This window comes from Hordeum vulgare, chromosome 2H (assembly GCF_904849725.1).
Source record: "Hordeum vulgare subsp. vulgare chromosome 2H, MorexV3_pseudomolecules_assembly, whole genome shotgun sequence".
NCBI lineage: Eukaryota > Viridiplantae > Streptophyta > Magnoliopsida > Poales > Poaceae > Hordeum > Hordeum vulgare.
In genome coordinates this window covers 306,398,487-306,542,665 of record NC_058519.1, presented here as the reverse complement: position 1 = coordinate 306,542,665, position 144,179 = coordinate 306,398,487, and positions in this window count along the sequence as shown.

The following is a 144,179-nucleotide window of genomic DNA, read 5'->3' as shown; positions in this document are numbered from 1 at the left end:
GTATAATGCATTTCATGATCACATCATAATACGTATATAATGCATTTCGTCACATTTATGTGCACAAAAAGAGAGGGGCTCATCCAAATAGAACATAATATTGTATTTTAAACAAATTAATTCTAAAATCTAGCATTGTATACACATTATAGAAATTGGTAGAGGAGGTATTGTATCTTATAGGTCGAGAGGGGCATGCGAGGGTGGCCAACCGTGAGGATGGCACGAGAGGTGTCCGTCCATGAAGAGTGAGCAAGGGGTAGTGGCTAGAGGTGATGAGGGTAATCTTATCGGAGATGTGTTGTGTAGATAGGTCCCTCGGCAAGGGAGGTGCAGAAGTTGCAGGAATGCTATCGCTGGAGATGGGAGATGGGCTGTTTGTGAGTGCGCGAAGATGCAAGGACTAGTGGTACGGAGCATCCCATGATCATCCCCATGGATACGTGACCAACACCACAAGCTCCAAGCGGCCCCATGACAAGAGCCCGTGAACGTGCCCTGGAGACGAAGGTGACATCTCTACTTAATGGTTATTCCTTCGATACAATTGGAGCGTGGATGCTACCTCAAGCGGAAACTCTGTGCAGCTTATGTACCAGTAGCAAGGTCTCCCGGACACTATGGAAATGCACTCAAATACGAATGGGAGAGATGGCCAAAGGAAGGGCAAGTCAGATCTTAGGCCATAGAACTTCCGGAGCCCGAAACTTCCGGCCCCAGTGCTGCTCGACAACCGTGGACTTCGACAACATTCTGTCAAGCCCCAAACTGGATCGGAACCTCTGGCAGCCAGAACGTCTAGCGAGCCCGAAACTTTCAGTCCCTGCTCAGCCCTGTCGCCTCGATCGACGACATCACTCGGGAAAGCCCGGAACCTGCCCAGAACATTCAGCACCCGGAACTTCCCTCCTGACCCGGAACTTCTGGCCTGCCTGCATGCAGTCACCCGGGCCCGAGTGCCGACGTACCACTTCAGCCCCTATTTTCGACCTAGCCTATAAATGCTTAGCTCCATCTACTATCCTCCACCCATGGAGATGTTCTCCATGTGAGAAGATCTATCGTGATACGAAGGCCCCTATCTAGGGAAGATCCCCTCATGGATACAAGGCCCCTCTCGTAGGGAAGACCATCGTTATGTGTATCCTTTCGTTGACCTCGAATCTTGTAACCCCATGTGTTTACTTGGATCTAGTGGATGTGTGATTGAGGAGTATTCTTGAGTTCTTGTGTTTCTTTTTAATTTTCCTCTTTCCCCATTCCAAGTGTGAAAAGCTTGGCCACCACGGGTTTGCCCATGTCATATTGGCATCATGAGCCACGTTCATTCACACTTTGGAGTCTGATCCCCCACTTCCTAGCCAATTTTTGTTTGATTTGACCTAATTTCGAAAAATGACCACAAAAATAGCCATACAAACATTTCTTTGATTCGTTGGATTTGAACAGACTTCGTTGATTTGGATTCTTGGATTTCGTTGTGGAGAAGCGGATCTAGCTTTCCGTGCAGCCAACTTTCACCAATTTTTGTTTTGACCGCGGTATTTGGGTTTTTCTTCCAATTTTTCCGCCCAAAACTTAGATCTAGAAATTCGGGTTCATCCGCAGTTTCCTGACCCCCGAAACTTCCGGCTCTACCCGGAACTTCCTACCCCCGGACCTTCCATCCATACCAGACGTTCCGGCTCCCGGAACCTCCAAAGCAGAATGTTTTTTCCACAGCAACCGCCATTTCTTTCGCAACCCATTTGCAACTGAGATTTTGAGTCACGAGCACCGCCACATCCTAAGGTGTCTCGGCTAACTAGGAGTTGTTCTACACCAACAATGCCACTCATCATCACCCGGATCATTGCCAACTACCTCTTCATTGATACCTCACCATAAGTAAGGACAGTATACGCAACGACACTCTTGACTTATACCCTGACCATTGCATTGTCACCCAAGCCTATTTGTCGAACTTGCCTATCGGGACTAGCCATCGAGTATTGCAGGCCATGCTACTTGTTCACATTCGTGATGCATATGCCGCACAGCTTCAATTGCATGCAAACACCATAAGAATCACATTGTGGTGTTATACTAATATCTGTTGTGTTTCAATAGTACCCGCATACATAATTTCTAGCTTGGTGTGCACGTCCCGCATAGTGACCATAAAAAATATCATCGCAAAAAGAGAGAAAAACAAAGATTTTAAGAAAGTGCAAAGTGCAATAGCATCACCAAATTGCATCACATTGATATCATATCATATCATACTTGATCATCTAGGATCACTTGAGCGAGAAACATTGTGCCTCATACATATAGCAAAAGTAGAGAATAGGAAGACAACACATTTTGTTTCTTATATGTTTTTCACAAGTTTGTATCACGCCCATTTGAGCAATCGTGCTAGCATCTCTGTAGTATTGTGCAACACGAGCATTTTCCATGGACCCCACTTCTCTATCAGTGTGTATGTTTCCGTGTATACTCCTTGCTATTGATATAGCTTGTCTTACTTGCGAATTTGAAAATTTCTTTCAACATTTTTTATTCTCATCTTTGAATTTCTTGAATTTTGTGCCACAATCCTAACCAAGCTCCTTCGTAAGCTTTATTTGTGTAGGTGTGAGAAGGACAATCTTCGGTACCAATTCTATGATTTCCATAATAGCACATCGGATGATCTTGGTTCATTTTCAACTTTTGGATCGCTAATTGATATTGTCTTCTCACTCTTCCACTTATATCCACTCGAGTGATATGGATAGGACTAGAATGTCGAACCCGGCCTTCAAGGATCAAGACGACGACAAGAACAACTACGTCACCAAACTACACTTCTTCGACACCCAAAAAGGAATGCGCCAAGCACAAGACGCGATGAACGACCGTATTAAGCTACTCGTCACCGACTTGCATGAATCTGAGGTGCGCATGAGGGACTACCTCGATGACAAGCTATGAAACTAAATGGACGAGATCCGCACATTGATGCTGAACCATGCGTCCTCAACCTCTACTGCATCGCGACAGTGCTACTCAAGTCGCCACTCCATTGAGTACTCTTCCGGCGCAAGTCCTCCATGAGCTCGAAATCATCAACGTGATGACTGTCACCACAACCAAGATTCGGACAATCCTTTCCATGGCAATGGATAACAAGATTGACTTCCCGAGCATAATAGATGCCATCAACAAGAATGAGAATCTTTGGAGAAAGAACACATACAACTATGCTATGAAGACGAAGGCAACGTGAAGAGCAAGTGCTTGAAGCTCAACGTGCTCTCTGAGAAGCAACCCACGCTATTCAAGAACGCAACCGCCAAGCGCATGAAGAACAAGAATCACTCTGAGATGCTAGGCAAGACGAAGCCGTGCACCAACAGGAGCACCAAGAGCTATGACACCGTGCAGCACAACCTCGCCAACAACCTCAAGCAAATCATGACGAGCCAATGGATGACCAAGCTCCATGTGAAGAACAACAACGTCAAGTCAACAACGACATTGAAGACCCTCCGCCAAGACAAGGGCATCGCCAAAACAACAACCATGAAGAGCATCGCCTCAACAATCTCAAGTTCACTATGCCTAAATTCTCCGGAAGCAATGGTCTCAAAGATTATCTTTCATGGGCACTCAAAGTTGATAAGATCTTTCGTCTTCAAAACTTTGATGAAGAGAAGAATATTTCCATGGCCTCACTTGAGTTCCAAGATTATGTTATCATTTGGTGGAAACAAGTGATTGAGTAAAGAAGAGAAAGGGGTGATCCTCCTATCACCACGTGGGCCCAAATGAAGGATTTCATGAGAGCTTGCTTTGTGGCTACACACTATAACCGTGACCTCTTCAAGAAGCTACAACTACTCAACCAAGGCACCAAGTCGGTAGAAGAATACTATCAAGAGATGAAAATGGTCATGATACGAGCCAATGTCAAGGAAGATGAGGAGTAAACAATTGCATGTTTCTTGAATGGTCTCAGCTACCAAGTCAAGAAAATTGCAGATTGCCAACCCTACCCCAACTTACTAGATCTAGTGCATGAAGTATCAAAGGTGGAACGCAAGTGCAAGATGACTACAAATAATCCAAGTTCTCTTTAAAGACCTACGACTCAAATGCTCAAGCTTCTCCGACTACAACACCTTCGATTACAAAGCCTTCTTCAACAACCGGCGACAAGTTAAGCTACAAGGAGATGATTTCGTCAAGCCGCTCCCCTACAACAAGAAACTACAAGACAAGAGCTTCATCCTCTATTCAAACATCGGATACCACCACTAAAACAAGCTCCATCAAGTGTTTCACGTGCCAAGCGAGGGAGTCTGGTAATAAGGGGTCCTCAGATAGGCGGCTTACTATGAAGAGAACGGCCTAATGGGTTGTGCCTATGATTGGTCGGGCTGTGCGATTGTCTCGTATTCAAGAAGGAGAACCCCGAAGACTGGTGTGGCGACCAAGTAAAGTAGACTAGGTCGGTTGCATGTAACCCTAGCCCCCCGGTGACTATATAAACTCGGGGTCCTCGTCCATGTAGGGGGATTATTCCACATAGGGTTTAGTATACATGATCTCGGGGTAGACTCTGTAATCATCAACCACATCAATATAATCAAGGAGGACGTAGGGTTTTACCTCCTTAAGAGGGCACGAACCTGGGTAAACTTTATCTCCCCCTTTCTCCTGCAACCCATCGATCTAAGGTCCACAGTTCGGGACCCCCTACGCGAGATCTGCAGGTTTTGACACAGAAATTGGTGCTTGCATTGAGAGTTCCACTGATTGGATCGTCAGAATGATCGAGGGCGCACCTAGTCATCAACGAAGAGGTCATTAATAGGGATGTCTTCATCCCCACACAAATCTTCGCCTTCAGAAGAGCGGTTCTACATGCCAATCCGACCAGCCAGCTCGACCTGGTTGAGAAGTTTGCCCCCGGTCAGGAAGTGAGGTTTGGGAACCTAGATTTCACCACTGACCCTCGGGGAGATCTAGTGTTATAAAAAATCTTAGCTCCTCTCAAGGAACTCACGGCCCCTGACACTTTGGTGTCCGGAGCTGCAAATCTCACCACTGGGGCGACCTCCGTCCCCACCTCGGCCTTAGAGTCCGGCGCGATAAACATGCCAGAGCGCGGCTCGACCAGGAACACACTGGGAGCAACCTCAAGCGACACCAGGGGATCACCGACAATGGTTGAACCTGAACAATCAAGCGGCGCGAGCCCCACTAAAATCCCCATGCTAGACAAGCTACTCGATCAAATACAAGTCATGGGGATGACGAACAACCAGGTTACGGTCTATGACCAGATCGGGCTTAGACCGACGATAGGGAAATCTACGTCCCACCCGTTAAGCAACTGACCAAGATCGTCGAGTGCACGGGTATGGGCTCCACGCATCAATCACCTAAGTTAAGGACGGTTTACATCCTGATCAGCGATCTTCCGGGCTCACCCAACAGTCTGACAAATCTATCTTGCTCTAACAACGCGCTGGGGCCAGCAGCAGGCCTAGCACGCGACCTAGTTGGGGATGTGACCATCGAGGTCTCCTGCTTGCAAATCACGGGAATCCAAAATCATTTCTCACCCACCACCCATACGAAGCATAAGACAGAAGAATACGGCTCCTCGGCTACGTATGAAGTCATGTAGAATCTAGGGGAATCAATACACCACTTTTGGGCCAGATTCCTCCTCTACAACATGATTGGAGGCCGCAATGAGCGGGAACTTATTCACGCTTTCCAGTAGCATTGCCACGATGAGGGTATCCTCAATGCCCTCTCCTGCCGCCGGATTCAATTGTTCACCGAGTTATTGAGCATACTGCTTAAATACTGCGCCAGGGATAGTGCTTTGCAAATTCAGTGAATGTGTAACGACCCTATCCTCGCCAGACTAATACGGACAAGACACACACTCTCGGTTATAGGTCTGGTCACAACCGGGAATTCGGCGAAAATAACTGGGATGCGAGCTAAATCGGTCCGTGACATACCATTAGACGAGCCATGTCCCATACATTCCGCCCCGCCCGAATCAAGCTCCACTCTTAGCCTTAGAGCATGTTAGGTCCTCAGGCAGGTCACAAAAAGCGAGGAAACTATACTCATTGCAACACCCTCGGAGCGTCGGCCAATGGCAGTGCCAGATACAACCAAACAGATCTTAACGATCTACGAGACGTTCACCTCAGAAAATTAAAGAAAGAGAGCCCTTCGGGAGCTCCATGAAATCCATCATGTAGCAACGGCAAACCGATGGTCGGACACACCTATGTCGTTCGACTAGGGCGAGGAGCCGACGGCCAGTATGGGTCGGATACCATCCGCCCTAGTCTTAAACCCCATAGTCGACGGCTTCAGACTCAACAAGGTACTAATGGACGGGGGCAGCGACCTCAACCTCATTTATGAGGACACGCTTGAAAAAATGCAGTTCGGCCGATCTAGAACCAAGCCGATCACAACCACCTTCTAGGGTATTGTCCCCGGGAGAGAGGCCCGCTGCACAGGACGAGTAGTGCTCGACGTAGTATTCGGTAACCCGATAATTACTGATCTGAAGAGCTACTCTTTCATATCGTCTTGTTCCACAACGGTTACCATGCACTGTTGGGACGCGAAGCCTTCACACGATTCCAAGACATACCGCATTACGGGTACATGAAACTCAAAATGCCACGGCCAAACAGAGTGATGAGATTAAACAGTGACCCCAAGAGGGCTCTCCGAGCCAAAAATAAAACGGCATCCCTTGCCGTGGAAGTGTTGGCAGAGACCCTCGCCGTAGAAGAACTCACGGCACTACGTGTTGTGGTAGATAAAAACGATGTAATAGTCGGCAAAAGGCCCAAGTCCACATCCTTCAAACCGGCTAACGAAATCGTTAACTTCCAGGTACACCCGATAGATCCCAATAAAACGTCATCAATTGGGGCACAACTGGAGCCTGAAGTTCACGAAGCATACATGCTTTTCTATGTGAAATCTAGGACATATTTGCCTGGCACCCATCAGACATGCGAGGGATCCTCCGGGGCTGGCAGAGTACATCTTGAACATAATAAAAGGTTTCAAACTTCTCAAACAGGCCTTGCGCTGATTTTCTGAACCTAAACGCCAAGCCATGGGAGAAGAGCTCGCCAAGCTACTAGAAGCCGGTTTCATCAGGGACATTAAACACCCCGACTGGTTGGCAAACCTAGTCATGGTACCAAAGAAGGATAAATCATGGCGGCTATGTGTCGATTTTAAAGACCTAAACAAAGCCTGCCCCAAGGACCCCTTTCCGTTGCCCTGAATAAATCAGATTATCGACGCTACAGCCGGCCATGATTCCCTATGCTTTCTTGATGCCTACTCCGGATACCATCAGATTAAGGTGAAGGAATCCGATCAAGAAACAAATGCATTTATAACACCCTACGGGCCATTCTGTTTTAACACAATGCCGTTGGGCTAAAAAACATGGGCACCACTTACTGGGGCATGATCCGGACATTCTTGGGGAAACAAATCGGAAAAACAGTAGATGCATATCTAGACTATGTGGTCATTAAGATCAGACACGTCAACTAGCTGGTGGACGACCTCAGGGAGACCTTTGCCAACTTACAGGAATACGGTATTCGACTTAATCCAGATAAATGCGTCTTCGGAGTCCCCGTCAGAAAACTCCTCGTATTTATCGTATCGCAAAGAGGAATCAAAGCCAATCCAGCTAAAATACGAGCATTGTCATAGCTCGCGATACCAACAGAGCTACATCACGTCCAAAAGTTGGCGGGCTGTGTGGCGGCCCTAAGCCAATTTATATCCCGTCTAGGCGAGAATGCCCTGCCACTGTATCAATTGCTAAAGAAAACCAAATACTTCAAAGTGGACCGACGAGGCCACAACGGCTCTGGAGGACATCAAGGTGATATTAGCCAGCAACCCCATACTAGCAGCACCTTTCAAAGGGGAGCCGATGTTGCTAAACATCTCGGCCACCAATCAAGTCGTCACTGCGGTACTCGTCGTAGAACGAGAAGCCAAAAACTACGGATTCAAGGGCCGGTATACTACGTATCCAAAGTTTGCACCCCATGCAAAACTATGTACCCACACTACCAAAAGATCACCTATACATTGTTTATTGCATCACGGAAGCTTCAGCACTATTTCCAGGAGTGTGTGCTCACTGTGAGTTCGGAGGTTCCGCTAAATGATATTATAAACAATAAGGATGCTACTACCTGCATATAAAAATGGGCCATCAAGCAGCTGCTTTCGAGATCACCTACAAGCCACGACGGGCCATCAAATCTCAGGTCTTGGCCGAATTCATGGATGATTGGACGAAGCCCGAACTTCCTAGAGAATATAGCACTTATCCTAATTGGACATTTATTTCGACAGGACCAAAACTGTTGCCAGTCTGGGGGCTGGATTCATTCTCACGTGCCCCACCGAAGATAATGTTCGGTACGTGCTACCGATCATGTATGCCGACTCAAACAAGGCATCTGAATACTAAGCCGTGTTACACGTTGTTCGGATGGCAGCCTCAACAGGCATTCAGCGGCTCGAGGTACGAGGAGACTCTAATCTCGCCATTTCAAAAATCAACGGCAAATTTGATGAAAAGAATTCAAAACTGGAGGCCTATATGAATGTCGTCCTCAAAATATCAGCACAATTTGAAGGATTAGAGTTCCACCATGTCTCAAGAGAAAACAACCAAGAAGCAGATGTTCTCTCCCGCTTAGGTGCAAAGCGTGACCCCATCCCTGGAAACATTCTACAGTGGTTGTTCAAGACATCTGTAGTATGGCAAGACGAGATGGTCCGCATAGGGGTTGATGGCAAAGAGCAGATGGTGCCCCCAGCAACCGATCGTGATGATCAAGTCATCGGCGGGTCTTCAATTGAAAAAAGACCTCTGCCCATGAGGTCATGTCCATAATTGCGCCATGGGCCAACCCCTTGCAGTGGGAAGGGAACGACACAAACCCGCTCTCCCCCGTGCGGGGAACGGAAGTTTTTCGTGAAGGCCTTCCCATCAATGGAGGTTAGGCCAGCGTGAGTGGGTGCAAGGTCTGATTGAGGAATATATCTGTGGGGACCCCGACTTACGAGTTGAGATCGCCAAATGAACATGCTGCGTGATCCCAGAGATCAATGCTCACCGAACACACAGATACTAAATATTAAGAGTCTTACATCCAACATACCAAAATATTACATCAAGGTCAAGTTCACATATATATTAAGAGTCTGCCCATGAGGTCATGTCTGGTCAATGACATAACCACTGGCAAGCCAGTGAGTACTTTGAATGTACTCGCAAACAACCCATGATATGCATAATGCAGTAGGTATGACAACAAGTAATATGCAATATTGGTGGATAGCAACATAGAAGTTAAATAAACATGATCATAGATGGATATGCAACTTGAGCTAGATGGTATTTAGAAGAGCAGGTTACAGATATCAACGTATCTACTATGGGCTGAGCACTCCGGGTCTACCCGATATGCCAAGTCACTGAACATGGTCATATGCACGCTTTCACATATCTTCTTGAACACACACACACACTTACTAACACTTGGTTTGTGCGGAAACGATTGGACATAGTTTAAGCAGCACCACCCAACTGTCCTTGACCGTGGACACGGCTATTCGAATAGGTTGTACGCTGTACGCACGAGATCGGGGAAACTTCTGTGTCATCCATGACTCGTGGTATATAACATACCCGAGGTAAGTACCCGATCAATGCCTTTCCCCTGACGATTCTAGACAAAGAGGTCCACTTGATTGGTACCCAGCCCACATGATGTACGTCTTACGAGCACCGACTCTAGATAGTATCATCAATGCAGGGACCAACGGTGTGCCTGGAACATGCAAAAACGGCATAGTCGTCCTACCTGGCATGACTACGTCACGAGAGTGACCACACATCACTCCCGTCACTAGTAATGTGGATCTTTGCTAGCACTGACCAGAGTAATCAACAAAGCCCCATCCCATAAAGGGGTAACGTGGTCGCACATGTAAGGTTGGGTCGGTCAACACATCATAAATCAAATCCCATTTCCGAAACCACTTACACCAAAATGCACCCGGTGCACAACTATTTCACAAGTGGTCACCTAACTCTTCATCACCCTCGAGCATTAGTGGCACCCGACGGGGTTTTCATAGACCTTTAATATTAACCATCATCATGCTCATGCTTCTACTGTGCTTAGCTCTACTTGTCAACATGATTTTAACGTGATCCTCATAGGTGGTAGGATCATGCTCAAAATGCAAGTGCTCCGGAGGAGCCATCATAAACATCATATCGATAATTTACCGATTATTCATGATCATATGGAACGGGAATAATTGCTCTACTAGCATGCAATATAGTATTTTTCTCAAACATGGTCAAAGGGTTCCTTGCCTTGATCAGCTAAGTATCTAGGGTCTTTGGGGTCTTCAAGTCCAACTCCTTCGTTAAACGTGGTATCTCTCGTCGTAGTAAATAATAAAATAATAAGTAGCTCACTCAAAAACAGAACACAAACTCACTTTAAAAATGTTGCTCCATTTTGATAAATCTATATTATCATTTTGAAAATATTTGTCTCTGGTTTTGATGAAGGAATCATTTTTAAAAATCATTTTAACAAAAGCTAAAATATTCAACATAGCCTTTTTATTTATTGTTATACTGAAAACTTGTCCAAACAATTTGTGCAAAGGCTCTATTAAATTCTACTCATTTTTAGAAGAATTGTGGTGGAAAAATAATTAAATAATATTGGATAACAAATTTTACAAAAATGCTTTAAAACCGTATTAAACAGAAAAAGAAAAGGGACTATGGCTCAGCCTGTGGCTTGGGTCGGACCAGCTTGCCAGCCAGCCAGCTAGCCAAGGCGCGCGCGCAGCTAGGTTCAAACCTGACATGCCGGCACCTGTGGTCAGTGGCCGAGAGGAGATAGGGGGAGAGAGAAGAGCCACCGACAGGTGTGCCCCACCTGTCGGGGTCGTCTTCCACCTTTGGACAGAGGGGAGGGCACGCACGTCGCCGACGCTACTGGTGCCCTTGAGCCCAACTGATTGCAGGAATGGAACCAGCTCACCATCACGTACCTGTTGGTGGTCGAGGGGTCGATGGGGAGGCCCTGGTTCACCGGCAACAAGGTGGCTGCGGTAGAGCTGATTCAGGAGGTGATGAACTAGGTGTTACGGGTAGGGATTAGCTCGGGGAGGTGGTGGGGAAGCTCCCTGAGGCTGCTATGGTCACGGAGAAGGAGAGAGGAGTGTCGGAGCTGGCATGTAGCCCGATATTGACAGATCTCCGAAGCGGCGCGGCCTCGATCGATTTCGAGCACAAGAGCTCGGTGTGCTCGAATGGGGTGGCTAGGGGTGTGATTTAGCCTCTAGAGGAGCGGAATGAGGGTCCTGGAGCGAGGGGGAGGCCTATTTATAGGCCCCTGACGGTGCGCCGAGCTGGAAGCTCTGGTGGTTTCACCGTGGCTCGCAGGAGGGGTAGTGCGAGCTAGGGGTCGAAACCACGGTATTGCGGACGTGGTTTAGGACCCCTATGACTCACTTAGACGGAGAGAGAGCAAGGTGGACAGTGCATGAGTGGCTGCAGTCTTCTGGTCGAATCTGGCGCGCGCGGGCACGCGTCACTCTAGTCAACACAGCGAGGGAGGTGGGGTCTTGAGGCTGCACTGATACAGAGAGGTTGTCAGGGACGCGAATAGGCAACATGGAGAGGCTTGAACTTGCTGGGGATGGCCACCATTGCTTCGGGTGCGCCCTGTAGTGTGCCGAGAGTGCAGTTCTGGCATGCCACGACATGCTGGCGCGCTCTGGGGCGCCTTGGTCGTGTCTGGTGTGTCTTGGGGCTAGGTCTGAAGATACTTAGCTGTTTGAGAGATTGGAGACTCTTTGTTGGCCATGGGAAGTGATTAAAGGAGTGATGCAAGCTTTGAACCAGAAATTAGAATGGGGTTCTTGGCTCTTCTGCTTGAGGTGTTGAGGTGTTGAACACTTGAGGTGTTGAACCCCCTGCAAATCCAATTTTTGGCAGATACTCCTCATTTGAGGTGTTGAACACTGCTAAAAAGTTTCAAGCCATTTGGATAAACTTTGCAATGTAGAGAAGTTTCAACTTGATTCTGGAGAGAGAGGGTTTTAGGATTATTTAGTGAACCAAACCACCTTGGAATGAGGTGAAACTTGGTGTGGCCACCAAGTATATCTTGGGAAGGTTACTGGAATTTTCTAGGATTTTACTTTGGAAATATTTCAAAAGAACAAAACAGACATAATAGGTTTTCAAGGGTTTTCTCAAATATTTTAAATATAAATAGGGGTTGAAAATCTTAGGTATGGAAATATATGTTCTGTGAGTATCTCCAATTTTTCTCAGAATTTTCTAAGGTAGAAAAGTAATTTTTCATATACAAATATCATTTCTGGCCTTAGAAATGGACATGCATATAAAATAGGAAGATAATTTGAAAAATAATTATTTATGATATTGGGGAGTTAAAATAGTTCTAAAACAAGATCACCATCTTTGCTAATGGCACCCCCTTGTCATCAGGGACTTGTAGTGCAACCCAAAGCAAGGTTTTTTTTGAAATAGTCAAAAATAAGAAAAATATTTTTTGAAATAATCATGTCATAAAATAAGGTTTTGAATCCAATCTTCAAGCATACAAATATTCAATGACAATAATGGCACTCATAGCATTGGTTTTTGAATTTTTTAATAAACTCAGATTTTGAAACTACATTTGAAGTGAGGTAAAAATAGGGTGTGACAATATCTGTGTGTTTCAAGCTCACACAAGAGGAGGAGAGAGACAGAGAAACTGGTCTAGTCCCCCGGAAGGGGATTGTCGAGGTCCGAAGAAGAACCAGCCATGACTCCAGGGGTGTTAAGATCTTTAGGGTTTCTTGGCGAGGCTGAGACATGATAGGGCCTCAAGACAGATTTTGGTCTATTTATTAAGGGCGCTACCTCCGCTTTCTATAAGGAACGGTTCCATCGAGGATTGCTATAGGTGTTTTCCTCTACAAGGCACGTGAGAATCGAGGAATATTGTTAATATTTGTGCAGAATTAAAAGCCGTAGGGCCCATGATGCTTTGGCAAAGGGAGCAAGACCAAGACCAAGACCATCATTTCTTGCTCGGAGGAGACGAAGGAACTCACCTTGCAAGCCAAACACCTTGGGCATAATCATCCGAAGACCCTACACATCAGCGTTGAAGGCTAGTTCCGGGGCTCCTAAGGGAGTCTAGGATTAAGGGGTACTTAGGTAGTCGGCTTACTACGAAGAGGTCGGCCTAATGGGTTGTGCCTATGATGGGCTAGGCTGTGTGATTGACTCATATTCAAGATGGAGAACCCTGAAGACTCGCGTGGCGAACAAGTAAAGTAGACTAGGTTGGTTGCTTGTAACTCTAGGCCCCCCGGTGACTATATAAACCGGGGGTCCTCGTCCATGTAGGGGGATTATTACACCTAGGGTTTAATATACACCATCTCAAGGTAGACTTTGTAATCATCATCCACATAAATATAATCAAGCAGGACGTACGGTTTTGCCTCCTCAAGAGGGCCCGAACCTGGGTATACATTGTCCCCCTCTCTCCTGCAACCCATCGATCTAAGGTCCACAGTTCGGGACCCCAACCTGAGATCTCCTGGTTTTGACACCGACACCAAGGCCGCGGACACAAGGTATTCGACTGTCCAACAATACGACGATGATCCTCCAAGATGATGACTCCTATGACTCCATGAGCGACGACGAGATGGAAGCCTTGGAACATGTGGCCATACCCCGACAACTAAATGAAGATCAAGATGTGCAAATCTATTGCGACAATCATTCAAGCCCCGCTCTCGTTGATTCAAAGGTGTTGACTCTTCAACAACAAGAATACAAGGACCAACATTGATACATATTCCACACCAAGTTCGGCATTCAGGGAAAATCCGTCAAGGTCATCATCGATGACACAAGTTGCCACCGTTTGGAAATTGAGGAACTTTGCTCCTAGCTACACTTGGTCAAGAACAAGCATCTGTGAACTACAAGGTATAGTGGCATAGTGACTCCAACACAATGCAAGTTTAACACGCCATGCAAGTATCCTTCAATATTGACGCTTATGAAGACACTTTGGAGTCAAATGTGGTTTCCATGTCTGTTTGCCACATCCGTCTTGGAAGACCTTGGCAATTGGACCATGGCGTCATCCACAGTGGATGGACCAATCACTATAGCTTCAAGATGAAGAGCAAGGAATATGTGCTTCGACCAATGAAACCAACTCAAGTCATTGCCTACAAAGGAAATATATCCCATCATGGAGACAAAAGTGAGAGAGCGATCCGCCTAAAAGAGAGTGAGCTCCACAAGACAAAATTGAGTGACTCCATGATGAGGTATAAGAAAGTTCTAGTTCTTTTAGCCACTAAAAGAGACTTTAGGGATGTGAGTGAGAGCCCATCAACCGTTCTTCACTTTGTACTTGTGTGCAAAGATGAGCTCGTAAGGACTAATACTTCATAAAATCTACCTGGTGTGTTGTCCCGTCTCTTGCAGGAATTCCAAGACGTCTTTACCGATGAGCTACCTCCGGGACTACCACCAAAACGAGGGATCGAACATCGCATCGACCTCATACCCGGAGTACTACTTCCTAATAAGGCACCTTACCGCATCAACCCCAAAGAAACTAATGAGATGGAATGATAAGTCCAAAAACTCCAAGATAATGGGCATGTACACGAGAGCCTAAGTTTTTGTGCGGTGCTGGTAATTCTCATTCCTAACAAAAATGGTAGTATGGACATGTGTTCGGATTGCCGCCCCATAAATGCTATCACAATTTGTTATAAAAGTCTTATACCTTGCCTTGATGATATGCTAGATGAACTTAGTGGTGGCACTATATTTTATTTTCTAAAATTGATTTGAAAAGTGGGTACTATCAAATACGCATAGAAGAAGGTGATGAGCGGAAAATGGCATTTAGGACTAAGTTTGGTCTATATGAATGGCTAGTGATGCCTATGGGCTTATTTGAAGCACCAAGTAATTTCATGCGTGTCATGCATTATGTCTTACGTCATCGCATTGGTGATTGTGTTGTGGTCTACTTTGATGACATTCTTGTTTTCAGCAACACTCTAGGAGCATGCTAAACATGTTAGGGAAGTATTGGAAGTCCTTAGGAATGAACAACTTTATGCAAACATGGGAAAAGCACTTTTGGTGTAGACATGGTTGTTTTTCTTGGATTTGTAGTATCTTCTAAGGGTGTGCATGTTGATGAAAGTAAAATTGATGCTATTAAAACTTGGCCCACGCCCATGAATTTGCAACAAGTGCATATTTTCCTTGTCCTAGACAAGTTTTACCTTTGCTTTGTTAAGAATTTTAGCACCATTGCATATCCTCTACATGCTTCAAGCAAGAAAACTGCAACCTTTGTTTGGGGACCATTGCAAGACACCGACTTTCATGAGCTTAGAAACTTGCTTACTCTCGCAACATTGCTTGCCTTACCCAACTTCGATAAAATTTTGAAGTGCATTATGACGCTAGTGGTAATGGCATAGGTAGCGTGCTCATGCAATACAAACACCCAATCGCTCATTTTAGTGAAAAACTTTGAGGCGTTCAACTCAACTACCCCATATATGATAAAGAAGTGTATGCTTTAGTGAGAGTATGACATGTTTTGGAACATTATTTACGACCTCATGAATTTTTCATTCATACCGACCATGAAACATTAAAATATCTTAAGGGTCAAACCAAGTTGAACAAGGGGCATGTGAAATGGAGTGAATTCATTGAGTATTTTCCTTATGTTATCAAATACATTAATGGTAAAGAGAATATAGTAGCAGATGCGCTTTCTGCAAATGCACGATTGTTACACAACCTGAATTGAATGTGATTGGGTTTGAGAACATCAAAGATTTATATGAGCATGAACCTTTCTTTGCGCTTCCATATGCTAGATGCCATGGTAAAAGTTGTTGGGAAAATATTACATAACAAATGGATATATTATGCATGCTATCAAAATATGCACTCCAGAGTCTTCTCTTCATTTGTTGCTTTTGCAAGAAGCTCACGACTGAGGACAAATGGGTCACTTTGGACGCGACAAGACATATACGACACTCACCAACAAGTACTTTTGGCGAGAGATGTTTCGTGATGTTGCACGCTTCATCAACCGATGCTCTACATGTCACAAAGCTAAGTCAAAAGCTCAATCCCATGGTCTTTACATGCCACTTCCTATACCTTTTCAACCTTGTCAAGATATAAGCATGGACTTTGTGCTCGATTTTCCTAGAACAAAGAGTGGTCAAGAATCCATGTTTGTTGTTTTGGACCGCTTTTCCCAGATGTCTCACTTGATTCCATCTCACAAGGTAGACGATGCTTCACATATTGCGAATCTATTTAGTAGGGACATCTTGAGACTACATGGTGTCCTAAAGACCATTGTGTCAGACCGCGACGTCAAGTTCCTTAACTACTTCTGGAAGACTCTATGCACCAAACTCGGAATCAAGCTCGTATTATATTCGGCATATCATGCACAAACCGATGGCAAAACGGAGGTGACAAACCAGACACTATCAACTCTCCTACACGTGTTGATCAAGAGGAATCTGAAAAGAATGGGAAGAATGCATCCCCATCGCCGAGTAGGCCTATAAACGTGCAAGAAACTTCACCACCGACACGTCTCCTATTGAAGTGGTCTACGGCTTCAATCCCTTGTTACCATTGGACATACTTCCATTACCTCTTCAAGAACGAGTGAACATGGACGAAAGTACAAGGGCAAGCTATATCAATAAATTGCATGAAGATACAAGGCGCATGGTCAAACGCCAAGTTGAACACGTCACAAACAAGCGCAACACCAGCAAGGACCTCATGGTGTTCAAGACAGGTTATCTTGTGTGGCTACACCTTCATAAGGAGCGCTTCCCTGCCGAATGCAAGTCCAAGTTAATCCCTCGTGTGGAGGGACCTTTCAAGGTGTTGGCATGCTACAACAACAATGCCTACAAGATCAACATTCCACGCGACAACTACAATGTGATCAACACATTCAACGTCAAGGACGTATCTTCTTTCCATGGTGATGAAGAACTTGATCCAAGGACGAATATTTCACAAGGGGGAGATGATCTGGAGCTTACCAGGATCATCCCCATGGATACATAGACAACACCTCAAACTCTAAGCCGCTCGATAACAAGAGCCATTAACATGCCATGGCAACCGAGGTGACATCTCTCCTCAATGACTATTTGTTTGATACAATTGGAGCATGGATGCTACCTCAAGTAGAAACTCTCTGCATGCTTAGGTACTAGGAGCAAGGCCTCCAAGATAATATGGAAATGGACTCAAAGACGAACGAGCGAGAGGGCCAAAGGAAGGGCAAGTCAGGTCCTAGGCCACCGAACATCTGGAGCCCAAAACTTCCGGCCTTCCTAGAAATTTTGGCCAAAGTGTGGTTCGGCAACCTGGACTTCGACAACTTTTTGTCAAGCCCGGAACTAGCCTGGTGTAAGTGCATCTCGTGCTCCTTAGCTATTTTGGTGGTTTGAAGATTTATAGATTAAGAGACTGATATGTTTGTGAGTATACACAGGCGCTATACACTACTGGAATTCAGTTATTTCCCGTCAGCCTCTTCTTTGTCGTCTGCTGGCTGATGGCAAAGACCCTATTTGCCGTCAGTCACCACAAAACATCTCTTTGCCATCTGTCTTGTCTTTGCCGTCTGCTGGCGCACGACAAAGAACAGGAGGGCAGACGGCAAAGAGCACGGGGCAGCCCACCACACACCCCCTCCCACCCCATAACGGGCGCTCCCTTTGCCGTCTGCCCTCCTGCTCTTTGCTGTCGGGGGGAGGACGGCAAAGAGAGCCCCCCCCTAACGGCCGTCTCCCCACCCCACGTCCCCCTATCTCCGACAGTTTCCTGCTCGCCCATCTCTGTGACTCTCTCACCCGCTCTATGTGCTCGTCCCCCGCCCGCCTGCCGCCTCCCCTCCGCTCGTCCGAGCACCACGGAACCCCTCCACCCCCCCGTTGGCCGCCTCCCCTCCCGCCCGCCGACCGCCTCCCATCCCGCCCGTCGGCCACCTCCCATCCCGCTAGCCGACCGCCCCCCCCCCCCCCCCCCGCCGGCCGCCTCCCCTCCTGCCCGGAGCTCGGCCTCCCCTCCTCCTCGCCCCTCCTCCCTGGCTTCCCACCGCCCCAGCTGCCCACCGCCCCAGCTGCCCACTGCCCTAGCTGCCCCTCCTCCCCGGCTGCCCACCGCCCTGGTGGCCCACTTCCCCGGCTGCCCCTCCTCCCCGGCTGCCTACCGCCCCGGCTGTCCACTACCCTCCTCTAATAGGTGAGTTTGTTTTTTGTTATTTGATTAGATTTAGTTAGTTGATTTAGTTATTTGATTTAGTGGTAGTTTACTTAGTTGTTCTAGTTAAATAGTACATTTAGTCCTAGGTTTAGTTAATTAGTGCTAGGTTATTTGTTATTTGTTAATTTAGAGGTAGATTCTATTTTGTTAATTAGTGGTAGATTCTTTTTTAGTTAATGATTGGTAGATTCTGTTTTTGTTATTTTTTTTTATGTTTAGTGCTATATAGGTTTAGCCATAGGATTAGTGATAGGTCTAGATTCTACATAGTCATAATTGAAATAAGTAGAAAAAGATGATGAATAAAAGAAGAATAAGTAGATAAGGGAAGAAGCATAAGAAGAAGAGGAGAAGGAGGAGGAGGAGGAGGAGGATAAAAAGAAGAAGAAGAAGAAAAAGAGGAGAGATGAGAAGAATAAAGAAGACGAAAAAGGAAAAGAAGGAAGAAGAAGAAGAAGAGGGAAATGGAAAAGAAGGAAGAAGAAGAAGAAGAAGAAGAGCAAAAGGAAGGAAGGAAGAAGAAGAAGAAAAGGAAGAGGAGGAAAAAAAGAAGATGATGAAGAAGAAAATAACACCCCGACACGATGCCCGAAACCCCGACACGACATCCTGACGACACCCTGGCAGAAAACTCCCCACGGGTGTTAATACGCCGCCCCCGACGCCAGTGACCCCCAACCCCCGACCTCCGACACCTCTTCGGCCTCTTGTTGACTGAAAAGTCCCCCGACCACCGACCCCTGACGCCACTGACCCTGGACCCCCGACAACACTGACCCTTGACCACCGACGCCACTAACCCCCGAACCCCGACGCCACCGACACCCGACACCAGCGACCCTCGACGACACTGACTCCCGACGCCACTAACCCCTGACCCCCGACAACTCTTCTGCCTCCGGTTGAACAAGAAGGTGCTTTTCGTCCTTCCACAAACCGACGGGGTCATTGTTTTGTAAATTATGAGTTAGGTCACATATTTTCCTATTATGTTTTAAAAACATCATATTTGTGTTGATCGTGTGAATTTCAATGTGCAGTTGTTCGACGACCTCCATGTGCGTTGGACGAGCTACACCCCTGCGTTTGTTGGTGAGCAAATATGACTTCTCCTCCTACCCCCTTAATTTGCTCTGTTCCGGTCTTCGTGTCGATGAAACTTGCTAGATATAGGTTTCTTCAATCATGAGTATGCGTGACCAGTATGCGTCACCCGTTCGAAAGGGCGACATCTATAAATATGCATGTCTTTGCATATTTATAACCGCCATCCTTTCAAATTGTCCAACGTTATCCATGGATAGCCTGAGTATGTGTAGATTGGGTTCGTTTTCCCGTATGCTGTGCTCTGGATCCCATGCGGAATTTCGTCAGTGCCTCCCTGTTGTTCTCCGGGTACACATCCTCTCTGCTTATTGCCAAGACGTGTATCAGGAGAACGGCGGGGAGGTGCTGCTGAAATTCTGCGTTGCATCTGGAGCAGAGCATGGGAAACTGAACCCAATCTACACATACTCGGGTGGGATTAGGACCTATCTTTACCTTTTAGCGTGTAGGTTGCATGGAAGTAATAAAACTGACAAACTTGATTAGCGGCTGAATATAGATGATGAATTATATATTTATTTCTTGTGCGCCCATAGGTAGCAAGGCAACATGAGTGATCGTGCTTGGATGTACACTGGTCACCCTAGTCAGAAAGACATGACCAATGAATGGTTAACAAAAACCAGGGGGTTTGTGAGAGCCGCATTTGCAAAGGGCGAGCAAAAAACATGGTGCCCTTGTCCCAACTGCGACAACTGGAAAAAGCAGACAGAGTTTGAAATGGGTAAACACCTGCAGAAGTGGGGTTTTATGCCTAATTATATGGTGTGGACTTTTCATGGTGAGTTTGACCAACGTGCCAGAGCTGAGGTGATTCGTCGTCGCACCGACGAGCATGGTACCGGGATCGAAGACATGGTCCAAGACTTTGATAATGCTCGGGATTCGAACGATGAGATGGAGGAATCTACAAAGGCCTTCTATGAAATGTTGGAGTCTTCAAAACGTCCTCTCCACGAGCAGACCAAGCTTTGTCAGCTGGATGCCATCGCACAAGTAATGGCTCTGAAGGCTCAATTCAACCTAGGTAGAGAATGCTACGACACGATGATGTCGATATTTGGACACTTTCTATCCAAAGGCCATGTACTGCCTGCAAACATGTACCAGTCAGACAAAATCCTCCGTGTACTTAAGATGCCCTATGATAAGATACATGCCTGTGAGAATGGATGTGCCTTATTTATGCTTGAGTATGCGGCCTTGAACTATTGCCCCATTTGCAATTCTTCCAGGTATATTGTGGTAGACAACGGTATGGGTGAGAAAAATCAGACCAAAATCCCCATTAGTGTTCTTCGGTATCTGCCAATCGTACCAAGACTTCAACGTATTTTCATGGTCGAAGAGACGGCCAGATAGATGACATGGCACAAATTGCGAAAAAGAACTGAACTAGATGCAGATGGGAACAATATGCTGGTACACACTTCAGATGGTTTTGCGTGGAGGAACTTCCATGCATATCATAAGGATAAATCGGAAGATCCAAGGCATCCTAGAGTTTCCATCAGCACGGATGGGTTCAATGTGTATGGTATGACGGCAGCACAATATAGTTGTTGGCCTGTATTTGTCATGCCACTGAATTTCCCACCCGGAAAGATTATGAAAAGAAAGAACATTTTCCTGACGTTGATAATTCCAGGGCCGAACTATCCCAGGAAGAATATGAATGTGTACATGCAGCTGCTTAAGGATGAGTTGCAAGAAGCCTAGGATAATGGGATCAAGACCTACAACGCGGCTACCAAAACAAATTTCAAAATGCATGTGTGGTACATGTACTCGACGCATGATTATCCGGCGTTTGCGCTATTCGCTGGCTGGTGTGTGCATGGAAGGTTCCCGTGCACCACATGCAAGGCATATCTTCAGTTCCGTTGGCTGTAGGCTGGTTGCAAGTTTTCTTGCTTCGACTTGCATAGACAATTCCTCGATCTTGACCATAAGTTCAGAAAAGACAAGACGCATTTCATCAAAGGTAGAGTTGTCAAAAACACTGCACCAGCTGCGTTGATAGGCCAATAGACCCTTGATTAGTTAAATGCTCTCGAGCCTGATCCTTTGCGTCCAGGATACTTCAAAGGGTATAATACGGAACACGGATGGACTCACAAGTCATACTTATGGGATCTGCCTTTCTTCAAAGACCTCCTTTGCCCACACAACATCGACGTGATGCACACTGAAAAGAATGTTGCGGAGGCCATTTTTGGTACATTGTTCGGCATAGAGGGGAAGTCAAAAGATAATACTAAGGCTAGAATCAACCTGGAGGCTCTATGTGATAGACCGTTGCAAAACTTGCGACACCGGAAAGGAAAGCAAAGCATAGCGAAGCCAAAGGCATGGTTCAATCTTGAAAGGCCAGCTATGAGGGAAATGCTATTGTGGGTGAAAATGCGGTTGATGTTCCCCGATGGGTATGCTGCGAATCTAAAGAGGGGAGCGAGTCTTGACAAATTGAAAACATTTGGTCTCAAGAGTCATCATTGGCACATATGGATTGAGCGGGTAATGCCGATGATGTTGCGTGGCTTTATCCGTAAGGATGAATGGCTAGTACTGGCAGAGCTGAGCTATTTCTTCCATTCTCTTTGTGCGAAAGAACTATTGCCTGGCGTGCTAGATGAAATGGAAGACTTGGCGGCGGAGTTGATCTGCAAATTAGAAAAGATCTTTCCACCGGGCTTCTTTAATCCAATGCAGCATTTGATTTTGCATCAACCGACCGAGGCAAGAATGGGGGGCCCGTTCAAAATCGATGGTGCTACTCAACTGAGAGGATGCAGAAGACGCTTCGAGCTAAGTGTAAAAATAAACGTAGAATTGAAGCATCGATGGCCGAGGCATTCATTACTGAGGAGGCAGGAAACTTCGTGACAGCACACTACGAAGCCAAAAATCATCATTTGCATAACCCGAAGCCTCGGTACAATGATGGCAATCCAAAAAAAGTTTGATCGAACCTCAGTCTATTCAAAGGTAAGCTCGCACCATCCGGTGCATCGAAAGGGAAATCGTTGGATGTCGAAGAATGGTGGACCATTTCATTGTATATCTTCACGAACCTAACAGAAGTGCGGCCGTACATTGAGTAACTTCTCGGTAAATTATTGTTCCGCAACTTCTAATTCCTTTGAACTACTCTTATTCCTGGATATTTGATATAGTCAATACGTCGCCGAATTCTCGGACGGAGCGGTCATCGAAAAGGATTCCGTCGAAGAGTATGAGCTTCTCGCAAAGCATGGAGGCGACTATCCCGGTTTCATCTCTTGGTTAAAACAAAGGGTAATTAATTACCATTAAGGGACCATTTGATTTCTTGGTCTAATTTGCGGCTAATGCATCCATTCTTTCGCATTAAACTTGTAGGCTGATGTAGAGTCTATGGACGCCGAGTTGAGACAAGTCGCTAATGGTTTTGACTATAAGGTCCGTTCATTTGACAAATACAACATCAACGGGTATCACTTTTTTACCTTTGGCAAAGAGCTATCTATGCCTGACCTAAAGACTACAAATTGTTCTGGCTGTGCTATTGGTGAAGGAGGCACCGAGTATTATGGAAGATTTGAAGCAATTTATGAACTTCTATTCTATGGTGAAAACCCACCGACCGCATAGTCTTCAAATGTTATTGGTTTGACCCGAGGGGGACTAGAAGGACTCATGAACATATAGGACTAGTCAAAATCAACCAAAACACCCACTTAGATGTTCCCGATGTCTATATTACGGCTCAACAGGCGACACAAGTTTTCCATCTACCGTGGGCCTGCCAAACTAATCCAAATCTCAATGGTTGGGATGTCATTTATGAAGTGCCACCACATTTTAGACCACCTACCCTCAATGAAGAGGATTACGAACCTCACATTAACCCAGACACATATGAAGGAGAATTCTTCCAAGAAACACATATGTCCAAGAAAGGTTTCAAGAACCGCTCTACTTCACCCCCAGAACATTGAAGTAGACAGCAAGAGTGAATCCGTCTTAACCCCTGAGCCCGAACAGGAAGAGCTGGAAGAAGAAGAGGTTACAGCTGCGGATGACCTGTCACTTCTTGACCGATTACATAATGGTGGCCTTCCACATGTTCTTCCTGATAGTGATGATGATGATGCATTTATTGATGATAGTGATGATCGTGATGCATTTATGGACCCCGAAGCATATATAGACGAGTACGATTGTTATTAGTTCATGTCAGGTATTCAACTATTACTATATATAAATTTTGAGTTCTTGTTAGGTATTCAATATTTATTAGTCATGTTGGTATTTATGATGATGATACACTTAAATTATATACATTTTATTACTCATGTTGGTATTTATGTTGTACTAATTTCATTTAGTCTTTGTCATGACAGGTGTTGAAAGATGGTGGGAAAGGGTCGAAAGCACTCCGCGGCTCCTTCTTCGTCGGCGGGTGGTGGGATGGGTACTTCCATTCCTGCCTCGCCTCTTCGGAGAGCGTTGCTCTCTACTCTGCAAGGAGCGCCCCCCCCCCTCGTGAGAGGAGGTCGACCCACCGCGAAGCCGAGAGGTACTAAAGGTACACATTGTATTCATTTTGGTATTTATGTTGTACTCATGTTGTATGCAGGTTGGTATTTATATACATTTTATTACTCATGTTGGTATTTATGTTGTACTAAAGGTACACGTGGCCGCGGGAGAGGTAGGGCGGTGGCTTCCATGCCTTCTGAGCTGGAGGCTACATGGTCTCCTCCACCACCCGAAGTTGATTCACCAGAGTACAGGACTTCTAGGGTGGATTCGTCTGAGGTGGAGGCTACACGGTCTCCGGTTCACGAGCCTCGGGTCGACGAGCCTTCGACCCACGAGACTCGTGTCCCAGAGGCTTCGTTCCAGGTGACTCCGGAGCAAAGCAGGGATGAGGGTACGTCCCGAGAGACCCAGTGGGATATCTGGGCTGAGCCAAGTGGCCATGCTGATAGTGACGAGGAGCTAGGTGAGGGGGCTACCGTCTACCAGCGTGGTAGTTCGGGGCTCCCGCTCGTGCCAGCGACCTGCGAGAAGAGGTGGTCGATTAAGCCAAATGGGGACAAGTAAGTTAATTTACTATTATTTAACCTTTTGCCTTCACATTTTCTCAAATATCTAATGTTTTGGCTTTAATTTGTCGTACCGCAGGGGTTGGATTGTTGCCAAGGGTGTCCGCAAGCCTAACAGTGTCCTTGGTGTGGTTTGCCGTCAAAACTTCCCAGGGTTTGTTACGTTGCCCGGTCGGGGGCAAGAGGTAGGAATGACCTGGCAGCACTACTTGGGTGCCCCGGTCCCGCCGGAGTTAGAGATAGACGGTGCTTTGTGCCACACGAGGGTCGACATGGTGATCCGACTGTTCTGGGTAATTTCTCCTTCACACAATTATAAATCAACCATAGCTAGTTATTGTACTCATTGGTGTTGTCTCATTTGCAGACTACTACAGCTGTGAGGAGGGATACGAGGAGGACGCGGCAAAGGTTATCGAAACCGAATGTCGCCGCCTACTTCAAAACTTTCGGCACGAGGCTCGGGTGCAGGTTGTTCGAGACTACTATGCCACGCGGTATATTAGGAAGGACAAGGCGAAGTGCCGTGATTCTAAGATGGAGAAGGAGCATTACATGAAGGTAATTACATATTATTAAGGCTTTGTAGTTAGTTTCCTTGATTTGGTTCTTACGCGCTCAAATTTCTCTTTATTAACTTAGGTGCCCCCGAGATGGTGTGTGGATAAGATGGATTCTTGGGAGGCCTTGGTGGATCAGTGGTGCTCCGAAACGTGGGAGGCCGGCCACAACAACGCCAAGGAGAGGCATGGCAAAACGGTTGGTGTGCCACACCATCAAGGAAGCGTCAACTTAATCCAAGTTGGCGAGAACTGGGTATGTGGTTTGCTTCATACCTCATGCAATTCATTCTTAATGCTCTTGATCCCTTTACTAATACAATTTTCCTCTCTCTCTCTTTTAGGCGCGTCACAATAAGACGGAGGTGCCAAAGATGTACGACCCGTATGCGATGGCCCATACTGCCTCGTACAAGAAGGTCAAGGCTTTCTCTGAGTCTGACCTCGAGCATCCATAAAACTTCACCAACATCTCCTCCCACCACAAGCTCGTCAAGTACAAAGATCACGGGAAGGCGAGGAAAGGGAAGGACTTTAACCCGAGCGAGGGGCCTATTGATCCAGAGCTGGTGATGATAGCTAGCAATGGGAGGCCCCATGCCTCGATCGCCATTGGAGACGGCCTTATACGTTGTCCTAGAACTCTCCGGCAGATAAAGGCACGCCAAACAAGCTCCTGTACTGAGATAACACCTCGTCCACGGCCAGTCGAGCTCGCCATCGAGGTTAGTTTAATGGACTCAGCTATCTTTCCGCATTATGTTGTGCGTTGGAACCAATATGATTACAACACTAACAATGAGTTGTGTTGCACGCTCCTATTCTCAAAGAGAGAGAGGCAATGCAGGCGGTTATGGCGGAGAAGGATAAGGAGATGAGGGAGCTGGAGGAGAGGACGATTGCATTGGTGGAGGTGGAGAGGGCACGGAATGATGGGTCTAACAGGGCCATATACGAGCTCTTCGTGGTAAGTTTCTTCTGCATATTATTTCAAATCTAGAATTTTAATGTCCGTTTCATTAATAACTAAAAAGTTTGACTTGTTGAAACCAAATGTACACTCTATGTGCGAGAAGACTGGCCAAGTCTCTCCGGCGATGCGAGTCATTAACATGGCGGGGACGGTGAGTTTCATTTCAGTGCAGCGATCTTAAGAGTGTCCTCATGCTAACGACACATTGCAAATGATGTTTGGTGCAGAATATCTCCCGAAACGCATCACACGGCCCTTCTACAGTGGAGCCTTCTCTAGGGCAGCCTTCTCCAGGTGAAACAAGCCAGAGCCACCGTGCTTCACCGCCGTGATGACGATAGTGGTATGTTATATCTAGTGTTTTGCTGAACAACCGCAAAATGGTCCAATATGTCTTAATGAGCACAGTTAGCTCCAAAATGACATATTAACCCAAGTTAGCTCCAAAACGACATATAGTTAGCTTGGCTTCCACCTAAATGACATAATTTCCTTAGTTAGCTCCAAAATGACCTATTTACTAAAAATGACCTATAGTTAGCTAAGTTCTCTCCTAAATGACATAATATGGCTTACATAGCTCCAAGATGACCTATTCCCCCTAACTTAGGTATTAAATGGCCTATAATTATCTTAGCTAGATCCAAAATGGCTTAATAAGCATAGTTTGCTCCGGAATGACATATTTTACCCAAGTTAGCTCCGAAATGACCTATAGTCAGCTAGGCTTCCACCTAAATGACATAATTAGCTTAGTTAGCTCCAAAATGCTATATTTAATAAAAATGACATATACTTAGCTACTTATCCTCCAAAATGACATAATTAGCTCCAAAAAGGCATAATTAGCTAATTTAGCCCGAAGAAGGGGACAAGAGAAGAAGAAAGAGGAAAAATGAATAGAAGGAAGAAGAAGAAGAAGAGAGGAGAAGAGAAGAAGAAGGAGAAGGAGAAGGAGGAAGAAGAAGGAGAAGAAGGAGAAGGAGGAGAGAAGCTTCTTCTCCTTCTTCTTGTCCTTCTTCTTGTCCTTCTTCTTTTCTTCTTCTTCTCCTCTTCCTTCTCCTTCTCCTCCTCCTTCTCCTCCTCCTCCTCCTTCTTTTTTACTTCTCCTTCTTCTTCTCTTCTTGCTTCTTCTCTTTCTCTTCTTCTACGTAGCTTAGACTCATCCAACAAAGACTAAATTGGCTAATTATCCTACAAAATGACATAATTAGCCTAGTTAGGTGAAAACATCATAAGAACCTTGGTTAGTTCATTAAAATGACCAATTTAGCTTAAAATGAAATAATAAGCTCAAAATGGCATAAGAACCTTGGTTAGCACATGAATATTATATACTCCCTCCGTCCCAAAATAAGTGTCTTAAGCTTAGTACAAATTTGTACTAGAGCTAGTACAATGTTGAGACAGTTATTTTGGGACAGAGGGAGTACTTAGCTTGGCTTCCACCTAAATGATATAATTAGCCAATTTAGCTCCAATATGGCTTAATAAGCATAGTTAGCTCCAAAATGACATATTTAACCCAAGTTAGCTCCAAAACAACATATAGTTAGCTTGGCTTCCACCTAAATGACATAATTAGCTTAGTTAGCTCCAAAATGGTCTATTCAATAAAAATGACATATACTTAAATAATTATCCTCCAAAATGACATATTTAATCCAAGTTAGCTCCAAAACGACATATAGTTAGCTTGGCTTCCACCTACGGCAATAGCTTCTTTGTCGTCTGCCATCACAGACGGCAAAGAGTATATCACGGACGGCAAAGATAATTTCACAGACGGCAAAGAATCTCACTGTCGGCAAAATTTCTGCGTCAGCCTACGACGACATTGTAGCTTCTTTGCTGTCTGTCTCACCGAAGCGGACGGCAAAGAGCTTTGTCGTCAGCTTTTCATAAGAGCAGTCGGCAAAGTGGTCGAGACGGCAGCCGACAGGCGTTGCCTCCGTTAGGGGCTAACGGAGGCTTTGTCGTCTGCCTCCCCTCTTCTGTGCCGTCTGCCTCCCCCCTCTTTTTTGCCGTCTGCCTCCCCCTCCTCCTCCCCCTCCTCTGTGCCGTCTGCCTCCCCCCCTCTTCTTTGCCGTCTGCCTCCCCCCACTTCTGTGCGTCTGCCTCCCCCTCCTCACCCCTCCTCTGTGCCCTCTTCTTTGCCGTCTGCCCCCCTTGAAAGAAAATGACAAAGATACTATATAGCCAGCTGCTACTTCCCAGGTTGCACAGCTGGGCGCCACGGGGCACCTTTGTCATCAGTCAGCTAATGGCAAAGACCTTTGCCATCATCTGGCAGACGGCAAAGAGCCTATATTGTCACATTTTTGTTTATTTTTTCTATTTCACAGCACATATACATATAATTCATAGCACATATATGATAAATAGGTCACAACACATATATGATATACATATAAAGCTCATCAATGCCATTTGTTCATCAACGTACATCCATATATCAAAAGAACCAACACATACAAAGTTTCATCCATATATACATACATATAGTTGCACATATATTGTTCATCCATATATACATATACATATAGTTCCACATTGTTCATCAACTCAAATAAAAACGGAAACTAAAGCACTGCAATGCCAGCTTCCATGCATGTAGTACATCCAATCTGCAAAATGGGAATAAGAAAGTCAGAAGAAGAAGAAGAACAACATATATATGACAAATAAGCTAAATTGAAGAAGAAAGAGAAGAAGAAAGAAGAGAACAAGGAGAAGAAAAACAAGAAGGAGGAGGAGGAGGAGGAGGAGGATGGGAAGGAGAAGGAGAAGGAGAAGGAGGAGGAGAAGAAGAAAAAAGAAGAAGAGAAGAAGAAGGAGAAGAAGGAGGAGAAGAAGGAGGAGAGAAGAAGGAGAATAAGGAGGGCTCCTTCTCCTTCTTCTCCTCCTTCTCCTTCTTCTTCTCCTCTTCTCCTCCTCCTTCCTCTTATTCTCCTTCTCCTTCTCCTTCTTTTCTTCTTCTCTTCTTCTTCTTCTTCTTTTTCCTTCTTTTCATTTCTCCTCTTCTCCTCTTCTTGGAGCTAAATTAGCTAACTATGTCTTTTTGGAGCTAAATGGGCTAATTATGTCATTATAGAGGAAAACAAGATAAGTATATAATATTAATGAGCTAACCAAGGTTCTTATGCCATTTTGGGTTTATAATGTCTTTTAGGAGCTAAATTGGCTAATTATGTCACTGTTGGGGAAAATAAGGCAAGGAGAATATGAAAGAGGAGAAGAAAGAGGAGTAGGAGAAGAAGAAGAAGAAATAAAGAAGGAGGAGGAGGAGGACTAGAAGGTCCTTGGCCTTCTCCTCCTTCTCCTCCTCCTCCTCCTCCTCCTCCTTCTCTTCTTCTTCTTCTTCTTTGTTTTCATTTTTCCTATTTCTTCTCCTCTTCTCCTCTTCTTGGAGCTAAATTAGCTAACTATGTCTTTTTGGAGCTAAATAGGCTAATTATCCCATTTTAGAGGAAAACAAGCTAAGTATATAATATTAATGAGCTAACCAAGGTTCTGATGCCATTTTTAGGTTAGTATGGCATTTTGGAGCTAAATGGGCTAATTATGTCATTGTTGGGGAAATTAAGGCAAGGAGAATATGAAAGAGGAGAATAAAGAGGAGGAGGAGGAGAAGAAGAAGAAATAAAGAATAAGTAGGAGAAGGAGGAGGAGGAGGAGAAGGACTAGAAGGTCCTTGGCCTTCTACTCCTTCTCCTCCTCCTCCTCCTCCTCCTTCTCCTTGTTCTCCTCCTCCTTCTTCTCCTTCTCCTTCTCTTCTCTTTCTCTTCTTCTTTTTGTTCTTCCTTTTCATTTCTCCTCTTCTCCTCTTCTTGGAACTAAATTAGCTAACTATGTCTTTGTGGAGCTAAATGGGCTAATTATCCCTTTTAGAGGAAAACAACCTAAGTATATAAGATTAATGAGCTAACCAAGGTTCTTATGCCATTTTGAGCTTATTATGGCATTTTGGATCTAAATGGGATAATTATGTCATTGTTGGGGAAATTAAGGCAAGGAGAATATGAAAGAGGAGAAGAAAGATGAGGAGGAGAAGAAGAATAAGAAATAAAGAAGAAGGACGAGGAGGAGAAGGACTAGAAGGTCCTTGGTCTTCTCCTCCTCCTCCTCCTCCTCCTCCTCCTTCTTCTTCTCTTCTTCTTCTTCTTCTTTCTTTCCATTTTTCCTATTTCTTCTCCTCTTCTCCTCTTCTTGGAGCTAAATTAGCTAACTATGTATTTTTGGAGATAAATGGGCTAATTATCCCATTTTAGAGGAAAACAAGCTTAGTATATAATATTAATGAGCTAACCAAGGTTCTTACGCCATTTTGAGCTTATTATGTCATTTTGGAGCTAAATGGGCTAATTATGTAATTGTTGGGGAAATTAAGGCAAGGAGAATATGAAAGAGGAGAAGAAAGAGGAGGAGGAGAAGAATAATAAGAAATAAAGAAGAAGGAGGAGAAGGAGGAGGAGGAGGAGAAGGACTAGAAGGTCCTTGGCCTTCTCCTCCTTCTCCTCCTCCTTCTTCTTCTCTTCTTCTTCTCCTTCTTCTTTGTTTTCATTTTTCCTATTTCTTCTCCTCTTCTCCTCTTCTTGGATCTAAATTTGCTAACTATGTCTTTTTAGAGCTAAATGGGCTAATTATCCCATTTTAGAGGGAAAAAAATCTAAGTATATAATATTAATGAGCTAACCAAGGTTCTTATGCCATTTTGAGCTTATTATGGTATTTTGGAGCTAAATGGGCTAGTTATGTCATTGTTGGGGAAATTAAGGGAAGGAGAATATGAAAGAGGAGAAGAAAGAGGAGGAGGAGAAGAAGAAGAAATAAACAAGAAGGAGGAGAATGAGGAGGAGGAGGAGAAGGACTAGAAGGTCCTTGGCCTTCTCCTCCATCTCCTCCTCCTCCTTCTCCTTCTACTCTTCTTCTTCTTCTTCTTTCTTTTAATTTTTCCTATTTCTTCTCCTCTTCTTGGAGCTAAATTAGCTAACTATGTATTTTTGGAGCTAAATGGGCTAATTATGTCATTGTTGGGGAAATTAAGGCAAGGAGAATATGAAAGAGGAGAAGAGAAACTTACTGTTGTGGTCATCAAGGAGGAGAAACACCTGGAGAAGGGTCGTGCGATGCCGCTCGGGAGTTATTCTGCAGAATAGATATTTTGCAATGTCTCAGTTAGCATGATGACACTCAATTATTAATACTAGTTTATAATGAAACTCACCGTGCCAATCAAAGAGAAGACGGGCATCGGCGGAGGGACTTGACCGCTCTTCTCGCACACACCCTGAAGAGTGGGTCGTATTAGTTAGTAATGAAACAGACATTAAACACATGATTTGGCTAATGTGAAAAAAAACATATCACAAAAAGCTCGTAGAGGTCCCGTTGACCCGCCTCATTCCGGGACCTCTCCTCCTAAATCAATGGTGCCGTGGTCTCGTCCCTCTCATCAAGACTAGCCTGCCTTGCCAATCTCTCTTTCTCAAGAGTAGCCTGAAGAGAAGCCTGGCTTGCCAATCTCTCTTTCTCAAGAGCAGCCTGCTGTGCCAGTCTCTCTTTCCGAAGAGCAGCCTAAAACACCATTCCTCGTTACCACAGTAATGATCTATGGTGACACACATAATGAAATGGATGAAAGTGTTCTTAGTCCGTACAACTAACCTCGATGGCAAGATCGACTCGCCGTGGACGACGCGTTATCTCACAATAGCTGCTCGACTGGCACGCGTTGATCTCCAGGAGAGTGAGTGGACAACGTATTATCCCATCTCCAATGGCTATCGAGCGATGGGGCCTCCCGCCACCAGATATCATCACAAGCTCTGGATCCAAAGGTTCCTGGATAGGGTTAAAGTCATCCCCTTTCGTAGCCTTCCCCGCGTCCCTGTATGCCACGAGCTTGTGGTGGGATGATATGTTGGTGAAGTTATTGAGATCATCCAGGTCAGACTCACAGAATTCCTTCGCCTTCTTGTACGAGGCAGTATGGGCCATGCCATAAAGGTTGTACAAGTGTGGCATCTCCGTCTTATTGTTATGCGCCTAAAAGAGAGGAACAAAATATTAGCATGAAGAATGAATTTCATGAATCATGAAGCAAATCACATACCCAGTTTCGTCCGAACTGAAGTAAGTTGGCGCTGCCTCGATCCTTCGCATTCTCATGGACGGCTCGCCAGCTGCCTATGCACCACTCATCAACCAACGCCTCCCAACAATTCATCTTATCCGCACACCATCTCGGGGGCACCTATAAGTTATTAGAAAGAATTTTGAGCGCTACGCCTATGAATGAAATCAAGAAAACTACGTAGAAGGACTTAAGAATAGGTAATTACCTTCATGTATTGCTCCTTCTTCAGAAACTTTCCGCGGCAATCCTTCTTCTGCTTCTTAACACCATGCGTGGCGTAGTAGTCTCGAATAGCCTGCGGCCGAGCCTCGTGGCGTAAGTTCTGTAGTAACCGCCTACACTCGGCCTCGAGAACCCTGGCCGCCTCCTCCTCATATCCATCCTCACACCTATAGAAGGTCTTCAATCAAACTTGAAAACACCAATTAGTACAATAATTAGCTATATTGTTAATTTTAGATTTTGTAAAAGGATAATTTACCCAAAATCTCTTGATCACCATCTCGGCCCTCGTGTGGCACAAGACACCATCTATAATCTCCTCCGGCGGGGCCTGCGCAGCCTAGTAGTGCTCCCAGGAAAATCCTAGTGTAGGAACCTGACCCTCACCAGGCAACGTAACAAACCCCGGGAAATTTGTCCGGCAAAGCACACCAAGGACGGAGTTCGGCCTGCGGACGCCAAGAGGGTGTACCCATCCCCTGCAGTATGATCAGGTCAACACATTAGATATTTGAACAAACTTGAAGGCAAAAGCTAAAAAAAGAGTAAATGTACTTACCTATCTCCTTCAGGTTTAATCACCGGCCTCTGCTCGCGGGTAGCCGACACGACCGGGAGACGTGTACTACCACCCTTGTACATGGTGTCCCCGTCCACCTGCACATCGCCCTCACTATCTGTAAGCTCATCCCCGCCATCCCCGCCCCCTGAGCCACCCGGACCCTCGGTGCAATCCGGCAACTCGGTCCGATCCGGCCAGGTCTCCCATCCGGGCCTCTCCACGTCGGGTGATGCCTCCGGAACCGTAGTCTCGTGGGCCGAGTGCACCTCGACCCGAGGCTGATCCTGGATCGGAGTCTCATGGGACGAATGCCCGTCAACACTAGGCTCCTGGACCGGAGTCCCCGTACCCTCCTCCGCAAATGGGTCGACCATAGTAGTCCTATGCTTGGCTGAATGAGCTAGTGGTGGTGGCGAGGACGGCTCAACTGTCCTCCTGGATCTTCCACGGCCAGCACGTCTCCCTGTACCCTTCCCCTTCTTCCCTACCAGACCAGCACCTCTCCAGTGGGCAATGCCGCTGACGAAGAAGAACCCACGGGTGGTGTCGACAGACTGTCTGCCAAGGCTCTACGGAGACATACGGGTGGAAGGGAAGTACCACCCCTCATGCAGGGCGGCTAGGAAGAACCCGTCGAGCACTCTTGACCAGCGCCCACCATCTTTCAACACCTGGTGACCTGCCATGATAAAGATTAAAAGAAATTAGTAAAACTTAAAAAATTGAATAACTGACATGAATAATAATATGTACATGAATAATAAAGATTAATATATATATAACTTAAGTTGAGAATCTGACAAACTAATAATCATCATCAATAAATGCATCATCATCATCACTATCACGCATGTCTTCATGAATGACGTGCTCGTCAGGTTCAATAGCGTGAAGTTGTGAAAGGCCTTTCTTTAATCGTTGAAACATTGACAGGTCATCCACATCAGTAACCTCTACGAGTTCCAGGTCTTCTGGTTGCGGCTCAGGGGTGGAGTCGGATTCATTGTCGCTGTCTACTTCCATGTTCTTGGGTGAAGCATGGCGGTTCTTGAAACATTTCTTGGAAAGACGTGTTTCTTGGAAGTATTCTCCATCATATGTGTCTGGGTTAATGTGAGGTTCATAATCCTGTTCATTTGGGAGAGGTGGTCTGCATATGGCGGCACTTCATAAACAACATACCAACCTTCCAGATTCTTATCCGTTTGGCATGCCCACGGTAGATCGAAAACTTGGGCCGCGTGTTGAGCCGTAATATAGACATCGGGAACATCTAAATGGGTTTTTGGATTGATTTCGACTAGTCCTATATGTTCATGAGTCCTTCTAGTCTCCTTCGGCTGGAACCAATAACATTTGAAGACTACAACGTTCGGTGGGTTTTCACCATAGAATTGAAGATTATAAATTGCTTCAACTCTTCCATAATACTCGATAACACCTTCGCCGATAGCAGAGACACCACAATTTGTAGATTTCTGGTCGGGCATAGATAGCTCTTTGCCAAAGGTACGAAAGAGATACCCGTTGATGTTGTATTTCTCAAATGAACGGACCTTATAGTCAAAACCATTAGCGAATTGTCTCAATTCGGCGTCCATAGACTCTGAATTAGCCTACAAGTTTAGTACGAAACGATTGTTGCATTAGCCGCAAGTTAGACCAAGAAATGAAATGGTCCATTATTGATAATTACCGTTTGTTTGAACCAAGAGATGAAATCGGGATAGCCGCCTCCTGTCTTTGACAGAAGCTCATACTCTTCGACGGAATCATTTTCGATCACCGCTCCATCCGAGAATTTGGCGATGTAATGACTGTTTGAAATATCCGGGAATAAGAGCAGTCCAAATGAATTAGAAGTTACGGGAAAATGTGCCGAGAACTCACTCGATGTACGGCCGCACTTTTGTTAGGTTGTTGAAGATATACAACGAAATGTTCCGCCATTCTTCGACATACAACGTTATTGGTTTCGAAGCACTGGCTCGTGCGAGCTTCCCTTTGAATAGGCTGAGGTTGGACCCACCTTTTTTAGGGTCTGCATCATTGTGCCGAGGCTTCGGATTATGCAAATGATGATTTTTGGCTTCGTAGTGTGCTGTCACAAAGTTTGCCACCTCCTCAGTAATGAATGCCTCAGCCATCGATGCTTCAATTTTACGCTTATTTTTACATTTAGCTCGAAGGGTCTTCTGCATCCTCTCAGTTGCATAGCACCAACGATCTTGCACGGGCCCACCCAATCTTGCCTCGGTCGGTAGATGTAAAATCAAATGCTGCATTGGATTAAAGAAACCCGGTGGAAAGATCTTCTCTAACTTGCACAACAACTCCGGTGCAAACTCCTCCATGTCTTCTACCACGCCAGGCGACAATTCTTTTGCACAAAGAACACGGAAGAAATAGCTCAGCTCCGCCAGTACTAGCCATTCATCCTGAGGAATAAAACCACGTAACATCACCGGCATTACCCGCTCTAGCCATATGTGCCAATCATGACTCTTGCGACCAAAGATTTTTAATTTTTCAAGACTCGCTCCCCTCTTTTGATTCGCTGCATACCCATCGGGGAACATCAAGTGCATTTTGACCCACACGATAATTTCCCTCATAGCTAGCCTTCCAAGATTGAACCAGGCCTTTGGCTTCGACCACTTCTGCTTTCCTTTGCCTTCTCGCATGTTTTGTAACGGTCTATGACATAGTGTCTCTTGATCAACTCTAGCCTTAGTATTATCCTTTGTCTTCCGATCTATGTCGAACAATGTACCAAAAATAGCCTCTCCGATATTCTTTTCAGTGTGCATCATGTCGATATTGTGTGGAAGAAGGAGGTCTTTGAAGTAAGGCAGATCCCAAAAGCATGGCTTGTGAGTCCAGGCGTGTTTTGAATTATACCCCTTGAAATACCATGGACGCTCTGGATCAGGCTCGAGGGCGTTTATCTGATCCAGGATCTGTTGGCCTGTCAACGCAGGTGGTGCCAAGTTTTTCACAACTTTACCTTTGGTAAAGTTCTTCTTCTTGTCTTTTCTGAACTGATGGTCAGGATCCAGGAACTATCTATGCAAGTCAAAGCAAGAATAATTCCGACCCTCCTGCAAGCAATGAAATTGAAGAGTTGCCTTGCATTGGGGGCACGAGAACCTTCCCTCCACACACCATCCAGAGAATAGCGCATACGCTAGCAAGTCATGCATAGAGTACATGTACCACACATGCATTTTGAAGTTCTCTTTTCTAGCGGCATCGTATGTCCTGACCCCATTATCCCAAGCTTCTTCCAATTCATCCTTAAGCGGTTGCAGATACACATTCATATTCTTCCCCGGATAATTGGGCCCTGGAATTATCAACGTCAGAAATATGTTCTTTCTTTGCGTAATCTGCGCGGGGGGGGGGGGGGATTGAGTGGGATGACAAATACAAGCGAACAACTATATTGGGTTGCCGTCATGCCGAAGGGATTAAAACCATCCGTGGCGACGCAGACTCGAGGATTCCTTGGATCTGCCGCTTTATCCTGATGCAATCCATCGAAATGTTTCCACGCTTCCCCATCCGATGTGTGTACCGCCATCTTATTCCCAGCCGCATCTAGTTCGGTTCTTTTGTCCAATTTGTGCCATGTCATCTGTCTGGTTGTCTCTTCGACCATGAAAATACGTTGAAGTCTTGGTACGATTGGCATATACCGAAGAACACTAACTGCAATTTTGGTCTGCCTCTTCTCACCCATACCGTTGTCTACCACAAGATACCTACAAGACTGGCAATTGGGACAATAGTCCAAGTGTGCATACTCCTTCCTAAATAAGACACATCCTTTCTCACATGCATCTATCTTCTCATAGGGCATCTTAAGTACACGAAGTATTTTGTCCGACTGGTACAGGTTTGCAGGCATGACATGGCCTTTTGGGTAGGAAGCGTCCAAATAGTGTCATCATCGCGTCGTAGCATTCTCTTCCCAAGTTGAACTGAGCCTTCAGAGCCATTACTTGTGCAATTGCATCCAGCAGACAGAGCTCAGTGTGCTAATGGAGAGGACGTTTTGAAGACTCGAATATTTCATAAAAGGCCATTGGAGATTCCTCCATCTCATCTTCTGAATCCCGAGCATCATCAAAGTCTTGCACCATGTCTTCGATCCCGGTACCATTGCTCGTCCGTGCGCCTCTTGCACCATGTCTTGCACCATATCTTCGATCCCGGCACCATGACGGACCACCTCAGCTCTTGTGCGTTGTATAGACTCACCATGAAATGTCCACACCGTATAATTAGGCTTAAAACCTCTCCTCTGCAGGTGTTTAATCATTACAGCCTCTGTCGTCTTTTTGTAGTTGTCGCATCCAGGACAGGGCAATAGTTTCTTTCCTGGCCATTTGCGAATGCGGCTTTCACAAATTCCTTTGTTTTTACAAACCATTATTTCGTCATCTCATTGTGACTAGGGTGACCGGTATACATCCACGCACGATCACTCATCTTGCCTAGCTACTAAAGACAAAGAAATATATTTATATATAATTTAGCATTTATATTCATCTGTTAATCAGGTTCGCCATTTTTATTACGTCCAGGCAACCTACATGCTAATAGGTAAAGATAGGTCCTAATCCCACCCGAGTATGTGTAGATTGGGTTCGTTTTCCCTTGCTCTCCTCCGGATCCAACGCAAAATTTCGGCAGCACCTCCCCGATGTTCTCCTGATACACGTCTCCGCAATAAACAGAGAGGATGTGCATCCGGAGAACAACAGGGAGGCACTGACGAAATTCCGCATCGGATCCAGAGCACAGCATACGGGAAAACCAACCCAATCTACACATACTCGGGTTGTCCATGGATAATGTTGGACAATTCGAAAGGATGGCGGTTATAAATATGCAAAGACATGCATATTTATAGATGTCGCCCTTTCGAACGGGAGACGCATACTGGTCATCCGGAAACTGAGCCATAGTAAATGAAGGGGCGGGGAGGAGATGAAATATGTACTGACCCACGAATGTAGGAGCGGAGCTCGTACAACGCACGGGGAGGTCTTCGCACAGCAGACCGCACAGCGACGAGACAACTATCACATGTAAATCCACCCGATCAACATAAATATTCTAATTATGTCATTTTATAGGAAAACAAGTTAAGAATATAATATTCATGAGCTAACCAAGGTTTTTATGCCATTTTGTAACTAAATGGGGTAATTACCTCATTGTTGGGGAAAATAAGGTAAGGAGAATAAGATAGAGGAGAAGAAAGAGGAGGAGGAGAAGAAAAGAAGAAATCAAGAAGAAGGAGAAGGAGGAGGAGGAGAAGGTATTCTTCTTCTCTTCTTCTCTTCTTCTTCTCTTCTTGTTTTCTTCTTGTTTTCTTCTTCTCCTTCTTATTTTTGTCTTCTCCTCCTCCTCCTCCTCTTCTTCTTCTTCTTCTTCTTCTTCTTCTTCTCCTCCTCCTCCTCTTCTCCTCTTCTCCTCCTCCTCCTCTTCTTTTGATTCCTATTCTTTCTATTAAGCTAACTAACTAACTAACCTAACTAACCAAGCTAACTAAACCTATCGCTAAACCTAGATAGCACTAAACAGCAAAAAATTAACAAGAACATAATCTACCACTAAGTAACTAAAAAAGAATCTAGCTACCACTAAATACCAAACAATAAAAAATCAACTTCTTCTTCTTTTTTCTCTTCTTCTCCTTGTTATTTTTTTCTTATTCTCTTCTTCTCTTCTTCTTTACTTCTTCTCCTTCTTATTTTTTTCTTCTCTTCTTCTTCTTCTTCTTCTTCTTCTTCTCCTTCTTATTTTTTTCTTCTCCTCTTCTTCTTCTTCTTCTTCTTCTTGTTCTTCTTCTTCTTTTTCTTCTCCTCCTCCTCCTCCTCCTACTCCTCTTCTTCTTCTCTACTTCTCGTCCTCCTCCTCCTCCTCTTCTCCTCTTCTCCTCCTCCACCTAACTAACCAAGCTAACTAACTAACCTAACTAATTTAACAAGCTACCACTAATTAACAAAACAAAATCTACCACTAAACTACCTACTAATTAACAAAAATAATGCGGGTGGGGGGTGGGGGTGTGGGGGCTCACCGGGAGGGGGGGCTGTGGCGGCCCCGGGGCTGTTGGGGTGGCGGGGGTGGCGCCGGGGGCGCCAGGGGCGGCGGCGCGACGATGGTGGGGCGGCGGCGCGACGATGGTGGGGTAGCGGCAGCGGGGCCGAGGTGGGGCAACGACGAGACAGTGGTGGTGGCGCGACGGTGGCGGCGGGGGCGACAGGGGCGGCGGTGGGGGCGACAGGGGCGCCGGTGGGGTTGACATGGGCGGCGGCGCGATGGGGGCGGCGGTGCGACGGGGGCGGCGACGCCATGGTGGTGGCGGCGGGCGGTGGGCGTCGGGGATTGGGAGAGAGAGGGTCGCGCGGGGTGAGCCGTTACAGAGAGAGAGGGGCAGGGTGGGTGAGGAGCCGTTAACGGAGTTAGCTCTTTGCCGTCTGCCTCTCGACTCTTTGCCGTCCACTAGCATACGGCAAAGAAGGGACTCCAGTTTGACCTAACCATCCCGCGGTCAGGTGGGTCCATCTATATCTTTGCCGTTTGCTGTGAGACTCTTTGCCATCTGCTAGCTGACGGCAAAGATGTCCCTGATGGCAAAAACACTCTATGCCATCAACCAGTGCTTTGTCGTCTTCTTTGTTGAAGCTGACGGCAAAGACACTCTTTGCCCTCAACTAGCAGACGGCAAAGACTAGGCAGATGGCAAAAAACTGTTTTCTAGTAGTGATAAGCATAGTTTGCTCCGGAATGACATATTTTACCCAAGTTAGCTCCGAAATGACCTATAGTTAGCTAGGTTTCCACCGAAATGACATAATTAGCTTAGTTAGGTCCAAAATGGTCTATTTAACAAAACATGACCTATACTGAGCTAATTATCCTCAAAATGACATAATTAGCTCCAAAAAGGCATAATTAGCTAATTTATCCCGAAGAAGGGGACAAGAGGAGAAGAAAGAGGAAAAATGAAAAGAAGGAAGAAGAAGAAGAGAAGAAGAAGAGAAGAAGAAGGAGAAGGAGAAGAAGGAGAAGGAGCCCTCCTTCTTCTTCTCTCCTCCTTTTCCTTCTTCTTTTCTTCTTCTTCTCCTCTTCCTTCTCCTTCTCCTTCTCCTCCTCCTCCTTCTTCTTTTTCTTCTCCTCTTCTTCTCTTTCTTCTTCTACGTAGCTTATTTTCCCCAACATAGACATACTTAGCTAATTATCCTCCAAAATGACATAATTAGCTTAGTTAGGTAAAAACATCATAAGAACCTTCGTTAGCTCATTTAAATGACTAATTTAGCTCCAAAATGACATAATAAGCTCATAATGGCATAAGAACCTTGGTTAGCTCATGAATATTATATACTTAGCTTGTTTTCCTCTAAAATGACATAATTATCCCATTTAGCTCCAAAAAGACATACTTAGATAATTTAGCTCCAGGAAGAGGCGAAGAGGAGAAATGAAAAGAAAGTACAAGAATAAGAAGAAGAGAAGAAGAAGAGAAGGAAAAGGAGAAGGAGGAGCCTTCTTCTCCTCCTTCTTCTTCTCCTTTCTTCTTCTTCTTCTGCTCTTCTTCTTCTTCTTCCTTCTTTTCATTTCTCCTCTTCTCCTCTTCTTGGAGCTAAATTAGCTAAGTATGTCTTTTTGGAGCTAAATGGATATGAAACTTACTTATTTCTTCTCCTCTTCATCTAATCTTCTTCTTCTAACTTACTTATTTCCCATTTTGCAGATTATATTCAATTCACGGAAGCTTGGATTATATTGATGGAGTGCTTCAATATGGTTTCTTCTAAAATGGCTTCACAGAAGCTTGGATTGAAACTGTTGTAGTAAATGGATATGAAACTTTGTATGTATGGATGAAACTAGTGTAATATATGGTTTGGTATGGATGAAATTTGCATAATATGTATGGATTATGGATGAAACTTATTTTAATATGGTTATGAGTATGTGCAGTTTGTGTGAAATATATTATGTCATTTGGAGCCTATGTGTGAAATATATTATGTCATTTGGGGCAGTTTGTGTGAAATATATTCCTGATTTGTGTGAAAATTGCTGGATATTATTAAAAATAAAATAAACAGTTGCAGTTTGGAGCCTTTGCTGTGTGCCCACCGACGGCAAAGGAGCTACAGCAGACGGCAAAAGGCCCAAACTGGACCGTTGAATCAAATTGGGTGCCCCCTTTGCCGTCTGCCGTGCTGGTGGGCAGACGGCAAAGGTTAAAAGGGCAGACGGGAAAGGGGCAAGTGAGAGGGGCTTTGCTGGTACCTTTGCTGTGTCAGCCCACAAGCACGGCGGATGGCAAAGGGGCAAAGGGCAGACGACAAAGGGTCAAAGGGCAGATGGCAAAGGGGAAAATGAGAGGGGCTTTGGCGGTGCCTTCGCCGTCAGTCCACCAGCACGTCAGACGGCACAGGGGCAAAGGGCGGACGGCAAACTATCTGTGGGGACAGCAGGCCGCAGTTAGCACTTGACGGAGGTGCCCGCAGATGTGCCATCCCATATTCTTTGCCGTTAGCCCCCTCATGGCAAAGATGCTTTGCCGTCAGCTGTCCCAGTGCAGACGGCAAAGAGGCCCTTCACCGGATTTTTGTTTGCCGTCCAGTTTGCCGTTTGCTGACAGACGGCAAAGGCCTTGGTCGTCCGGGGTGGCCCCCTTTGTCGTCCGCCGTGCCAGACGGCAAAGTCTCCTATTGAAGTGGTCTACGGCTTCAACCCCTTGTTACCATTAGACATACTTCCATTACATCTTCAAGAACGAGTGAACATGGATGCAAGTACAAGGGCAAGCTATATCAAGAAATTGCATGAAGATACAAGGCGCACGGTCAAATGCCAAGTTGAACACGTCACAAGCAAGCACAAAACCAGCAAGCACCCCATGGTTTTCAAGACAGGTTATCTTGTGTGGCTACACCTTCGTAAGGAGCGCTTCCCTGCCGAATGCAAGTCCAAGTTAATCCCTCGTGTGGAGGGACCTTTCAAGGTGTTGGCATGCTACAACAACAATGCCTACAAGATCGACATTCCACGCGACAACTACAATGTGATCAACACATTCAACGTCAAGGACCTATCTTCTTTCCATGGTGATGAAGAACTTGATCCAAGGACGAATCTTTCACAAGGGGGGGAGTTGATATGGAGCATACCATGATTATCCCCATGGATACATACACAACACCTCAAACTCCAAGCGGCTCGATAACAAGAGCCCATGAACATGCCATGGTGACCGAGGTGACATCTCTCCTTAATGAGTATTTGTTTGATACAATTGGAGCATGGATGCTACCTCAAGTAGAAACTCTCTGCATGCTTAGGTACCAGGAGCAAGGCCTCCAAGATAATATGGAAATGGACTAAAAGGCGAACGAGCGAGAGGGCCAAAGGAAGGGCAAGTCAGGTCCGAGGCAACCGAACATCTGGAGGCCAGAACTTCCGGCCTTCCTAGAAATTCCGGCCCCAGTGTGGTTCGGCAACCATGGACTTCGACAACTTTTTGTCAAGCCCGGAACTAGCCCGGTGTAAGTGCATCTCGTGCTCCTTAGCTATTTTGGTAGTTTGAAGACTTATAGATTAAGAGACTGATATGTTTGTGAGTGTACACACGCACTATAAGTCGCTGAGGAGTTTGAGTTATTCGATGAATATCGATCCCTAAAAATGTATGTCTTCGAGTGAAGACTTTGGTCATTCCTTGAATACTTTGATCACGAAGAAATTCCAAATAAATTAATATTCCTCATGAATATATTGAATATGAGGAATTTCATGTGTCCTGAAGAAAATACTCTGAAGACTTTGAAGCATGAAGATTTACTCTTTCTGTTTCATTTTCTTTACACTTGAGTCATAGTAACACCGTACTGTTAAAGGGGGTCGAGGTAAAACTACGGAACGATTTTCCTCATGATGCTCAACGCAAGCCTAAATCTAGCAAAGCCTCAAAGTGAGGAATATGAGAGACATGAAGACTTTCAAAGTTGAAAGTTCCAACCGTTGCCGCGCCATGCACCACCTCACAGATCTTATCCACCCAATGGTCATATTATTTAAGGGCATTTATGTCAAATCATGTCGATATACTCCGAGGCTATAAATAGCTGCCCCCGACAAGCAGTTCCTGGTTGGCTGCTCCGAGAGAAACTAACACTTGTCATTTAGAACAATCCAAATTCCTCAGAGCCTTCAAGAGAAAATCATCAAGTGAGGTAATACCCCAAACTCCAAACCCAAACCAAAAACACAAGGGATTGAGCAGCACTGAAGAAGTTGTTCATGTGTGGAACCGACAGTTGTTACCTTTGAGGACCGTGCATCCTCTATACGGTTAGGTGTCATGGTCTAGAGCATCCAGCAGTCTATTATGGATCGCTGGGTGACCGTGTTTGTGAGGGTTTGGAAGCCTGCCCTGAAGACTTACCAAGAGTGTTGGGCGAGGACTATGTGTCCTTAGCTCAAGGAGAATACGGTAGGGATTGTGTGTCCTCTGGTTTTAATACCAAGCCGCTCCGTACCATACATACAACTGTCACAACAGTTGGAACTAAGTCATCAACAACTTTCTCCATCAAGGTACAAGTTCTATTTCTTCAACCATCTCATTTCCTCAATTGTATGTTGAAGACTTCCATGTGTACTGTTTGAAGAATTTGTTTGAAGACTTTCTCCAAATTTTCTCAACCTCGGATTCTTCACTTGAGTTAATCTTCACCTTCTTACTCTATACCTACGAACTGTGCAAACCGGATCTCTGAAATCTCATCGAGTACTTTGCTGTAAACGTTTTTGCACACCTGATTCTGTACTATTTCCGCTGCACTCAGTTCATGACTGAGGACTTTCCTCACTAGGAATTTCCTGAGTGATGAAATTATAAAAATCTCCTATTCACCCCCTCTAGTCGATATAACGCACTTTCAATTGGTATCGGATCAAGGTACTCACTTGTTCTATGTGATTTTGGTTTAACCGCCTAGAGTTTTAGTTATGTCGACGACAAGTATGATCAAGGTTACTGCAGGATGTCCTACCTTCGAAGGAAAGGAGTTCCCCTACTGGAAGACCAAGATGCAAATGCATCTTCAAGCAATTGACAATGATCTCTGGTATATTGTGGAAAATGGTATTCCCTCCTTCACTGCTACTATCTCTGCTGCTGATGTGAACAAGTTCATGCAACTTGACTCTCAAGCAAAGAATATCATCTCTGGACACCTAAGCAAAGGTCAATATGGCAGAGTGAGTGTTTCGGGCACAACTAAGCTTATCTGGGATAGGCTGTCCAAAGTTAATGAGGGAGTCTCAACACAGCGTGACTCTCGTGTCGATGTTCTTTGCAATGTCTTCAATCGCTTCAAGAGACTAGACAATGAAAGCTACCAAGATACCTTTGATCGCCTCACTGAAATCTCAAATGAACTGCAAGCACTAGGAGCTAGAGACATCACTGACCATGTAGTTGTGAAGAAACTGTTACGATCTCTTGATCCATCATTTGTCACACTAGTTCTGATGATCCAAGAACAAAGAGACTACAAGATACTTGATCCTGCTGATATACTTGAGAGACTCGATACTCATGAATTCCAACAAGAAGAAAAGAGAGATATGTATGGACCAAGCTACTCAAGACCTCGTGCGCTGAAGGCTAAGGCTATTTCCTCATCTAAAGAAGAAGACTCGGATTGCAGTCTTGGTGACCCTGAAGAACTTGGAGAGGAACTTGCAATGCTCGTGAGGAAATTCCAGAAGTTCACTACACGTGGCCAGTTCGGAAAATCTTCAAGACAAGATATGAGAAAATCAGAATCTTCATCTGAGGACAACAAGAAAAGAACCTCCCACAAATGCAAGAAATATGGTCACTACATTGCTGATTGACCTCGTTGGGTGAAAGAATCAAGGAAGAAGGAATACAAGGATGAAAGTTGTGCTAACTCGAAGAAAAATAATAAATATTCAAAATCCTCATCTTCAAAGTCCTTATCGCACAGGAAGACCAGTTTCAGAAAGGCTCGGGCACTAATTGGCAAGGAAATGGATTCTGAAGAAGAATCCGAGGAATGTGATGAAGAGGTAGGTTCTGAACTAGAGTGAGAGTCTGGTGTGGCAAGTATTGCACTGGCCACCACATTCGTCAGCAAGCCAATCTTCAACCTTGAAGAAAATGACAGCGCGATCTACACTGATGAATACGCTGATGACTTCTCTCCAACCTATTGCTTCATGGCAAAAGGTTCAAAGGTACCAAACCATACTTCCTCCTCTGATTCTAGTGACTGTGAACCTGATGAGTATACAGAACCCATTTACTATAAACTTTCCAACATTGCCACTAAGAAACAAAGCGCCATTGAAAAGCTTTAGAAACTGCTAGACGAAAGCGATGATCTGTTGAATGATGAAATGAATCGTATTCATGTCCTCACTGAAGATGTAAAAAGTCTTCAGTCTAAATTTGATAGTCTTCAAGATCGTTATGGCACACTCTTGGCTGATCATGAGAAACTTTCCTATGAATTTCTTCAAAGGATGCTTGATCTTGAGAAGTTGAGAATGTCTCATAATGATTTTTGAATGGAAAATGATTCATTGCTTGCTCAACAGATCAATACAGCTCAAGTTGAATTCATTCCACCATTTCTAAAACGCATCGAGCGTGAAACTACTAATTCTTCACGAGAATCATCAAATGCTTCTATTGCTACAAAATTTTCAACCGTCCGTGTGGTATCAAATTCTTCACTTGAGGAAACCACAAATGCTAATAACAAAAATGTAGGGTTGAAGGAAGTGTATGTGACAGGCATATACAAAAGTCTCAAAGGGCATCAAACCCTTTACGATGTGCTCAAAATGTAGATTCTGAACAGGAACCCGAGGAAGGAAGGCATTGCCTTCGAAAGGATATTGAATGCTGATGGATCATATTGGAAACATGAGCAGTACCCCAAAACCTCATGGATTGCTGCTAAAGGCGCTCCCGTTGATCCATCCACTCTAATAGGATTTGCATGTGAAATGTCCTACTACTGTGATGAGTCATTTGACTCGAGCTATAAACTGTTCAAGAATAAATCCGGTGAAGTATTTTCTCAATATGTTGGAACTAACTGCAGGAATGGACCACCCTAGAGGAAAATCTGGGTCTACAAAAGTTGCTTGGAAAATTTTCAGGTGAATGTCCCCATGACACCACGAGTGAAGAAACAGAACCCCGGATCAAATTCCTCAGGTGTGCCAAAGTCTTCACGAGGATCAAATTCCTCAAATGGTCAATATTATGCACGTACTCGCACTAATATCTCTAATATGTAGGGAAACTACAAGGGACATGAATATGAGAGTTATTCCTCAAATCATTATGTTCTTAAGTCCTCAAGCAATTTATCTGCCTATTCATTTGACTACTCTAACCCCTCTACTGTGAAAAGAAGTGCATTGATTCAATGCCTCCATTCTCATATGGTGCTCGCAGGATGATGAACTCTTTGACACCCTTCATATGTGGGTGGTGAAGAAATTGAACTAATCACTTTCGTAGGTCAGGTCTCCAGATGAAAGTCATGATCTGAAGAATTTGCTGGAGACCTGAGGAAATTGCTTATTTGGACGCAAGCTAAAAATGATGAAATGAGAAATTTTCACTCGTCCTCAAATTCACTGTTTGTGATGAAAACATTATCTGATGAAATTGATATCATATTCTTCAAGTCTGAAGAATATGAGATGGTAAGTTGTACTAATTCATCTGCAGGATGACAAACCCAAGAATACAGAGTGTGTTCTTGACAGTGGTTGCACGAATCACATGATTGGTGATAAAAGCTTATTGATGAATATGCCACTAACTCCATCAGCACTGAAGCAAATTATTTACGCTGATAAAGGTAAAAGCAATGTATTGGGACTTGGTAAAGTGGCTATCTCCAAGGACCGACACATGGACAAAGTCATGCTTGTCGAATCCCTTGGGTTTAACCTCATGTCGGTCTCAATGCTTTGTGATCTTGATATGATTGAGATCTTTAGAAAATATAGATGTGTAGTCATCATGGAATCTGACAAATCCAAAGTCTTCAAAGGCTTTAGGAGAGGAGATTTGTATATTGTTGATTTTTCCACAGATCCTCAACGAGCCACATGCTTACTAGCAAAAACCTGAGAAGGCTGGCTATGGCATAGACGACTTGGTCCTACAAGCATGAGAAATTTGCACACTGGCGAATAAGAAGCATGTCATTCGCATCAAATACGGTAAATTCCTCAAGGACCATCTAAGCGGTGCTTGTGAGTCTGGAAAAATAACCAGATCCAAACACCACTTGAAGACTATCATGACTACTACTCGTCCATTTGAATTGCTTCACATGGATCTGTTTGGACCTAATCATTATGCTACTCTAACAAATGCAACATCTTTATATGGCTTTGTCATTGTTGATGACTATTCTCGCTATACTTGGGTACACATCATTCTTTATAAAAATGAAGTGCAAGAAGTCTTCAAACGATTTTCCTCAAGGGCCTCGACGAACTTTGCCGTCAAGATCAAACACATCAGGTGTGATAATGGAACAAAATTCAAAAATACTTGTCTTGATGATTATCTTGATGAACTTGGTATTACTCACGATTTGTTTGCTCCTTATACTCCTCAACAGAGTGGCATCGTTGAGCGCAAGAACATGACTCTAGTTGAAATAGCATGGACTATGCTTGAAGAATACCAGTCTCCTCGTCGCTTTTGGCCTGAAGAAATCAACATTGCTTGCCACATCATCAACAGGGTATATCTTCACAAATTCCTCAAGAAAACCTCATATGAACTCCTCACTGACAAGAAATCCAATGTAAGTTATTTCAAAGTCTTCGGAACAAGATGCTGGATTAGAGATCCTCACCATAGCTCAAAGTTTGCACCTAAAGCACATGAGGGTTTTATGCTTGGTTAACTAAAGGACTCGCACACCTACAGAGTCTTCAACACCTATCACAACAAGGTTGTTGAAACTGTAGATGTGTGGTTCGATGAAACTAACGGCACGCAAAGAGAGCAACTACCTCATGTACCAGATAAATTACCTCCTAAGGAAGCCATCCAGCTCAAGGCAACTGAAGATATCATTCCTACGGAGGAACTACCCCATGTTGAAGAAGTCGTCCCCAACACAGAGGAAATTCAAGCAGGTGCACCTGAGGAAAACGCTACACATCAAATTCCTCAGCCCAACCAAAGTCTTCAACCAGCTCATCCAAGGAATGCAAATGAAGTGGAACTTGACAAAATCCTTGATGACATCAATCCGACAGGTCCTCTCACTCGGTCAAAAGCTTCACATTTAGTTAACTTTTGTGGGCATTCCTCGTTTGTGTCTATCACAGAACCCTCAAAAATTGATGAAGCCTTCATGGAACCTGACTGGATTCAATCCATGCAAGATGAACTTCTTCAGTTCAATCTAAATAACGCATGGGAACTCGTCAAAAGAACAGATCCTCGCAAGCACAATATCATCGGCACCAAGTGGATCTACCGAAACAAGCAAGATGAGGATGATCAGGTTGTGAGGAACAAGGCACGGCTTGTAGCCCAAGGCTACACACAGGTTTAAAGAATTGACTATGATGAAACTTTTGCACCTGTTGCTAGACTTGAAGCTATTCAAATATTACTTGCTTATGCTAACCATCACAATATTACTCAATATAAGATGGATGTGAAAAGTGCATTCCTCAATAGTAAGCTTGAGGAAGAAGTATATGTTGCTCAGCCCCCAGGTTTTGTGGACCCGAAGCATCCTGACAAAGTATGCAGACTCCAAAAGGCACTCTATGACCTCAAGCAAGCCCTCGGGCGTGGTATCATACATTGATGGAATTCCTCATGAAGAAAGGCTTCAAACCCGATTCACTTGATCCTACTCTTTTCACAAAATCCTATGACAATGAACTATTTGTGTGCCAAATATATGTCGACGACATTATTTTTTGTTGTACTAACAAACGTTAGAGTGATGAATTTGCCTACATGATGGGTCAAGAATATCAAATGTATATGATGGGGGAGCTGAAATTCTTCTTAGGTCTGCAAATTCATCAACAACACAATGGCATCTTCATACCTCAGGAGAAATACCTCAAGGATGTTTTGAGGAAATTCGGCATGCATGAATACAAAGGCGTAAAGATTCCTATGCCTACCAACGGCCACCTCTGCACTGACGAAAATGGTAAAGATTTCGATCAGCAGGTATATCGTTCTATGATTGGCTCTTTATGGTACTTATGCGCTTCTTGGCCAGATATTATGCTTAGTTATTGCATGTGTGCTCGTTTTCAAGCAAAACCGAAGGAATCACACCATAAGGCCGTGAAACATATTCTTCGATATCTAGCTCACACTCCAACACTAGGATTATGGTACCCCAAGGGCTCAAATATTCACCTCATTGGATATTCTGATTCTGATTATGCTGGTGATCGTGTGGAGCACAAGTCAACATCAGGCACATGCCATTTCCTTGGAAGATCATGAGTCTGCTGGTCCTCAAAGAAGCAGAACTGTGTATCACTCTCCACTGCTGAAGTTGAATACATTGCTGCTGGATCTTGCTGTGCTCGACTGCTATGGATGACGCAAACCCTCAGAGACTACGTCATCAACGTGAAGAATGTGCCCCTCTACTGTGACAATGATAGTTCAATCAATATCGCCTACAACCCAGTACAACACTCGAAGACAAATCATATCCTAATTCGTCATCATTTTCTGCGAGACCATGACCTGAAAGGAAATATCATCATCGACCATGTGAATACTGATGATCAACTAGCTGATATCTTCACAAAGCCCTTGGATGACAGAAGGTTTTGCAAGTTGCGGTGTGAGCTAAATATCCTAGAATCTTCGAACGTCTTGTAAACATGCACACATCCTAACACTTATGCAAAATTGATGACCTAGATGTGCAACACACAAAGTAATGATTTTCTTCGATCAGTGACGAATATCACTCTAAGTGTGAAGAAATCAACGAAGAATTTGGTTCTCACGGCCCTACGACAATTGTATGCGGTGCCTGAAAACATCATTCTTATATGGTGGGTCACGCCACCACCCAACATTGAAGTTCTTCAAGTTGGAAATTCTTCAATCTGAGACTTTTTCAAAAAATCCTGAAAATTTTCAAAGTCATCAAAATCTTCAAATCCTTCAAAACTTTGTGTGATGATATTCATTTGAGTATATACATATATTATAATGAGCTCTCAATATCCTCAACAACATTCACTTATTGCTCAGTCTTCAATTTTATATTTCTTCTAGGTGAATGTGATTGGACCCGACTCCCCACTATACTAAGCTCAACCCAGTCTATTCTCAATTCTTCATATGCATTCAGTTTGACACTTGTTTAAAATTCTCACTGAGTCCTTATCAGCTTAGGACTTTGCAGCAAAATCCTCAAAATCCAGAAAACTATTTTTAATCGTTACCACATTAACCGCACCCACTACTCACGTTCGGAAAACCACGATCTCCACCTCTTCGATCGTGGGTAGCACGTGTCATGCGGAGACGAAGGGGCAAGGGCAGTTCCGTCCGAAGTTTTTGCTTCAGACAGTTTTCACCTATGCTATAAATAGCCCCTTACCCCCCCCCCTCAGTCAAAAACTCTTCCACCCTCTCGTCTTCTCCTCTCGAGCTCAAATCCTAGCACCGCAGCTAGCATCTTCATCGCCGGTGAGGAACAAATTCGCTGCCTCGCCCTCACCGTCGCCAATCTCACGCCAACTGCGGAATATTTTTCTCCATCGATGTCGTAGTTGTCTTCAGTCACCAAGTTACGACACTAAAGATCAGGACCGAAGAACTTCTTATTTTACTGCTTCAGTTCATCGTGTTCTTCGCACAGGGTAATTAAAAGCCTATTTTACTACCCCTGATGATCTAATTATTCTCTTTAGATTCGTGAAATCAGTTTTTCCTCAGAAATTCTCTCACCTGTGCACACCCATGTCTAGAACACTTGATGAATTTCACTAAGTCACTAAATGTTTCACGAGATTCCTCAATTGTGTTAATTTTTTAATCTGCACAACTCTGGAACCAAAGATCAGAATGCTTAGTCAAATTCCTCAACTCACTCGTCAAATTCCTCAACTTAAGTAATTTTTCCAATTTCCTCAAATCTGAGAACGGATATGACCTCTCAAATTCCTTGCACCTATAGTCTGTTCACAGGTACAAAACATCAGCTGATGAATCACTAGGTTCTGATCAACTTAACTCATATGCGGAATTTCTAGAAGAAACATTACCTATGTCCTCTGAATCATCAAGAATACAAATTCCTTAGCAAAAAGCTCAGCTGAAGAAAATCGAGGAAGACAGAAAACAGAAGGGTGGCAAGAAGCTGGAACAGAACCTTGCCTTTGAGATCCCTGAGGACGTCTATGTTGAGTACTGCACGCCCGATGAGGAAATTCATGGTCAAGAGACCATGGCAAAGTGCAAAATAAGGCTTCAAAAGATTGAACGTAGATGGGCAAAAGAGTAGAAGGAATATATGTATGTCACTCCAAAATATGCCAAGAAGTTTGCCCTCAAGTCTCCTTGCAAAAGGTTGCCACAAGGAGATCAACAAGCATCACATCTCTGAAGTGTAGCCACAATTGAGGATTACCCTAATGAAAAAGACAAGTATTTGTCTAAGGTACAGAAAAAGGCTAAAGTTGTTGTCTCAGAAGAAGGTTATGTTGAAGAAACCAAGTCTCAAGCCAAAGGCCACTTCAGCAGTATCAAAAGAGCAACTTACCCAAAAAGTACCAACAACTGCAAAATCCTCAACTGCAGCAAAGTCTTCACCTCCTCCATAGAAACATCTCACTAAGCTTCAATCAGAAAACCCAAGTTCCTCTGTACCATCAGCCACAGGCTCAGCTTCAAAATATTCACCTAGTGTGTTGAAGACTAAGATGACTGCTGGTAGAGGTACCAGGCCAAGTCCAAACAAAGTCGTCAACATTCATTCTGCATCAGAAGGAGTGAAGAATATGACGATGAAACTCTTCAAGCCATCATCATAAACAAGCAAGAAAGAGTTGCACAAGCTACTGGTAGCACCATTGCCCTCACACTGGATCTGAAAGAACTGCTAAACTTCATCGATCTTTGGCATGAGGATCCAAACACTCCAATTGATGATTTGATGCTTCCTCCTGGAGTAAGTCATATGGTTGCTTCATTCATCAATGAAGAAAAATGGAAGGATCTCAAGCCAAACAAGCTAGGCTTGCAAATATTAAGAAGGACAAATACTTGAAAAAAACCTCCTCAACCTGTTGCCTGATAAACTTGTTTCAACTCACGCAGAACTGAGAACCCTCACTGACACTTACACAAGTCTTCATGCTGATCAAAAGGGTTTCAAAGGGTAAAATGTCAAAGCTGCAACTGCTGCAATTGATGAATACAATAGCAACGGTACCACTCCAAAGCAGCCAAAAAATACTCGGCCAGGTTATATTGTGCAAATGGTTGAGGATGATGAAAATGAAGAACCAACTGCTGATGAAATTCCTCAAAATATTTCAGTTGAAGAATCTACCAGACCAGACACTACCAACGCAATGCCTGATGGAAATGCTCCTTCACCTAAGTCTTCAACGGTGAAGAAAATGACCCTCCGTCTGCAGCAGACGTGAAGAAAAAAGCTGCTGAAAAAGAAGCTAAGAAGAGAAAAGCTTCAACTACTTCAGAGTCTTCAGAGGCAAAATGCCTGAAGACTATGCCTACCTCATCATCAGCCCAGTGGATGCTACTCCCCTCAATGTAGCACCATCATATATGATTGTTCCATTCGGTGAATAATACATCATTCCAGAAGAGGATGAAGAAATGGAAGATGATAGCTCTTGTGCATCCACACCGATGGATGAGGAAATTCAAGCAGATCATATTTCTCAAGTCACAACATCTCCAATGACTGCTGAAGAAAAGGAGTGTGATGAAGAAAGTGGATGCAGCACACGTGTTATCCATGATGATTTTTGGGAAGAGGCTCACCAAAACTCGCCAAGAACAGCTACAATTCCTCAAACTCCTGTAGCCACTGAGATTCTAACTCACTCTGATGAAAAGAGCTCACATGAGGAATCAGCAGAAGCCCGAGAATCAGCTACATCAGCTGAAGAAACTGCAGCACCAAAAACTGCAACTGCTTCCTCGGATCAGCAAATTCCTTACACTGAAGAAAATGCTCCTGCTCAAAATGTTGAAACTACAATTGTAGTAGTCAATCCTGAAACTGCAATTGTGGTGGACACAACTCCTCAAAATGAATAGCATCATAATCTTCAACCAAGGCCTCATCAGCCTTTGTCCAAAAGGCCAAAATTTCAGAAGAAATACTTCTATGATGAACACCATTTATTCACAGGAGAAAACAACTACAATAGGCTTCGCATCAGGCATAGAAAGTTCTGGACCAGAAGTCAAATCAACTACTATGCTTTTGTGCTCTATGGAAGAAGGAAGATATTTCATCACACCCATATTCCTCATTGTGAAGTAGAGGAAATTCCTTGCTTCACCCCAGCACTCATTGTTCTTCACGATGCAGGACTATTGCCATTCTGCACATCAATTCGTGATTGGAATACTGACATCATTCTTTAGTTCTATGCCACACTTCACATCTCTGGTGACCCCAAAGACATCAACTCATGGGTACTGGATTGGATGACTCAACACACTCACTATGAAGCTCCATCCACCTAATTGCTTCAAGCTACTCCACTCCCAACTCCTTCAAATGAAGCAATTAGAGTCTATGATGAAACAGAATTGTCAAATCATCTAATGGAAGTCCTCGTGAAACCTTTGGCTCCAGGTCAACCACCCAGGACAAGATTCCTGGTGAAGGAATTGTTGTATGTGCCCAGGACAGTTTACAGAATTCTGTCATATTCCGTCGCACCAATCAAGGGGATGACAAGGAACAAGATGTTGTTGAGATCATCAAGAATATCTTGTTTCACGTTGTTCATGGCAACAAAATGAATCTCCATGATTTCTTCTTGAGGACATTGGCTGACAATGCTAGGTCATCATTTGAGCTGAAGATTTATGCACCTTGGATCATGAGATTCATCAAAATAAGATCTACCATCAACTACCAAGCTGATTTTCAGAACCACCTCGGCTATCTGCCTCCGCTCAAAGTCATCAAGAGCACTTTTGAACCTATTGAAGGGAAAGGCAAATCTGTGATTGATGTAGGAAATCGACCCGTGGGTGGTGAATTTCCCAAGGCTGCCTCTTATTCCTCATATGATGACACTACCACTCAAGAGTCTGAAGGCAGAGAAAAACCTCCAAGCCCAACTGCCCCAAGCGTGATGACTAACACAGATCTTGTCCTTAGTCTTCACTCGAAAGTCGATCACAATCACAAATGGGTAAAATGCCAGTTTGGTGCCATTGTGAAAACCCTCAACGAGACTCAAAATTTAGTGAAGAAAAATCACTATGATCTTCATGACGTATTTGATCGCACTTGGGCCACAATGGCTCACTTGAAAACTCCTGCGGAACTTGAAGATACTGCAACTGGTCCAGCAAAGAAGTCTGCCTCCAAGTATGCTCACGCCTCTACATAAACACAGAAGTGAAATTCTACCTGAGGATACTGCAACTGGTCCAGCAAAGAAGTCTGCCTCCAAGGATGCTCATGCCTCTACATAAACACAGAAGTGAAATTCGTCACGCGTGTTAGTCCTCATTTTTGTCCCTTTTCATCACTTGATGACAAAGGGGGAGAAATCTGAGAGTTAGTCTTCAAGCGGGTTTCAATTATGGGCTTATATACATTATTACGATACTAACTCTTGGTTCTTCTGAAGTTTTGATGAAATGAGTTGTAACTTAAGCCCGATGGTGTTTTACTCTTTTGAACGTCTTTCCTCTCATGCTTATTCCTCAAGTTAATTAATGCATGCATGCTAAAATTCGTCGAACGCCATTTTTCATCATGCATTTCAAATTGCTCATAATATATGTCAAATACATGCATGAATTGCAAGATACAGGGGATATTTCCATGATATAAATCATCAATGTGCATCAGCTGTTGAAAGCAAATTCCTCAAAATATGCACATCTTCAGGGGGAGTTTCTATGTATCTTGATTTCAAATTCCTCAAACTCTGTACTTACATTCCATATTATTATCCCCATTGAAAACATAACCTAATTGTAAGTGCATCTAGTGCCCCTTAGTGATTTTGATGGTTTGAAGACTTATAGGTTAAAAGACTCATATGTTAGTGAGTGTACACGGGCTCTATAAGTCACTGAGTTTGAGTTATTCGATGAATATCGACCCCTAAAAATGTATGTCTTCAGGTGAAGACTCTCGTCATACCATGAAGACTTTGATCGCAAAGAAATTGCGAAGAAATTGATCTTCCTCATGAAGATATTGAATATGAGGAACTCGGTGCGTCCTGAAAAAACACTCTAAAGATTTGAAGCGTGAAGATTTAATCTTTCTGTTTCATTTTCTTTACACTTGAGTCATAGGAACACCGTACTGTTAAAGGGGGTCGAGGTAAAACTACGGAACGATATTCCTCATGATGCTCAACCCAAGACTAAATCTACCAAAGCCTCCAAGTGAGGAATATGAGAGACATGAGGACTTACACAGTTGAAAGTTCCGACCGTTGCCGCACCACACGCCACCTCACAGATCTTATCCACCCAAAGGTCATATTATTTAAGGGAATTTATGTCAAATCATGTCGGGATGCTCCCAGGCTATAAATAGCCGTCCCCCACAACCACTTGTTGGTTGGCTGCTCCGAGTTAAATTGACACTTGTCATTTAGAGCCTTCGAGAGAAAATCATCAAGTGAGGAAATACCCTAAAGACGAAACGCAAACCAAAAACCCAAGTGATTAAGCATCAATGAAGAAGTTGATCCTTTGCGGAACCGACGCTTGTTACCTTTGAGGACTGTTTAGCCCCCAAACGGTTAGGCATCATGGTCTAGAGCACCGAGCAGTCTATTATGGATTGCCGGGTGAGTGAGTTTGTGAGGGTTTGGAAGTCTGCCCTGAAGACTTACCAAGAGTGTTGGGCGAGGACTGTGTGTCCTTAGCTCAAGGAGAATACGGTAGGGATTATGTGTCCTTTGGTTTTAATACCAAGCCGCTCTGAATGCGACATACAACTGTCACACTAGTTGGAACTAGGTCATCAACAAATGTCTTCATCATGCTACTGGTTCTATTTCTTCAACCTTCTCATTTCCTCAATTGTATGTTTAAGAATTCCATCTGTACTATTTGAAGAAATTGTCTAAAGACTTTCTCTGAATTTCTTCAACCTCGAATTATTCACTTGAGTTAATCTTCACCTTCTTACTCTGTACTTCCGAACTCTATAAACCGAATCTCTTAAATCTGATTGAGTACTTTGTTGTAGACCTTTTTGCACACCTGATTCTGTACTATTTCCGCTGCACTCAGTTCATGATTGAGGACTTTCCTCACTAGAAATTTCCTTAGTGATGAAATTATAAAAATCTCCTATTCACCCCCCTCTCTAGTCGATATAACGCACTTTCACCTGGAACTGGACCGGAACCTCCAACGCCCGGAACTTCTCATCAGCCCGGAACTTCCGGCCCATGCTCAGTCCCGACACCTCGATTGACGACATCACTCAGAAAAGCCGAAAACCATCCCACAACGTCCGACAACCGGAACTTTCGGCCTGACTGCATGCACTTACTAGGGACCGAGTGCCCATGTACCCCTTCGACCCCTATTTTTGACCTAGACTATAAATGCTCTCCTCCTACCTCGTTTTAGGGTTAGGTAATGTTTTACAAATTCTTGTTGAGCTTAGCTCCATGTAATATCCTCCTCCCATGGAGATGTCCTCCATGTGAGAAGATCCATAGTGATGCCAAGGCCCCTATCTACGGAAGATTCCCTCATGGATACAAGGCCCCTCTCATAGGGAAGACCATCGTTACGTGTATCCTTTTGTTGACCTTTAATTTTGCATCCCCATGTGTTTATGTGGATCTAGTGGATGTGTGATTGAGGATTGTTCTTGAGTTCTTGTGTTTCTTTTGAGTTTTCCTCTCTTCCCCATCCACGTGTGAAAATATCGGCCACCACAGGTTTGGCCCGTATCAACTAGGGTGAAGTGGCCCCCGATGGAGCGGGATGTGGCAGGCGCAAATGAGGTATTCTTTTTTCCCAAAAGCACTAAGTTCTAGTTTGCTATTAGTTGTTGGGCCAATGATGTGTCCAACGCGAGCACCATTATTGGTAATTTAGGGATGCTGTCTATATTAATCGACCGCATCTTAAGGCATGGCAAGCATATTACAAACTATTAAATTGATACAAATTATTTAGTTCATCAAAGTACATAAATACGTATAGTTAATTAATAGAGAGTATTCAATTAAGGAAATACACAAATAAAGTACGATGTCATTTGACAATATTGTCAATGATAGTTTGGATCTTTTTATCGTGTGTGCATACTTCTGACCCATCTATGACTCTTTCTCAAGAATGGACGTCTTGCTGTAGTCAATGTAGTTTTGGTCCTTGTGGTAGTGTTATCTTCTTAGTCATAGTGAACCCCTTCTTTTGGGTTGAAGCCAAGTTGCTCACACTATTCCACGTCGGCGACTCCATCCATTTTGTTGATGCTCATTTTTCGTATCCTTGTGACAAAACGAGGTGCAATATGAGATGTCCTTGATATAGAAGCACTATGAGATGTCCTTGATGTATATCCAAGGTGCATATTTGTCAGCGATTCTTGTCACACCCTTTGCATTAGGTGGTTGTGCTTCAAGTACAAACATGGTAATGAAACCACGTTCTGCCTTCTCCCTTAACCCATGTGACTTGGAACAATGGCATTGTGTAATTCTTGCTGTACTCGAGGTCCTAGATCTCTTCGATTCTTCTGTAGTATCAATTATTTTCATCTTTGGTCAGTGAAATCATCATCACACTTGAGTTCTGTTAATCACTATTTTTGTCTTTGTCCTCCACACAAAATGTGTATCGGTTGATATGATATGATTGGCAAGTTTGCGATAGTGCATGTGGGACCAACTACTCATGCATAGATGAGATTTGCAATGGTAATACCAGTTGGAAGTAGTTTGTCCCAAATTTGATATTTGAACCAAGCCACAAATTTGGAGTGGCGCTCTTCAATTATCAAGCATCGGCCCTCTGCCTCGCTGCCATTGTGTGTACTCTCCTGAAAGTGTCCTTGTGAGTCTTCAACCAAGGAGTTATTGGATCGCATGTTGTAACACTACCGTTTGCATTTTGTTGAGGTTGTCTTAAGCGGTTTTGTATATCCACATTTAAATCATGATTCAATTGTGAGTTACCTACTCCTTCAAGCCTACCACCGTGCTTCTTCACGAGAAAACAATGGGATTGATCATCGTCTATGTAATTCTTGCAGAATGACACTCCTCAGTTAGGTAGGCCTCGATGATGCTTCCATTAGGAAAAGCCCTGTTATGAACGTATCGTTTCCCAATGTCATTCATACTTTCAAAAGGGAACATGGTATGCTCCTGAAAGTGTCCTTGTGAGTCTTCAACCAAGGAGTTATTGGATCGCATGTTGTAACACTACCGTTTGCACTTTGTTGAAGTTGTCTTAGCGGTTTTGTATATCCACATTTAAATCATGATTCAATTGTGAGTTACCTACTCCTTCAAGCCTACCACCATGCTTCTTCACGAGAAAACAATGGGATTGATCATCATCTATGTAATTCTTGCAGAAGGACACTCCTCAGTTAGGTAGGCCTCGACGATGCTTCCATTAGGAAAATCCCTGTTATGAATGTATCCTTCCCCAATGCCAATCATACTTTCAAAAGGGAACATGGTATGCATGAATGTTGGTCCAAGGTCTTTAATCTTAGGAACAATATGAACTAGCAGATCAACCATAACATCAAAGAATTAGGGTGGGAATATATCTCAAGCTCACATAATACTGAAATGATCTATTCTTGTAGTCGTGTGAGATGCCTCACATTGGTCGACTTTTGAGAGATAATGTCAACTTTTTTGGTGAAACCAAGAAGTGTGCAGTGGACATGATAGTACATTATCCCCATCAGAGATACCGAAAGTAATTGTGCCATCATCAGATGACAATCATGGGACTTAATGGAGCTACACCTTTGCTTTTTCGAGTCAAGATATCTATGTGCTAGCCCCGAGTAACCAAAAGGAACTTTGATGCCGCGAAGGTAGTTGAAAACTTAAGCAAGCTAATCCTCGTTGAGTGTAATGCAAGCTGGTGGCAATAATCATCCTTGGTCATCGCCACTATTTTGCCCTTGTATTTCTCCTTTGTTTTGGCCATAGTTTTGCTCTTATCTGTCTCCTTTATTTTGGCAACAATTTTTCCCTTGTCTATCTCCTTTGTTTTTAACGGATGCAGGTTGAAGCTCTTCCCTAATACTGGTGTCTTTCAATTCTTGTCCTGCCCTCGAGCCACATTTACTCTTTTCTACCATGTCAAAGGGTGTGCCAATAAAAGTCTTGCACACATTCTTTGTGAGATGCATCATATCAAGAGAATCTGGCATACTTTGGATTTACCAATACTTCAAGCCCTAGAAAAGAACTTCATATTCTATGCTTTTAGCAGCGTGTTGTCGTTCATGTTCTTTCTCTTCATTCCTAGTTAGGGCACTATTTTCAATTCTTTAACGACTCATGGATCTCGCACCCAAACCTCTTACATGGTGGGCCTCGAGTCTCATCTGTGTTGTCAAATAAATCTCCACGAGCTCTCTTCTCCTCATCTTTGTCCATACACCTTCGATGGCCCATGAGCAGAGTTTTTGAACTACACATATCCAATAGTTGGCGAGAAGATGTGTCATCCATACAATTAACACGTCCATAGTTTCCATGGCACACCTGTCTGTAGATATATCTGTAACACAGATAGACTTGAATACTTATGAGCAATGATGTTCTCTTCTAAAAACAATTTCTTGTGCTTGTGTCCCACATTTTGACACCTTCACTCTTCGATAATATGTCTAGATCCTTCTCCAATAACTAAATATATGTGTTGATATCATGGCCTAGTTGGATTAGCCCTTGAATTAACATAACCATGTATGTACTACTGTTTCATGCTAGGCCACGGGGAGGTTGTACATCCATAGAAACACGAGCCATGTACTATGTGTGCTGCTCTGGTTGATAAATGGATATAGTCCATCCGTATTTACACCCAACCTGGATTTCTTGGTTTTTCTTCGAATTATCATTCTATGCACGCGGCTGCTTTCCACTGGCCACCTTCTGCAATATGTCACAAATTGCTATCACTTTTAGGCTCATAATACTGTGCGAAGTCACAAGCTTTGTTTCCTTTGCGTCTATGAAATAACACGGCACATGAGGAATCAACGGAAGGTACCTTACAAACTTTTGAGGGAACATCGACTACAAGAAATTCGTTCATTATTGACCCTCTATTTTTGTCACTATATCATCATTATTTATGTTTTATGACCTTTCGGTGACCAAATTCAAAAGGTCAATAGTTGGCCGTCAAGAACAAATAAACATGACCTTTCTAAAAATTTGGTCGTAGCTCTCTATTGACCAAAATTTTGGTTTGGTCATTACCCATTTGACTGAGCCACATAGGATCTGATGTGGCTGAGCTTACGTGGCATTGTTAATGACCAAATGGAATCATCAAAAATTTCACAACCCAATCTAGCTTACATGGGCCTAGCCCAATACCTATTATTTTATTAAAATGTTCTAATTTATTCGGGCAGATGCATTATTTTTTCTGCATGCATATCTCATGTTAGGCCCCTTTGAAAACAAGCACATAGTACAACAAATTACAGTATTGCAAATAACCTGTATATTTCATTTCAGCAACACATCACATGGAATACAATACATCATCTCGGAGTCTGTACACATAAGGTTTGAGGCACAACAAGTGCACAAGTGCAGAACAAATGGTTCTAAAAGTGCAAGCGCACAACAAAAAGACCCTAGAAGTGCACAAGAGCACAATAACATAGTTCTACAGGGATTGGACAGAAAAGATAAATTTTAGTTTATCACACATAACTTCAGGAACCCTTTGCTTCTCCCCAAGTGCTTCCGATCATCCTGATAATTGGTAGAATCAAACATAAGAGAGCATACAAAATATGAGCAACCAAATGAGAAATGGAGGTTCTACATTCAGGAATCAGACTTAAAATTTAACAACAATCAATAGAAACACAGGACTTAAGACACGGTCCCATAGAAATTTCAGGAATTACAAGATTATTCTTGTGTTAGCTCAAGACTTTGTGCACAAAAAGCTCATATTAATAACGTCCATGTTGAAGAGATGTCAATCGTTTAGCTTTAACACAATTAAATAAACAACACCACCATGAGTAGCACAACACAACATAGCTCATAAACCACCACAACATAGCTCATAAACCACCAATCCAAATTGATTGTTGCAAATTATAAGTTGACCTCAACACAAACAACACATGGACACAAATTATACATGGCAAAAACACAACCTTATATGAAAACTTTAACATAATTCATCAATTCTGTTTGTGTTGCTCCAATGACTAAGGTTCCCATGGAACACTCTCAACTAAACAAGCTTGATATCAATGACGGGAGCATCTACTTGCTTTCGCTGTAATCAATCAGGATTTTGTTCTTACCATGCATGTTCAGGCAAAATTAAGCAAAGCAAGACTTTGTCCATATCTCAGAAGATACACATGCACAACTCATGCATGCCTAAATTTTTTTGTTTGCACACTAGCTGAAAACGCATGACACAGTTAAGAAAATGGTATTAACATGTTTCTTCTCTGGTTGCAAACAAAATAGTAGCAGATTTGAGTTACCACTATCTACTGAACCCACCATTGGTAAATTGCCTCACCGACTCCGGCACCTTCAGAGCAACAAATTTTAGTTCCTACATAGCAATTGATTTGGCACACTCAGATATTATTTGAGCAGCCACAAATACCTTTAGTGATTGATAGTGATTATAAAGAAACGTAAGAGACTCACCGATGTTGAACTCAAAGGTGATGACGATAGTGAGGATGTCCAGATGGGGATGCAAGCGGCTGGTCACCTTGGCCAAGTGTACATCTCCTTGGCCGCTGCGAGCACCGCCTCACGCCGCACGGGCCGGTCGTCTTACTCCTCACCGCCGTCGGTACCGGGGCCATTGGAGATGACCCACTCCAACGATGTGGCTCACCCAGCCCCTGCTGGTCAGCAAGAAGCACATGGTTTGCTGCTGGCACAGGCGGCAACGACCACATCGGCGAGGCGGTGATCCGTCAAGCTCTGCCCTCCCTTGTGACGCATGCGGTTGGCGCAACAAAGATTCATGGTACCTGCGCCGTCGAGGACTCGAGTAGGTTGGTGATTCCCTCCGCCGTCCTGGTGGCCTACCGACATAGCCACGGCATGGTTAGGCGAGATCCATGTGTGGAATGGATGGATCTGGCCAGATCAAGGCTCGACGAGGAGGAGGGGGTCATGGGGAGAGTCCCAGAACCGGGGGACACGGAGGGCCAAGGGGGTGGCGACGCTCGAGGGGAATTGGGAGGAGTTAGGGTTCATACACTTTATACGACGTGGGCTCCTCTGGATTGGGCCGAGAAGCCGCGCGCGGATAATCGTTGGGAAATTTGGCGTGTGCTGAAAATTTGGTGGACATATGGCGCGAGCGTGTGTATTCCAATAAATAAAAAACCTGCATACTAAAAAAACATGCAACAATCAATAAAAAGATGTCTTGCCTAAATCATGTATTCCATCAGTTTTAAAATACCAGTCGTTGTTTAGTTCAAATTATTCTGGAACGGATAGAGGGTAGTAGAAACATGACATCTAAACTATATACATTAACAAGGGCGGTGGTGAGCTCCATAGTTCCAGGGTCTCATGACAACACTAGTATAAATATTAAATAATCCACTATATGGGCCTAATGGTTGTCTTATATAGCATAAATTTTTTAATTTTGAAGGAAACCATGTTAAAAAATGCATATTCATCAAATGACAAACATCAACTATATGACCAATATATATATATAACTCCAAAATACGATTATTTTTGTTTGTATATGAAAAATATGGATAATCCTCATAAAATTACAAAAAGGTTGAAGAAAATTTGAATCCTCGAACAATTTTGACGTTTTTTAAATTGAAAGAAAAAATCCCTTGCATTTTTAATCGAAATCCAGCCCTTGTCGTAAGTAGACAACCTACCCAACTATTCCTCTTCGTAACGGGCCTATCCCACCCGCTCGGGGGCTTTTAATTTTCTCGGTTTTCTATTTATAAGGTAGGTTAGATGGCCTCAGGTGTAAGGTGGGCCCATGGTCCTGTGAATACTCGTCTTTTAGGTGGGCCCTGCATGCTAGCGGATCAGAGGATTGATGTGTTCTCTAGGTCTGTTGGTCTCACACGTCAGATCCGGATTTGCCGAATAGCTAGGACCCACGTGTCAAGTGTAGATATACCTCGTTGGTCCTCCACACTTAGGTTGATTTGACACACATGGCTGACACCTATACAAAATTACTAAATGTATACATGACACAAAGGAAAATCCGGATTTGAGGTAACTACCTAGTCTATGAACATATTAATATGATCAAGGTGAACCCAAAATAAGGCCATGGATAGTGTTATACATTTTATGACCAATTGACGTGGTAAGCCATGACCTTTTTGACAGAAATTGTCACAATTATGAGTTTTTTAGACCACCTTGACAACCCTTGACCATTTTGTATTATTTGGTCAATTATCTATAACCAATAAAACCTGGTCATTATATTTTTGTCATAAATGGACATATTTCTTGTAGTGATCTTTCTAGGCTTGAATCGAGATTAACTACAAATTGGACACTCTGTTTTGTAATCATGCTCATTATGATATATGATGCAACCATTTATGCATACTTGATGTCTTACATACAACAAATCAAGAGGGCACAAGATCTTCTTCGCCTTATCAATACCATGAGGCAAAACTTTGTGTAAATATTCCAATGTAGCATCCAAACTTACGTCTGTGCTCTTCAATTTTGACTTGATGTCAAGAAATTTGGGCGTGACGTACACACGAGTGTGCTCGGGATCGCAACCTTCATACATAGGTCTTTTGGCATCTATTTCCACTTGCACCAACTTAAGAAACTATTTAATAGAAACTCTGTCATTCTCGTCTTCTTCGAAGTAGTTCTTTAACATGATGGTCTTGCAGCATTGCATCCAACAATGTCTCCTCCCTGAAAGGATGATCATGTCCAAACCAATGATCTTCATGTTACGGTGGAATTTCATCATCTTCTCCTCCCGGCGCATCTCCTTCCTCGGAAGGTTTTTTTCTCTTGTACATGATATGTCGCTGCTTCATGAGAGCTATCATCGTCATCATCCTCCTCACCATGGTTTGTCCACTGTATATAACCTGACATGAAATCATGACAAGGCAAGTGCGCCAACATGCTACCTTCAAATGGGTTGTGGAAAACTACATTTACGTACTTCTTACATTGAAATAATAACTGCATGTCACCCTTGTGCATCATATTTCTCACCACAAAATTGAGGAAGCCCTTGACAGTTTGACAACATCAAAGCGTTAGATGGACGATCAAGGAGCATGCAAAGGGTGTAAGTAAAATAATTATATATATATATATAGGGTGGGTGTATTCTACAAACACCCTTAAGAGTCTTATTCTACACACACTTTTGCTTATTCTGCTAAGAGTTAACCCGCACGCATCCGACCCCAACTACATTAAGGAAAAAAAGTCACACCAACCCAACCCGAGAAAATCCACCCCAACTCTCCTTCTTCGTACCCACCACACCTACCCACCCACCTGTCGCCCCCAACCCCACCCCTCCACCACAACCACGAAGGCCAGCCCACTCCCGACGATCTCCCACCCCACCTCGCCCTCCGGCGACCTCCCACGACACCTCACCCTCCAGTGACCTCCTACCCAACCCCAACCACACCCTCTACCAGACCTGGGAGGATCCTCCTACACATCCCTCCTCCCACCGATGCTCCGGCATCGAGGCCAGATCTGGGTGGAACCGGCCCTGCCTCCCCACCACGCAACGGATCCGGACAGAGCCTGCCATACCGCACCACCAGGCCACAAATCCTAGCGGCCCTCGACCACCACAGCTCCATCTGGCATGCCCACTAGCTACCGTCGGCAGGACCTCTGCCTATCTACACAGCGCCGCTCAACCATCACAGCTTCATCCCACCACGCCACTCGTCCACCACCTCCCGCTGCGCCGCCACAACTACTTCCCAGCGCACCGCTTGCCCACCTTCAACACGCGGCCCATGTCCCACATCTGTCGCTATCCCGCCAAAGCACGACAGGTAGCCACTTCCAAGCCCCGGTTCTGTCGTCGTTAGGGCTCCTTCTTGTTCTTCTCGGGTGCTCCTGTGCTGCAATGTACAAAGGGGTTAGAGCTGCTCGAGGTAGCCAACAGCCGACCTTCTCAAGACCCAGCAGTCCTCCACTGTGGCACAGCCAGCGGCGGATCCGAACACCTCCCCACAAGCCTCCTATAGATTCGATAGAAGCTCACTTGTTCACGTTGTGCAGCTCCGGTGGGGGGCTCCAGTGGAGGTGGCTAGATCGAGCACGGCGTGGGCTGGCTCCCTCTACAGACAGTCCTCCACTGCGGCCACCCGGCCGCCCCTACGTTGGCCCCGCTACTGCAGGTTGATATGGGTAGCTTGGTGAACCACCGCCGCCGCACACCCCAGCCCACCCACTCCTCTCTTCCTCTCCCGGGCCCACCACCATTCATGGAGAACCAGTTTCCCCCGATTATACCCCACTGCAGGCATTGGATCTCGAACGCCCCCCCCCCTCTCCACCTCACGACCTGGTACGTGTCTATGTGTAGTTCCGGTCACCTACTCCTTGCAATGCAGAATGGAGGACTCGCAGTTGAGCAACATGGTTCGTGCAGCTCCCTCGCATTGGTGAAAGCTAACCCCACCCCACCATCTCCGCCCGCTATTGGCGAGCAGTTTGGTGATGTTTGGACCTTCACAACAATTCACCAGGCGGATGGCAACAACAACGAAAAGAAGTCATGGATGGTTGCGATGCTTTGGGCCTCCAATTGCAAAAACTAGAGTATTTTGTTTTGAGGGCAGGCAATGCTGAAACCATATGTTTTAACACTTCATTTTCGTTTGTAGTTTGATGGGTGTGTCATTTGGTTGCAAATCATGTACAAAATATTCTTGTGTACAGTATAAAATGAAGTGCTACAGAAAATGAAGTTCACTTATTTCAGTTTGTTTAATACTATGGGCAGAACATTCACGACGATTGTGCAAACATATTCTGTTTGTGTGTGTATGTGAAAAAATGCATGCAAACTGCAGTTCATTTGTGTTGTTTTTTAATGACGGAGAATATCAGAAAAAGTGAACTCTATATGTGTGAGCAATTTCATGTTTCATGTGTATGCGGTTCCCTTCGTTTTTGAAAGAAGGAAAAGATGAAGATGTTGCAGTCCATTCCAAAAACCTCTTGATCCCACTTGACGATGTCCAAAATGCAGTTTGCCAATATATATACTGAAGCTCACCTTGTTCTTTCATGAAATGTTTTATAAAACTCCTTCGTGTTTCACTTGCTAAGTAGAAACCACAACATGTCAAAAGAAAAGCTCATTTTTTATTACATTTAGTTTACTCGTTCAGTACATGCGGTCTACTTGCCCTATCTATGCGCGTAAGAAATAGTAAGTACGATGCAGTTTTCTTTCGCTTCCGATGAAGTCCATTCTTTGGTCTGAAGCAGTGCGTTGTTCTATCTGATGTGGTTCATGTGTTGAATTGGATCTCGCGAAAAATAGTGTTCGCATTTTGGTAATTTCAAAGCTGCTCTTAAACCGTAAGCAATTAGAGAGAGTGTTCTACATGAAAAAGATGCTCCTCGTCGATATCTTTCCAACGCCGTATCATTTGCATCATTCCGACAAGCGATTTGAATTTCTTTATGAAAATACGCTTGCTGCAACTCGTAGGCAGCGGCACCATTTTTAAAATTTGTTTAAAACCGCGAGGAATCTCAACAAATGGCCAACATATAAAAGTTTTGTCTATTCCATAGATTTCAAACATAGTATCACACGCCTCGTTTCGAGGAATGGTTTAAAAACTGCAGCGAAAACAATCCCAAAAAATTCAGAAATTAAAAAAACAAAACTACAATTTTAGTAAATTTGACATTAATCTCAAACCGTAAGTAATTATAGAGAGAAGTCTACATGAAAAAGATACGGCTCGACGGTATCTTTTTAACCCCATATCGTTTGCTTCATTCCAACGAGCGGTTTATAAAAAATCGCGAAAATACGCTCGCAGCAGCCCATCATGCGGCCACCATTTTTGAAACTGCTCTCAAACAGCGAGGAATCGCGAAAAAGTTCAACATTGCGGAGTTGGGAAATTTCCGTAGCAATCCAACGGTATATTATATGCGGCATTCCGCAAACGGTTTAAACTGTAGCCAAAACGGTATCGAAAAAGCGCGTGTTGTTTCTTGTGGTGACATTGTCGTGTTTCGTTTACTAGGGATGCAGTGCACTAACGTCGAGCGTGCAGTTGAGAAGTATGAGCAGAATAACTATTCTGCTAATATTAGTATATATATATAGGACAAATTTTATCTACCACCGGTGGTAGTTACCACCACTTGCTTTTTGAATGTTGTATCTAGTATCTACCAAATCGGAGAGTATCTACCAAACCGTGGGTGGTAGGATGTATTTTTCATATATATATATATATATATATATATATATATATATATCTGTGTGTGTGTGTGTGTGTGTGTGTGTGTGTGTGTGTGTGTGTGGTCAATGAAGAACACATGTTGAAAAAGTTTGAAGAATTTGAACATATTGAGGAATTTGCAAACTTGAGAAATTTGAAAAAAACTTGAAGAATTTGCAAAAAATCTCACTTTTGAAGAATTTCAACTTTGGTTGATGGCGTGACCCACTGTGATTTCATACACTGCATACAATTATCGTAGGGTTGTGAGGATAAAATTCTTCATTAATTTCTTCACACTTAGAGGATTAATCTTCATTTATTGAAGAAGAACCTTACTTCGTTTGTTGGATATCTAAGTCATCAATTTTGCATAAGTGTTAGTATGTGTGTCGTTTCATAGAACATTCGAAGATTCAAAGATATTTAGCTCACACCGCAACTTGCAAAATCTCTTTTCATCCAAGGGCTTTATGAAAATATTAGCTAGTTGTTCTTCAGTCTTCATGTGGTCGATCAAGATGTCGCCCTTGAGTACATGATTACAAAGAAAAAATAACGGATCTGGATGTGCTTGGTCTTTGTGTGTTGTACCGAGTTGTGAGCAATCTTGATTTCACTATCAATGTCAGAGTAGAGTGGCATATTCTTGACTTTGATGCGTAGTCCTTGAGGGTTTGCTTCATCCACAGCAGTTTAGCATAGCATGAACCAACAACAATATATACAGCTTCAACAGTAGAACGTGACATGCGGTTCTGTTTCTTCGAGGACTAGCAGACTACGGATTGTCCGAGGAAGTAGCATGTGCCCGATGTTGACTTGCGATCCACATGATCACCAGCATCGTTAGAGTCACAATATCCAACGAGATGAAGATTTGAGTCCTTGGGGTACCATAATCAAAGAGTTGGTGTGTGAGCTAGATATCAAAGAATATGCTTCACAGCCTTATGGTCTGATTCCTTCGGTGTTGCTTGGAAACGGGCACACTTGCGAACAGTGAGCATAATATCTGGCCTAGATGCACATAGTTAAAATAAGGTGCAAATGATGGAGCGATATACCTTCTAATCAAAATCTATACCATTTTTGTCAGTGTAGTGGTGGCTATTTGTGGGCATTGGAATCTTGACCCCTTTATAGTCTTGCATGCCAAATTTCTTCGGGACATCCTTGAGGTATTTCTCTTGATAGATGAATATGCCATCGCGCTGTTGACGAATTTGAAGACCTAGCGAGAATTTCAACTTCCCCATCATGGACATTTGATATTCTTCACTCATCATGTAGATAAATTCGTCAATGTGTGTGGCGTTGTGCTACAAGGCGAGCCTTATTCTTCACCACTTGACCGTTTTTGGCTTTCTTGTTGTGGTAGATCCACTAGGTACGAATGATGTTGTGCTTGTGACGATCAGGCCGCTTGAGAAGTTCCCGCACGTTGTTGAGCTTGAATTGACGGAATGCCTGTTGCATTGCTTGAATCCACTCAGGCTCCATTAAGGCTTCATCGACCTTTAACAAAAGTTAATTAAATGTGAAGCTTTTGAGAGAGTGAGGGGTCCTAGTGCATTGAGGTTGTCGAGGATTTTTTTAATCTCTACTTCATTTGCCACGCTTGAATGAGCAGGTTGATGACTTTGTTGAGGCTGAGGATTTTCATCAGCATCATTCTCCTTAGGTGCACCCGAATGAATTTCTTCATTGTCCGGGATGACTTCAACATCAGGTAGAGGTTCTTCAGTGGGTATTATATCTTCAGTAGCCTTGAACATAACGGATTCCTCAGCAGGCATTTCATCTAACACACGAGGTAGGTGCTCTCTTCGCGAGCCGTTAGTTTCATCAAATCACACATCTATAGTTTCAACAACTTTGTTGTGCTAGTTATTGAAGACTCTATAGGTGTGCGAGTCCTTTCTCTAACTAATCATAAAACCTTCATGTGCTTTTGGTGCTAATTTAGAACTGCGGTGAGGATATCTAATCCAACATCTTCCACCGAAGACTTTGAAATAACTTACATTGGGTTTCCAATCGATGAGGAGTTCATATGAGTTCTTCTTGAGGAATTTGTGAAGATATACCATGTTTCTGATGTGGCAAGTAGTGTTGATTCCCCCAGGCCAGAAGTGACGAGTAGTTTTTTATTCTTCAAGCATGTTGCAAGCCATCTCAACAAGAGTCCTATTCTTGCACTCCACGACTCCATTCTGTTGAGGCGTATACATGGCAGATAACTCATGAGTAATTACAAGTACATTAATTTAATCATCAAGACTAGTGTTTTTGAACTCGGACCCATTATCACTCCTGATGTGCTTGATCTTGAAAACAAAATTCGTCGAGGCCCTTGAGGAAAACCTTCTCAAGACTTCCTGCACTTCAGTTTTGTAACATATAATATCCACCCAAGTGTAACGTGAATAATCATCAGCAATGACAAAGCTACATAGAGAAGCGGCATTGATTAGTGTGGCATAATGAGTAGGGCAAAGAGGTCCATGTGAAGCAGTTCAAATGGACGAGTGGTAGTCATGATTGTATTTGAGGATGATTGGAACTAGTCATCTTTCTACACTCACAAGTTCCACACAAATGATCCTTGAGGAATTTGACGTCCTTGATACCAATGACATGCTTATTGTTCACGTGAGTGTGCAAGTTCCTCATGCCAGCATGACCAAGTCACCGATGCCATAGCCATCCCTCTTAAGATCTTGCAAGTACACTTGTGGCCGGTTGTGGACCTGTAGAGAAATCAACAATATAGAGATGTCCTCTCCTAAAGCCTTTGAAGAATTTGGATTTGTCAGATTCCACGATAACTACACAACGATATTTGCCAAAGGTAACAATCATATCAAGATGACAAAGCAGTGAGAATGACATATGGTTTAACCCAAGGGATTCGACAAGCATGAGTTTGTCCATATATCAGTCCTTCGAGATTGCAACCTTACTAGACCCAACACCTTGCTTTTTTTTCCTTTGTGTGCGTAGGTGATATGCTTCAAATTAAATGGAGTTAATGGAATGTCCATCAATAGATTCTTGTCACCAGTCATGTGATTATTGCATCCACTATCGAGGTCCCACTCAGTGGCTTTAGGAGTTTAATCATGCAGATGAATTAGTACAGCTTACCAGCTCATATGCTTTAGAGTGTATCAAATTCATCAAACACTTTAGAGTTGAGATAACATAAGGACATGTGACATGATTGTATCACTTCATCATGATTAGCTTACGTCCTATCAAGTATTTCATCAGGTCTACAGCAAATTCTTCAACGTTTAAGTTTGTCTGGATACCCGACCTGCATTAATGGTTAGTTCATTTTTCTTCACCACCCACATGTGAAGGGGTGGCAAAGGGATCATCATTCTGCGAGCACCATATGAAAGTTTAGGCATTGAAGCTAATGCACTTCGTTTCAAATTACGGGGTTAGTGTACTTGAATGCATATGTAAAGAAATTCTTTGAGGATTTATGAACATAATGATTTGAAGAATAATGCACATATTCATGCAACTTGTAGTTTCCCTGCATAACAGAAGCATGAGAATGAGTATGAGAAAAACTTTGACCACAAGAGGAATTTGCTCCATGTGAAGACTTTGGTCCACTTGAGGATTTTTGGTATGGGATTCCTGTTGGGCATGGGTGGTGTCATGAAAAAACTCACCTGAAGATTTTCGAAACAACTTTTGGAGAAATATATCTTCTTCAAGGGAGGTTTGTTCCTGTAGTTAGTTCCACCATATCTACCAAATACTTCACCATTCTTAATTTTGAACAGTTCATTGTTGGAGTCAAATGACCCATTAGAGTAATATGAAGATTCACATGTAAAGCCACATAATGTAGATGGATCTACAAGAGGCCGTTTTGCATCAATCCACAAGGTTTTGGGATACTGCTCAAGTTTCCAGTATAATCCATCTGCATTCAATTTCCTCTCAAATGCAATACCCTCTTTCCTAGGCTTTTTGTTCACAATTTGCTTTTTGAGCATATCGCAAAGGGTTTGATGCCCTTTGATACATTTGAATATGCATGTCACCTACAATTCCTTCAACCCTGTATTTTCGCCAGTGACATTTTTGGGTTCCTCAAGTGAGGAATTTGTGACCATAGATATAGTTGAAAATTTTGCCGCAATAGAAACATTTGAACATTCAGGTGAAGAATTAGCAGATTCACGATCGATGCATTTCAAACATGGTGGAATGAATTCTTTGTGAGCGGAATTGATTTGTTGAGCAAGCAAAGAATCATTTTCCCTTTGAAGATCATCATGAGACATTCTTAGTTTCTCAAGGTCTTGCTTTCTTTGAAGACGTTGATAAGAAATTTTCTCATGATCATCTAAGAGTGTTTCATGACTACTTTGAAGGCTTTCAAACTTAGATTGAAGACGTTCAAAGTCATCAGTCAGAGTTTGTGTCTTATCCATTTCCTCGTTCAACAGGCCATCGCTTATGTCTAGCAGTTTCTGAAGCTTTTAAATAGCATTCTCTTGCTTAGTGGCAATATTAGCAAGTTTGTAGTAGCTAGGTTTATGATAATCATGAGGTTCATCACTTGAATCAGACGAGGAAGCCTGATTGAGTACCTTGGCACCTTTTCCATGAAGCAATAAGTGGGGACAGAGTCGCCGTTGTAGTCATGAGTGTCGTTGACGATATCATTTTCTTCAAAGTTGAAGATGGACTTGCTGACGAATGCGGTGGCAAGATCTAGGCTTGCCACACCATATTCTGACTCCTCCTTATATTCTTCCTTCCAGTCCATTTTCTTATCGATAAGAGCCTGAGCCTTTCTGTAGTCATTCTTCTTGTATGATGAGGAGTCTCAAGATGTGGACTTTGACGATTTCTTCTTTTTCTTCGAGTCACCAGAATTTTCATATTTGTACTTCTTCTTCTTTGATTCCTTTACCCAACGAGGAAAATCAACAATGTAACGGCTAGATTTCTTTCATTTGTGACAAGTTCTTTTCTTGTAGTCCTTAGATGAAGATTCTTATTTCTTGAAGATTTTCCAAACCGACCTCATTTGGAGAACTTCTATAATTTCCTCATAAGCATTGCAAGTTCCTAACCAAGTTCTTTAGGGTCACCAAGAGTGCAATCATATTCTTCTTCTTCAGATGAGGAAATTGCCTTTGCCTTCAACGCACGAGATCTTCCATAGCTTGGCCAATAGAGATCTCTTTCCTCAGATTGTTGGAATTCATGAGTATTGAGTCTTTCAAGAATAGCACCATGATCTAGTGATTTGTAGTCTCCACACTCTTGAATCATCAAAGCGAGTGTATCGAATAAGGAATCAAGCGACGTCAACAATTTATTCACCATGTCATGGTCGGTGATATCAGGGACACCAAGAGCTTGGAGCTTATTGGAGATATGAGTGAGGCGTTCGAAAGTTTTCTGAACATTTTTGTTCTTGAATCATTTGAAGCGATTGAAGAGATTGCGAAGAACATCAACCCGCGAGTCACGTTGAGTTAAGATTCCTTTGTGGACCCTGGAAAGCCTGGCCCAAATGATATTTGCACATCCGAAAACACTCACTCTGCCATCCTGACATTTTCTCAGATGGCCACATATGATATTCTTCGCTTCAGATTCGAGTTTGGGGTGACTGAGGAACACTATTTCCATAACATACCGGAGATCGTTGTCAATTGCTTCGAGATACATGTACATATTGTTCTTCAAGTAGTGGTAGTCCGTCCCTTCAAAGGTAGGACAACCCGTAAATACATTGATCATACCTGCAATCAACATAACTAAAACTCCAGGAGGTTAATCTAAAATCACACAGACCAAGGGAGCACGTTGCTCTGATACCAATTGAAAGTGCATTTTATCGACTAGAGGGGGGTGAATAGGTGATTTTTACAAATTCGTCACTAAGGAATTACTCGTTGAGGAAATTGCTAAGCAACGAAATACCAATAGTGGAATAAGTACTCAAGTGCATGTGATACATTGATGTAGCATATTCATCGTGATCAAATGAAACATACACACAACACGAGTAGCGTGTAAACATGATAAGTAGGTGAAGAACATGGTGACTAAAGAATTTGAAATGAGGAAATTCAGGAAGTCTTCATTCAAACTCTTCAAACAGTAACGATCAATTTCATCGACAAGTACATGAGGAAATAAAGGAGTTGAGGAAATAGAACCAGGAGCTCGATCAAGACAATGATTTGAGGGCCCATTTCCAACTGCTATGACAGTCGTATGTCTGGTTTAGAGCCGCTTGGTATTTAACCAAAGGACACATAGTCCTAGGACACATACTCCTTACTGTATTCTCCTTGAGCTAAGGTCACACAGACCCCGCACAACACTCGTGGTAAGTCTTCAGGGCATACTTCCGAACCCTCACAAACTGGGTGAGCCGACAATGCACAATTTACTGTTGGATGCTTTAGAACGCCTAACTGTGTGGAAGATACACAATCTTCAAAGGTAACAAGCATCAGTTCTACATAGGAAGAATCTCTTAAGTGATGCTCAATCACTTTGGGTTTTGGTTTTTGGCCTTTTCCTCACTGATAATTTTCTCTCAAAGTCCTGGGAAGATGGGATGCTCTCAATTGACAAGTGTCAAGTTCTCTCTCGGAGCAGCCAACCACCTAGTCGTTGTAGGAGGTGACTATTAATAGCCAGGGAGCAATCCTAACTTGATACGACTTAAATACCCCCAATTATATTACTATTATGTGTATAAGGTTTTGGGGACGAAATTTTTGTACTATGAAAATCCTGAGATCTATCATGTTCCTCACTTATAGGCATTTCGAACTACCGAAATCCCAACTCGTCAGCTAGAACAATTTTCTCACAAACCAGAAGAACTTCGTCTCGGTTACTGAAGAAATTTACAGAACTGCAAGTGATTTCCAAATTCTTCACTCGAAGGATAGGTTATGTGTAGGCTTTGAGAGGAGCATCACTTGGAAGTTTTTCCTTAGTATTAACTCGACCCCTTTAATAGTATGATGTTCCTATGACTCAAAATAAAGGAAATGAAACTAAGAAAACAAACGTCTTCACGCTTCATAGTTCTCGCACAAATATCATCAAGGACACACCAATTTCCTCACTTTCAAAGTCTTCAGGAAAGTATCATAGTCATCCGTTGAAGACATTCATTTTTAGAGGTCGACATTCTTCGAATATATCAAACTCCTGAGCGATTTATAGAGCATGTGTACACTCACAAACATATTAGTCCCTTAACCTAGAAGTATCAATACATCAAAATCATTAAGGGGGGACTAGATGCACTTAAAACCTTGCACCCCTAGTAGAAACCCCATAGCCTCAGATCAATCATTGGGGGTGAAAACCCATTTTTACTTCCCTGAAAAGCCAATGCAGGAGCTTTTCTCTTCCATTTCTTTTACCTGTCCTTGAGACATCATAAGAGCATCGTTGCATCATAAGAGCATCTTTGCATCGCCCAAGTGTTACTTGACAAGGTAGGGCACACCAGAGCGCGTGGCGAACGGCCATGTCGGCCAATTGCATGCTCTCGAGTGCGCTATAGTGCCCAATCACACTGTATTTGTCCCGCCCCCATTCCAATGCCATGACCACCTTGGGCCTCCCACTCGTGTCTCCCGAGGCTGCCTTGACGTCTGGGACATGTAAGGCGGTCGCACCCCTCCTCTTTCTCCCCCTGGTGGCTCCTCATAGTGCATCATAGCCTCCCGGCTCGACCAACCAACAAAATTGCAAACCTATCGGCGTTCTGGGAATGGGGTACCCATTCTTGCCTGCCTGCGACCCAGGGATGGCCCACTTCACCGATCTAAAACCAACGGGCTTGGCATCACTCAAGACAAGGCCCTCGTGAGGGGCCAAGCCTCGCGAGGAGGAGCAGCATCAAGACCCACAGGGGGCCTCCTCAGGACCCCTCCGGGGCGGCGACTATTCCGAGGCGACGCCCGGCCTCAAGAGTCAAGAGTCACGCAAGGGAAGGTCAGGCGAGTAGCAGACAGAAGAGCGGAGCAGTTTCCCCTTTGGTGCAAACGGGGGCAAGGAGGAACGCATGTTCCCAAGGCATCTTCTAAAGGTTTCCATTCTGGTGCAACAAGCCCCTAGCTTCCCGCCAGCAGGACGGATGTCATCCCCGAGCCAGCCCCTGCAATGCTGGCAGCTACTTTGCAGGAGGAGACCACTTTAGGACAGGGGGGCATGTTCCCCTGTCCCCCTTTGAAATTGGCCATTGTGGATCCCTTCCCGCCGAAACTATGAGGGAAGAGGACCAGGGCCGCCACTATAAATAGAGGATAGGTTGCTTGGTAGACGGGGATCCGATTTCTGAACCATTCATGCACCCACTAGCACCCCGCAAGGTCATCCAGCCTCCGGAGGCGCCCAAGCATTGTACTAGTTCATCCACCAACCTCCACGAGAGGCAATCCACCAAAGCAGGAGTAGGGTTCTACGCTTCGCAGCAGCCGAACCTGGGTAAACCGATGTGTTCTGTATTTCCCTCACCATCGAGTGAGCTCTTCGCCGTTCCCGTCGAGTAGAGAGCTAGGCGAGGTCAGGCCGTGAGAGATCTTTGTACACGCCCCTATATTTGAAACCTTAGAGTTTTGCGGAGCCCGAAATCCGACATTTGGAGCGCCACGTAGGGGGCGTGTCGAGGTCTCTCCCAGGGCTCGGCTTGCTGAAGCCGATCACACCCATGGCAAGGAAACGGCAAATCCGCACGGAAAGGTGAGCAGCCCGCATGGCGCGGACGGCGCAGGCAAGCCAAGATGCCCAGCGAAGCCCCGCCACCCGGACGGCCGACATCCACGCATGACACGCTTCCAACGGGTGTTGGGGGCTGCCGCTTTCACCGACCACATGGTGTCCCACCGTCGCCTCGGCCCCTCCGCACGTTCGGGTGGCTCCTTCCCCCATCTGAGTGTGTCAGCACCCGACGCACAGGTATGTCATTCTCCTGGTGGCGCACGAGCTCAGGCACTAACGCACCACCCCCTGCCGCTGCGTCGGAGGCCGCGCGCGCCATCTTGGGCGCGACGCCGCTAGTGATACCCAATCGCGCCCCCGTGTAAGCCCCGCTCGTCGGCCCGCACCACCACGGGTTCCAACGGGAGGACCGCATGGGCGAGCCCTGAACACCCACTTTGGCCCGCCCTTACCAGAGATTCGGTGGGGGCTGATGGAGGCACGAGATTTGACCTCGCTGGGAAGGCGTTATCCAGCATTCCCTAGCGTGCTTCACGGAGAAAGGAGGCAATACTGGAGGCCTGACTACATCGACCCCTAGAGGCACGCACGTCCCGACGACAACCGCATCGACGCACCTTAGGGCTACGGAGGAAGCAACGTAGACCATCACTATAGCAGGAGGCACGCACGAGACCTCGCAGGCAACCCCTGCGCGAACAAGTATGAACAGTACCATGGGGCGGCCCGCGGGGTTGGCTTCGCGGGGACGCCCAGCCCAGGTGTTCCCACAGGGCATACCTGCTGGACGGGAGCTGCTTCGGGTAGGCGTCTGGGTCTGGGGACCGGGGACCTCTCGCCTTGGAAAGGGTGGACGCACCCTCATGTCCAGGTCGAGGACCCTAGCTAGGGGACTCGGTGTGGACCATATGCCCATGTTCCCAGGCCAAACGATCCCAACCTTGGGGCCGGGGGTGGTGTACCCTCCCCTGCCCCCCCCCCCCCCCCCGGGCGCGCGACGCCTGCCTGGGGACTAAGGGTGGAACACACGCCCATGTCAAAAGTGCGGGATTCATTCGGTTACCAGCAGGTGTTCGGGTACACGCCGTTTCCCTTAGGTTGGGCTAGCCCGGCTTGGGGGCATAGCCCAGGGTACCAGAGTGGGAACCTGGGGAGCCCCGGCGAGGCGAGTTGGGGCAGCGCCCCAGGGACTCAAGATCTACCGTCTGGGCAAGCCTTCTGGCCAACGGGCGCTGGAGCCTCCTCCTATGCTCGAGGGCTCGCTCGGGACAGACCACGCCACGTCGCTACGAGCCCAGGGACTACGAGCGGGGCACACGCCTTTGAGGCATGGGGCTCCCAAAGCATCCCCGGGACCTGCATCAACACAGTCCACCAATGACTCCCGAAGCTCAGGCGCCAATGCCTCAAGGGTAGGGATACTCGCGAGGCCAAAGCATCCTCGCGACCTCCCAGATACACCCCCACCGTGACAATCTCGCGTAATAACGAGTCGAGGCTGTATGCGCCCAGGGCCCCCCGAGGACGTGGAAGGGGTCCACCCCACGCCTAGTGGAAGGCCTATGCTCAACACTGGGGGGAGACGGAGGCGGTGAATAGCTAGGGTGCCGGACGCGGCCGTTTTCTCGTTCCTTCTTTGTGTTTTAAGTTGTGGCCCACCAATGCCTCCCCCTTTTTTGTATCTTGAGCTATCGAAGGCTCCAAGGTTTCTTCCCTTAATGTTTTGAAAAGAAAAGAAGGGCTAGAATTTCTTCTGTGTGTTTTCTCGTTTTACCGAACTTGCATTCTCTTTCCCCCTTTGTTTTGATTGGTATTTTGTGGACACCTCGGGAGACCCCCGGCCCCCCGAGGCTACTACAGAAAAGGGGAGGAGTGGGGAATCGCTTGAGCGTCAAAGCGGGCTCCTAAGCAGCGAGCCTCAGGAGTCTTACCGGTTGTAGGGCCACCCGCCACCCCTGGTGTCATCCTGGGGGTCAGGTCGACGCTAGGAGCGGCGGAGCCTAGCCCCGCGAAGTGCGTCGAACCTAGCGGCAGTGGGGAAATGTGCGGGACTTGGACCTGTCGATGCGGAGCGGTTTGAGTGTCAAAGGGGGCTCCTGAGCAACACACCTCCAGAGCCTTAAAGGTCGCAAGGCCACCCGACCACCCAGGTGCCACCCATGTTGGCGCCCAGGGTGCAGGGGCTTTTCCCCGTGGGGGACAACCTTGGTAACGGGTGGAGCCTCGGGGCGGCAGGGAAATGTGCGGCACCGGGACCTGCAGACACAGAGAGCCGAAAGGGTCCTCAAACCGCCCCACAAGGAGGGAGGAGGCGCCATGAACGAAGCCACGCTCGCGTGCTAGACCGTCGGTGTTGCAACAACACGGGCTGGCAGCGGCTACGGCCAAGAGGGAAGTATCGTGCGTGCCTCGTCTTTAGGAAACACGTTTAAAGGTACACATAGAATACATCAAAGTTGTTGTTAAACTTAATACATAGCCCAATCAGGAGAACAAAGTGGCGGATCAAGGGGACGCATCATCGCCGGAGTCCACACCGTGACCTTCGGGAGCAAGCCTTGCCACCAGGTCTTCCATGTGAACCTCGACCCATTCGGCCATGCCGGCGTGGACCGTCTCCGGCACTGGATCGAGCACTTCAGCGAAGTCGAAGTCTGGGTCGAGGCGAAGGAGGTGGTTGAAGACGTCCGAGGCTGCTTCGCTCAGGAGATCACGACTCTTTTCCTCCGTGAGCGCGAGGGCCTTCAAGGAGCCCGCTTCAAGACGCTCCACGACGTAGAGGAAGAAGCCCAGGTACCCAACATCGTCAGGGACCAAGGGGAGAGAGGCACTCTCGCCACAGATGTCACTCAAGTCGTGGGAGGCTCTCCTCTCGAGGGACTGGAACATCCTGGAGCGTCCAAGTTGGAGGACGCAAGCCCGGGCCGTTTCCTCGGAAGCCTGTCTAACAAGGGAAGCTGCACCTTTCACCTATTTGCAAACATGAGCCAGTTTACCCTCGTCAATGGCCTGAGCGTCCAGTGCGACCTCTCGACGTTTCACCTCATGATCCAACCTCCTCTGGAGGGCATTGACCTCGTTTTGCAGGTGACCACGACGCTCGAGGAAGCGGGACTCCTGGAGCCTCAACTTCGCACGGTAGTCGAGGAGAAGGGAGCATTGAGCCTCCACCACCCTTCTGTCTATCACCTCTTGGAGCTTCAGTTCACGAGAGGCGAGGGATTCCTCCGCAAGCGACACCTGGCGCTCCCTCATCTAGAGACGCTCCTGCTCCAGGCTCTCCTCCACCTCTACAAGTGCCAGTGAATCGGAGGATGCTCGAGAACCCGTGCCGGCGAGGAAGGGCTCCGCCGGCGGACCTCCTGGGGTGGCCCTTGGAGGGTCTTGCTCTTCAAGATCGACGATGAGGACGCAAAGCTCTCGCTGGCGATCTTTGTAGGCCCTGCATCGACTATCCGCCTCTTGAGCCTCGAAGAGAGCATGCTCGCGGGCGTCCACCTCTGCAGCAAGGGACGCCTCTGTCTCTGCGCGGGCGTGCTCCCATTGTAGACGGTCAAGGTTCACGGCGACTCCAAGCTGGCGCCACCCTGCCTCAAGGTGTCGGCACTCACTTTCCCGGCGGGCTTCGTAACATGCAAGTCATGCCCCCAGGCGTTGAAGCGCACCCGCCGCGGTACGGAGCAAGCACCAAGGCGCGGTGTGCGAACCCACGACAGGCTCCAACGGCCAACATGAGTCCTCAGCTTCTACACGGTGAATGAGAAGACGCGCAGGGAGCTGATAACCCACAAGTATAGGGGATCACAATAATTTTCGAGGGTAGAGTATTCAACCCAAATTTGTTGATTCGACACAAGGGGAAGCCAAAGAATATTCTCGGGTATTAGCAGTTGAGTTGTCAATTCAACCACACCTGAAAGACTTAGTATCTACAGCAAAGTATCAGTAGCAAAGTAGTGTGATAGCAACAGTAGCAACGGTAACAGTAGCAATAGTGACAGTAGTAGCAGTAACAGTAGCAGCAGTGACAGTAGTAGCAGTAACAATAGCAACAGTAACAGTAGTAGCAATAGAGTAACGTAGCAAGGACCAGTAGGAAAAGACTCGTAGGCATTGGATCGGTGATGGATAATTATGCCGGATGACATTCATCATGCAACAATTATAACATGGGGAGATATGTAACTAGCTCCAGTTCATCAATGTAATGTAGGCTGTATTCCGTATATAATCGTACGTGCTTAGGGAAAAGAACTTGCATGACATCTATTGTCCATCCCTCCCGTGGCAGCGGGGTCCTAATGGAAACTACGGGATATTAAGGTTCTCGTTTTAATGGAGAACCGGAACAAAGCATTAGCACTTAGTGAATACATGAACTCCTCATACTATGGTCGTCTCCGGGAGTGGTTCCTGCTATTGTCACTGCGGGGTTGCCGGGTCAGAACACGTAGTAGGTGACTACAACTTTCAAGATAGGGTCAAGAACACACATATATTGACGACAACATAATAGGTTCAGATCTGAAATCATGGCACTCGTGCCCTAGTGACAAGCATTAAGCATGGCAAAGTAGTAGCAACATCAATCTCAGAACATAGTGGATACTAGGGATCAATCCCCATCAAAACTAACTCGATTACATGATAAATCTCATCCAACCCATAACCTTCCAGCAAGCCTATGATGAGATTACTCACGAGCGATGAAGAGGATCATGGAATTGGCGATGAAGGAAGGTTGGTGATGACGATGGCGACGATCTCCCCTCTCTGGAGCCCAGAATGGACTCGAGATCTGCCCTCTAGATGAAGAACAGGTGGTGGCGGCGCCTCCGTATCTTAAAACGCGATGAACTCTTCTTCTTGATTTTTTTTCGGACGAAAGGGACTAAATAGAGCTGGAGTTGGAGGCGGCGGAGCCCTGAGGGGCCCACAAGCCTACTAGGCGCAGCCAGGGGGCGCGCCTCATGGGCTTGTGGGCTCCTCGCTCCACTCCTCCGGTTGATTCTTGCGCCAGTATTTTTTATATATTCCACAAAAAATCCTCGTAAATTTCAAGGTCATTCCGAGAACTTTTATTTCTGCGCAAAAACAACACCATGGCAATTCTGCTGAAAACAGTGTTAGTCCGGGTTAGTTCCATTCAAATCATGCAAATTAGAGTCCAAAACAAGGGCAAAAGAGTTTTGAAAAGTAGATACGATGGAGACGTATCAACTCCCCCAAGCTTAAAGCCTTGCTTGTCCTCAAGCAATTCAGTTGACAAACTGAAAGAGACAAAAGAAAAACTTTTACGAACTCTGTTTGATCTTGTTGTTGCAATTATGTCTAACTCATATTCAGATTTTCAGCAAGATCATAAGGTAACCACATAAGCAATGACATTTAGGTCTCAAGAGGAACTCATATCAATGGCATAATCAACTAGCGAGCAATAATAATAAGTTTCAAACGTCAACACTTCAATCAAAACAATCATGAAGTAATATGAACAGATGGTATCTCACTAGCTCTTTCTGAGACCGCAAAACATAAATGCAGAGCACCTTCAAAGACCAAGGGCTGACTGAACATTGTAATTCATGGAAAATAAGATCCAGTCACAGTCATACTCAATAACAATTAAAAGCAAAGCATGGAAATGACAGAGGTGCTCTCTAATTCGTGCTTTTATAAGAAGAGGATGACTCAACAGAAACATAAGTAGATAGGCCCTTCGCAGAGGGAGGCATTGATTTGTAGAGGTGCCAGAGCTCAAGCTTTTAAAACAGAGATAAATAATTTTGGGTGGCATGCTTTCATTGTCAACGCAATGACCAAGAGTTTTCACCATCTTCCATGCTACACATACTATAGGCGGTTCCCAAAGAAAAAAGTAAAGTTTTGACTCCCCCACCACCGATCAGTCACACTCCACGACTATGATCTATAAGTTGTCATTGCAATCATGTTTCTCTCCCAACAAAGCTGAATTAGGAACGATGAGCTAGTCATATTTACAAAAACGAAATAAATCAAGTTTATACCAGCTTTTCCAGGCTCAGTCACTTCATCATCTATCGTCATTATTTCCTTTCACTTGCATGACCGAATGATGTAAACAATAATAAGAGTGTTCGTGCATTGTACTAAGCTGGAATCTGCAAGCAAACAGAAAGGAGAAGACAATGTAATATGGCTCTTTGACAGATAAACAGATATGCATGCGAGAGCCACAAAACATTGTAACCATGGTCTTCTACCTTGACCCAAAGAAAAAGAAAACTATTTACACGGGAAAGCTCCCAACAAGCAAAAGAAGAACGAGAAATATTTTTGGGTTTTCCCAAACTAAACACACGAGAAGAAAGCAAAAAAAGAAATAATCTAGCATGGATGATACAGTGGCAAGGTGTGAACACCGACTAACAAAGTGAAAACGTAAACAAGAATATAAAGTCGGTGAGAAACACGTACTCCCCCAAGCTTAGGCTTTTGGCCTAAGTTGGTCTACTCCCATGGCTGGTCCGGGCGATATCCAAAGTCATAATGGGGGTTGTACGGGAATGTGGCAGCTACCGCCTGAATAGCTGCCTCACGGAGGCGAGCAGCCTTTGCCTCCCTTTCGTACTCCTCTGCCTCTCCTCTGGTTATGTAATATCTTCATTTTACCTGAAAGTCAAAGAAGGCAGGAGCAGGAAGGGTAATATGGAAAACACGCTATCGGTTAAATATTAACCGGTATAGGAGGGATTCATTATCCCTCTCAAGGAACTGATAACGTGTCATAGCGGCCCGATGAAGGAAAGTTGTATGGAGCCGAGGATCTCCTTCGCGGAGAGGTACTCCAAGAAAATTTGCTATGCGAGTGGCATAGATCCCACCAAAGAAATCTCCTTCATTAGCATTATTATTTAGCCTCCTCACGATTATAGCTCCCATGTTGAAACTTCTATCACCCTTCACCACGCTCTTAAGAATACTAAGGTCAGGTGCGCAGAGGTGACAATGCTCAATCTTGCCGTTAATGCATCTACCCATGAAGAGGGCAAAGTAATGCAAGGCAGGAAAATGAATGCTCCCCATGGTAGCCTGCGTAATATCTATAGTTTCTCCGGCAGTTATACTAGAGATAAAATCTCTAAACGAAGACTTAGGAGGATCATTGAGACAACCCCAATCAGGTATCTTGCAAATTCTATTGAAATCCTCTAAATCCATGGTATACGATTTGTCATAAAGATCAAACAGTATGAATGTGTCACGGCCAGCTGAAAATTTGAATCTACGAACAAATGAGGCAGTGAGAGCAATATACTGTTCACATTTATCGGAGATGAATTCTTCGAGCCCGGCATTGTGAACAAATATATCAAACTCGTCTTTGAAACATGCATCGATCATTAATTCATCAGAAGGTCATTCACATGGTTGTACCTGTGCGTTCCTCGATTGGTAAGGATCGGGCTCTCGAATCGCGAGACGGGGACCCCTCTTGCTTGAGGAACCACCATGATAGTTTCTCCTTAACATCTTCCTTTTCTGAAATTTTTAGTGACTCTAAGGAAAAGTGAACAAGGCTCAATGAAACTCATGGCAACTACTCCTACAAGTGCCTAGAGGCCATATCACGCATCAAAACTACTTGGGACCAGCTAAAATTAGCATGCAAAGCTCAAGAACACGGTCACCGAGGCAGCAAAAATATGCAACGAATAAGGCACTAGAGGAAAAACTAATTGGACCAATGGAGGAGTCACATACGAAGGAACAATTTCCCCAAAACAGTTTGGTGAATGGGGCTTTGCACAAGGAGATCGAAAATTGCAGCAAGAAGAGCAAGAACACGGGTTTGAGCTGTAGAATGAATTTTCCTGGAGGTCGGATAAGGAGATGGGAGATGGAATAAGTGGAGGGGGGACATGTGGGCCCCACAAGCCTGATAGGTGCGACCAGGGGGGTGCCCGCGCCTCGTGGGCTTGTGGCGCACTGGTGCATCCCCGTGATTAGCTCTCCGTCTCAGAATTTTTCAAAAATTCCTGAAAAAATCATACTTGATTTTCAAGGCAATTGAAGAACTTCTATTTTCGGGACACTTTTCTACGGGACGCAAGAAGCAGAAAACAGGAAAAACTAAAGCTAAATCTATCATTTTTCTTCTAAGCAACCGAAGGTAAAGGTTTGGAACAGAGGGTCGTGACTCCTAGATTCATCCATCTCATGCTCATCAAAAGAAATCTGTCAACGAGGTTGATCAAGTCTCCTTGACAAACTTTTTTTGAACCGCATAAAACTGGAGATTTTTCGAATAATCACTAGGTTACCTCAATGGGGATGTGCATATTGCTACTGCAACAAAAGACCTTCCAGGGCACCAAATATAGGAGTGTTACTTGATACTCCTCAGCAACGGCACCAGGAATCCTTCAGCTGCGGCTACGCCTGAAGGGACTTCCTAGGCAATTATGCAAAGGATTTCCCCTGTGGCCTTGGAGCCTTGCGTGGGTGTTCCCTCGAAGCGGAAAGGGTGATGTAGCGTAGCGGTGGTAAGTATTTCCCTCTGTTTGAGAACCAAGGTATCAATCTGGCGAAAGAGTATCTCAAGATCCTGCACAAACACAAAAGCTTGCACCCAACGCTATGAAGGGGTTGTCAATCCCTTATAGATTGTTTGCCAAGTGAGAACTGAAAGCAAGAAAGTAACAAAGCAAAGTAAAATCAGAGGTGTAAACGATGGATGTGAATAGACCCGGGGGCCGTAGTTTTTACTAGTGGCTTCTCTCATGAAAGCAAGTAGACGGTGGGTGAACAAATTACTGTCGAGCAATTGATAGAACTGTGTAGAGTCGTGACGATATCTATGCAATGATTATTCCTATAGGCATCACGTCCGAAACAAGTAGACCGATACTGTCTGCATCTACTACTATTACTCCACACGTCGATCGCTATCCAACATGCATCTAGTGTATTAAGTCCATAAGAACAGAGAAACGCCTTAAGCAAGATGACATGATGTAGAGGGATAATCTCAAACCAATGATAAAAACCCCATCTTTTTACCCTTGATGGCAACTGCTTGATGTGTGCCTTGCTGCCCCTACTGTCACTCGGAAAGGTCACCACATGGCAGAACCCAAAACCAAGCACTTCTCCCATTGCAAGAATCATAGAACTAGTTGGCCAAACAAAACCCAAGACTCGGAGAGACTTACAAGGATATCAAATCATGCATATAAGAAATCAGCAAAGACTCAAATATATATCATAAACAATTTGATCCCAAGTCCACAATTAATCGGATCTCGAGAAACACACCGCCGAAGAAGATTACATCGGATAGATCTCCATGAAGATCATGGAGAACTTTGTATTGAAGAGCCAAGAGAGAGAAGAAGCCATCTAGCTACTAACTACGGACCCGTAGGTCTGAAGTGAACTACTCACGAGTCATTGGAGGGGCGATGATGATGATGAAGAAGCCCTCCACCTCCAAAGGCCCCTCCGGCAGGGCGCCGAAAAAGGGTTTCCAGATGAGATCTCGCGGAAACGGAAGCTTGCGGCGACGGAAAAGTATTTTCGAGGCTCCCCTGATTTTTTGCGGAATATTTGGGAATATATAAGCGCAAAACCTAGGTCAGGAGGCAGCTAGGGAAGCCACAAGCTTGCCCATAGCCGCCTCCCCCCTGGTGGCGTGGTGCAAGCTTGTGGGCTACCTGGGGCCCACCTGGCTTGGCCCAAATGCTCCCTGGTCTTCTTTCGTTCGGGAAAAAATCATTTCGGGGATTTTATTCCGTTTGGACTCCGTTCCAAAATCAGATCTGAAAAGAGTCAAAAACACGGGAAAACAGGAACTGGCACTTGGCACTGAATCAATAAGTTAGTCCACAAAAAGATATAAAAAAGATACATAAAACATACAGCGAAGACAAGATAACAGCGTGAAACCATCAGAAATTATAGATACGTTTGAGACGTATCAAGCATCCCCATCCTTAACTCCTGCTCGTCCTCGAGTAGAGAACTGATAAGAATGAATTTTTGATGCTTTCATGCTACCTAGCATAGGTGTCCTTTGTAATTCCTCTTATGTGACGTGAATGTTCAGATCCATTAGATTCAAAACAATAGTTTGCTATTGACGTGGAAACAATAATAATTCAAGCAAACTAGCAAAGTAATCATGAACTTTCAAAATAACAAGGCCAAAAGAAAGTTATCCCTACAAAAGCATATAGTCTGGCTATGCTCTATCATCATTGCACAACGAATTTAAATCATACAAAACCCCGGTATTGGCCACGTAATTGTTTCACACATTTACTTTTTCAAACATTTTCAACTCTCACGCAATACATGAGCGTGAGCCATGGTTATAGCACTATAGATGGTGTGGAATGTGGTGGAGTTTGCAAGACAAAAAGGAGAAGATAGTCACATTAACTAGGCATATCAATGAGCTGTGGAGATACTCATCAGTAGATATCCATGTGAATGAGTGGGGATTGCCATACAAATGATGCACTAGAGCTATAAGTATGTGAAACCTCTTAAAGAAAACTAGTGGGTGTGCATCCAACTTGCTTGCTCACGAAGACCTAAGGCAATTTTGAGGAAGCCTATCATTGGAATATACAAGCCAAGTTATATAATGAAAATTTCCCACTAGCTATATGATGGTGACAAAACGAGAGACTCTCAATCATGAAGATCATGGTGCTCAAAATGCACAAGTGTGGAAAAAAATGGTAGCATTGTCCCTTCTCTCTTTTTCTCTTTTTTTTGGTGGGATCTTTGGCCTCTTTTTTATGGGCTTATTTGGCCTCTTTTATTTCCTCACATGGGACAATGCTCCAATAATGATGATCGTCACACTTTAAACTCAAAACTTAGAGCAATTATGACTCTATATGGAATGCCTTCGGTAGTGTACCGTGGCAATGATCTAGCATGGCATAGACATCAATAGAAACATCATGCTAGCTATCTTACGATCATGCAGTGGCAATGTAGACGTGGTGGCACATATCATGGTGGTAGTTGCATGGCAATATATCTCGGAATGACTTTGAAAAGGCCATAGTAGGTAGGTATCGTGGCTGTTTTGAGGGAGGCTAATGGTGGGTTTTGTGCACCGGCGAAAGTTGCACGACACTAACAAGATAGTGATGATGGAAGGTGAAAGTGCATCTAAACCATGGACTCAACATTAGTCATGAAGAACTCATATACTTGTTGCAAAAGTTTTATTAGTAATCGAAACAAAGCATTCAACGCATACTCCTAGGGGAAGGGTTGGTAGGTATAAACCATGGCGCGATCCCGACCGCCACGCAAAGGATGATAATCAATAGACTAATCATGCTCAGATTTCATCACATAGCGGTTCATCATACATGCATGCTACGGGAATCACTAAATTCAACACAAGTATTTCTAGATTCACAACACCTCACTAGCATGATTTCAATATTACCATAACGACAACTCAAAACTAATTGAGATGAATCAAACTTCTCTAACTTTTCAATGCACATGAAGGAGGAAGTTTTCGTATCCCTTTGGATAACTACCCCTTTTGAGACTACTTTAAAAGCATAGATCAACTACCAAGCCATGCACCGCTGCGCTCTAAAAGATATAAGTTAAGCACATAGAGCAAAAGTATCTAGCTCAAAAGATATAAGTGAAGCACATGTGAGTTGAATTGTCTACCAAAAGATATAAGTGAAGCTTGACAAAATCACGGGGTGTGCATGTCTCTCTCTCTAGGTGTGCAGAAAGGATGATTGTGACACAACAAAAATAAAAGACTCCTATGATACAAGACGCTCCAAGCAAAAACACATAACATGTGGTGAATAAAAATATAGCCCCAAGTAACATTACCAATGGATTGAAGACGAGAGAGGGGATGCCTTCCCGGGGCATCCCCAAGCCTAGGCTTTTACGGCATCCTTGAATCTCTTGGGGATTCTTGGGCATCCCCAAGCTTGAGCTCTTGCCACTCTTTATCTTTTTGTCCATAAGAACTTCACCCAAAACGTGAAAACTTCACAACACGAAACTTAAACAGAAACTCGTGATAACATTAGTACAAGAAAGCAAACCACCACTTCCTTAGGTACTATAGCAAACTTAAATTCTACTTGTGCTGATGTTGGGTTACTGTACTTTCAATCTTCCATGGCTAATACCCCCCGATATTATCCATAGTTTCATCAAAATAAGCAAGCAACACAACAAAAACAGAATCTGTTAACAGCCGACCAGTCTGTAGCAATCTGTATGTTTCGTACACCTCTGGTACTTCAAAAATTCTGAAAAATTACGACAGTCTAAAGAATTTGCGTAGAAATCAGAAGAAAAAAGAATGAACTCAAAATCTCTTACAGAAAAACAATGAAAGTTTCTGTCTTTCCCAGCATGACCAAACGATAATCCTCAAGACTAATCATAATGGTTTTGCTTGGCACAAACGCAAAAAGAAACACAAAAAACACAATCATAAGAGAATTATGAAAGTGTGGAACACAAAAAACAGAAAGAAAAAGGATAGATTCGTTGGGTTGCCTCCCAACAAGCGCTATCGTTTAACGCCCTTAGCTAGGCATTGATTTCAATGATGCTCACATAAAAGGTAAGGATTGAAACACAACAAGAGCATCATGGAGAAAATGGCTAGCACATTTGAGTCTAACCCACTTCCTATGCATAGGGATTTTTTGATCAAACAATTTATTGGAGCAAGAATCAACTAGCATAGGAAAGCAAAACAAGCATAGCTTCAAAAATTTCAACATATGGAGAGGAAGCTTGATACAATTGCAATAAGTAGAAGCATATGATCCTCTCTCATAGTAATTTTCAGTAGCATCATGAATGAATTCAACAATATAACCAGCACCTAAAGCATTTTTTTAATGATCTACAAGCATAGAAATTTTACTACTCTCCACATAAGGAAATCTATTCTCAAGAATAGTAGGAGGAGTATCGTAAAAGACTTGAGCACTACAAATTGTGTCCACAATGAAAAAGCAAGGTTTAGCAAAGGGGTTCTCGAGAGTATGACAAGTTTTATAATCCCTCTTATTTAAAGCATAAGTATCCTCACAATAATCATCATAGATAGGGGGCATGCTTTCATCAAAATAATTTTGATCATTCAAAGTGGAAGAACTAAAAAGATCAACTTCATCAAATATAGCATCCCCAAGCTTGTGGCTTTGCATATCATTAGCATCATGGGTATTCAAAGAATTCATGCTAAGGACATTGCAATCATGCTCATCGTTCACATATTCTATGCCAAGCATTCTATGTAATTCTTCTTTCAGCACTTGAGCACAATTTTCTTTCCCATCATGCTCACGAAAGACATTGAAAAGATGGAGCATATGAGGCATCCTCAATTCCATTTTCTTTGTAATTTTCAGCGAAGAACAAGAAACAAAAATATTTTCTAGTCGCAAAGTTTGGTGTTTTCAGCCATGATGACTTCAACAAACAAACAAGCACACAAGCAAACGAGAAAACCGGCAAAGGCAAAAGAAGAAGGGCAAATGAAAACGGCAAATGTGAAGTGGGGGAGAGGAAAACGAGATGCAACTGGCAACAAAAGTAAATGCAAGAGAAGAGTTTGTGAGACCTACTTGGATAGATCTTGATTTCTCCTCCCCGGCAACGACGCAAGAAATACTTCTGATGTCAGCTGTGTATCCCCGGCAACAGCGCCAGAAATTCTTCTGCTACTGCAACAAAGGACCTTCCACGGCGCCAGAAATCGGAGTGTTGCTTGATACACCTCAGCAACGGCACCAGGAATCCTTCAGCTGCGGCTACGCCTTAAGGGACTTCCTAGGCAAGTATGCAAAGGATTCCCCCGTGGCCTTGGAGCCTTGCGTTGGTGTTCCCTCGAAGCGGAAAGGGTGATGTAGCGTAGCAGTGGTAAGTATTTCCCTCAGTTTGAGAGCCAAGGTATCAATCCGGTGGAAGAGTATCTCAAGATCCTGCACAAACACAAAAGCTTGCACCAAACGCTATGAAGGGGTTGTCAATCCCTTATAGATTGTTTGCCAAGTGAGAACTGAAAGCAACAAAGTAACAAAGCAAAGTAAAAGCGGAGTTGTAAACGATGGATGTGAATAGACCCGGGGGCCGTAGTGTTTACTAGTGGCTTCTCTCATGAAAGCAAGTAGACGGTGGGTGAACAAATTACTGTCGAGCAATTGATAGAACTGTGCAGAGTCGTGATGATATCTATGCAATGATTATTTCTATAGGCATCACGTCCGAAACAAGTAGACCGATATTGTCTGCATCTACTACTATTACTCCACACGTCGACCGCTATCCAGCATGCATCTAGTGTATTAAGTCCATAAGAACAGAGTAACGCCTTAAGCAAGATGACATGATGTAGAGGGATAATCTCAAACCAATGATAAAAACCCCATCTTTTTACCCTTGATGGCAACTGCTTGATGTGTGCCTTGCTGCCCCTACTGTCACTGGGAAAGGTCACCACATGGCAGAACCCAAAACCAAGCACTTCTCCCATTGCAAGAATCATAGATCTAGTTGGCCAAACAAAACCCAACACTCGGAGAGACTTACAAGGATATCAAATCATGCATATAAAAAATCAGCAAAGACTCAAATATATATCGTAGATAATCTGATCACAAGTCCACAATTTATCAGATCTCGACAAACACACCGCCAAACAAGATTACATCGGATAGATCTCCATGAAGATCATGGAGAACTATGTATTGAAGATCCAAGAGAGAGAAGAAGCCATCTAGCTACTAACTACGGACCCGTAGGTCTGAAGTGAACTACTCACGAGTCATTGGAGGGGCGATGATGATGATGATGAAGCCCTCCACCTCCAAAGTCCCCTCCGGCAGGGCGTCGGGAAGGGTCTCCAGATGAGATCTCACGGAAACGGAAGCTTGCGGCGGCGGAAAAGTATTTTCGAGGCTCCCCTGATTTTTTGTGGAATATTTGGGAATATATAGGCGCAAAACCTAGGTCAGGAGGCGGCCAGGGAAGCCACAAGCTTTCACGCCGCCGCCTCCCCCCTGGTGGCGTGGTGCAAGTTTGTGGTCTCCCTGGGGCCCACCTGGCTTGGCCCAAAGGCTCCCTGGTCTTCTTTCGTTTGGGAAAAATCATGTTGGGGATTTTATTCCGTTTGGACTCCGTTACAAAATCAGATCTGAAAAGAGTCAAAAACACGGAAAAACAAGAACTGGCACTTGGCACTGAATCAATAAGTTATTCCCCAAAAAGATATAAAAAGGTACATAAAACATACAAAGAAGACAAGATAACAACGTGAAACCATCAAAAATTAAAGATATGTTTGAGACGTATCACATATCCCCAACAAGCAAATCATACTTGATCTTAACAGTAGGTATAGGGCATTCAAAGCTCCCAATAAGAATCGATGAAGTTTTTTCAATAGCATTGATGCAATGTACTCGATATTGTTTCTTCGGAAAGTGCACCGTATGCTCATTACCATTGACATGGAAAGTGACATTGCCTTTGTTGCAATCAATAACAGCCCCTGCAGTTCTTAAAAGGGTCTTCCGAGGATGACAGCCATGGCATCATCCTCGGGAATATCCACAATAACAAAGTCCGTTAACATAGTAACGTTAGCAACAACAGCAAGCACATCCTTGCAAATGCCGATAGGGAATGCAGTTGATTTGTCGTCCATTTACAGAGAGATTTTAGTGGGTGCCAACTTGTCCAATTCAAGTCTGCGATAAAGAGAGAGAGGCATAACACTAACACCAGCTCCAAGGTCGCATAAAGTAGTTCTAACATAGTTTCCTTTAATGGAGCAAGGTATAGTGGGCACTCCGGGATCACCTAGTTTCTTAGGAGGTCCACCCTTGAAGGTGTAACTGGCAAGCATGGTGGAAATCTCAACCTCAGGTATCCTCCTCTTATTAGTCACAATATCCTTCATGTACTTAGCATAAGGAGACATTTTGAGCATATATGTCAAACGCATTTGCAGAAAGACAGGTCTAATCATTTCAACAAATTGCTCAAAATCCTCATCATCCTCTTTCTTGGATGGTTTGGGAGGAAAGGGCATGGGTTTCTTAACCCATGGTTCCCTTTCTTTACCATGCTTCCTAGCAATGAAGTCATTCTTATCGTATCTCCAATTCTTAGGTTGTGGGTTATCAATATCAACTGATTCAATCTCCACATCCTTATCATTGCTAGGTTTAGCATCAACATGAACATCACTATTGATATTGTCATTAGGCTCATGTTCATCACCAGATTGTGTTTCGGCATCAGAAACAGAGACATCGTTTGGATTCTCAGGTGTAACAGCAACAGGGTCGCTAGCATGCAAGTTCCTATCATCTTTGTTTTTCTTCCTGGGATGACTAGGTGCCTCGGTGCTAACTCCTTGAGAATCTTGCTCAATTCTCTTAGGATGACCCTTAGGATACAAAGGTTCCTCAGTCATTCTACCGCCTCTAGTGACGACTCTAACAGAATTCTCATTCAACTCATTGAGCAAGTCGTTTTGAGCCTTAAGTACTTGTTCTACCTGAGTACTAACCATAGAGACATGTTTACTCAGAAGCTTAAGATCATTGACATTTCTATCCACACAAGCACTTAAATGACTAAGCATACGAGCATTCTGTTCCAATTGTCTGCTAACATAATCATTGAAACTCTGTTGTTTGGCAACAAAGTTATCAAATTCATCCAGGCATAAGCTAGCGGGTTTATCAAAAGGAATATCACTCTCATTGAATCTACGAAGAGAATTTACCTCTACTACATGTGTCGGGTTATCAAGACCATGGATCTCTTCGATAGGTGGTAGATTTTTGACATCTTCAGATTTAATGCCTTTCTCTTTCATAGATTTCTTAGCTTCTTGCATATCTTCAGGACAAAGGAATAGAATACCTCTTTTCTTCAGAGTTGGCTTCGGAGGTGGTTTGGGAATAGTCCAAGCATTCTCAATGCAAAAGATATTATTCAATAGAATCTCAGCTTGTTCCACAGTTCGTTCCCTGAAAACACAACCGGAACAACTATCTAGGTGGTCCCTAGAAGTATCGGTTAGTCCATTATAGAAGATATCAAGTATTTCATTCTTCTCAAGAGGGTGGTCAGTCAAAGCATTCAGTAGATGGACAAGCCTCCCCCAAGCTTGTGGGAGACTCTCTTCTTCAACTTGCATAAAGTTATATATTTCCTGCAAGGCAGCTTGTTTCTTATGGGCAGGAAAATATTTCTCAGAGAAGTAGTAGATCATATCCTGGGGACTACGCACACAACCAGGAGCAAGAGAAGTGAACCAAGTCTTAGAATCATCCTTCTGCAAGAAAGGAAACAGCTTAAGGATATAGTAGTGGCGGATCTTTTCCTCACTCGTGAATAAGGTGGCTATATCGTGCAGCTTAGTACGATGTGCTACAACCGTTTCAGACTCATAACCATGAAAAGTATCAGATTCGACCAAAGTGATTAACTCAGGGTCGACAGAGAATTCATAATCCTTATCGGTCACAAAGACAGGCGAAGTAGCAAACTTCGGGTCGTATTTCATCCTAGCGTTCAAAGATTTTTCTTTCCACTTGCGCGGTAATTTGTTAAGATCATAGCTATCCTTACAAGCAAGAAAGTCCTCAGCTATCTCTCCCTCCATAACATAACCCTCAGGTATATCAGGCAATTCATATCTAGGAGAGCTAGTTCTAGCAGGTGAAATAGCAGGTTCTACTTCAATAATCTCGGCAGTTTCAAAAGTATCATCACATTCAGCAGCAACTCTAGCAATTTGTGCATCAAGGAATGCACCTAGTGGCAAAGTAGTATCAAGCAAAGCATGATCACTAGCATCATGATTAGCAGAAGTAGCATCATCAAGCACATGCGACACATCAAAATTTCTAGCAGGAGGTGGTGTCGCAAACTTACTCATAACTGAAGGTGAATCAAGTGCAGAGCTAGATGGCAGTTCCTTAACTGTCCTCGTAGTTGAGGGCAAGACTTTAGTTTTTGGATCTCTCGGATTCCTCATAGTGATCAACAGACATAAATCCCAAGTGACTCAGAGAATAGAGCTATGCCTCCCCGGCAACGGCGCCAGAAAATAGTCTTGATAACCCACAAGTATAGGGGATCACAACAGTTTTCAAGGGTAGAGTATTCAACCCAAATTTGTTGATTCGACACAAGGGGAAGCCAAAGAATATTCTCGAGTATTAGCAGTCGAGTTGTCAATTCAACCACACCTGAAAGACTTAGTATCTGCAGCAAAGTAGTGTGATAGCAACAGTACCAACGGTAACAGTAGCAATAGTGATAGCAGTAGCAGTAACAATAGTAGCAGTGACAACAGTAGCAGCAAAGTACCATAGCAAGGACCAGTAGGAAAAGACTCATAGGCATTGGATTGGTGATGAATAATTATGTCGCATGACATTCATCATGCAATAGTTATAACATGGGGAGATATGTAACTAGCTCTAGTTCGTCAATGTAATGTAGGCATGTATTCCGTATATAGTCATACGTGCTTAGGGAAAAGAACTTGCATGACATCTATTGTCCATCCCTCTCGTGGCAGCGGGGTCCTAATGGAAACTATGGGATATTAAGGTTCTCCTTTTAATAGAGAACTGGAACAAAGCACTAGCACTTAGTGAATACATGAACTCCTCATACTATGGTCATCTTCGGGAGTGCTTCCGGCTATTGTCACTCTGGGATTGCCGGGTCATAACACATAGTAGGTGACTACAACTTGCAAGATAGGATCAAGAACACACATATATTGACGACAACAAAATAGGTTCAGATCTGAAAGCATGGCACTCGGGCCCTAGTGACAAGCATTAAGCATGGCAAAGTAGTAGCAACATCAATCTCAGAACATAGTGGATACTAGGGATCAATCCCCATCAAAACTAACTCGATTACATGATAGATCTCATCCAACCCATCACCGTCCAGCAAGCCTACGATGAGATTACTCACGAACGATGAAGAGCATCATGGAATTGGCGATGAAGCAAGGTTGGTGATGACGACGGTGACGGTCTCCCCTCTCCAGAGCCCAGAACAGACTATAGATCAGCCCTCCAGAGGAAGAACAGGTGGTGGCGGCGCCTCCGTATCATAAAACCTGATGAACTCTTCTTCTTGAAATTTTTTCGGACGAAAGGGACTAAATAGAGCTGGAGTTGGAGGCGGCGGAGCCCTGAGGGCCCCACAAGCCTTCTAGGCGCGGCTAGGGGGGCCCATGCCTCATGGGCTTATGGGCTCCTCGCTCCACTCCTCCAGTTGATTCTTGCGCCAGTATATTTTATATATTCCACAAAAAATCCTCGTAAATTTCCAGGTCATTCCGAGAACTTTTATTTCTACGCAAAAAACAACACCATGGCAATTCTGCTGAAAACAGCGTTAGTCCGGGTTAGTTCCATTCAAATCATGCAAATTAGAGTCCAAAACAAGGGCAAAAGAGTTTGGAAAAGTAGATACGATGGAGACGTATCAGGAGCCCCCCCCCAGCCTGAATCCATGCTCGGGGGCTGGTGGCTCGCGCGTAGACGTTTTACCGGAAGTAAGCACCACCTGAGGACCCGCATCGCCAAACAGAGGGGGCCAGAGGGGAGGCGCAGCATGACCCTAGGAGGGGCCTCGGCCGAGGGGAGTGTCACTCCCTCGGAAGGCCGGATGCCACGGGAAAGGAAGACAGCAGGAGGCCCACAGGCGAGAGACTCGGAAGGTTGAACCCCGCGAGATGCAAGGAAAGAGACCGTAGGATGCTTGGTGATCTTAGGGGCAGGCAGTACCGACCAGCCCCCTCCGTCTCCGGTGGGAAGCCTCCAAAACAAAGTCTTAGAAGGAAGATGCGGAAATAAAGGACGAAGGAGGATAAGGATGCTTACTCATCTATGGCGATCCACCTCTTCTTCAACGGAGCCCGTCGAGTTTGGGGGCAGCTGCCCCCAGGCGATCTTCTTTTTCGGCCGGTGTGGGCGGCCTAGCAAGGGAGCTCAGCGGCCCTCGGCTGAAGCCCGAGGGTAGGGTGCCAATCTCCACCATCAACCGGTCGCCACCGCCGACCCCGGCTCGACCCGGAGTAAGGGCCGGTGGTATAGGCGATGATGCATCATGTGCTCTGACTGCAAAGGGGGCGACACGACCAGGGTTCTCGTGGGCCTGAGTCCCAAGGGTCGAACCCCCCCCCCCTCCCCCGAGGGCCACCTCCCTCCTAGGGAGGAACCCCCACTCATCGAAGCGCGGCATCTCCGCGATGAGAGTTTTCGGGGCCTTGAAGTTATATAACAGGAAGCCATTCCGGGGAAGCTTGTCGGGGTTGCCACGAGTCAGCTATCGGAGCAGCACGCACAAGACTTCGGAGGAAAGAGGCATGATCTAGATCCTCATCGGGTCTCGGGGTCCTGTATAGGACCACATCAGACGGGAGTGGCGCTGGAGAGGAGCAATCCGCCGATAGACAAATTCCCGCACCACCATCGCCATCGTCACCCCCGCTTGCTTCAGTCTCTCCAGCCGGGTCAGGACCGGTGTGAGTCGAGGATCATCGAGCTCCTCGTGCAACCACCATTGGTTTGGCGTTGCAGGGATCGATGGGTGCTGGAACAGGGCCCTGGTCTCGACAGTCTCAACCTGCACCCACTGCCACCGGAACCCCTCTGCTTCGGGGAGGAGCTCGGCGCCAAGGGCCCCCCGGACCGATGCGTCGGCCGCTTTCAAGGACACACATCCAGAGCACTGCTCCGCGAATATCAACTCGATGGAGAATAAGTGGTGGAGCAACACCACGGAGGGGGAGATGCCAACAAAGGCCTCGCACAAGAAAAAGAAGGCCCAAAGGAGAACCAGAGAGATGGGGTCAAGATGGAGCGCGTCGATCTGGTAATGTGAAAGCACTGCACCGAGGAAGCTTGAGAATGGCGGCAGTACACCAAACAGAAGGGTGTGGATATGAAGAGGAACCACGGGGGACACCATCTCACCATTGTTGACCGGCCCAGCGCGGGCCGAGGCGGACCTTTCGGAGACATCGCGAGAAGAATGAGGGTAGGGCAACCCGGTGCGCGGTGGATGATAGGAAGAACCAGCGGCAGAATTGGGAAGAGGAGGGGGAGGCATGTAGGCGCAGGTCAGGAGTCCCATGCAAAGAAGACAGGTCCGCCGTTTAAAGGCCTGGCCCGCATGCGTTTAGGACCCGTGGTGCTTGACGCTGCCCTCCAGGATTTGCCAAGAAGCCAACCACGATGCTCCTTGGGCCCGGGGGCTACTGTCGGTGTTCTAGAAATGGGGGTACCCAGACCAGCCTACCTACGGCCCAGGGCTGGCCCACTTCACTGATCTAAAACCAACGGGCCCGGGATCACTCAAGACAAGGCCCTCGCGATGGGCCAAGCCTCTCTAGAGGACCAACATCAAGACCCGCAGGGGGCCTCCTGAGGACCCCTACAAAGTGGCGGATATTCCAAGGCGAGGCCCGGCCTCACGAGTCAAGGGTGACGCAAGGGAAGGAGAGGCGAGCAGCACACAGCAGAGCAGAACAGTTTCCCCTTTGGTGCAAAGGGGGGCAGGGACGAACGCAGGTTCGCAAGGCATCTTCTAAAGGTTTCCATTCTGGTGCAACAAGACCCTCGCCGCCCGCCAGCAGGACGGACGTCATCCCCGAGCCATCCCTTGCAATGCTGGCAGCTACTTTGCAGGAGAAGACCACTTTAGGACACCGGAGTCATGTTCCTGTGTCCCCCTTTGAAATTGGCCGTTGTGGGATCCCTTCCCGCCGAAACTATGAGGGAAGAGAACCAGGGCCGCCAGTATAAATAGAGGATAGGTTGCTTCGTAGAGGGGGATCTGAGTTTCGAACCATTCATTCACCCACTAGCACCCCGCAAGGCCATCCAGCCTTCGGAGGTGCCCAAGAATTGTACTAGTTCATCCATCAACCTCCATGAGAGGCAATCAACCAAGGCAGGAGTAGGGATTTACGCTTCACAACAGCCCGAACCTGGGTAAGCCGTTGTGTTATGTGTTTCCCTCACCATCAAGTGAGCTCTTTGCCGTTCCCGTTGAGTAGAGAGCTAGGCGAGGTCAGGCCGTGAGAGATCTTCGTACACGCCCCTGAGTTCGGATCCTTAGGGTTTTGTGGAGCCCGAAATCCGACAAAACGCGAGCCCCTCGCTCCTCCCCCGCTCCTTTTGTTCAATCATATGGTCGTAGACCAGTTCCTCCAACGCCCATGACATGAAACAAAGCTCTCACACGGCCTGCAGAGCCACTCCAATGGACCATGCCCATTGTGCACAAGCGCTCGCCTATAAGATGCCTCATTGAGACCTCTCCTCCCTCGTGGACTCCCTCTCCATCTACTAATAGTACGTCAGCTTCACATGTTCGGCACTAGAGTGCCCCTCTCCTTGGGATTAAGCTGAGTTCCCTTGCTTCGGCTCGTCGTCGATCTTCGGGTATAAGCCCCCTCCATCCCTCTTTCCCTCTCCCTAGAACCGTCATTCACCACTGACCATTTCCCTTCTCTATCCCACTCATTTTTAGCAATGAACCGTCAGTGGCGACCTTCCCCTGAAACCCTCTGTCGTGGCTTCCTCGTCGCCGACAAACCACCGCTCCTCTCCATCCAACTCCACCACTATCTGAATGGCGATGTCGCCATGAGTCCATTTTTGCCTCTAGCTCGCCTTGTCGTGCCCCCAGTGACCGCGGTGAGCTCGCCTCCTCCCCTGACCATGAGGTTGGAGATGACAAGTGGGCTCCACCAGTCATCCTCAGCTCCCTCTGTCTCTGGTGGCTGGTCCCTGCCTGTCGGGTTTAAACCCAGGAAGGTGTGCACCTAGCTCATCCGGGCATATTTTGTCGACTCGTACGGCTCTTCCAACAGTTTTGGCCCAGTGGCCTAGTGCCTTTTTTGTTTTTGTTTCTTTAGGTGTTTTCCAAAATCTCTACAATATTAATTATTTGTTCCAATCCAAATATTCCACCTCCCAAAATCTTATAATAATCCCACATATTTAAAGATTCCACTTGTGCACCATTTGGAAAATATTTTAAGTATTGTTTCTATTTCAGAACCTGTTTTAAGTATTCTTAAAACACTATTGAAATGCTTTTTCACTACTTCTGACACTCCAAAACAAAAAACTAATAATTTTGGCAATGTAAGTTTTCACCCTAGTATTTACAAAAAATGATTTGACATTTTTAGGAGGGATGTATTTTTCCTGTTTTATACCATGGCCTTACTTTTGCATGTTATATTGTGATGATAGATTACGTGGTTGATGAATAAGTTGGACTAGAACGATTTGAAGACCCCGAAGACATTGTTGAGCCAGGCAAGCAACCCTTTGACCATGTCTAAGAAACCCCTTTTTGCATGTCATATAGCACATTACTTTGTTGCATTAAATCATGATCAAACGGTGACTACTTTGGTGGGTAATATCCGTTACCTTCCTCGTTGATACTTTCATTAACATAACTCTACTTTTTGCTTAGAGTTGTGTGGGTGGGAAGTATATAGGATGATTAGGTGCTACACATGTGGGACGGGAATATGCATGCTGTTGGAAACAGAAGAGCTTTCAAAGACTTTTTCGAAAACGCCGTCGGGTGCCACTAATGCTCGAGGGAAATGATGTTGAGCTAGGTAACCACTTGATAAAGAAGTGGTGTACCGATGCAAGTTGTGTGTGTGTTTTTGAAAATTGAGAGATTGAAGATCTGCTGACCGTACCAACCTTATATGTGCGACCACGATACCCCTTGTGGGACCGGGCTTTATTGATTACTTTGGTCAATGCTAGTAGAGAGCCCACATTACTAGTGGCTAGAGAGTCGAGTCACACTCTCGATATGGCATGATGCCAGGTAGGGCAACCATGGGTTGTTTTTATAGATACCGGGCACACCATTGCGTCCCCTCATGGACGGTACGATCTTGAGTGAGTCTCGTATGATGCACATCATGAGGACGTCGACCAACGAGTGGACTATTTGCTTAATGTTGTCAATCGAAATACATTGTTCGGGGGCTTAACTTTGGTATGTAATATATCACGAGTCATGGATGACACGGAAGTTCCACGAGTCTTGTGGGTAAAGAGTGCAACCTCTGCGAAGTGTAAAACTATTCGAATAGCCATGTCCATGGTCATGGATAGTTGGTGGCCATGCGTAAACTATATACGATATTTTCTCAAAACATGGTGTATGTGAAATAAATGAGTTACTTGATCTAAGACAGATCACTTGATGAGATGATGATACTAGAGATGAGATACTCCGTTTATATTGATATATGTAGCCTATTGATACGGATATCTACAACCTCATGATTCATGTTTTTTAAAAGTTGCTTGAACATGTCATTGCACTCAAAATTATCTTTCTGTGACTTACCTACTTAGTGTTATATCATACATTGTTATGCCTCGTTTCGAACATGGGTTGCTTGCAAGTACATTCAAAGTACTCATTAGCTAGCCTCTCGTTATTTAGTTACCCAGGCATGGAAGAGCGGGAATATGGTGAAGAACACCTTGGTGACGAACATGTGAATGAGGACGCTTCCCATTCATAATGAGTGTAGGGTTAATGCAGATGGCATGGGCTCACTCTTTCTTTCAAGATTTTCGTTGCTAGTTGTGTTTGCTCTTTTTCCTTCATGGCCCTATCTATGTAAGCCTTCACCAATGGTCATATATTTCTGTAAGACAATATGTATGGATGTAAGACTCGTGCTATTTAGCTTCTATGTGTCTAGTGAGCATTGTTCTCTAGGATCACTGTACATGTGCATTCGGTGATCATGACTTATGATCCGGGGTCCCCACAAAATTGTGTCATAATGAGGAATAATGGACAAGAATAACATAAATATCAATAAGAATTCATATTGCAAAATGGACGTATCAACTCCCCCAAGCATAGACCTCTCTTGTCCTCAAGCGAAATCCGAACTCGATTATAATGACCACATAATTTGAGAGAGAGGTGTCGACAAAAACTGAATAAAATCATTAAAGCATCATGAACATTAACATAGAAGCAAGTTTTTCATCACATAGCTTCTCATAAATAAGTAACAATCTATTCACAATTGTTGAAGTATGAATCATAAACTTTATTGAAAATCTACATACTATACCTTTAGTCATTGAGGTAATCACAATTCATCATATTCTAGAGAGAAGTATATGTAAGAGCTTCCATTCTAGCAAGTTCACATACTCAACTATCGTTCAGTCTTCTATGACTGCTAACATTCATTTCATATTTTTGGTTCTAATGTTTCCATTAGACACATAGGAATATGGAGGCTTTATTGTCTTTGCTACCCAACTAATTTACCTCAAGGATAAGGTCAACAATAATAAATCATGATCGCCTACATCCAACTGGATATATATATATATGTATATGTGGATATTTCTCCGACACATGACGCTTGCCAACTAAAGAGTTGATATGTAGGAATAGGGATAACTATTTATCGACTCTTGCATTAAAGTAAACACATGAAAGTAAAAGATAGGCCCTTCATAGTGGGAAGCAAAGGTTGTCATGCGCCTTTTAATTTTGGGATGTGCGAACTCTTAATGTAAAGGAACATCACTTTATATTGCCCCTTGTGATGGCAAACTTTATTCTGTAGTTTGTCGCTTTTATTTCTTTGCCATCACAAGATTTGTCCAAACCTTATTTTCTATTACAATAAAAGATCATACATATTTAAGTGCAAATTTTATTGCCGCATGCACCGATGATATTATTCAATCCATAGGTAGGTATGGAGGGCTCTCATGGAAATAAACTGGTTTTAAAGGGTTATGGATGCACAAGTAGTATCTTTACTTAGTGCAAAAAAAATTGGATAGCAAAAGGTATAAAGGAAGCACCACATGTTAAAGGATACATGGTCATATAACTTTTGTGTGAATGTAACAATCATGATCATTACGTTGTCTTCCATGTCCAACATGAACACTTTATCATTATGTAATATTTGGTGAGGGATCACAATCATAAAAGATGTCCAAGATAGTGTATTTGCATTCGGTGATCACGAGTTTTGAGCCAGGGTCCCCACAAAATTGTATCATAATGAGAAATAATGGACATGAATAACATAAATATCAATACTAATTTATATTGCAAAATGGATTTGTCAACTCCCCCAAACATAAACCTCGCTTTTCCTCAAGCGAAAGCCGAACTCGATTATAATGACAACATAATTTGAGAGAGAGGTGTCGATAAAAACATAATATGATCATTAGATCACCATGAACATTAGAATAGAAGCAATTTTTTCATCATATAGCTTATCATAAACAAGTAACAATCTATTCACAATTGTTGAAGTATGAACCACAAACTTTATTGACAATCTACATACTATGTCTTTAGTCATTGAGGTAATCACAATTCATCATATTCTAGAGAAAAGTGTATGTAAGAGCTTTAATTCTAGCAAGTTTACATACTCAAATATCATTCAGTCTTCTATGATTGCTGACACTCATTTCATATTTTTTGAGCTAATGTTCCCATTATACACATAGGAAGATGGAGGCTTTATTGCTTTTCCTACCCACGTCATTTACCTCAAGGATAAGGTCAACAATAATGAATCATGATCACCTACATCCAACTGGATATATATATACATATATATATATATATATATATATATATATATATACATATATATATATATATACATATATATATATATATCTTTCTCCGACACATGATGCTTGCCAACTAAAGAGTTGAGAGGTAGGAATAGGTATAAACATTTATTGAATATTTCATTAAAGTAAACACATGAAAGTAAAAGGTAGGCCCTTCATAGTGGGAAGCAAAGGTTGTGAGGCACATTTTAATTTTGGGGCGTGCAAACTCTTAATGTAAAGTAACATCACTTCATATTGCCCCTTATGATAGCAAACTTTATTTTGCAGTTTGTCGCTTTTATTTCTTTGCCATCACAAGATCGCACAAAGCTTATTTTCCCTTAAAATAAAATATCATACATATTTAAGACCATTTTTTATTGCTTCACGCACCGATGACAACTTACTTGAAGGATCTTACTCAATTCATAGGTAGGTATGGAGGACTCTCGTGGAAATAAACTTGGTTTAAAGGGTTATGGACGCACAAGTAGTATCTTTACTTAGTGCAGAATTTTTTTCCCTAGCAAAAGGTCTAAAGCAAGCACCACATGTTAAAGGATCCATGACCATATGACTTCCATGTGCATGTGACAATCATGATCATTACGTTGTATTCCATGTCCAACATCAACACTTTATCATTATGTAATATTTGGTGAGGGCTCACAATCATAAAAGAAGTCCAAGATAGTGTATTTGCATGTGAATTTCCTCTTCTCTATCATAATTTATATGGATTGTATAAACTAATAAAACTATTTTTCTTAACTCCCAATTTTTTTATCACTTATGCTTTTTATATGTGAAGTCATTACTCCCCCATAGAATTAGCCTATAATTTTTCTATTTCTTTTATTCCATTGCTATGATTGATGCATGAGAGTAAAGCAAGCGAACTCGACTAATCCTTATTATATGACTCCCATAATCGATTACAAGGATAGATAGGTCTCAAATAAAAACTCTAAGCAAAGCAAGTACGAAATTTTATTTCTCTAAATCACGACATATGAAGAATCGAACTAATATAGATGATAATGGTGATAGTTATGGTAATACGATACCAGGGCACCTCCCCCAAGCTTGGAACAAGCTAAGGGTGGTGCCCATACAAATATACTCAAACGTCCCTCCTGGGTGATGGTGGTGATGAGGTAGTGCTCCGTCTTCCAAGGCATTAGCTGACCATCATAGAAAGAGAATCTTGTCTCCGGAATCCTGAAATCATGAGAGGTTCCCATCTTCTTAAACCTCGATTCATGCTCACAATTTTGGTTTTGCAGGTCAAAGATTTGAGCTTGGACATGTTTGATCCTCTCTGGAAGCTTGAAGAGAGCCTCTCCCACATTCCTAGTGTCCATCTTGTTCTTCCAGATGAAGTCCGTGATCATAGACTGATTAGCACTCAAACCACGTTCAACCATCCCTTAGCACTAGAAGATCTCCTGCTCCACTGCTGCAAGCCTGACCTTCTTGCTCCCCTCCTTTTTGGGACCTTGGACATCGTGGATGTGGAGCACCCCCTCAAAAATCTAAATGGCTTGAAGGTGCTTCATCACCTCCGATAAGTAGGGGTTGATGACCTTCTCGTAAAAGTTGTCCTTGGTGGAACTTGATGACACCATGGCGATTTAGATTTGTGAGAAAAACAACGCAAAAGAAGAATAGAGGAGAAACTCACAATACGGTGGTCAAAATAGATAGAATTATATATAATAATTTTTTAGCTCCGAATACATTTCTAGGAAGAAAATGTTGTGCGAGGGGCACACGAGGGGCCCACAAGCCATCGGGATATGCCGAGGGGGCTCAGTGCACCCTGTTGGCTTGTGCCTCCCTCGTGGGTCCCCCTGACCCGTTCTTATTTTTTAAATTTTTCAAAAATACCAAAACCAACAAAAAAAAATTAGGACTTTTTTTGGAGTTGGTTTACTTACCGTATCACGTACCTACCCCTTTTTTGCTTTCTGGAGTGTTCCACAAGGTCTCTCTTATGAGTTCTTGTGAAGCCATAACTTCAATAATATTAGTTTCAGCATTCACGCGCGTACCTGAGATATAGTGTATAATTCTTTGCCCATTTACCACTATTGGATTTTTGCCCTCATAGTTAATCTTGATAGCACGAGAGCAATAGACCTCCTTGACAACATAAGGGCCTTCCCGTTTGGAGAGAAGCTTGCTTGCAAAACATATAAAATGAGAATTGCACAAAAGAACTATGTCATCATTTTTGGATCCTTTGCCATTCTATCTTATAACCTTTACTTTGAACAACTTGGCATTTTCATAAGCTTGTGTCCTCCATTCGTCTAGTGAACTAATTTCAAATAGCCTCTTTTCACCGGCGAGTGTAAAGCCATAGTTATGTTCTTTAATTGCCCAATAAGCTTTATGTTCTGAATCAAGAGGTAAATGACATGCTTTTCCAATAGACCATTTTATAGGGGGACATTCCCATGTGGTTTTCATAAGCAATTATATAAGCCCATAAAGCATCATCTAGTTTCTAAGACCAAGTCTTTCTAGATCTATTAACACTCTTTTGCAAGATTATTTTTGTTTCCCGGTTACTCAATTAAACTTGGTCACTATACTAAAGATGATAAGGTGATGTAATTCTATGTTTTAACATCATATTTAGCTCGAAAATTTTGAGACGCACCATGAATATAATGTGAACCACAACTAGTCATCAAGTATCTAGGGACTCCAAACTTGAGGAAGAAAATATCTTTAAACATTTTAATATACGTATTATGATCAGCACTACTAGTTGTAATAGCTTCTACCCACTTAATAACGTAATCAACAACTACTAAAATACGAGTGTACCCATTAGAGGAAGGAATAGGGCCCATATAATCAAAACCCCAAACATCGAATGGTTCAATTGCAAGTGAATAATTCATAGGCATTTCCGATGTTTACCAATGTTACCAATTCTTTGATATTCATCACATGAGACGAGATACTTACGAGCATATTTAAAAAGAGTAGGCCAATAAAAACCAGATTGTAATATCGTGTCTTTAGTTCTATTAATGGTGTGGTGCCCTCCGTAGGCCTCATAATGACACTTCCGTAGGATCTGTTACTCTTCATGCTCACGTACACAACGTCTAAAAGCATCATCCGCTCCTTCTTTAGAATGATGTGAGTCATGCCAAAATTAATGTCTTAAATCATAAAAGAATTTTTATTTTGTTGGTAAGTGAAACTAGGTGGTATGTATTTAAAAACAATCACTACCAGGGAAAACCCCACCAGTAGCGTGAGGTTTTTAGCTACGAGTAGCACTGGTAGGCGCGCTACTGCTATGGAACTATAGCTAATTTTTTAGTAGTAACGCGCTTCTTGACCAGCACTACTGTTAATTTCACATATCTGTAGCTGTCCTTATACATGCACTACTACTAACTATGTGTAGCGTGTATGGACTGGCAGCGCTATTGTTAAACACGCGCTGCTGGAAATCCTATGACCAGCGCTACTACTAGCGTTTTATGCTATTTTTAGCAGTTTTTCCTCTATTAAAATAAATAAAACTTCTATACAATAACAACATGCATATTCACTCAAACAGATATGATACCAAAATATCTAATCGTCAGCATCGATGGATAAAAGCATCGATTTCATCTCATACCATCATCATCACTAATGGTCGAACATGTTCATGTCTCCAAGATATAGCGATACATGTTATTACAAGTCTCGAATACATGCAACTAACCATGGTCCCACTCATGTTTCATCATCTATATAACCTAGCTATGATCTGATCGCATACGAGAGAAGGCTGACCACAATGAGCAAAAGCGGGATTATGTAGTACTTCTTAAGGTGTTGGTTCTGATTTCTCTCGTGCCCTAGCGTTCGCCTCGGTTCTTCTATCAAACCCTTTCTGGCTGCCACTTGGGAAGCGATACACTTGGGCCTGATAGTGTGTACATTCCTCATACACTGCTGAAACCCTCCCTATGTAGACAGCATACCACATCGACAATGATGATCTATATACCTATCAGATATGCACATATCATCAAGCGAATTCAATGATAATATGCAACATAATATATGACGTCGGCATGTCAAGAGAAAGATTGAGAAAATAGAAGCAACATAAACATAGTTATTGAAATTCGTCTTACCCAAACTAACTAACTAGAGTACATTAGCATTTAATCAAATAGTTACGTCATATAGATAAATTCATGGTTTTGGTTGTAGAGAAAGTAACAACTAATCAGACAAATTGTCATTGTTAAATTAATGTGGGGACCTCGACTCATAAGTCGAGATCACCGAATGTACGTCCACAGTGATCCCAAAGATCAATGCTTATTAAACACACAAAAATTGAATAACAAGAGCCTTACATCCATTACATACCGTTTTACTCAAATATGGTTTTTATGGCCAAGTCTTCATATATTTGAAGTGGAAATCTTCATCGATAGCGTGAACCCATGGCATCCTATAGACATTCTGACTGGGAAGCATCCTAGATCGCACATACGTCACCAAGTTACTCTTCATAATATCATGTACTTTCATGCCTGGCCAATAAAATAACCAGTGGCAAGCCAATGTGTACTCTGAATATACTGACAAGGAACCCATGTTTTGGAACAACGCAACACAAATGCGTGACATAGCACTAATTAGGTTGTCGACGTTCTAGGAATGGGGGTACCCAGACCTGCCTGCCTGCGGCCTAGGGCTGGCGCACTTCATCAACCTAAAACCAACGGGCCCGGCACCACCCAAGACAAGGCCCTCGCGAGGGGCCAAGCCTCGCGAGGAGGAACAACATCATGACCTGCGAGGGGCCTCGTCAGGACCCTTCTGGAGAGGTGGATATTCCGAGGCGAGGCCGAGCCTTAGAAGTCAAGGATGACGCAAGGGAAGGACAGGTGAGCAGCGGACTGCAAGACGGAGCAGTTTCCCCTTTTGTGCAAAGGGGGCAAGGACGAACCCAGGTTCCCAAGGCATCTCGTAAAGGTTTCCATTCTGGTGCAACAAGACCCTGGCTGCCCGCCGGCAGGACAAAAGTCATCCCTGAGCCAGCCCCTGCAGCGCTTGCAGCTACTTTGCACACGAAGACCACTTTTGGACAGGGGAAGCATGTTCCGTGTCCCCCTCCGAAATTGGCCATTGTGGGATCCCTTCCCGCCAAAACAATAAGAGAAAAGGACCAGGGCCTCCATTATAAATAGAAGATAGGTTACTTTGTAGAGGGGGATCCAATCCTGCCTGCCCCGAACCATTCATTCACCCATCTTCACACCACTAAGGCAACCTAGCCGCAGAAGGTCGGAGAACACTATACAAGTTCATCCTCCAGTCCTCCCCCCACGAGAGGCAATCCACCAAAACAGGAGTAGGGTTTTACGCTTCGCAGCTACCCAAACTTCGGTAAATTGTTGTGTTATGTGTCTCCCTCACTATCGAGTGAGTTCTTCTCCGTTCCCATTGAGTAGCATGCTAGGCGAGGTTAGGCCGTGAGAGATCTTCGTACACGCCCCTGAGTTCGAATCTTTAGGGTTCTGTGGAGCCCGAAATCCGACATTTAGCACGGCAGGTCGGGGCGTGTTAAGATCTTCTCCAAGCTTCATCTTCCCTACGCTTGGTGCTCCGATGGCCGGCGCCCAACCAGTTTATTCGAGCCTCGTCGAGCTAGCCTCCAACCGCCACATTACATGGGCTAGAAGCACGCATACCGGTGTTGTGGTACGAGGCGGCTCGTACCAGGTAATAACATCATCTCCACCATCGCAACCACCCACGCCACCCAGGCGCACGACGGCTGGGCGGCGTACCCAGCACCCACAACGCGTCGAATCAACTTGAGGGACCTTGGCGTGCATGGCACGTTGCAGAGGGCGAGCGAGATGCTCCGCCAACAACCGACGCAAGTCGGCTTCAACGCCTGGGCAGACCACATCATGGAGCTGATCGCCATCGCCCAGAAGACCATCCAACCCCGCTCTTCTTCAAGGCCGCAGGCGTCAGGCGCCGGGAGCTCGCACCTCATGTCGGTCCTCGGGGCGGCGAGCAATGGGGCCCCTACCACACTGGGCGGGGTCGAAGGAGACGCGCCACATGCGGCCCTCCTCCTCCTCCAGGTTCCGGCGGCCGGCCCCGAGGCGCATCACGCTAACGTCCACCAGGGGTGTGAGGAGAACGGCGGGATGATCGATGCGCACACCGATGCGCGTCACCAAGACGAGGTCGGCCCCCTAACTGTCCGGAGCGGCCAGACAGGAGCGCTCCCTCCGGCGCAGCCAGCAGAAGGCGGAGGAGTCGGCGCGAGCGAACTACAACAACGGAGACATGTCGGGGAACCAAGCGGGGAGTCAGCACCGAGCGGCGCCGGGACCAACCAACGGCAACAACAGGAACAAGCAACTTCGCGCGGAGGCTTATCGCCGGAAGATCTTTGAGCAGCAAGGCCAAGGGGATCCCCCTCCACCGCCGAGAGGGATCGCCACCGCCGCTCTACTAAACGGCTTCAGAGGACGATCGAGCGCCTACATGGAGTCATACGTACCGGAGTACGCGGCATCACCTGACCCTCCCGACGAGGAAGTGCCTCAAGCGTCCCCCCGGGGACTATCTTCCTCAGGAGTGAGGAATGCTTTCGGGCTCCTCCTTGAGCCGTGCCCAAGAGGCGCAGGCAGGGAGACGTCCCCAAGCCGCACGGCATGGCACCAGCTGCCTTCCCCGCAGAGGAACTACGAAGGGCCGAACCCCATGCCTCAGGAGGATGAGTTATATGCAGCAGTGAAACACAAGTGGCGCGGGCCAACCGGGCAACCACGATGCAGGCGTGCGCGCCGACGGCCAGGCCCCGCAAGGCGCCCCTTCAGCACAAAGAAGCCATTCGAGGTATTTTTTAGGTTTACTGCATTAGGAAGCATCTGCTGACCGCAGGAACTTCAAATATCCAGGGCATGTTTGTGCCCGTCTATCATTTGCGCAAGCTTCCTTAACTTTTGCTGCCTCCATTCGATGACCTGACATCCTGCCTTGCTTGCATCTTTGGGCAATCTACCCCCCCCCTCCCCCCCCCCCCCGCCGCCCCCGCTCGGGGGCTCCTGCCGGTGCACGACGCCTCGTCATGGGACCTGGGGACGCCTCGCAGCTCCCCAGGGCCACAACCAACAGGAAGAGATGGGGACCGCTTGAGCGTCAAAAGGGGCATCCTGGGCATCGCGCCTCAGGTGGCCTTACCGGTCATAAGGCCACATGCCACCCTAGATATCGTCCATGGTCATTCGGTCGTTATCAAGGGTGGAAGGGCTCGACCCCGTGGCTACATCCGTTCATTCGGTCCCATGCAACGGTGGTTGGGAAATGTGCGGGACTGGATCCTTGCGATGCAGAGCTGCTCGAACGTCAAAGGGGGCTTCTAAGCATCACGCCTCAGGAGCCTTACCGGTCACAAAGCCACTTGGCCCCCGGGTCAGGGCCTTTCCCCATGAGGTGCCTCATTGTGGCACGGAAATGTGCGGGACTGGATCCTGCCGACGTAGACCAATAGAAAAGCCATCAACCGGTCTGAGGAGTACGAGCGCGTGGGACCTGCACCAACTCACGACAACTCTACATCGTCCTTCAATCCTTTCGGAACCTACTTCATCCCGTGACACTCTCACGTAATAACGAGCCGAGGCTGTATACGCCTAGGGCCCCCCAAGGACGCGGAAGGGGTCCACCCCACGTCTAGTGGTAGCCCTACGCTCAGCACTGGGGAGACGACAACGATAATCAACACAGTCCCCCAATGACTTCCCGAATCAGGCGCCTAATGCCTCGGGGGTATGGACACTCCCGATACAGGGGCGTGTCGGCGGTGTTTGTGGGTCATGTTCACGACCAGGGAGAGAGGGGGAGCGGGGCAGGGCTAGGGCATCACACGTGTGAGCTTGCTCACTGGCCGAGCTCGGCGACGCTTGGCACGTGCGGGAAGAGGAAGGGAGGAAGAGAGAGAGGAGAGGGACAGGGCCATGGCATGTCGCGGACACCGAGGGACCTTTACTAGTGCGCAGGGGAAGCACGAGGTGGTCGGGGAAGGCGATTGGGTGTCGAGTACAATGCAGGAGCGTATTATACCACACTCTAGAGCGCCCATTTGGCATGCCACGGCATGGCATTGGCATTTTTGGTGCGGCCACCAGTGTCCACTAGGCCCAGGAAGGAATAGACAAAGAGGAAAAGTCATAGGATATTGTTGGGTTGTCCTAGTTGAGAAGGAAAGCTAATAGGGGAAGAAGAAGGTGTGGAGCTGTGTGGCCAAGACAAGTTTACTGGAGGTGCAAGGTAAATATAAGTGGCCATGGTAAAAATTTGGGGGCAAGGAGAATAGTATAGGAGGTCAAAACAGCAACTTCCAATTGTCACGAGAAGGCGTTTGTAGTAGTTTTCAGCATGTAAATGGATTCTAGTTTCCATGAGATTTAGCAGGATCAATTGGTGCGTAAAAATGAGAGTGACCAGCAAATTTGTGATTATTTGAAGAAAGTTTCTAGTGCAAACATTATAAATCCCTAGAATTAGTCATAAACTAATTTTCCTAACATCTAGTTATGCAAATCCATTCCCCCTAATGCACCACTTGGTGTGGTTGCATTATTTGAGGATTAGAACATGCCCAAAAAGTTTGGGACCAATTGAGGAAACTTGGCAATGCAAAAAATCTCAATTCTAGAAATCAGCAAAAATGGGTTTGGGGGATTTGGACAAGTGTATCTGTTCTCCTTGAGGCACCACTTGGTGTGTTTGTATGATAAGGGGATTAGAAAATGCGCACAATTTTGAACAGAAATGGAGGTACATGGCAGTGTAAAGTTGCTCAAGTTTGGATCTGGACCAAGAGGGTTTTGGAATATTTTCGTGATCCAAAACAATTTGTATTGAGGTCAAACTTAGCACGATCATCATATATGTCATGTGTGACATGCTAGAATATTCTTCAAATTATTTGAGAATCTTTCTTATAAAAGTATTTCAAATACTTGAAATGAGCAGAAAGGGTTTTGTAGTGTTTTGCCCAATATTTTGAACATCACCATGTGTTCAAACTATTCTATATGGATAATACATGTCCATTAAGTTTCCCTAAATTTTCTCAAGTATTTTTTAAGCATAAAAATAACTTTACCTTATAAAATACCATTTCTTCCTTAGAAAAAGATATTTAAATAAAACAGGAGAATAACTTTTAAAATAACAATTTTTGGGCTTTTGAGAAGTTTTGTGATAATAGGATCCAAATAAAATATTTGGGGCAAAACATCTTCCATATTTTGAGGACTTGTACAAACCTCAATTCATGGGGGTTTGAAAGCTTGAATTAATTAAAACTTTTTGGCAAAAAAATAATATTTTGTAAAAATAGTTTTAGGTCCTATACACATGGAATGGTCATTGTGCAATGATTTAGAGCAAGGAGATGAGTCTTGGGAGGAGGAGAATTTTGTGAAATTTTAAAACACAAACAAGTACACAAGCAAGATCAATCAAGTCAAGCATCATAAGCACACAATTTTTTTAATTGGTCTTAATTTTTTACTTATGTTCACTTAGTCAGGAGAGGCAAAACACAAGCTGTGATAGAACTACCGGCCTACAAGAATCTTACGCTAGGCGTTGTGGAGATATAGAAATTCGGGTTTGAGGTAGCCTTCACGTTCCTGTGTTGCTTTTTCTTTGATGTGACCCGTCCATTGGAACTTGAAGTGCTTGATGATTCTGCTTTGAATGTTTCTCTTGGCTTCGTTTGAGAGAGTACGGATCTTTGCAATATGGTAGGTTTGACTAAAGGTCAAGGTCCTTATGAACGAGGTTCAGGCAAGGGTCTGGCTTGCGTATGTATTCCAAAGTAGGAATACAGGGCAAAACAGTGTGTCTGTGTCCTAGCCCTGGGGTTACTCACGTTAGTTAGTTACATCTAGATGTCTCGTCTTAGATTAGAAGGGTCATGGTTCTCGTGTGGCTTCCCATAAAGTAGGTAGTCTTCAATCGCGCACGGTCCTTATCCTTTTGAGTGATGAAGTGTGTCATCGAAGGCTTCTCGTTGAGATGTTCTGCTTGAATAAGTTTCCCATGTATGTTCTTCATTGGCTTCGACCGTTTTTCTTCATCATGGACACACGTTTCCGGCGTGTCTTTGGATGCTTGGTCCTCTAGCCTCTTCGTAGCTACTTGTGAAGAAGTCTGGGTTGAGTCTCTGTAATGACTAAGATGCGGTCCTTTCCGATTTAGGGAACGAGGCCCCAAAATGGAAAGAAGAGCATCTAAGCGTTTCGCAAGCATGATAACATAGCACATACATAATAATAGAATGGAAAATAGGGAATCGTTTGCCATCTCATAGATAATATCAGAGTTTACGTCACACATTTATTCAGACAAGGTAGTTCCGCTACGGACTACATAACATGAGAAAAGGCTATGCTACCCTGCATGCTTGCCCACGATCACGACCACGGCTCAGTCTTCTGGATAGTTCACGTACACACGGTCATTCTCCTCATCGTACTGCCACGCCACCTGAGTGCCCTCGGGGTCACCTGTGTCGGGCGTACCTGTACCTGTTGGTGTGTTGAAGTAATCTGTGAGCCACACGGACTCAGTAATCTATGACCTCGGTGCGAGAACTAGTCAAGTTATTAGGTAAGGAAGGTTCAGTGTTTAGGTTGCAGCATCCTAAGCATTTATGGTGGCTAACTTACGTAGAACAAGTTATTGATGGTGGTCTATACTAGCGGGCGAAGACTAGTAGATCAAAAAATGATCCTGAACACCTACTTACGTCAAACATAACCCCACCGTGTTCCCGATCGAAGGGAGGTCTTCGAAGGGGATAGTCACGGTTACGCACACCGTTGGCAGTTTTATTAGATTAAGTTCAAGTTATCTATAACCGGATGTTAACAAATATTCCAAGTTGCCACATAACTGTGGGCACGGCTTTCCAAAAGATTAAACCCTGCAGGGGTGCTCCAACTCCATCACAAACGGTCACGGGCCGCAAAGTAATCCTCTATCACGAATCTCGTGATCTCGTCGGATTCCTTAGAGGAAAACCTCAACTCTGGGGAGAACCAAAGCTTCACCGGGATTCCTATACGCAAGATATATCGCTAAGGTAAGACAAGACTAGCAGGACCTCTCGTCGTGTCGACGACCCCGATAAGAGCCGCGTATCTCAGTCTCAGGACACGACGGATGAGCACAGCGTACGGTGGCCTGATAGACATCTCCCGACTTGCCCCGGGTTGGCCCCGCACACGACTCTAGTTTGGACCAACACTCATGAGGAGCACTGGCCCGGGTTGTTGATTAATTCGTCGGGGTAGCTATTCCCTATGCAGATTATTATTAAGTGATTAGCAAATTAACACCAATGTTGGGTCCTGCCGGACAAGTCTTAACACCACACGATTTATCAAGGGGGTCCCCATAACAACCCCGAATGTGTTAGGAGCGATCAGTTATGGAATCAAACACCGGTAGCCGGAAACTATGGCGGCAATAACGGAACAAAACACCCGGCCAGAGGCTAGGCCTTCTGTTATTTACCAAGTATATAGGTGCATTAATTAAATAACTGATTTAACATAATGATATCAGAACTAATGTTATCACATGAGACAACTGCACTTGCAACTAGCAACGCTAATATTAGAAGCTGAGCAAGCCTACTTAGCCATTCAATGTTAGCTAGGAGGGGAATGTGTTTGGGTTTCATGGCAATATCAGAAGGCAATTATTTTAGTGGTAGGCAGCGAGCATAAGACGAAGGAAACGTGAATCTAGGCACAACAAGACTAGAGATGGTGTCAAGGTCATGTCATCTTGCCTCTGATGTCCTCAGCTTGGAATTGCTCTTGTTCGTCCTGCACGTACTCTCCCGGATCCACGTACTCGCTCTCCGATCCCGGTGCTAACCAACATAAAAATAGCATCCAATGAACACCAGCACCAGATGATGCAACAAACACATGATGCATGAGATGAGAATGAACATGCATCTCTATTCTAGTCACTTGCACATGCATGAGAAGATAATACAAACTTCTGGATAGAACTTCACTCTAAGCTATCTTGACATGCATGCAGATGGCATGAACAGATGCATCACGCGAAAACGATCCAAAAACATATAAAGAATGTTACGAACGGAGCTATGGATCAACCGGAAACAACGAAACAAGAAATGGAGTCCTACGGATCAAATCCATCACGAGCACACTCCAATGGCATACTTCTGGTATTCCCAGGTTGCCAAATCAAAAAACAAACAAGTATAGATGGGGTGGTGCAAATAAACTAACCACACCATCAACTATGCACCCACAAGCATCAAAACAACAAAACTATACATTCTGTCCTAAACATCATCATAGCAGTTTGAGAGCCACATGCAAAGCTCCTATAGGCACACAAATGTGCCAAATAAGATATGTGACAGAAGCTATTCAAAAGCTCTTCAAGCATGAGCAAAAAGATAATACAAAGGAGTTTCACACAGAAAGATCTACAGCTGCTTACTTGGACAAAAATATCAGTTTTCAGGGACTTAGTGAAATTCTCAGATTCTCACTAGCTGTTTATGATCTGAAGCATTTTGACAGCCCCCAAAACCATATCTACAGGAAGTCAAATGGAATGAAAATTGACAAAGAGCTAGACAAACACAAAAGCTCCAACTTTCCAGTTGATTGGAAGGGATGATTCCCAACACATGAACTTTTGCAAGCACAACTACAAGGGAAGAAAATATCAGCAGTTTCCCAGACTTAATGAAAATCACAGATTTTCACTAAGCTGATATTTTCAGCCAGATGCGTACTTTGACTATGCACAACATGCACATATAAACTCCTAAGCATGAAACAACACCACCATGCTGTAGAGGGGTTCACCCTCTACTGCCAGAACAAGGAATCATCCTCTTGGGCCCATCACATCACATGGAACCAAGCTCCAAACATAGAACAAAACAGTAAAATGACATTCCCAGAAAGTGTTCCAAAGTGGAATCTGATTCCACCATTGGATTCAGGGATGATTCTACCCCAAAAACATATATAATACCTAGGTACTTGCATAGAACAAATAGGCACAAACTTGAAAGGAAAATCTACATGGAATCACATGATGCAAATAGTGATGTGCTCTCACTAGATCATCACCTACACATGCACTTTCACACTCTCATCACTCCATTGGTGCACATGAGGGGTGGATCTCATGTTCATGTGCCTTAGCACACCACCACACACACACATACATCAAGCACACATATATCAAGCACCTACACATGCTAGTTAAACACACACACTTACTTACACTCACAACATGCATTCCTACACCTACACGTACAAGCTTGCACATAAGTGCTTATCAAGGAAAACCATACCCTGGGCATGTGTGTGACACACACACACAAGCACCACAAGGAATCATCTCACTCACATACACATGGGTGCTTGCTCAAGCACAAGCACACCTCTCATACACATGCACTAGTGCACACATGCACAAGCACACACCACAAGCACATGGTGATATACACCTACACACTCCTTGGGTGCTTGCACCACACAAGCACACATGCACATAGTTGATAGCACACACAAATGCTAGCACCACCTACCCACACACACATAGATACACCTACACATGCATGGAAGCTTGCTCACACGTACACATATGCATCTCAAAATCCCTACACATACATCACTACACATGCTAGCAAAATAACTAGAGACAACCTGCTAGTTGGGAGGCAAAAGAAATACCACACATGCTGTCCTAGCACACCACATCAACTAACATAGCAACAATGAAAAACAGCAAAGGAAATAGGCAAAAAAAATTAAAAGGGCTTGGGGGGAATCGAAACCAAGACCCCCCTGGTTCACCGCCAGCAACTAGCACCACTACACTACACCATCTGGCTCGACAGAAGAGAGTGGTAATACAGGATAAGCCACCCCTGAAGCTACTGTGCCGAAACAACACACCAAAAAGGGTGGCGCCGCGGGGTTTCGAACCCACGACCACCTGAAGCAGAAAAACACCCCTACCACTACGTTGCTGCTCCGGATCTTAACAGAGAAGAGGAGGAAACTCTATCGAGCAACCCCTCTGGTCCTTCCTCTGCCCGACGGTGGCCGGAACAGGTTAAGCACCACGCCGGCGATCTACTTCAAATTGGCCTACGGCTCGTCGAATGAAGGGAGAAGGGGCTCCCAGGGTTTCATTTCTACACTAAACGCGCCATGGGAAGGCCTACTGCTACGGCTCCATGACGCGCGGCGGCGCCGACGACAGAGAGAAGAACATGGCGCGGCTACGGGTTCCTACTCACGATCTGGCGATAGGGAAGGGGGAGGAAGATGCTAGCTCACCCACTGGACGAGGACGCCGTGCCTGTCGGAGAGGAAGTAGAGGAAGAAGTAGAAGAAGCCGCGGCGGAGGGGTTCGTCGGAGAGGAAGAAGCCGCCGTCGATGTAGGGGAAGCAGACCCGATCTGCTCCTCCTAGCTGCGAGAACGAGTGCCCTGGAGGTCCCGCGTCCTCGCGGAAGTCTTGGAGAGGGCGGAAATGCACGACAAGGACGGCGAGGAGCTTCTCATGGCCTGGCCATGGCGGAGGAGGCGCTCGCTTACCTGCTGCCGACGAGGGAGAGGGAGGAGGAGATGGGGAAAGAAGTGGTGGCGGCTTGGAGGAACCCTAGGCCCTGCACGGACGCCAAGGGTTCTTTATAGAAGGAGGAGGAGGCAAGGGACGCGTGGCCTCGACGTCCGTGAGACGACGTCGTGTCTGGCGCGCTGTCTCTGAAGAAGACTGACGGAAAGGCGACAGAGGAAGGAGACGTCGTCTATAGGGAAAGGCTGGCGCGCGAGAGTAAGTTGGGCCAGCTAGTGGGAGAAAGCCCACTCGAAGGCGCCAGATAGAGAAAATAAAACCCACTGGGTTTTCTATTTAAAAAACAAACAGAGGCATAAACAAATGCACAAGCAACACTGTTGAAGCTAAAAATAAAACAAAATGCTCCTGGTCATAAGGGAATTATGACCCATTTAAATAAAATGTAAAAGGAATTTTTGGAGCCTTTAAATATTTACAAAACAATATTTAATTGATCTGTTTTATGAATATTTGCACCACTAAAACAAAGTTTCAAAACACTAAAAACATAGCATCACATCCACCACAATTCATACTAAAACATGGGCATTTTTTTGAAACAGGGATGGAGCAAGTGAAACTTGAGCTTGAGATAAATAGAGAAGAAGAAGTTTTGAAACCTAGTGCAAACCAACATAGTTGCTCCTACTTCCAAACAACACCCCACATCACTACACATATCATCATCACATGTCACACCACATACATTGATCACATGAACAACAAACACAAGAGACATGGAATGATAAGGATGCATGCATGCAAAGGAAAACAAGACATGAGCACATGAAATACCACATAGAATATACTCTCATTGCAATGACAAGATGGACCCACATACAGAAGGTTCCAAATAAGGCTAGTTACACTCTGGGCCATTACAGTTTCATACCTTCCAAATAAGGCAAGTGGGGGTGAACCACCTTTAACAGGTGTTCCACCATGATCCAGTTAGGATCACATCCTTGTTTGGACCAAAAAGGAGCTATTTAATATCTCTTGATGTCCAAAGGCTTCATCGTGCTTGAACGTTGATGCTCCTTGATATAGTCTAGCTGATGTAGCCAATAGAGAACTCGCCGGTGACTTCTTTTGCTTCTTTTTCGCCCTCGTTGTTTCCCAACCGTAGTGGTTCTTTGTCTTGCTTGGGTAAGATTGTCTTCACCTGCTTGGAGGGTTCTTCGAGGAGTCCACTTCTTCAAGGTAATACGTTCACTTGAGAAGAATGTCAATTGGTGCTTCTCGGGCTTATCCAAATAGAACTAAGGTGTTCCTTCTCTTATTGGGTAAATAAGTATGACATCCATGAGGACAACAACATACTCCTCCAACCATCATATAAGCACATTGCTCATGGGATATGTGAGAGGAGCAGCCATTTGTTCTGGATGGTCAATTGTCCAAGGGTTAGTGGTCCAACATACACTAAAGGAATGAGCTTCTTTGATGTCCTCCATAGGAGACGACAAAGGACACGGTCACGGACGGCAAACACCTTTGTCGTCTGCTGGCTGATGGCCCCACTTCCAGCACTAAAAGTCAAATGTTAATGAGCTTATTTTCCATCTTCAAAACAAGAGCAGACATCAAAGAACTTTGTTGTCGGTCTTCCTAGAAAAGCAGACGTCAAAGGTACTAGCTAGCAATGAACAATTATCAGCCCCGTTAGGTGGCTAACTGTAACTTTTGTCGTCCGCTAGCTGACGGCAAAGAAGCTATGCCTTTGCCATCTGCCAGCTCACGTCACCCCTTCCTCCCACAGCCACTGCCCTTTGTCATCTGCCTACCGTGCCCTTGGTCGTCTACCTGCCTCTAGCTGACGGCAAAGTGACGACATGGGTCAGATCTGGTGCTCCCAGGTTGCACAGGTAGCGGCCACATGGCACCTTTGCCATAAGCTGGCAGACGGCAAAGCCCTTTGCCGTCGGGTGGCAGATGGAAAAGTGCGTGTATTACCTCTTTTAAATATGTTTTCTATTATTACGTGAATTTTCAAAACACATATATGATATATATAGTTTCAAGCACAAATATAGGCCATGTATGCCAACAAGTACTATGTAATATCCGACACAAGAGAAATATTAAACAAGAGAACGCATATATGTAGGCTACTAAAAGAACCAATACACATAGTTTCACACTATTCATACATGCATAGCTTCACATTGTTCATCAATAGAAATCGAAACTAAACACTAGCAGTCCATCATGCGAGCTTACATGAAGTGAATCAAATCTGCAAAATGGGAATAAGAAAGATAGAAGAAGAAGAAGAAGACGAAGGCTAGAAGAATAAGGAGAAGAATACTAGAAGAAGATGAAGAAGAAGAAGAAAAAGACTAGAAGAAGAAGAAGAAGAAGAAGAAGAAGAAGAAGACTAGAAGAAGAAGAAGAAGAAGAGGACTAGAAGAAGAAGAAGAAGAAGAAGAAGAAGAAGAAGAAGAAGAAAACTTAGTGTCATCGTCATCAAGAAGGTAAAGCACCGGGGTTGCTCGGGCCGCTTTCACCTGGAGAAGGGGTGCGAGATGTGGCTCGGGAGTTATGTTGCACCAAAAATCATTTGCAATGCCTCGTTGCATGATGACACTCAAAAGTTAAAACTTGTAACTAATGACCATTCAAATGGAACTCACCATTCCCGCCATAGTAATGACTGGTATCGGCCGAGGGGTCTGACCGGTCTTCTCACACACAGACTACACATTTGGTTTTCACGAGTCAGTCATATTAGTTAGTAATGAAAACAAACATTTACGTGCATGATTTGGATGATATGCAGAAGAAACTTGCCACGAGGAGCTCATACATTGCCCGATGACCCGCCTCATTCTATGCCCTCTCCTCCTACAACAACCGAGTTGTCTTCTCCTCTGCAGCCAGTTCCTTGTCCACCGTCACTTGGTTCCTCTACTCCCAAAGCTCCTAGGTTGTCGCTCTCTCTTTATGAAGATCAGCATGCAACACCACTCCTCGTTAGCATTGTAATCATCGATGGCCGACACACAATGTAATGTAGGAAAGATTCTGAGTCCGTACAACTAACATCGATGGCAAGATTGACTCAACATGGACGAGTCATTACTTCAGGACAGGAGTTCGTTTGGCGTTCCTTGATCTCCAGGAGAGTGAGAGGACAACGTATCAATCCATCTCCAATGGCTATCGAGCCATGGGGCCTCCCGCCACCAGTTATCATCACTAGCTCTAGATCAATAGGCGGCCGACTCGGGTTAACCTCCCCTTTCCCCACCTTCTCCTCCTGGTTATATCTCATGAGCTTGTGGTGGGAGGAGACATTGGTGAACTTTTTTGGATGATCTAGGTCATACTCAGAGAATGCATTGGCCTTGTGGTACGAGGCAGTATGGGCCATGGCATAGAGGTCGTGCACCTCTGGCACCTCCGTGTTATTGTGTCTTTCCTGAAAGAGAAGTACAAAGTATTAGTGAAGAGCTCAGGCTAGCATGAAGAATGAATTGCATGAATCATGAAGCAAACCACATACCGAGTTCCGCCAAAACTGATATAAGTTGGCGAAGCATTGATGGTGTTGCACACCAACCATTTGGGCAGGCCGGTCCTTTGCATTGTCGTGGACGACTCGCCATTGGCATGTGCACCACTCATCCACCAACGCCTCCCCACAATCCATATTATCATCACACCATCTCGGGGGCACCTAAATTAGTAAAGATAAATTTGAGCGCTACGGCTACGAATCAAATCAAGGAAACTAAGTACAAGGCCTTAATAATAGGTAATTACCTTCATGTACTCCTCCTTTCTTCAGAAAATTTCCGTGGCACGACGGCTTGTCCTTCTTAATACCATGCATGGTGTAGTAGTCTCAAACAGCCTGCGGCCTAGGCTCGTGTCGTAATTTCTGTAATATGCGCTTGCACTTGGTATCGATAACATTTGTCATGGCCTCCTCGTATCCCTCCTCACACGTGTACAAGGTCCGCAATCAAGCGAGACAACACTAATTAGTACAATAACTAGCTATTGTTAATTAATAATTGTGTAAAGGAGTAATTACCTAAAAGCTTCTAATCACTATCTCGGCCCTCGTGTGGCACCAGACACCGTCGATCATCTCCTCCGGTGGGCCCGGGGCAACTAAGTAGTGTTCCCAGCTCAATCCTAGCTGTAGAAGCCGACCCTCACCGGGCAGCGTGACAAACCCCGGGAAATTTTGCTGGCAAAGTACACCAACGACGGTGTTGGTCTTGCGGAGTCTATAAGTGTGATCCCAACCCCTAAAGTATGAAAATGCTAACGCATTAGATATTTGAAGAAACGTGAAGGGAAAAGGTATAGAAAGAGTAAATGAACTTACTTCTCCCCATTAGGTATAATCACCAGCCTCTGCTCACGGGTCGCCGACACGGGCGGGAGCAGTGTACCACCACGCTGGTACATGATGACCCCCTCAACCACCTCACCCTCACTATGAGTAAACTCATCCCCGCCACCATCAGCGTGGCCACCCGGACCCTTAGCTGGACCAGGCCAGGTACCCCATCCGGACGTCTCCTGGGATGTAGCCCCATCCAGAGTCTCGTGGGCCAAAGCCTCTCGGATCGGAGTCTCATGGGCCCAAGGCCCGTCGACCCGAGGCTCGTGGTCCGCAGTACCCGTAGACTCCACCTCAAACAGGTACACCCTAGTAGTCCTGTGCTCGGGTAATGAACTTGGGTGGCGGCGAGGAAGGCGTAGTAGTCCGCCTACCTCTCTCACAACCATGTCTTGTACCTTTCTGCTTCTTCCCAACCCGTCCTTCTCTCCCGGTGGACAACGACACCAATGAAGAAGAGATCGCGGGTGTCCCCATACTGTCTATCAATGCTATCCAGAGAGATAGGGGTGGAATGGAAGTAGGCCTCCCACGGGGCGCCGAGGAAGAAGTACCCACGAAGCGCTCTGGACCCATGCCCACCATCTTTCAACACCTGCCATGACAAAGAGTATAAGAAATTAGTACAACATAAAAAATCTGAATACCTAACATGAATAATAATATGTACATAATTTAAGTTAGGATGGATACAAACTAATAATAGTCTAGATCTTCTATATGTGCTCTGAGCCAATAAATGCATCATCATCATCACTATCACCCATGTCGTCATGAATGACGTGCTCATCAGGTTCAGCGGCATCATCATGTGGAAGTCCTTTCCGTAATCGGCCAAGCATTGATAGGTCATCTCCAGCAGTAACCTCTTCTAGTTCTCGCTCTTCTTGTTTTGGCTGAGGGGTGAAGTCGGATTCACTGTTGTTGTCTACTTCCATGTTCTGGGGTGAAGTAGAGCGGTTCTTTAAACGTTTTTTGAAAAGACGTGTTTCTTGGAAGAATTCTCCTGCATATCTGTCTGAGTTAATGCGGGGTTCATAATCTGCATATCTCCTGATACACGTTTCGGCACAAAACAAAGAGGATGTGTACCTGGAGAACAACATGGAGGCACTGACCAAATTCTGCATCAGATCCGGAGTAGAGCATGGGAAAACCAACCCAATCTACACATACTTGGGCTGTCCATGGATATCGTGGACAACTTGGAAGGATTGAGGTTATAAATATGCAAAGACATGCATATTTATAGATGTCGCCCTTTTGAATGGGAGACGCATACTGTTCACGCGTACTGATGATTGAATATACCTATATCTAGCAAGTAACATCGCCACAAAGACCAGAACAGAGCAAATTAAGGAGGGTGGAGATGTCATTTGTGCTCACCAACGAAACAAGGTAGCTCGTCGAACACATGGCTAGGTCATCGAACACAAGACCCTCACCGGAAAAAAACAACTACACATTTAAATACACACGATCAACACGAATATTCAATCCCTATAGAAAAATTTCTATATCATTCTTTTTCCCAATACTTTTCCACTACTTTTCCACTTCTATTTTATTCAATATTTTTCTCAATATTATTCAATCCCAATACTTTTCCACTTTGATTTTATTCTTTTTCTCCTCTATTTCTTATTCTTCTCCTCTTCTTGTTCCTTTTATTCTCTTCTTCTTCCTCCTCCTCCTCCTCTTCTTCTTCTTCTTCTTCTTCTTCTTCTTCTTCTTCTTCTTTTCTTCTCCTCTTCTTTTTCTTCTTCTTCTTATTTTATTCTTCTTCTTCTCCTCTTCTTATTCTTCTCTTCTTCTCCACTTCTCATCTTTCTTCTTCTTCTTCTTCTTCTTCTTCTTCCTCCTTATTTTCCTTTTTCCTCTTCTTTTTTTTTCTTCTCCTCTTTTTCTTCTTCTTCCTTATTTTCCTTCCTTCTTCTTCTTCTTCTTCTTGTTCTTCTTGTTCTTGTTCTTCTTCCTTCTTTTCCTTTTTCCTCTTCTTCTCTTTTTATTTTTCTTATTCTTCTTCTTTTCTTCTTTTCTTTTTTCCTTTTTTCTTTTTTCCTTATTCTTTTTTCTTCTTTTCTTCTTTTCCTTCTTCTTATCTTCTTCTTTATTTTCATTTTTCCTTTTTCTAACCTAACTAACCTAACTAACCGAATTAACAGTCGCTAGATATAGTACTAATTAAATGAAAAAAACATAGAACCAAATGGGGCCGACTTGGAGGCGGGGACGGCCGTGCGAGCGGTTGGGGTTGGGGGGGGGTTGTGGGGGCTCGGGGCGGCGAGGCCTCGGGGAGAGAGAGAGAGAAAGAGAGAGTGGAGGTGGGGTTAGGAACGATCGTTATAGTCTTACCTACTAATAAAGCGCGTACTGCTTCTGTCGTCCGTCGCTTGTTGTATTCGCGACCCAGTGTGCTTCGTTCATCTAGATATCGGCCCAATTAAATACACAAGATTGGCAGTAGGCGAGTGGTGGAGCTTTGAACTTTCACCCAGGATACCCAGGTTCGACCCCCACCATCACCGAATTTCTTCATGTCTTTTTTCTACTGATTTCAGCTTGACGTACATTAGAGCTGCACTGTTACAACTTCTGTTCAATTTTTTTAATGTTTCTATTTTTGCAGATTCAAATATATATTTAAATATTTATATCTTTTAAATTCTAACTCTAAATTTCAGAAGTTATATATGAAATAGCTTTAAAAATATATGGACTTCAAATATAATATTATTTTCATGATAATTATTTCTGAAATTGTGTTTCCATCCTTAGTTATTACAGACCTTTTTTATATGAGGCGTTTCAAGAACTTTGGCCCAACTATTTTCTTTTTAATGTTTCTATTTTCTGTAGATTCAAATACATTTATATATTCATATCTTCTAAACTCTAACTTCAAATTTCAAAAGTTACGTACGAAATAATTTAAAAAATATGTAGATTTCAAATATAATCTTATCTTTCATGTTAATTATTGTCAAAATAATGTTTACATCCTTAACTAATACCTTTATTTATATGGGGTACAATGTTGGTGAAAATAATAAAATTCCATGATTTTGAAAAAGAAAGTTTGTATATATTTTTTACTGCAATTGAAAAAATGTTTGCTAATTCAAAAAATGTTCAAGCATTTCAAGAAATGTTCTATTATGTTAAAGACATAATATGATCAGCATCATTGGAGGTTATAATTGTTTTTCTTCCGTTGCAACGCACGGGCCCTTTTGCTATATATCACTATGGGAATTAGGAAGTTTGTCGTCAGCTCTAACAGATGGCAAATGACCGTATATGGACAGCAAATATTTTACCGTGAGCTAGCATACAACAAACCTTGACGGCATCTTATAAATGGGCAAAGAGGTACTTTGTCATCATCTTTGTATAGGACAAACGACAGAGATTTTACTGTTAGTGTAAACCTTTTGGACAAAGATTTTACCGTTAGTGTAAACTTTTTAGACAAAGATTTTACCGTTAGTGTAAACTTTTTGGTGTGTGCAAATTAGGAAAGACGACAAAGAAAAGCAACTCACGAACCGGGTACCAAACGGTAAACAGATGGAGTTAATGCCTTTGCGGCCAGCCTTCATGTGCACCAGACGTTAAAGAAGAAGCCTTTGAGGGTGTTTGGATACTCTTTAGTCATGTGACTAGTAGTAGTCAGACTAAAAGTTTGTAGTCAGGCTCTGTTTGGAAGGTGACTACTACTAGTCAGCATTAAATGTCTCAGTATTAAGTTATTCACTCTTCCTTCCATTTATCTCCCTTCCATTGGTGTGTCCGTATGGGAGGATGAGCCCGCAACAGGATGGGCCCGTCAATTAATTAGAGAAGAAACTTTAGTCAGTAAAAGTTGGGGGTGGGGTGACTAGGGACTAAACTAGTTTCAGTCACCCATTAGTCAGGGGTGTTTGGAGGTTTACTGACTAAAGATGACTACTACTAGTCTCTAGTGATCCAAACACCCTCTTTGTCATCATCCACCAACAAAAAGAAGGCTTTGCCATCAGCCACCACGTGCACTAGACGACAAATGCATGGTCAGTTTCATTCAAGTTGGCTTTTTTCACACATTTATTCAACTTGATTGAAGTACAATATGCAAACAAGACAATGAAAGAGCTAAAGTTACAAAATATCCTGGGATATTAACACACAGAACCCTAAAATAAAAATAAAAAGCAATCGACCCCTTCTTCTCCACTACAGAGCTTTGTTTGCCCTGCCCCACGGATCCGACGCTCGTCGCGCCGCTCTACCGTCCTATGGTCGCTGCGTCGCCGCCCGATCCTGGTGGACGCGCCGCCGCTTCAGCGCAGCCGAGCTAAGCCGCAACGCTTGCCGTGCCGCCGCGAGGCCCAGCTCGCTCATGCGGCTCACCGCCCACGAGCGCTCGGTTGCCCGGCCGCACCACTCCCGACCCTGCGCCCACGCCGCTCACCCACCTTGCACGTCGTCCTCTTTCTAGCAGGGGCAGGCGGTGATGTGGCAGCCCCCGCCAGCAGCTGCGAGGGCCAGGCAGCGAAGGGAAGGCTCTAGGAGCTCGTGGAGCAAAGAAAGGGGCGGACGGATGATCTCGCGGTGCGGGCGGAGCTCGCGAGGCGGATGGGCTCGCGCGGCCGGAGGAGCTCTCTGTGTCGATGATGGCGGAGGATCTGAGGACGGAGGAGCTCGGGGGGACGGCTGGAGGAGCTCAGGGGGATGGTCGGGGGAGCTCCCGGTGCGCTCCGATGAAACACCGAGCGGCGGGTGAGGACCAGGCTTGAGCCTGTTTGGTTTGGGGGAATTAAAACTAGGGAATGAGAATTAAGAGGACATGAGACTAAAACTCCCTTGTATGGTTCAGGGGAAGAGGAATTTAGGAGGGAAGCGGATGGGGAATTGAGAGGGCCAACTCCCCTGTATCTATTTCCTAGGGAGGCCTGGTAATTCAGCTGGGGAAAGGGAATTGACAAACGAAAAAAAAAATGTTGCGTTAGTTATGCATCTCGGGCATGAAAAACTTCCCGATATAAGAGGAGACGCCAACAAATTCTTGTTTCTTGTAGCTTTTCTCATCATATTAATACACATATATTCCCTTCTCTCGTGTTGTTTACATGAAAGTATCTAATTTATTTATTTAAAGACTTACTTTCTATCAAATTCCCACAAGCAATTTTTAACACGTACCAAACGTGGGATTAGGACTAATAGTCCACTTCCCAAGTCGAATCCCTCTACAAACTCCCTTTTATGAATTCCTATTCCCTTTCCCTCAAGCTACCAAACAGGCTTGGGTGGGGCTGGATAAGTGCGAGAGAGAGAACGTGGTGGGGGTGAGGGGTGAGAGCAAATCTGGCCAAACGGGCCGTGCCTCACGGGCCGGCACGGCTGCCCGCGGGCCAGGCACGAGTCGGACCCGACCCGGCACGGGTTAATCATGCCCGGGCCAGGCACAAGCACACCATGGGTCGTGCCCGGACCGCCACCATGAGCCCGCGTGCCGGCACGGCACGACACGGTTAACGTGGCATGGCACGACCCGCTAGGTACGACACAACACGGCAGCCCGGCTGCATCGGGCGACGGGGGAGCGTCTCTGGTGCGGGGCGTGGCGTGGCGTCTCGCGCGGGGGGCCCAACTGCCTGAGCGGCCGACCGTTGCACGGGGCGGGGCGCGGCCGAGGCCGACTATTGGCGCCAGCTCGCTCGGTGGGTGGCCGTTGGGAGGGATTAAGGATGGGTTTAGGAGGGATTAGAAGGGTTTTTTTATACATAATTCATATTTTCGAATATGTGATCGTTGGAGGGTCAAATTAGTTCAAAAATTGAATTTTTTCCCTATAAATAGGGCTGCCTAGCTCACATATTTCACACACTCAAACATGGACAGCCAAGACAATTTGCAAGACAATACCAACTTCACAATAGCCGATTTTGGTCTTGATGACTTTGATATTACCATGCCTCCACCCATGCAACCACCCTATACCGATTACCAAGTCGATGGTCAAGGCAATTCTAGTAGTGGGACGGGTTCCTCCACCAGCATGGATGTGAGAAGAACTCGTCGTAGAACCTCCGAGGTGTGGGAATTTTTCGATGAAGAAATATCCATGGTGGGCGGTATGCGGAAAGTGTCGGCACGGTGCAAAAGGTGCCAGAAGGAGCTAACCGGAGATGCCAAGGGAGGAACCAGACACCTGAAGAGGCATTTGGCTTCCCACAAAAAGGCGGATGCATCGAGCGCGTCGAGCTCGTCCTTGCAAACTCATCTCAAGTACAACACCGACGGTACGGTAAGCAATTTTGTTTACGATCCTCAACGAGCGCGAGAAGGTTTATGTCGTTTTACTGCTTCTAATGATTTACCACTTGGCATTGGTGAATCTGACGGTTTCGTAGAATTTATTCAATCTTGTCATAATCCTAATTATAGACCAGTTTCTAGACAAACTACAAGTAGGGATCTTAAAAAGCTTTACGAGACTGGTAAAGATAAAATAAAAGAAGAATTTTCCACGTGCACTTTTTCAGTGTCATTAACATCTGATATATGGACTGGTCCTGCAAAGCAAGACTATATTATTGTGGTAACACATTATGTTACCGAACATTGATAGCTAAAAAAAGACTCATAGGATTTGAACTAATAGACGTATCACATAGTGGTCCAAACATTGCTGAAGCTATACTAAAAGTTGTGAATGATTTTGCTCTTGCCGACAAAATTTTCGCAATAACTTTGGATAATGCTTCAGCAAACACGAATGCAATAAACACTCTGACTCCTATATTCTCCACATATGCTGCATCTTTTTTAATGCATCAACGTTGTGCTTTCCATATCATTAAACTTATTGCTAAAGGTGCTTTAGATATATGTGAACCATACGTTGACTGCATACGCACTGCAATATCTTATCTTTCGCATTTAACTCAACGAATTGCAAACTATAGGAGATATTGCATTGCCATAGGTGCAACTCCTCATAAGTATAATTCAGACATGCCTGTTAGATGGAACTCTACATATTTGATGCTTAAGGAAGTTATTCGAGATAGAGTTTCGTTCCATGGTTTTATTAATGCAAATTATGGGGTTGAACCTCTAATCACCGATGAAACTTGGCATGTTCTTACAGCATTGACTGCATTTCTTGAGTTGTTCTATGATGCAACAATTACTTTGTCTCGGGTTTATTACCCCACATCTCATTTGATGGTGCATACCATATTAGACATTGCTAGTCATTTGAAAGCATATGAAGGTGATGGATTATTACTTAATGTTGTTGCTGACATGAAAATAAAGTATTTCAAATATTGGAAACATGTTCCACTGTTGTATGCATTTGCATTTATCTTGGATCCCAGAGCTAAACTTGAAGGGTATCGTAGTGCACTCAATGTACTATCTACATCCCAAAGTTTAGATTATACCGATGACTTCAACATGGCTCGTGATTCGCTATATGAAGTTTATGCTAGGTATGAGGCAAAATATTCCGGAGTTTGAATGCAGTGACCTCCACCAGCACCTACTGCAGGTAAAAAGAGAGGAGCATGGAGCAAGATCTTTGCTTCTTCTTCTTCGTCCTCCTCTACCGCCGGAAGCTCTTCTACTTCAGCATCTTCGATTCAAGCTGCCGGGGAGTTATCGAAGTACCTCAAGAGTGACAAAGTCATGTTCAATTTAGATAGTGAGGAAGAGTTCAACATACTGTAGTGGTGGCAAGAACACAAACGTACATTTCCGGTGCTTTCCATATTAGCATGTGATGTGTTACCGGTACCCGTCTCTACGGTGTCATCAGAGTCTGCTTTCAGCACGACTGGAAGAATAATTGAGGATAGAAGAACTAGTCTCACCCCTGATATGGTGAGAACACTGATTTCCTTGAAAGATGGGGAGCTATCAAGAATGAGAGCCCAACACATTGCAGAAAACATGGAACTAATAGGCATGTTTGAAGACATATGCTTTGACGAGGACTCGGCATCGGACCTATCGGTAGATTAGTCATGTAGTGTACTCATTTTATATTTATTTTGTAATTTTCTTATCTTTTTGTAATTTTCTTTCCTTTTTGTATTTCCAGAGCGTGGCTTTATACTCTTTTACTTCCCAAGGATGGAAGGTTTTATTGAGGCAGCCACTAATAAAGCACAAGATTTATCCCACATGCCACATTGTCTATCGTGCCTATCGTGCCTATTTTTGGCTATAAAAAGGGATGCCAAGTGTCTCATTTCTAACTTCATCTCATTTCTAACTCCATCTCATTCTATATTCTACACACACAAACATGGCTGATGAAATCAAGGGAGGCGTCGGCACATAATTTGGAATCCTATATTCTACGATGAAGAAAGAGCTATAGATGAGGATGGTATCCCCCAGATTTATGCAAAGTGCAAACAATGCGGTAAGAAGATGCTCGTCAAGCAAAATGCACGAACCGACCACCTGTGTAGGCACGTAACGGCACACGAGAGGGCCAATGCGGACGCGGCCAACGCGGCGGCTCCAGGTGCAGGTGAAGGCATTGCAGGGCAAGGTTGAAGGATTTCTATAAAATCCAAAGCATGTCATGTAATGTAGTATTTTTATTTTTTTTCCCTTTCTCTATCTTTTCTTCTTTTTTTATTTCTAATTTTCTAGAGAATGGCTTGTACTCTTTTACTTCTTTGGGATGGAAGGTTTTAATGAGGCACGCGCTAATATAACTATAGATTTATCCCATATAAGACTGTGTCAAAAAGTATATATTTTTTAATAAAATGGATTTTTTTGGATCTTTTTTGAAACTGTAAAAATGCCGCGGGCCGCCGTGCCTTTAGCGTGCCGAGGGCCGGCCTGAATATATGCCGTGTCGTGCTTGGGCCTGGGAGGCCGGCACGCGGGCCGGCACAGCACGACCCGTATACTAATCGGGCCCAGGCGGGCCATGCCGTGCCTGGCACGATTAGGGTTGGGCCGGGCCGGCCCGTTTGGCCAGGTATGGGTGAGAGAGAGAACGTGGTTGGGCTGGGGCTTCGGGGTGGGTTGCATGCGTGATCCTAGATTGGGCGAGTCCTGGCCAAACCGGCCGGCCCGGTACGGCCAGACACGACCCGTCGTAAACGGGTCTGACACGGCACGGCCCGTCCAGGCATGAATATTAGACGGGTTGTGCCATGCCGTCCCACGTGCGCAGCCATCAGGCCCAGGCATGGTACGAGACCTATATGGGCCAGCCCGTCGGTGTGCTAGGCCCGCTGGCATGCGAGGCGTTTGGCCTTTTAGATTGTTTTTGGGGCGATTTTGGTTTGTTGGGCTATTTTTATCCTATATATAAAAAAATAAAAAAATTTGTAAATGGACCGTGTCGTGCCGGCTCGTGTGCCCAGCCTTCACGCCCATGCACGGCCCGAGGTGGGTTGCATGCCTCGCACGGCCCAATTAGCCCGTGTCGTGCGTGTCCCGTGGCGGGCCGTGCTGTCGTGCTTCTAGACCGGTCCAGAAAGCATGGCCCGTTTGGACACGATTTGATTAGGTTGTGCGTGATCTGATGATGACAAGTCATCGATCCACGTAGTCGATCTGCATGGTGTGCTTTCTCTATAATGTCTTCATTTTTAATTATAGATAGCAAAGTGAGCATTTTGCCGTGTGTAATAAAAAACGCAGACGGCAAAGTTTTTGCCGTATGCGTTTTTTATTACTGAAGCCGAATTACTTATTTGGCCGTGTGTAATTAAAAACGCAGACGACAAACTTTTTGCCGTTTTCTTTTTCTTTTACAAAGGAAAAAATAAGCTCATTGTCGTTTGTGTTTTCTTCGGCAAACGGTAAAGTCTATTTTGTTGTCAATTTTTCTTTGTCGTCTGTTGATCACGACAAACCCTTTCTTTGGTGTCTGCCCGATTAAAAGTTGTCGGCAAAGGCGTCCCCATACGGCAAATTAGTTGTTTCCCGTAGTGTATAGGATCTTTGTCGTTTGCTTGCAGACGACAAAGATGATAGCAAAAGACGACAAAGAATATACGGGCGACATCCAGGCCGTCCGTTTGACCTGAACCATTCACGTTCTTTGTCGTCTCCCTTTGTGCTCTTTTCGTCCAGTAGCCGACGACAATGAGGGGAAGATGGCAAAGATTATCTTTGCCATCTGTCCACTCTTTGTGATATGCTTCCCCAAAGCTGACGGCAAAGACCATCTTTATCGTTAGCTAGTAGACGGAAAAGAGTGGACAGATGGCAAATTTAGTGATTCCTGCATTGTTAATCGAGTTCTTCATGCCACCTTCCTCATGGACATGATTGGTGGTGGTCAAGCTGGAGTATTGGCCATAGTCTAATGACTTAGAGCCAAGGCCCACGGCCATAATTCGACCATATTATGGCTCGGTAAAGCTCCAGGGTTTCAAGGAGCTTAGGATGTGAGTGAACGTCTATCCTCTTATCCTTGAGCATAGTCCTTAGATGCCAATAGTCCTACCTATCTCTCAAAACATAATCATCAATTTTCATCAAAAGTATCATCTCATATAAGTCAACTCCAACATCACTTATGCTATTCATCTCCAATGTTTGAGAGAAGGACTAAACAAAATCTCATAAGTATACTATAGACAACTCACATGTATCCCTATGTAATCCTTGAGAAGCATGCAAGCCGCTAGGCTTGATTATGACACTACAAATACAAGTGTTGAACTAAGTTATCCAAGGTCTAAGGTACTGCACCTATATGCGAAGGAAACACACTTTATGTCAACCCAAGATCTTGTTTCCTTCCTATGGATCTAGCCCAGTTGTTCATCAATCCCGTCAATCATTACTTGACCCATTACTCCTACAAATCCAATATTGTTCGGGTTCTACATAATCCCCTAGAATTTCTACAATCCTCATATCATTCCAAGGACTATTATCATAGTATATCCACCAGCTCCTAATATCATGACCAAGTAAACTCGAAGGTCCAGCTTGCATAGACCCTTAAATCAATTTTGACAGCTTCACTTTTCCCTATCTTATCATCCACCAGAAACATGGTATCAAGATTAAGATCACCGGATTAAATCTACATCACTCCGAACCATTTAGGCTTGCTTAACATCTATACTCCTCTAGGATCACCTATTTAACCCAAATGTCAGGTCCTATGAGAATTCCTACTTGTTCTTCCGAGTCATTATTGTAACATCATCAAGCCATGACTACTACTTGACAAAATCAATTTATTATACCATCAAGAATTTCATCTTGTGATCATAACTATCCCACTAAATCCAATTTACTCAAGGGAGAAGTAACTTATGCTACTCCATCAACTCGATCCACCAAATTTCATTTACATATATGAAAGTCTCACAACACACCATAGAGTCTCGTCTATATCCATAAGACACATACCATGGATAAACCAAATCATTGTCTATAAATTGTATAAACTTAGGAAGATCCTTCCTATGGCATCAAGGTTCTGGTGCTAGCTTAAGAATGAAGGATGTTTGTCCACTATGATCCCTCATTCCATAATAAACCCAGTGCTAAGCAGGGATTACTGAAGCTCAATAGGTGCTCTGGCAAACTTGTGTATTAAACACGTGATCAGAGGTTTGAGACGGGGTAGCTTGTGAGGTCTAGGTTAGTCTAGGGAGGGGTTTCCAATCTTGAGGGAAGAGCATAACTCTTCGAGGTTGCATGTGGTTGGGTACGTTGTAGTCAAGGTCTTCAGTGGTAGTTGTCCGTCAAGGTGGATCCTTGGTGCATATTGTCTTGCTTGACTTCAGTTGATGAGATGAGGGAGAGGGAAAGAAGCATAAAGGGTGGTGCCAAAAAGGGGGTATATTGCAAGTGCAATCAAACAAGTGCTGAAAAGGCCAACACATTCATTAAGATTAGACAAGTGGCATAATCGCATATAGGATTCCTAGGGAAAAAGTGCGACTTATACCAAAATACAAACATGTAAAAAAACAAGAAGCACACACCATGGCTTCATATGAACCATTACACGAACTCGACTTCACATAGGGGATACACGACTCATCTTACCCTAGGGGTTCTCGTACTTACGTAGTCATGCCTTGCTTCATGTTTCGGGGAAAGGACGCTGAGTCTTCAGCTTCTAGGTCCTCCTCGAGCACCAGTGGGTATGTGAAAGTCGGCTGCTTGTTGGAACATCATTTAACAATATGGAAATATTCACCACATCCGTGGCATGTGACATGAGCAAAAAGGTTAGTATCCATCATCGGGTTATGACGTCGGTGTTGCACATATGGCCCTCCACGTGGTGGATATGGAAGTCTGTTCCTATGCCTTCTGCGTGGGGCTCGGTTGTGCACTTCCTATAGTTCCTCAATTTACTATTTTTTGTTGGTGATGTAGACTTGCATGGCAACAATATGTTGTTCTTTCTTTACCACCTTCTTCTTGTCGAGCCAGTGGAGGTGTAGGAATGAAGGGAAATCCTAGCGGGATTTGAGGAATTCATCAGTAAGGTAATGGAGAAGGTGATCTGCCTCCTTGGTGAAACAAACTTGGAGCTTGAGAGTTGGGTCTTCGTCTTCCGAAAACTCCCTCAATTGAGCAGGGGCTCCTAGTTCACACTTTCTAGGTAGGTAGCGGCACACTCTTCTTTCATTTCCAGGAGAACGTCTCGAAGAAGGAGAAGGGCTTCATAGGCCACCTGCTGAATGGCCATGTCTCTTGTATGCATACGTGGTCCAACAAAGAACCAATTCACACGTGGGGTTTTTGCTGGTACAACCACTTTGGCATAGAAGTAAGTTCGGAACTCACCATTGTTCAGCTCATGCAGGGTATAACCGGCTCCGAAGGATGGTGACATTGCTGAAGGTAGCCTCTTAGGAGAGGTGGCAATCTGGTCATGAGGAGTCTCACGGGAGCGACGACCATCTACAAGATGGTCAGAGGAGGCATAATATGACAAGAGAGGATGAGGTGAGTGTAAAAGATCTATAGTTGTCAAGATCAGAAGAGGGGAGGACTCCAATAGGTCTTGCAAGTGATTAAGGGTCTGAGGGCTAGTTCATGTCCTAACTAACATCCATTCTATCTAAGGGTTTCCTATAGTCAAGATGGCTCTGATATGAGCTCTGTGGGACCCCGACTCATAAGTCGTGATAACCGAATGAACGTGCAGAGTAATCCACGAGATTAATGCTCACTAAACACACAAAAACTGAATAACAAGATTCTTACGTCCATTACACACTGTTTTACTCAAATATGTGCATTATGGCCAAGTCTTCATAAATTTGCAGTAGAAATATTCATCGATGGCGTGAAACCATGCCATCTGGCTTAACCCTACACGCATTCTGACTAAGAAGCGTTCTAGCTCGCACGTATGTGACCAAGGTACTCTTCACAATATCTTGTGCTTTCATGCCTGGCTAATAAATAACGAGTGGCAGGCCAATTAGTACTTTGAATGTACTCGCAAGCAACCATGTTTTGGAAAAAGGCAATAACAATGCATGATATAACACTAAGTAGGTAAGTTGTCGAAAGCTAATTTTGAGTGCAATGACATGTTCAAATCAACTTATCAGCATGCACCAACAGGTTGCATATATCCATATGAACAAGTTACATATATCAAACTAAGCAGAGGTTGAACATCACATGTTCCATCATCATGCCAAGTCATCTGACATATCTCAAGTATATTCTTTCTCACACCCATAAACACACAGTTTCATAACAATGGATGTAGCCCAAGAGCGGTCATCCAACTGTCCTTGACCGGCAACATAGCTATTCAAATAGTTTTACATTCGAGTTGGTCGCTCGAGGGGTCGGGTTCGCCGCTGACAAAGAAGGGCAGCGGAGCAACTTCAGTCCAAGGTTGCTCCAGTTCGATCTTTAGCACAAGGGGCCTCCGGGGTCAAATGGACAGCACTAGAATGCAATTCAGAGTATGCGGGAGCGGTAGGGGAGCAGAGGGAGGTTCGGGATGCCCTTTTATAGGCTGCTCGTGAATCACCATAGGCGAAGTCCATCGGAGCTTGGAGTGGGGGCCTTGGAGGCCATGAGAGGAGGATGGGGCGTGTTGCGGGTGTTTGTGGGTGGTGTACACGACCAGGGAGAGAGGGGGACCGGCTATGATAGCCTGGTTTATTAGGGATGATAGACTACTCATATCAATAAGGAATTCCTTCTTTTCCGGGAGCCCATTCGAACATAACTGACAAGTTAAGCGTGCTCAGCTTGGAGTAGTGCTAGGGTAGTTGCACGACCAAGAAGTTGATCTCGGGTGCGTATGAGTGAGGACAAAATGCATAGAAAAAACTAGTATTGATATGTGGGGCCAGTCTAGATCCTGCCAGGAGTAACGACCACCGACGGGTGTGTCCGGGGCGTTACAAGTTGGTATCAGAACCGACCATCGTGGTTACATGGATATTTGCGGACAGGTGTGCAGTCATGTTGTTCATGACGTTTGTGACCCGTCGTGGCACACGACATGGCACATGTACTGGACTAGATGAAAAGACATTTGTGCCAAGAGGGAACGCTCATGTGGCCTCATGATGATGTAGGTTCCTCTGAGTGGTCGTATATGTGATAGCCTGGATTATTAGGGATGATAGACTACTCATATCAGTAAGGAGTTCCTTCTTTTCCGGGAGCCCATTCGAATAGAAATCCCAGGTTAAGCATGCTGGGCTTGGAGTAGTACTAGGATGGGTGACCGACCGTGAAGTTGATCTCGGGTGCACATGAGTGAGGACAAAATGCGTAGAAACGACTAGTATTGATATGTGGGGCCAGTCTAGATCCCGCGAGGAGTAACGACAGCCCTCGGGTGTGTACAGGGCGTTACACGGGGTGATACCAGGGCATCGCGCGTGTGAACTTGCTCACTGGGCGACTCGGGCAACGCTCGACACATGCGGGAGGAAGAAGGGAGGAGGATATAGAGGAGAGGGACACGACCATGGCGTGTCCCGGACGCCGAGGGACCTTGACTGGCGGGTGGGGAAAGTACGAGGTGGTCGAGGAAGGCAATTGGGTGCTGGCTATAGTGCTGGTGTGCACCATAACGCACTCCAGAGTGCCCATTTGGCATGCCACGGCATGCCATTGGCATATTTGGCGCGGCCACCTATGCCCACTAGGCCCAGGAAGGAGTAAACAAAGAGAGAAAGGCATATGATGTTCCTGGGTGTCTTGGTTGAGAAGGAAAGCGAGGAGGGGAGCGAGAAGGTGTTGTCGAGGGGGTAAAATGGAGGTTTTTACCCCTAAATCATGGAGATGTGACCAACACAAGTTTGTCGAGGTGCAAGGTAACTTTAAGAGACCGTGGTAAAAATTTGGGGGCACCGAGAATAGTATAGGAGGTCAAAACAAGAACTTCCAATTGTCACCAGAAGGTGTTTGTAGTATTTTTGTCAATGTAAATGGAGTCTACTTGCCATGAAATTTAGCAGGATCAATTGGTGGGTAGAAATGAGAGTGGCTGCAAAATTTGATATTATTTGAAGAAAGTTTCCACTGCAACTTTATAAACCGTAGAATTAGGCAGAAAATTATTTGAGGATTAGCACATGCCCAAAAAGTTAGGGACCAATTCAGGAAACTTGGCAATGCAAAATGTCTCAATTCTAGAAATCAACAAAAATGGGTTTGTGGGGATTTGGACAAGTGTATTAGTTCTCCTTGATGCAACACTTGGTGTGGATGCATGATTAGGGGATTAGAACATGCCCAAAAAAATTTAGGAGAAATCGAGGTACTTGGCAATGTAAAATTGCTCAAGTTTGGATAGGACATAGAGGGTTCTAAAATATTTTGGTCAACCAAAACAATTTGGATTGAGGTGAAACTTGGCAATATCATCACATATATCATGTAATACTTGCTAGAATTTTCTTGGAATTATTTGAGAATATTTCTTATAGAAACATTTCAAATACTTCAAATGAGCAAAAAGGGTTTTGGAGTGTTTTGCCCAATATTTTGAAAATGACCACGTGTTGAAACTCTTATATATGGATAATATATTTCCACTAAGTTTTCCTAAATTTATCAAGTGTTTTTGAAGCACAAAAAATAACTTCCCTTATAAAACACCATTTGTGGCCTCAGAAAAAGGCATTAAAAAATAGGAGAATAACTTTTCATATAATAATTTTTTGGTTTTCGGAAGTATTTGTGATAATAGGATCCAAATAAAATATATGGGGCAAAACATCTCCCCCATTTTGTGGACTTGTAGTACAAACCTCAATTCAAGGGTTTGTTAAAGCATGAATATATTAAAATATTTTTGGCCAAAAAATAATATTTTGTAAGAATAGTTTTTGGTCCTATACACATGGCACGGTTATTGGGCAATAATTCCGAGCAAGGATATAAGTCTTGGTAGAAGGATCATTTTTGTGAAATTTTAAAACACAAACAAGCACACAAGTAAGAGCAATCAAGTCAAGCATCGTAAGCACACACAAAATTTAATTGGTCCTTATTTTTGAGCTATGTTGACTTAGTCACGATAGTCAAAACACATGGTGTGACATTTGAGTGGTGCACTCGTGCCATCCGTCCATATCAGGGAGAATTCACCCAAGCTTGTTGAAAGCCGTATTGTCTTGACATAGTAGGGTTATGCAGGTGAGGACGTCATGCCACAATATTGGGTGGCCGTGGATCATCCGATTCTCTTCATTGACATCTTTCATGATGATCACCACAATGTACGACCGGATGCAGTAGAATTCACTTCGAAGCCCATGATCCGATACAGTTCCTATGGTTTCGGTCGATCTCTGGATATGGGTATCACATGAAGATGTCATGCAAAGTGACTATTGATCCCTTTTGTACTCCTGCGTTAGATGGATAACATAGAATCCATCCTTATTACTTGGTGTCGGTCGTTGGACGCAATAAAAGTTAGTCTTGTGGATGAAACACATTGTGCCCCTAAATGCCTTCTTAAATTGGATGAAGGCACCCTGATAACCCACAAGTGTAGGGGATCGCAAAAAATTTTGAGGGTAGAGTATTCGACCCAAATTTGTTGATTCGCTCACAAGGGGAAGCTAAAGAATATTCTCAAGTATTAGCAGCTGAGTTTATAAAATTCAACCACACCTGAAAGATTAGTGTCTGCAAGCAAGGTATGAGTATCAAAGTAGTATGATAGCAACGGTGTCAGAAACGATCTGTTGACGGCAGACTATTCCTAACTGTTGTATCAATGGCGCCAGTGTTGCACGTGGGCGAGGAACTATTCTTTCCCGACATAGGTGTCGAAAAAGGTCTTGCAACAAGTAACAGCGAAGTATCAAGGAACAATAGTAGCAACAGAGTAACATGAGTAGCAACAGTAGTAGCAAAGTGGCCCAATCCCTTTTGTAGCAAGGGACAAGCCAGGACAAAGTAACGTAGCAAGGACCAGTAGTAAAAGCAGTGGATCGGTGATGGATGAGTGTGACGGATGTGATTCATCATGTAACAGCTATAACATGGAGAGATATGTAACTAGCTCCCGTTCGTCAATCTAATGTAGGCATGCATTCCGTATGTAGTCATACGTGCTTAGGGAAAAGAACTTGCATGACATCTATTGTCCATCCCTCCCGTGATAGTGGGGTCCTAATGGAAACCACGGGATATTAAGGTTCTCCTTTTAATAAAGAACCGGACCAACGCATTCACACACGGTGAATACATGAACTCTTCATATTATGGTCATCTCCGGGAGTGGTTCCGGCTATTGTCACTCCGGGGTTGCCAGGTCATAACACATAGTAGGTGACTATAACTTGCAAGATAGGATCTAAAACACACATATATTGGCGACAACATAATAGGTTCAGAGCTGAAATCATGGCACTAGGGCCCCAGTGACACGCATTAAGCATAGCCAAGTAGTAGCAACATCAATCTAGAACATAGTGGATACTAGGGATCAATCCCCGTCAAAACTAACTCGATTACATGATAGATCTCATCCAACTCATCACCGTCCAGCAAGCCTACGATGAGATTACTCACGAACGATGAAGAGCATCATGGAATTGTCGATGGAGGAAGGTTGATGATGACAATGGCGACGATTTCCCCTCTCCGAAGCCCCGAACGGACTCCAGATCTGCCCTCTAGATGAAGAACAGGAGGTGGCGTCGCCTCCGTATTATAAAACGCGATGAAACCTTCTCTCTGATTTTTTTCTGGGCGAGACGGAAGATATAGAGCTGAGTTTGGGGGCGGTGGTGCCACGTGGGCCCCACAAGCCCTCATGGCGCGACCTAGGGGGGTGGTCGCGGCCTGTGGGCTTGTGCCCACTAGCACGCCCCCTGTGGTGGAACTTTGCACACGTATTTTTCTTTTATTCTAGAAAAAACCTCCGTAAATATTCAGGACATTCAGAGAAATTTTATTTCTGCACAAAAACAACACCATGGCAATTTTGCTGAAACCAGCGTCATTCCGGGTTAGTTCCATTCAAATCAGGCAAATTAGAGTCCAAAACAAGGGCAAAAGAGTTCGGAAAAGTAGATACGACGGAGACGTATCAACTCCCCAAGCTTAAGGCCTTGCTTGTCCTCAAGCAATTCAGTTGAAAAACTGAAAGAGACAAAAGAAAAACTTTGACGAACTCTGTTTGATCTTGTTGTTGCAACTATGTCTAACTCATAACCGGAATTTCAACAAGATCACAAGTAAACCACATAAGTGTTGGAATTATGCCCTAGAGGCAATAATAAATATAGTTATTATTATAATTCCTGTATCAAGATAATCGTTTATTATCCATGCTATAATTGTATTGAATGAAGACTCATTTACATTTGTGGATACATAGACAAAACACTGCCCCTAGCAAGCCTCTAGTTGGCTAGCCAGTTGATCAAAGATAGTCAGTGTCAGGATCTTGTATTACGGAACGAGTAAAGAGACTTGCCGGTAAACGAGATTCAAATAGGTATGCGGATACTAACGATCGAATCTCGGGCAAGTAACATACCGAAGGACAAAGGGAATGACATACGAGATTAAATGAATCCTTGACACAGAGGTTCGAACGATAAGTTCTTCATAGAATATGTAGGATCCAATATGGGCATCCAGGTCCCGCTATTGGATATTGACCGAGGAGTCTCTCGGGTCATGTCTACATAGTTCTCGAACCCGCAGGGTCTGCACACTTAAGGTTCGACGTTGTTTTATGCGTATTTGAGTTATATGGTTGGTTACCGAATGTTGTTCGGAGTCCTGGATGTGATCACGGACGTCACGAGGGTTTCCGGAATGGTCCGGAAACAAAGATTGATATATAGGATGACCTCATTTGATTACCGGAAGGTTTTCGGAGTTACCGGGAATGTACCGGGAATGACGAATGGGTTCCGGGAGTTCACCCGGGGGGGGGGGGGTGGGGGCAACCCACCCCGGGGAAGCCCATAGGCCTTGAGGATGGTGCACCAGCCCTTAGTGGGCTGGTGGGACAGCCCAAAAGGGCCCTATGCGCTTCGTAAGAAAAATCAAAGAGAAAGAAAAAAAGGAGGAGGTGGGAAGGGAAGGAAGGACTCCCACCCACTAAACCAAGTCCAACTCGGTTTGGGGGGGGGGGAGACCATCCCCCCTTGGTCGGCCGACCCCCTTGGGGCTCCTTGAGCCCCAAGGCAAGGCCCCCCTCTCCCACCTATATATACGGAGGTTTTAGGGCTGATTTGAGACGACTTTTCCACGGCAGCCCGACGATATACCTCCACGGTTTTTCCTGTGGATCGCGTTTCTGCGGAGCTCGGGCGGAGCCCTGCTGAGACGAGATCATCACCAACCTCCGGAGCACCGTCTTGCTGCCGGAGAACTCTTCTACCTCTCCGTATCTCTTGCTGGATCAAGAAGGCCGAGATCATCGTCGAGCTGTACGTGTGCTGAACGCGGAGGTGCCGTCCGTTCGGTACTAGATCGTGGGACTGATCGCGGGATTGTTTGCGGGGCGGATCGAGGGACGTGAGGACGTTCCACTACATCAACCGCGTTCACTAACGCTTCTGCTGTACGGTCTACAAGGGTACGTAGATCACTCATCCCCTCTCGTAGATGGACATCACCATGATAGGTCTTCGTGCGCGTAGGAAATTTTTTGTTTCCCATGCGACGTTCCCCAACAGTGGCATCATGAGCTAGGTTCATGCGTAGATGTCTTCTCGAGTAGAACACAAAAGTTTTTTGTGGGCAGTAATGTGCGTTTTGCTGCCCTCCTTAGTCTTTTCTTGATTCCGCGGTATTGTTGGATTGAAGCGGCTTGGACCGACATTACTCGTACGCTTATGAGAGACTGGTTTCATCGCTACGAGTAACCCCGTTGCTCAAAGATGACTGGCAAGTGTCGGTTTCTCCAACTTTAGTAGAATCGGATTTGACCGAGGAGGTCCTTGGATGAGGTTAAATAGCAACTCATATATCTCCATTGTGGTGTTTGCGTAAGTAAGATGCGATCCTACTAGATACCCGTGGTCACCACGTAAAACATGCAACAACAAAATTAGAGGCCGTCTAACTTGTTTTTGCAGGGTATGCTTGTGATGTGATATGGCCAACGATGTGATGTGATATATTGGATGTATGAGATGATCATGTTGTAATAGATAATATCGACTTGCACGTCGATGGTACGGCAACCGGCAGGAGCCATAGGGTTGTCTTTATACTAACGTTTGTGCTTGCAGATGCGTTTACTATTTTGCTAGGATGTAGCTTTAGTAGTAATAGCATGAGTAGCACGACAACCCCGATGGCGACACGTTGATGGAGATCATGGTGCAGCGCCGGTGACAAGAAGATCGTGCCAGTGCTTTGGTGATGGAGATCAAGAAGCACGTGATGATGGCCATATCATGTCACTTATGAATTGCATGTGATGTTAATCCTTTTATGCACCTTATTCTGCTTAGAACGACGGTAGCATTATGAGGTGATCTCTCACTAAAATTTGAAGACGAAATTGTGTTCTCCCCGACTGTGCACCGTTGCTACAGTTCGTCGTTTTGAGACACCACATGATGATCGGGTGTGATAGACTCAACGTTCACATACAATGGGTGCAAAATAGTTGCGCACGCGGAACACTCGGGTTAAGCTTGACGAGCCTAGCATGTGCAGACATGGCCTCGGAACACATGAGACCGAAAAGTCGATCATGAATCATATAGATGATATGATTAGCATAGGAATGCTTACCACTCAAACTATACTCAACTCACGTGATGATCGGACTTGAGCTAGTGTAAGTGGATAATGAACCACTCAAATGACTAGAGAGATGTACTTTTTGAGTGGGAGTTTAGCGAATAATTTGATTAAGTTAAACTCTAATTATCTTGAACATAGTCTAAGTCCACTTTGAATATATTTGTGTTGTAGATCACGGCTCACGCGACAGTCACCCTGAATTTTAATACGTTCCT